Consider the following 144,179-nt stretch of genomic DNA (forward strand, 5'->3'; position numbering starts at 1 on the left):
GTTTATTATTCTCATTTAGAAATGGCAGACTAAGGCTTAGAGGACTATTGCGTGTCTGACAAGATGAAGAAGTAATGGAAAGAAAAAAGCATTATACATTTACTACTGAGCAGACTCACAAATTGGACCCATGTCTAACACTGCATTTCTACACACAAATAATCAAACCTGAAAAGATGTGGGCCCCACTATCTGCAAACACAAGATGCCAGTAATTCTTATGTTCCAATGCTAAGAGTTTTCAAAGTTCTACCAGTTTGAAAGTCTGTACCAGTTTGTGAGGATGAATGCTCACTTGCAACAAGGAAATGTATTGATGTTACTAAAGAGCAGAACGCAAGAAGTTGCACAAGATGGTCAGCGGTCTGCCAGCAAACACACTGAGCAACTTATAAATCAACTCTCCATCTGAGCTTCCAACCAAATGGGCACCAGCAGGATTTGGTCAAAATACTCAGTAACTTGCTCTAGTTCTAGATGCACATTCTAATTAAGGTGAGTTTTGAAGGCAGGCTGCTTAGGACAAGTGCTGCTGGAGCTCCAGAGCCTCCTCCCAGCCCATGCAGCCGTACGTGCTGCAGGCAGGGCTGGAGCAGCTGTGCTTTTCATGAGAAAGGCAATTCCATTAAACTAACAGCTGTGAATGGAGCAAGAATTTACTTTACTGTGACTTTATTTTCTCTGATTTTATCTACTTATCTTTACTGAATAAAGCAATTTGAGTCTGATTTTATTGTCTCATCGGTCAGACTAACAGGTGTCTCAGTTGCAAGAGTTACCAGTAGATGTTTGTTTCCTCTGAAACTGAAGGAATGACTTCAGAGACTTTTGGTTCTATAACAAAGAAAGGGATTATTTAGAGAGGAAGACTCAGCAAACAAATGCTTATTACAATATTAGCAACAGACATTAACTGGGTGGCAAACTCAGTCCATTGTTATTGCGAATGTAGAGGCATATAAAAATGGAATTTCTCAGAGTGAGCATACAAAACTCCCTCCTTGTGATACTAAGCCCTAGTCTGTGTGGGCTGACAGCACCATTACATTTACTGCATCCTGACAGCTGAGTTAAGAAGTGTAACACTATGGTACAGAGGTGTCAAGATTGATGAAATTAATACTGGGATGTGTGGTGTTTAGCTTGTTGAGCCAGCTGACTTGGGTATGTTTAGAGAAGCAGAGGCTCTGTAATTTAGCATAAAGCAAAGCTATTTCTTTTTGGAAAGATTTCTGGTGCTTCTTAAAAAAAATGTATTTGGTATTAGACTTCTAGCTGAAGATAGCAGTTTTCTGCACAGGCATATGTCTGTTATTAGAGATGGGGAAAATGTAGCAGAGATGGAGCTACTCTGAAGGAGATCAGCCAAGTGAGTGATTTAGGAGTCTGAATTATGATGCTTTACTCCCATTCCCCTGCTCTAATCAAGAAACGCTAAGCCTTGGAAGACAAAGGCTTTTTACTGTTGCAATAAGCAGTACCCTTTCAGAGCTTACTTGTCACTGAGCTGAGCAACAAGATGACTCAGAACCAGGCTATAAAGGCTAGGGTGATATGCCAGAACCTCCTTTATCAAGTGAGCATATATCTACCACTAATTCAGGAGAAGGATGGTCAACACACTCAAGGATATGGTTTCAGACTAAGCAGTTCCAATACTGTCCAGCAGAGACAGCAGTAGCTCTCTGCCACACATTTATCAACTCTCCTGCAATGATTTACACATTCTGTTAATCTCTCTCTAAGCATCAAGGTCCTTTCACTTTTAATCTTTATAGAGTATTTTACCTTCTTCCTTTTTATAAAGTAACTTGATTTTATGTGGGAGATTACTAGGGTATCTTGTAGTCAGTAAACATGCTTGAGTGTCTGCCATTCTGAACTACATGAGTAAAGAATGTAACTATCTGAGGAGAAGATGAGTAGGGCTCGCTTCTGCTAAAATTAGGGGGTTACTTAGTTTGATCAGGTACATCAGAAATGATGTTGCACACTTGGTAAAGATAGACACATTAATATAGGATATTTTTTAAAGGTAATCTGACATGAAGAAAATGATTAATTCATTCTTCTCTATATAAGTAAAGACATTATACCTTTGTATACCTATGCCTATGTCTATATATTTCTATCTATATTTAGGTTCAGCTTGAATTTTAATTCTTGTTTTAAAAATATTTCACTGGACTACCAGTTACAGCTAAAGGGAGATTAGCCAAATGTCCAAAACATCTTAGGCAGCCACGTGTGTATTAGTCCATTACAACATGCATATTTATGTTCCAGGCTCCACAGCAGTCACCTTATGGTTTTAAGCGTATGTCTCATACAAACAAAGAAATCTGAGGTCGTCAGTCATTACATTCATGTTACCTGAGCATCTTGCTTTTTACTAAAGTTTTCATGCACAAGCAATATCAACATCTGTTTCAGAGATCTCTGCTGGAATTGTAACTTCACACAGCCAAATTGCCTACGCTTCCACTGAGGAAATGGCTATTTATTTTATGCAGCCATCTGGGCTACAAATAGTATGTTCTGTCATTTGTGGTCTTGTTTTCCAGGGCTTCTTGTATGAAATTTGATTCCTTCATAACTTATTTCTTTGGTAAATGACATTTTTTAAAGTAATCAAAATTGTGAATGAACGTTTCCCAAGAAATTTAGAACATCAGCCTCAAATCATAAATATTTTGGATCTAGAGCCAGACCCTAATTGCAACAGCTTTGATGGTCTACTTTTTTCTTTCTTTTTTTTTTTTTCCCCTGTGAAATCATATGTAAAAAATAGTCTTTACAAAATCAGTTACCATCAGACAAATGACATATGTTGTTGCAGAATTAATACCTCAGAATAGTACTGGTCAAGCTGTTTGCATGGTTTGAACACAGATTGTAGCAATCTCAGAGTCCAGGCCCTGTCTTTTTAAACAAAGAGACCAGTGGTAATGACTAACAGCAGAAATAGATATTCACAAACCTTTATTTACAGTCTACTGATTTTGCTTGGATTATGATGGAAATGCAATTATTTCTTTCCTTCTCCTATCATACCTTCTCATTTTTCCTTTTCATTGATTTTTGTCTCAGAGTTACATAGAATCATAGAATCAACCAGGTACATGTCACAATCCAGAAAGTATCATGTAGATATCTTGGAAGGCCACTTATGGAAATGATGAGAAATTCTGAATCATAGATAATAAATAAGAGCTGATTTTCCCAATCCCTGTTTGCTGTAGTCACAAATTGGTTTATGTTACACCATAGAGCTCAAACACTGACACAGGGGAACCAATATCAAAACTCAAAGCACCTTCAGCTCTGCTCTTCGTACTCAGATATGCTCTCCTTTTACCTACCAGAAAAGGATCTCTTTGTAACATAGACCTAATATTCCACCTTTCCACACAAGTGAGTCAAGAAGTTTCTGCTCCCAGAAATCTACTCTACATGTAAGACAACACCACAGCAGCTTGTCCTCTGCTTTCCCTGACACACCTCTTCCCTAGCCACACCCTCCAGCAAGGGGATTCTCTCATTCTTCCCACCAAGGGTTAATTTTATTCTCACTACTAACGTGCTTTGTCAAGAAGCCCAGCCACACAAACTACCTATCATAAACCAGGTTGCCCTTCCATCCTTGCAAAATGAAGGAGATAAAACAAGTAACAAGCTACACCATGAAGAAAGAACAAAGAAACTGTAGGAAAGTACACAGCTAAAGTAGTCAACAGAACTCATGCAGTTTATTCTTCTCACAGACTAACCACTGAGCAGATTAAACAGCTCTATTTTCTCCTCTCTTCACCAGCTCTGCTACATCCACTGCTATTCAAACTTTAGGAGATACAAAAGAACCTATTGCTATCATCTGCCTAGAACCATTTCTGGTTTAGCCCTTAACTTAGCCATCAATTTATGTTACCTTTTCTCACGGGTTCAGTTGAATCAGCTGCCATCACACCAGCTTCAAAATGAAAACACTGCCCGGAGCAAAGTATCATGGGACAGCAATGTGCCCTCATGGCCAAGAAGACCAATGGGATCCTGGGGTGTACAAAGAGGAGAGTGTCCAGCAGATCAAGGGAGGTTTTCCTCTCCCTCTACTCTGCCCTGGTGAAGCCCTATCTTGAGTACTGTGTTCAGTTTTGGGCTCCCCAGTTTAAGAGGGACAGGGATTTGCTGGAGAAGGTCCAACAGAGGGCTACAAGGATGATCAGGGGACAGGAGCACTGCCTGATGAGGAGAGGCTGAGGGACCTGGGGCTTCTTAGTCTGGAGAAGATAAGACTGAAAGGGGATTTAATGAATGTTTATAAATATCTGAGGGCTGGGGGTCAGGAGAGGGGGGACAGGCTCTGCTCACTGCTCCCTGGGATAGGACAAGGAGCAATGGATGTAAGCTGCAGCACAGGAGGCTCCACCTCAACACAAAGAGGAACTTCTTTACTGTAAGGGTCACAGACCACTGGAACAGGCTCCCCAGAGAGGTTGTGGAGTCTCCTTCTCTGGAGACTTTCAAAGCCTGTTTGGATGCATTCCTCTGAGAGCTGAGCTAGCTCAGCTCTGGCAGGGAGGTCCTGCTCTGGCAGGGAGGTTGGACTTGATGATCTCTGACATCCTGTGATGATGGAATTGTGTTAACCCAGGATGCTTCTCTTCCTTACCAGCTCCAGACAATCCATAATGTTTCTGCTCTCATCTTGGTCTTTACTTTCTTTTCACTGGGATATGGTGGCCTAACCATTAGGTTCATCATCTTCACCAGGATTAGGCATCATGTAGTAAAGGACTAGTGGCAAGTGTTTTCCATACAGCAATCTTAATCTCCTCCTACAAGATACTTCTTATAACCTCTTTTTCCAAGAATATGTTTACATAATTAACATGCATTCAGAGACAAAGTGTCAAGGACTAATATAGAAGCCTGTTGTATTAAAACAGAATGCAAAAACAATTGAGCAACCTAAGACTGTGCATACTATGCAGAAGTTCCACAGAATTCCATAAAGCCTTAGTTCAGTACTAGACTTTTCTGGATCTGGTATCTGGCTTCTTTTCCTTCAAAGCATCACTGGGTTTCAAACTGTGTTCTTCCAATCTATTAAATCGTGACTAGAATAGAAGGAGGAGGCTATCACAATCCCAGAGAAATGCATTAATAGTAGGTTTGCCTACACTGCTGTCAACAGGTCCACAGCATTTATAAGAAGACAATCAAATCTGAAAGGAGACAAAACCCTTTTCAGCTGGTTGTCTGAATGAATCAAGAAATAATTATTCTTTTCTCTGAGGCTTCCCTCCTCAGACAGATTGGCAGAATTCTCCCCTTGCTCAGCAGAAGTAAATATGAGTAGAACAGGTCTGAGCAGCTTTACAACTTTGGGAAGCTTGGCTGCAGAGGAAGCTCTGCCTCTTTCCACTTTAGCCTGTGGCATAAACCACTGGTCTCTTAAGTGCTTGAGTGTTTTTATTTAACTGGAGTCACTGAGCTCAGGAAGGTGATAGCTAAGAGGAGGCTAATGTGTGGACGATCTAGTCCATGCACTAGGAGACAATTAAGAGCTAAGTATGGATGTTAAAGGCACTGTTTGCAGGGATGCATGATGCCTTCCAGTGTGCTACCTGGTTGAGTCAAGCACCATTTTGATTCTCTGGGAAGTATGAGCATAGTCTCCTTCAAACAAAGAAGCAGAGGAGCAAACAACAAAACTCCACACCTGATGGCAAATATGACATCAGGGCAAGACTAGAGAACACCTCCCTACCCTGTAATGATGAGCAAACCCAGATTTTATTGCAGATTATAGGGGCTTTCTTAAACAGTTACATCACATACTCTTCTTTTTCATAGTAGCCAATAAGTTGCTGTATCTTTAACAGGCTTGCCATTACAGTGTGGAGGATAAACAGGAGAAAAAAAAGCCATATACCTGTCTCACTGGTATCATTTCCTGTATGTTTAGGATGTCTGTGTGGGGAGAACTGAGTAATATAGAGAGCATTAGAGCATAGAAGATTATATATAAACAAGGAGGGGAGTGAAGTCTGCTCCTGTACCACACTAAAGCAGTGGTCTCATAAGTGGAACGTATGCCCTCAAGGGGACACATTGGAAGGAAGCAAGTACTTCATACCATTACCAAATCTTAAAAGAATTTAAGCCAGTCCTTATGCCATCTTTACTGCATCCTTTTTCAATTATTATCTTTGTGTATATTTTATAAGGTACATAACATATTAGTATAGTAGTGAAGGTGCATGCTCAAAAATATTTGACTCAGAGGCATGTGATCAAGAAGACTGGAAACCCAAAGGACAGGTCTTGTAGGCAGCTCCAGATCAGCCTTATAACTAGAAGTAATCCTGAAACAGCAAAACAGCTGGAGCAGGTAAGTGTGAGAGCCACTATTCCACTCATAAAACTAGTGCTAGGACCTAAACATCAGCCCATGTGGAGACCACACTAAGGCAAACAATGCTCTGGATGGTAAAGATATGAGCACAAGGCAAGGAAAATATAGTCACTTGTTACGCCTCTTGCTGCTGTTCCAAATAATTGCATAAATGTGAGATTCATGCTGCAACAACTCAAACCTGTCAAGATGAGCTACAGATGAGATTTTAAACTGACTACAGCATTTTGTGCAGACTTTGCAAATTCTGAGCATGTCATTCAGTACTGGCCCTATGTTTCTTATTAATAGCATTAAGCAAACAGAACTGCAATTATTCTAAGTAAAAAGTTTGTTGAAATATAAGAATAAGAACATTGCTGCAGTAGATAATAACTCCTTTGGGATTATCTTTGCATTCTTAACCGTATGTATTACTTAATTGATAGATCATAATAATTAATTTGGGGCTATTAGGTTTATTGCATAAATATGTGGACAAGAGCTCTTCGGCGCACACCACTGTAGCTGTAGATCATACCAGATGCTTTGTCAGCTGAGTTTGTCACAATCTATTTTAATCTGAAAAAAAAAATCTCATTTACTTTGCAGTTGCCAACACGCAATTTAAGGTGATTGTTTGGTGCCATGGCTGAGCACTGTTTAATCGTGGAAGGTGAAATACTACAGTAACTATGAAGAACAGGAATCACTAACATCAGCCAAATGACAAGGGACTCAAATTCAAAGTTAATCACAGAGGTGCTTGCCATATGTTTACAGAGGACAAACAATGGGAAAAGATGGGATGGGAGACAGATTATTCCTCTGTTTACTCAGCTACTTTAAAAACCGACGAGGAAACATTAACGCTACATTTATAGATAAAAAGCAATAGCTGCTGCTGCCTTCTCTTTCCTAACTCAACTGTCTACTGCCAGCCAGCTGAGAAAGCAGGTGCTCAGCTCATCCATTTTAGCAACAAGTTTGGACCTAGACAGCATATTGAGAGTTCCCAGCACAGGAACTCTGGAAAGAGTGACACCACCTTTTGCTTTGTCTTCAGGCTCTTTGGTACATTACATTGCTGCTTCTCTGGCCTGTAAGCATAGATAAGTGGTTGAGAAGGTCAGATACAGGCACCTAATTTTACAGGTTAAAAATAGAGTTCAGCAAGCAAATTTCAGGTGCTCTTAAGTGCAGGCAAAAGCTAATATAAATGCTCAGCAAACCCAGTTGTCTGTCTCTACCAGTCTCTTCACTCAGAATATGACTCTCTATAATCATGTCATTCAAAGAGACTTTTGCTAAGTACTGAGAGAAAAACAGCTTCCTTTGGTGAGGGGAGGAAAATGCCTGTTGCTGCAAGCTATCCATCATCTTTAAAAAAGTCCAAGAAGTACTAAAGCTCCCTAAATTTTTATTTCCAACAGAGCTGGATAAGACTAGTGTTTTCTTGACAGGCACTCCTCCCATGTCAAAATCTGCTTCCCAGCACAGTTTTGCAGACGTCCACCTGCCTGCTAGGTTGTATCATAAATAAATGCCCATTATGTCTTTATTTGAGAAAGATTTTCTTCTTGATGGTTTTTTCTTTTTCTTTTTTTCTTGTGTATTTGAGGAAAGATACCCTTTCTCCCAACCAGGAAATAGCCATTTTGAGGTAAGACCTTAAAATTGATGATTTTGAAAGTTTTTCCTATTGCCATGCTGTTCTGCTCCTGCATTCCTGTGGTGCCAACAGATGAAGTTGTAAGCCTGTTCGCCTCCCTGCATCTAATCCTGATACTACTCAGCAGCAGGGAAGGTGGGCAAATGTTCACTAGCAGTTGTTGGCAAAGAAACACAGCAGGATTTAAACTGGATGATGCCACTGCATGTGTAAAACAACCATTCGAGCAAATGCTGCTATAGTAGCATCTTTAACCAGTAAAAGAGAATTTGCTGTTAACCTTTTGTTTCCTAGCTAGCTGCACTGATGAGTTCTGATTAACTGGAGTTATGTTTTGGGTTTGTTTAAAAATACACACACAAGCTTATGGATAAAAAAAGGGATAAATGCTTGTTGCCATGACAGAATTTCATGTGTGGCCACACTAACAAAAATAAATTGCAAAAGCCAAACTGGAATAAGAGTCTGCTGCATTCTGGTAAATTGTTCCATGTTGTGTTTCCCAAGCTTATTTTTCTCATGATCTCCCTTCTCTTCCTTTCCAACTCGTACAGCCTGGTCTTTAATTGATGTGTCCAATTCCAGATGTTTCATGGTGTAACTATAGCCATTTTATAGCATTCTACGACTGTCATGAATGAGCAAGACCATAACAGGAATTTGCCATGCTTATCCACTATTCAAAACTCGATCTTGGTCACCTACTGTGTCATCAAAATGACTGGTCAACACCACCCAAATAACAGGTTTTCCCCAGGCTCTCAGATTTCCTTGTTTCTAATAGTTGATCATACAGACCACAAAAGCTCCTTCTCCCTCAAAGTGAGCTCCATCATCCTTTTAAGTTATCACTTTGGTATCCAAGAAACACATACTGAAATATCAGCAAAAATGCACACAATATTAGGAATGGGAACAAACTTTTTTCTGGCCTTGCTTAACAGGTGATGGGAAAAGCTGTATCACACATCCAGACATGATTCTTAAATATTTAGCTACTGCAATCCAGAAGACCAAGTTTAACTGAAGAAATTGCTTTTCAGTAATGCTGATACCTACCTAGAGCATTTAACTGAAGCAGGGATTTCCTGTTAGGAAGTGTATATGTGCAAGAGCATTTTACGTGTGTGTTATCTCCTCACATCTACCTGTGCAATAACTCCTAAGCACAGAATGTTACCTGCCCTTTGTGTTGTCTTAGTTCCTTCATCCTACATCTACAGCATGACTGTTAGTGCTGGATCAAACATCTTGAATAAGAAAATGGTAATAGCTTAAAGAATCAGTAAAAACCTTAACAAGAGCCTCAGGTAGCACGCAGTGCTACGTGGCAGGCCCGGCAGATGTATCAGAGAATTCCTTTTGTAAAAGGAAAGTTGTTTTAACTATTCAACTTCAGCTGAGCTGATGGTCTACAGTTAGGTGGAATATTGAACAGCTTTAGCCTCAGAGACATGCATGTCAGGGAGATGAGATGCAGCACTCCTGTAATATCTGTAGCCATACTCCCTTTTAGAGAACAATACTTTGTAGATTTTCCATCATCCTTCCCACAGAGCCTGAATGACAGCTGACTACCAAACCTATAGAGCTACCTGGACAGTGATAGTGGTTGATGCTACAGAGAAACAGCTGTTGCAGAGTGAAGCTCTATTCTACTTGCCCATACACAAGAGAGAAACCACACACACATAGTCAAAGATTTATCCACTTGGATGGGAGATATATGTAAGATAATAAAGGAAAGCAATGCACTAAGAAACATGCCTCTTGTGAAGGAACTTGGCAGGAGTACAATGAAACTTAGAAGGCCAGAATAGTACAGCTGTGGATGGTTTTTCACTTTCATCTGGTAGAATTTATTTTTTTTCCCCCCAGTGCTCTGTAAGAACAAAAATGTTTTGGAGCACAAAGATCAGAAGCAAAACTGAGCTGGACAGAGCCAGTTGCTCCACTGGGACCTTACAGGAGAACACAAAACAATTTTTCCAGGGAGACCTTTGTACTTCATTGTACCTGTGCATCTAAGTCTAGGCTGGCAAAGGATCAGAAGAACCGTAACATTTCAAAATTGCATCTCTTACATGGAGACAAGCTGGGAAAATATTTGTTGAGCAACAAAGTACATTCTCCTTCTATATCTGCACTACCTGGCATTACATGAATCTCAGCTGGGTAAAACAGGCTTCAGAACTGAACCTCAAGCCTCGAAAAATATGAGATGAGTTCCCAAGTCACAAGGATTTTGCTTAAATACAAATTTGTATTTGGCATTGGATTTTTGAGCTTTGCAGTTCGAATCTGTTCTCTCACTATAACTCTGAGAAGCTTGGGTTTCATTCCATTGTATTTATTTTTGAAGTTCAATTCTCATGACTTTGAAAGCTTTCTAAAGGTCAGATGGAAAGAGGTACCAGATATTGCCACAATTGCCCGCAGTGTAATGCAGTCATCTTATATTGCTTTAAAGCTTTCAAAAAATCATCTCAACTCTTTCTCTTCATCTTACAGAATGTGGTTAAAGGTGTGGGTTAGGTTTCAGGGGAAACAGAAAGTGAGACAAACCCTTTGCCATTAAATGTGGTACAGGCTCTGGGTGATGTGGTGAAAGAGTTGTGCTACTGTTGAAGCCCCATCATAGTTCCTGCCTCTAGGGTAGCAGCATTCACTCTTAGGCACGGCTATTGTGCATTGCGGCAGGTTGTTTAGCCTTGTATTTATTTAATCTTTGTGAGGATAAAGAGGAATGTTCCACTGAGAGCTCTTTTGTTTCACTCTGTATCATATTGGTTCAATAGGAGAGAAAGAATACCTAAAGCCACAAGCAATGGTTTGTATATCTTGTAAGTCTTCTAAAGCCTTGTCATCATATGCTGTATTATGTTGTCTTTTTTTACTGAGTGACCATTGCTCTATTGTACACTATCTGCCTTTTTGTGACTTGATAAACCACATTGTAAAAGCTGGAAATCAATAAACTTCTCTAGAAATCAAAATCACCGAGGGAAAAATGTTTTCTTGCAGCACCATCTTGTGGTCCATAATTTTAGTAACTGCGGGTGTCTTTCCCGTGCTTGGAAGGTCTGCTCTTCAGCCTCGGGAGCCGCACCCAGCACTAAGCAGCTTTTTCTAGCCACAAAGACACCATGCTGAGCCCTGTGGGAGTGCTTGTGCATTCTTCTAGCTGACCTGGGTCCTAACCGAGGTCTTTCAAAGGATAGAAATGACAGAAGAAAATTGGGTTGGTCTCAGCAACGTGCAGCTTTGTGTAAAAGATACACACCAGTACTTAGGCACTGGAGAAAAGGCATGTTCCACTTAGATCTGGAGTCACCTCATGTTGAAATTTGAGTTTGTGGTACACTGACACTTAAGAATACAAAACCAACTACACAAAGTGTGGTAATGTTTTTAAACTAAAAGAGAGATTTAAACTAGGTATATGGAATAAATTTGACTAAGCTGATAAACTTGAATTAATGAAATAGCTATTATGACATTTTAGGCACAGATAAAAGTCATTTATGCAATTCCCATGCCTGGAAGCTGTTGATTCAATGAACTACCATGCTACTATAGATATAAAAACTTAAAGCTTTTGTCTTCTTCAACTGAAAAGCAAAACTTACAGCTTTTTAGAACATCTTCACAATGAAGCTGGCACACAGAAAAAGGACAGGGCCCAAATCCATGCACTTTGCTCTTGAGTACTGTCCCACTAGAGGAAATAAAAATCTTACTGTGCCTTTTTATCTCACATCTTCCTCTTACAGTATATCTATTTTGCTTACGCTCATCTTGTTCTGGTGCTGACAGACACAGTTCATGCAAATGCATCAATTGCTTACTGTTAAGTACAATTGTTTTATCAGTATGAGTCCCTTTGACAGAATATCATGTGACATTGAAATCATGAAGTACCAAATGAAACTCTAACTTTCCCCAAAGCACATCTCTCTCTCCAAAATCACCATCAGCCATGAGGATCTCTATGGTTTGTCACATACACATTTCAGCTGTGGCAGTGCCCTTAAATTCATACTGCTGAAACCTGTTACATGTTTGTTTCCTTTATTTTTGTTACACTATGGGGAAATGGAAAGTAACTGTATTATGAAATCATCTACCCTGGGAGACAGGTCATTTAAAGATCAAAGAAAGTTCTGTGGTGCAGTGATATACCATAGAAAGAAACAATGTCAGAGAGAACCTACCATAGCTTCCTCAAGTACTTACATTTTGTCAACCATAGCTTTAAAGCCACTGCCTGACAATAGATTTCACAAATCCTCTTCAGGCATCCAGTGACAGAATAAGAGGACGCAATCTCAAACTGTGCCAGGGCAGGTTTAGGCTGGACATTAGGAACAAATTCCTCACAGAAAGAGTGATTGGCATTGAAATGGACTGCCCGGGGAGGTGGTGGAGTCACCATCCCTGGAGGTGTTTAAAAGGAGGCTGGATGAGGCACTTAGCGCCATGGTTTAGTTAATTAGAAGGGTTAGGGGATAAGTTAGACTCAGTGATCCTAGAGGCCTTTTCCAACCTGGTTAATTCTGTGATTGTGTGATACTTAGAGTAAGTTTAAGGAACTACCAGTTTAATGGATTGCAACACTTTCTTCTTAATCCACACAATATACTGAGACTGACCTCTAAATTGTAATGGACACTTAACTGGTATCTTTATATCCCTCCACAGGGATGCTAGATTAGCAAGAGAAAACTGTTTTTATTATTGAGGAGTTGCCACAAGCAGTTTTGCCTCTCAGGGTTATTAGGATTTCCATACAGAAAATGTGGAATGAACATAGGAAACTAGAAATAAAGACCTTCTATTGCAAAATAAACAGCATTATCAAAGGCCAACAATATTGCATTACTATGATACTAAACAAAACCACATCTAATTTTCTAGACCATACACAAGTAATCTTCGTGTCCTTCAGCTTGATGAAGTAGATGATCCTCTACACTAGAGGGGAAAAAACCCTACATATCAGTACAATTAGCTTTTGCCAAGTCAGTACTCTCTCTGAAATATTTCTTTATTGTCTAATGAGCTCATTGACAGTTTTTTTATTTCATTGTCACCTTTACTAGGCTATAATTTGGCATGCTCACATGGAATAAATAGCATTTCACCTTCAGTTTACATTTATTTCAGCAGTCAACTGCTCCCCAGCATTGAGAAAGAATACCAAAGTGTGGACCTATGTGAACATGTCAGCTGTAAAACACCTCTGTCCATACAGAAGGACGGACTTCTCAATGCCTGTAAATGGATCTGCATCTCCTGAAAGCATCAAAACCTTATTTCATTTTTCCACTATCCTATGTAACGCATGTGGAATAAGGAACACTGAAATGGCAGGGGACTGTTCATGGTCTGTTCTGTCATCATTTAGCACCCCAGGACATCAATTAAATTCTTGTAGATTATTTACTTCTCCCACGGCAGAACCTGAAGGTCATGCCCAATGAAGAGTGTCTTTTGACTAAGTCTACTAGACTGAAAAGGAAGAGGCATGTAGTACTGCCTACATTTAACATTCTGTATAGGACTGAGCAAAGATAACAATCCTAAATTGAAAAAATGGAGGAATACTCCAAGTTTACTTTACCTTTCTTTCATTCTTCTGGTCACTCCAGTAAAGGGATATAGATGTCTTCATTATGTGCTCTTTCCTTCAACACAGTTTGCTTTACTTTGTTGCTGGCCTTCCGTAAAGGATTAACACATCGGCTGCAACATATTAAAACAACAGCTGAAACTGGTTGATTTCCAGAAAAAAGGAATTGAGAGAAGAGCACTGAGACTTTAGCCACGAAATCCTAGCAATACTGGGAAAAAAACACAAAGCTACAGTTCATTTCAGGGGCCATCACAAGATTTCATGTCTAGAACATAAACAGATTAAAGCTAGGAAAATAATTTCAATAAGGTCACATCAATTCATTAATTTCAACTCACCTTCTGATTCATACAATGTAATCATGACCAAAAATGTCCCCAAACTAGCTAACCATATTTTATGGCACTCTTTCAACAGCCATACTAGGAATTCAGCAGGAGCAAATACAGTTTTTTACAATTCTTAATTCTATTTTTACATCTACACAATATATTAAATCTAATATTGTTATTCGATGTAATAATATTCAATATAGCACTAGTTATCAGCACCTGCATTTTCCTAACCTTTAGAGTCTTAACATCATTGCATGTGGATGTTAAAGAAGACTAAAAAAAAGAGAGAGCAATAAGGTAGCACAGCAAGTTATAGACATAGCAAAAGCATCAGAGAATGCAGGTCAAGAAAAGAAAAATGATATCTTGATATCTGTTGTGATAGGCCTGATAGGCCAGCAATGGGCTTATACATGTACTGGTTTGCCCAGGCATGTTTTTCTGCACTCCCTCCTCCTGTTTTAGGGAGAAGCAACTGCGGGAAAGTAGACAAAAGAACCTGGAGCCACTAAGTCTAAGGACTCTGGTCTGCCCAGACTTGTCTCGGTCCTGTGGTAAACAAGGTACACATACTTAGCTTATGCCTGCCTTGTGCAAGGCCTATGTTTTTCCCAAATTTGGGTAAAGCAAGTCTATGGTTTCACCTAATGTGGTCAGGCTTGGATAGCTGCCATTCTGATTGGCTATTCTGTGTCCAAAGGCCGATTAGTCTTGGCTACGTTGATAAACAGTTGAGCAGTTAACATAGTGTGCTCTGCTGTGATCTGCCATTCTATTCATGCCTGCTATTGTCTGCTGCTATTGCTTACTGCCTTAGTGCATCTTGTTTGCCTGGAAACTCCACTGTCTCGAGTTTATCAGAGGTAGGCTCTAAATGTCTCCACACAATTGGCCTGCATAGCCAGTGTGAAATCGTGCTAAGACTGCACATAGCAAGACATTAGGCCTACATCTAAAAGTCTCCTGCCAAGAAGGAAAGTCTTGGAGATACACAGATTGCCAAGAGGACCAGGTCAGAGATTGTCTGCCTTCCTTCCCCAGAAGCCTGGGAAGAATCAGAAATCTCAGTGGCTGACAGTAACAGAATTCCCTGAAAGCATTTGGGTACTGTCTGAAGCTGTAGTTAGCCCCGCAAGCCAGTAAATAATATTTTGTGAGTAAATACTTAAAGTCTCTTTTTAATTCACCACTGCCTTCTGCCACAAGCAGAAAGGAGGCCCTTGGGTCCATCTAGTGGGCAAGCAGTTTATTGACCACATGTGATATATATGGCCACAAGAAGCTTCTCTTCCAACTCAGTTAATGTTTATATATTTTACTGGTTATTACTAGATCTAGTTATTATCTATAAAATGTTTCCATGACCATGTAAAGAATGAATTATTATTAAAATTAGTGGTTGAGAGTGGTGAGAGTTAATTTTCCCCTTCATAACAATAGCATGCAAGAGAAACTGATAATAACAAGGGAACAGGCACATGCAGATTATGCTTTCCACATGAAGAATACCATTGGAAGGAGGAAAATGCAGAGTTCATGAGTGGGGATGTAGAAGTAACAAAGCCTCATTGACTTGGAAAATTGCTAGCACTGGTCAAGTGTGGCAAGTGGAACATTACTTATCTCCCTCTATCAATTTTCCAGGAAATTCCATGATCCTTCATGTTGTTAGGCTAGTCACATTATGGAATTACCTCTGCTGCCCTTGTCCTGGGCATCTCTTGACAAACAGCCAACTCTAATTACATAGTATAAGTAATGCCAGTCATCCAGGTGTGATCTCTCCCTCTTTCTGCTCCTTTTTGTTAGAAGAAAGGTAAATACAGACTCCTATGGGAAACCTTGAAATTTGCTCTAGAACAGTCACAGTGGAACAAATCAATTATCCAAATTCCATCAGCACAAGACCTCACTTTTTTTATAGCTTTAGAGAACAATTTTGCTTTTGTGTGTGTCCCTTACAGTACAGTTTTGGCACTGTATGTAGCACTCTAAAAAAAAAAATGACCCTACAAAGTTGAAAGCAATTTTCATCCAGAGAGAAAGTTTGAGACTTGCTAAAGGAATGCTTTTCAAAGCCATATCCTCTCTCAACTGTGTCTAAAACTGGTAAAACTAGTTACTACGTTACAAGATTGCTCCCTTTCTAGAACTCAAATATATGATGCTGGAAACTAAATGCATTTAGCATCTGGTTAATCACTGCATTAAAAAACAAAGCAAAAACCAAGTCATTGCAGAACAGCAATATTCATAGTTTCACTGACTATGAAAAAACCCAAAATCATCGTTTAAACATTAATGTGAGTTCTCTTCAAACGAACACATATTAATTCACTTTCCAGAAAATTTATGATAATTTCATGTTAATTCTTTGCCTCCTGTTTTCAGAGCCACTGATGACTCAGTGCAGCTATCTGTATGCTGAACATCAGCTGTTGAGCACACTGTAAGATGTAATGTGGAGATTTTCACGGCAGGTTTTGTCTAAATGTGGAATTCCATAGCAAAGAGCCATCTGCTAAGCAGCCACATTAGTAAAGTCTATGTGTGTGCTTACATGCATATATATGATCCCATACAGACTGACAGTATCTTAGGAAAGTGAAAGTTTAACACTTGAGGAAAAAAAAAAATCTTTGCCAAACAGAGAAGTCTGCAATATTAATCTAGCTAGAGCACTAGCTGCTTGATATGAACTACCACCTTTGAAAAATAAAGCACAGTTATGTTAATACATTCCATCTTAGTTTAATGATTTTTGGTGTTGTGTAGCTTACACTTTTGCATTATCATAAGAACGTGTACACATGCCAAAACTCTTCACAATATCAAATGCTAAACTGCTTGCATAGCACTCACAGATTGTAATGTGCCCTATACATTACAACCCCCACACTGCACATTACAGGCACTACAGATAATTATTTCACTTTTTTCCCAAGAAAATTCCCAGCCCATCTTTCTTACTCCATTCAGACACTGTACTTCATTTTTCCCTTCTGTGTCTTACTGTGTAATTCTAGATCTATCCCACAAAGACATTTTCATTTGTGCCTTACAAACTGCTTTTTCTCATTAATTTCTTCCTTATCATCATTAAAACAATTAATTCCTGCTTACACATGTAATTTCCTGTGGAGCAGTCAATCATTTCCCATATGCAACATTGCTCTTTAGTAGAAACACCTTTAAAGGTGGTGATAAATGAACTATTTTTGCCTCACTTCACCCAGGGATTTTTGGAAGCTAAAACAAGTGGCCAAAAGTTTTCTCAGCTGTTTCTGTTTAAACTTGTGTTACAAACTGAAATTGACTTTTGCTCATAACTTTCCTTTGCTTTTTCGGGTTTCCTTTGCACTCAGTACAATGCACTGTAAAAGCGTATACTGGATTGGACAACATGGGCTGTGTGCAGTGGGCAGTCTTGGGCTGCCTGATCACTTGGTTTGCTCTTAAGCCTTGTTTGCCACCTATTTTTTCCCCTTACCACTAGCAGATGAAGAATGGAAAGAACAATAGAAACCAAATTAATGTCACATAGATGGAAATGCTGGCCTTTGGTGGGGAGCAGGGACAGGAAGTGGGTGAAGATAATTGGAGAGTCAAAGGAACAAATGTCTGATCATAGATATTTCATCTTAGAAGCCCAGAAGAGGATCCATTTCCAACAGAGCTGAACTCAACCTCACTACTGTTCAAGCCCCATTGAGGACTTCATTGTGCAGACTTCTTTCCTAACTTGCAGGCAACATGCCTTTATTTAACATGCAACTTCCCAAGCAAGAGAAGACTAAATCCATGTCCTTTATAACTGAATCTTTAAAAAGAGTACCAGGGCATTAACAAACTTAACATTCTTTAAGCTGAATTGACTGTTTTATGTAGCTTTGAAATAGAAGGGCTCATTTTTTGTGTTTGCATTAGTTTCTTGCTTTTTTCCCCAAGTATTTTCTCCCTTCACTGACTTCAAACACATTAATTTTACATATTTTTGATGTTTAGAAGCAGTAGATCATAAATTTGGTCTAGTCATACTATAATACTTACCTTCTCTGCAAACAGGCACAGCAACAGAATGGTAGACACCCCAAAACAAAAAGTCCTCCTGCCACAAGCACAAGCAGTCGAAATGCCAGTTGCACATCTGTAGAGTCAGCAAAAATTCATGTTAGTTATGCATGTGAGATATATATTGAGGTACAGGTGACAAAGATTAGCCTCTAACACACATGTATCTCAGCCAGCAGCACAATGGAAAAAAGTAGCTGTTAGAAACAGGCTCAGATAAGAAAGACCACGTCTCAGATTTGAGCTGAGTTTGAATAGCCCAAGTGTTTGGTTAGTTTCAGAAACAAATGGGGCCCGAGTAAGTTCAGGGCATGAAAGAGAAAAAAAAAATCAAAATCTTTTAGAATCTTCTTTAAGAATGGGGACATATTCATGCAAATGAATGCTATTTATCTATTACTGTTGATAACTTTTGCAGCATTTTCTCAAAGACTCCTTTTCTTCCTAGAGAAGTTCAAGACAAAATTCCCAAATAAGAATTATTAAAGTATGCAGCCTGTGACTGCCTCACAGAAACACAAGTGCCATGAATACAATATCTGCTAGGTGCTTTTATTTTGTCAACAGATTGCTAGGAGGCAAACAGCACCTGTTCCCAGGGCAGTGTTTGTATTTTCTTTGGACATGTTATACATCCAGCAGCATTCAAGTAGCTATTACATAACCAATTAGCCTCAGTTCCTTCACAGCACAGTCACTGCTACTTTGGATTAACACACACACACACACACCCTCTTTCCTTAGAATCATAGAATCAACCAGGTTGGAAGAGACCTCCAAGAACATTCAGTCCAACCTAGCAACCAGCCCTAGCCAGTCAACTAGACCACGGCACCAAGTGCCCCATCCAGTCTTATCTTGAAGACCTCCAGGGACGGTGCCTCCACCACCTCCCTGGGCAGCCCATTCCAATGGGAAATCACTCCCTCTGTGAAGAACATCCTCCTAACATCCAGCCTACACCTACCCCGGCACAACTTGAGACTGTGTCCCCTTGTTCTATTGCTGGTTGCCTGGGAGAAGAGGCCAACCCCCACCTGGCTAAAATGTCCCTTCAGGTAGTTGTAGACAGCAATAAATCAAGCCTCCACTCCATTCTTTGTACTAACATGCATGACTACTTTAATTTCTGTCACATCATTTGTTCTCTGTACTACAAGATATCCAGATAATTCTTCACCAGTTAATTGTTTTCTGTTAATATAAATGCAGAAATTAATTCAAGCTTAACATTTTCTTTGAAGAGATGGGTGATCTGAAGAACTGAAGGAAGAAACAGAAATGAAAATTATGTTATCTGATCAGAAGCAACATTTGGCTACGAGGCAGTGATCTACAGAACTATACTTACTGTCTGTAAACGGCATGTAACATTTCAGCTCATGGCTGGCTTTGGCAGGACAACATTTATTTTCCAAGCATTCAGTTGTGTTAAGGTCTTCTCCTACATGACAAGGAGTTAAGAGCTGCTCATCTTTGTGACGGCATGCTTTAAAAAAAAAAGAAAAAGAAAAAGGTAATATCTCTATTCTAGAGCAATGCTTAAGTAGAGAAAGTTAGTATTTTCATCTCCCTAGTATGTTTTGATAGGGTAGGTCTGCCAGAAAACAGCATAATTGACTTTTATGTATGTTCTTGCCCCAGTATTGATCAGCCTTTATGCTAAAATTAGGAGAAAAGTTAAAATTCTGTAATACAGATTCCTAAGTAATTTGCTTTCTTTCAGTAAGAAACATTTGCAAAAACACATGGAAACATCATTGTGCTACCTTTCTGTAACTAGGCCTGTAAAGTAAGTGGGAAAGGCAAGCCAAAATATTCAAATGGACTATTCCCAGTTAAAAAAAGGAAAAATGGAAATTTAAGCCATTTTTTCTTCTTTCCTTCCTTAGGAGCCCAGCACAAAATCCTAGAATCAGGGAATCCTAGAACAGTTTGGGTTGGAAGGGATGTCCAAAGGTCATCTAGTCCAGTCCCCCTGCAGTGAGCAGGGGCATCATTCACCAGGCCACTCAGAGCTTTGTCAAGCCTGACCTTGAGTACCTCTAGGGATGGGGCCTCAGCTACCTCCCTGGGCAATCTGGTGCAGTGTTCCACCACACTCATGAGTGTGGAACTTGTTCCTAACATCTAACCTGAATCTATTCTTCTCTGATTTCTAACCATTGCCCCTCATCCTGTCACTTCAGGCCTTTGGAAACAGGCCCTCTACAGTCATCTCCTAGGCCTCCTTCATGTATGGCAAGGCTGCTATCAGGTTTCTTGAGAGCTTTCTCTTCCCCACGCTGAACAATCCCAGCTCCCTCATCCTGTCCTCACAGGAGAGGTGTTCCAGCCCCTTGATTACCTTTTGTGGCCCTCCTCTGGACCGTCTTCATCAGGTCCATGTCCTTTCTGTGTCGAGGGCTTCAGAGCTGGATGCAAGCAACCAGCTCTCCCCTTAGCACTAACTGCATGTTTCTACACGCAACTAAAGCTCAGCTGATAGCAACAAACCCCCAGTATTTAACCGAGTTATAAAATCTGCTATTTAATAACAGATTTATCGATCACCATGAGATCATCTGTGAGAAGGGAAGTTCCTGCTTGAGGAGGCAGGCAAGTCCCCTCCTGGCCTCTCTCACAGTCCCAGCTGCCCTTACACAACAGGTCTGGGGCTCTGGGACTGGAGAGCCAGGCCACGGAGAAAGCAGACAAAGGTCCACCCAAGGGGGGTTCCTGGGGGGACTCAGCCAGCCCCACACATCAGAGCTACTTGTGTCAGAAGAAAAAGGAGAGCGATATTTGCAAGAAATTAGCTTCTGAGGGCAACAGCAGTCTCCAGCCGCTGACCGGCCCCACCTCACAGGGACGCCTGCCGCCTCCCAGAGGCCCGGGTCGGAGACGTCAGGAGGAGACGCCCCGGCCTGGTTCGGCCCTCGGATTGTTACCCGTTACTGGTCACACAGGTCAGAGTCGATGAGCTCGAGCACACACATTCAAAAGCAATTAAAAAGGCCTTCAAGGCCCTCAGGCAAATGGTTACGGGGTCGGGAGCACAGGTGGTGTTCTCTCCAACACCGGCAGCGGCAGGGAAGCCTGCCGTGTACACTGAAGGGAACAGGCAGGCACAGCTGATGGACAAGCGGCTCTGGGGCCGATGCTCTCTCTGAGCACGGGAACAGGCAGCACCAGGCCTGCTGGGGGGCAGACACAGCTCAGCTGTCTCAAAAGGGGAGCTGGAGTCTCACATGCGAGGTGGAAGAGCCCAGCCATAGGTCTTTAAACTTGGTTTGAAGGGAGAAGGGAATACACCTAAGCTCCTGAGAGACAGGCCTAGGGCTGGCATGCCCCTGTCACAGGTGAAACTGATAGCCCAGCTCAAGTGCTCCCCTACTAATAGAAGCAGAATGGGTAACAAATGCAAGGGACTAGAAGGGAAGAAGATTGGCCCAGCTCAACAGGGAGCTCTTGCAGGGGCTCAGGAAAGAAAAAGGGGAGCTTATCCACCTTGGAAAGAGGGACAAACAACTGAAGATGAGCACAGGGATCCAGTTAAGCCATGCAGAGAGAGCATCAGAAAGGCGAAAGGCCAGCTAGAACTCAACCTGGCCCACTCTATTTTCATACATACATGAACAACAAAAAGAAACCCAAGCAAAACATCCACTCTTTACTGGATGCAGGGGAATTGAGGATGAGGAATAGGCTTCCCAGGGAGGTGACAGAGTCACTAGAGTTGCTGTCCCTGCAGATGGCCAAGAGGTGTGTGGATGTGGTGCTTTGGGATATGTTTTAGTGGTCAGGGTGGTTGAGTTACTGTTGGACTTCATGATCTTGAAAGCCTTTTTCAACCCTAATGATTCTGTGATTCTACACTTAAATATGTAGACACAACTGCTCTTTCCAAGTCCCACAGAACTCGCTATCACTTACATGACACTTCATGGCAGCTGTAAAACATCATATGGGTCCAACAACACTCTAAGGATTGGCTGCATTACCAGGCTCATCTTTATCATAGACAGTATTGGCAGCCAAATTAAGTTCATTGAAGTGGAGCATTAGGCACTTCACGTGACTTGTTTACTTAGAGGTAGGCGATAGCAAGAGCAATAGAGGTGCACTGATATTAAGGTAATGAAAGATACTAAGTGACATGATATCTCTCTTCCCATTTCTCTTTGTCTGAGATCCAGGTATGGAGTCAGGCTTGTAATTTTTGCACACTCCAAGCCCTGCTTTTGCAGACAATATTTTTCTTACTGGTACTACTAAATGAGCATTGGTTTCCCTTCCCAATAATTTTATGAAATAATGTAGTAGTTATTCAACTTCAGCAGGCCACAAAGCGAGTGGCTCAGTCTAAGATAATGGCCCTGGAGCCTTCCCTAACCAGCAGAAGTGGGAGACAGTACTGCAGGGCAAAATCCTTCTCTCACTTAGGATGTGCTTCTCTCACTTAGGATGTGCCGAATGGCTCTTGTCTTCCTGTGCATATATAGGAAGATTAGAAAACTAGCTCAGAGGAGATATAACAAAGGCAGGAAAGGTGAATTTTAAGTCAAACTGTCCAGAACTTCTAGCACCTACACACTGCAGCCAAAGAAGGGGTTTACAGGAAGGTGGTAATGCAGGGGAAGCAATTTATGATTGATATTGCTAAACATCTCTCATATGTTTTGATGAGATCTAGTAGGTGCTACAGTATGAGATTTAGAGTTTTAAATATGCTGACAGTAAAACTGGGAGAGTGAACTGGAAGTGAGGCAGAAGGGAGAGAAGCCAGAAGAGAAAACAATGCTGCAGTGATTAAGTGACACTTACTCACTGGCTTGAAGAAGCTTAGGAGATGTTCATATGCATCTTGTACTTTAATGGTAAAGTTGCTGGGTGCCACTATGCTTTTTTCTAAAGGGCGCTGAGTTGGTGATGCAAAACCTGAAAAGCTCATAATGATTAGCTCGTTATCATCAAAATATCCACAATTAATTACATGCAATGACATTTTCATACTGATTATCTTTCATTATGAAGGCATTTATAGTCATTATGAATAGTGACTACTGATGGCTAGCAAGGTTAAGTATAGATGTCTTTCTGTTGTACTCAATGATATTACCTCAAATTGCCTCATGAACCACAATGAGTAAAGAACTAAAGCTGTTAAATTTCAATTAAAGCTGCCACGCAGGTAGAAATTGTCAAGATAAGAAGCTCTACTGGTAACCTTGTGAGGTGCAGGTTAGGTGGAAAGTCTGTGTTGTATCTATAGATGTATTTGTCTTATGCATGAAAGCAGAACTTCCAGCCTTTTAGATAAAGATTAGACTCCAACTGAAACACAGCAATGTGGTGAAGGGAAAGGCAGCATTATCAGATACAACCTAACAGGCATCTATCCCAACATCTTGTTTTAAGTAATGACCTCTGGCACCCGTGTAGAAAAGAGCAAAATAAACCTGAATGGAGAGGTACTGGAAGTATTTCCCCCTAGCGCTTTGTGGCTCTGGGACTTCCCAAAACACCTTTAATTTACACTACTCAACAACTGTGAAATCACTAAATCTTATTGCTTCACTATAACCCTTTTTCATTAAACCAAAAGTGTAATTCACAGTAGGACTCTGCTGGCAACCACTCCACAATGAGAAAAAAAACCAAAACTACAACCTCTGTATGAGAAACTTCAGAACTTCAGTAGCTTTCAGTGATGGAGTTCACTGAATGCCATCTCATGGCTTTGTAGTTCCTTGTGAGCAGGAGATCGTGGTGTAACCAAAAACTAAGGTACTGAACAAACTTATTTCTTTTGGTAGCAGCATTTGAAGCCCTAAGTGTGTAAATACTGGTTGCCCTGGGCAAAACTGGTCTGTTTTGTGCCAAATAAAACTCCCTCATGAAAGAAAAGTTTCAAAGTAGGGAAAACTCAATGTATGTCAAGGCAGAGACTCAAACTAAAGAGTTACCTAAGTGAGGCCAGCAAAGTCAGTAATAATTATGGCATGGTCCCTCTCCTCACCAGTAATCAAGACAGAAGAATTTAAAACTGTAAAGATGTTGGAATGATTTCACAAGACTTTTATGAGATGATGTAACTGGCCATCATTTCGTTCAGAATTATCTAAAAATATGACCATGGTTATCCTATATTATTCTCATGCATTGATTGAAGAGACACAAGCCACAAATGCAGGCTAAATTGAAAGTGCTGATCAGTAAAAGCTGCACAATTAGAGCACACAGGCACCCAGGGAAAATGGCTTGGGTATTGTTTATTTGGATTTAAAACCAAACCAAAACTTTTTTGTTGTTGTTGCTTGCTTGCTTTTTCTTTGTGTTTCTTTGTTTTAACAGAACTACCTCGACTAAATACTGCAGGCATATTTAACAAGGATCCCTGCAGCAACTGACAGCCTCTCATCAACATCTGAAAAGGTACTCTGTTAAGTCTGGTTTCTCGATGCATAAAGAATCAATGCAAGTTTAACAACATGTGGCCAGATCCTGTACACCCTACTTTGAACTGCCTGCTGTAGTAAGCAAGTACATCAAAACTCATCAGGTGAGAATACTTTCAATATTAAACGGAGGGGAAAAAAAAGTCAAAGTGGAGACAAAACAGAAGACTATAATGAAAGTAAAAGCAAGACATACTGCCAGGGATGAAACAAGCAGCATGTGTTTCCCATACAAATACACAGAGAGAAATGGGAACTATGGCTGACAGAAAAACAAACCCTGTATTTTGCTGTATTTAAGTGCCAGGACTGGTCAATCCTATCTGAAATAATTAACTGTTTGCAACACTAAGTTTCAGTCATTATCTAGACAACAGTAAAATTGACAGCTTAACTTTTTACTAGTAAAATGAAAATGCTTTTCTCCTTGCAATACTCACCTGAATTAATGCTATAAACCAGTATAGGTACCACATACCTCCATGTTAGACAGGTGCCAACTAGCAGCATTACTGCAATGAAACCAACAGTATTAATTGGGATGTAATTATGCATTTTAAAAAATTGGTCTTGATTTTGCATTTATGGATTAGAACAAACATGACAGAAGACTGCTACACAGAGCAAGATGGTCCTTTTTTGTTCTGCAGTAAGGAAACCATATACAGGTGAAGAGGGATTGAAGAGAGACATCTTGGTAACAGAAAACAGACAAAAAAAGATCTCTTAAGTATCCCAGATGCCTTTTAGCTAGAAAGTTTTATTCTAAGTTTGAGGAAAAGGATCAGGACTGAAGAACTTAAAATTATTGGAAGTTTACAAGTGAATTCTAGTTTAGCTCCTTGAATTTTTCAGTCTTTTTAAAAACCAGACCATATGAGATGCTTTGGATATAAATTTTTAAATGGTGTTTCTAAATATTCTGGATAAACAGAGTTTTAGAAACCTCCTCATTCATAGTAAATTAAGAGTTTAGGTTTAAGCTGGTTGTTTTCTCATCTAGTTTGTGTTTTTCCTTTCCTCCAACCAGACCCCCCAGATTGTTTTCACAGATGCTGTATTTCACTTTGCCTGCTGCCCCTGTTGTTACACTAAACAGGTATTTTTCAACTATTACACATATATTTTAATGGTTGAAGTAGCTGAAACCTAGAGAACATCTTGCTTGTAAGGGAAAACTTAGTTTTCCCAAGTGCTATGCAAGTAAATGAAAGATTGTATTTTACTCAACTATCAGCCTTTGAAGGGCCTGTTCTCTCTACATTCCTGTTGCTAAATGATGGAAGCTTTCCCACAACCAGAACCTTTGTGTTTTGTAGAGCAATATACACACACATTCTGTCTCACCCAAAACTCTCTTTTGGTAGTTAAAGAGAAATTATTTAAGAGAGCAGGGCACTTGTTAAAATCTCTGCTATCCAGGACAGTAGAGAGAAGAATTCCTAGGAAAAGAAAGCATGTGAGCTGAAAACAAGAGAAATCGTTTTCCCCATTACATACTTCTTTCGCTGTCTCCTCTGCTATTGCTGGAACAACAACACTACAGCGACACAGAGTGCAGCAACTACAGACTCGTTATGCACGACATGGAATCAAAGGTCTAACAATGGGTTCCCCGTTGCTATGATACAGCTCAGAATGAACAGCACAGATGTGCTAAGTGCATCGCAGTGGCCAAGAAAAAGCTGCACCCAGTTTAAGAAGATAAAGATCAGCCAACATCTCCAAGACTGCTATAAAGTCTCTTAGTCTAATTCAGTAAATCAAACCCAAGTTTATGTTATCACTAATCTCATTCCAGTGTTAAACACAGAAAATAATTATACAGACCAGGTAATAGATACCTCAGGACATAAAAATACACTGAAAAAAAAAAAGTTTGTTCAGATTACTTAAGTTAAACTTTACCGATAATCCGTTAAACGTGAATGAATTAAGTTACAAGATCAGCCCCTAGCTCCACTATCTGCACCCTTAAAGCAAAAAGGTCTGAAACAAATAAAGATTTCTATTCCGTTTATTAGGGACAGACTACGAATAGACAGCAACTCTGCTTTAAGAAATATTGGAGCATAAAGTAAATGATGTCCCCAAATCATCGGTTCTCCAAGCAGCTTGTTACCTTCTAGAAAAAAAACATGCGGTAACAGCCCTTTGAACAGATAAGCGATCTTGAAAGAAGTTGAATTCACATGCAAATGTTGGTTTTCTTCATTTCAGCCGAGTAATTAGTTCGAAGAGTGGCTTTTAAAACCAAATTTGTATGCATTAGCTTGCCAATGCAAGCAACAATAGACAGTATCTTCAATTCCATTGTTTCATTCTACAGACCAGACACAACCACTCTCAGTAGTACCAATGAGGAAATACTTAGGAATGTCTAATTCAGAAGTTAAATAATGCTTCTTCTGTAGCACAGCTTCACACACCATTAAGATCTTCCACATGGTCTTCTCTTGCAGACCACTGCATAATGCAATGTTTCTGTTGCGCAATGTTTCTGTTGCACAAGTAGGGGACTTTCAGACTTAGAACACATAAAAATCCTCCCCTTTTTAACATGAAGCATTTACTTAGATTCCACCTAAGATTGTTTTCTCCTCCTGCTCTAATTGCAATCTGTATCTAAGAGCCCAGTAACCCCAAACCATCCAAAACAAGTGTTAGAGCAGTTCAGTGACAGTCAGAGTCCTAGTCATTTATCGACTCCATCCATGGGATTTTTTCGTGTGTGCTTTGAATTCACTTTATTGAAAATTAGTGTTGTATATTCAATGCAAAAACGTAAAACATCTTTTCCTACTGAACTCTCAGCAGAAACACAAAACAAACATCTGTGATTGTGGCTTTTTTTTTATTATCCACTTCCATACAGCACTCAAAGTACAGAGAAATACTACTTTGAAGCCTATTGTAAAGAAACAGAAGTATCAGTGGTGACTAGTTTGTATTCATGGTTTAGCAGCATTTAGTTATCACCATCACTAATTGCTCAAGATGGATCAACTTCATAACCACAAATGCAGTAGTGACAGATGTGGGATACATCTGAAAAACAGGAGTAAAATATTCATACCCTGATGCAGGCAAAAGATCCACAGGCTGTTCTGAGAAACTCATACTGCTGAAGAGTAAAGAGCGGTTGTAGCAAATTTAACCCTGGTATAAACAGCATAAAAATGTGATGTGAAAGCTACATTGCACTTAAGCCTAGCAAAAATCTCTGGCAAGGAAAACCTTGTAAATCAAACAAATCTATTCAGAACACTTAACTCGGAAGAACTAATCTCACTTTTCATAATAAAGCTTACTGTTAAAGTATTAAAAGATGTTTTAGTGTTAAGGTATTAAAAGTTCCTCTTAGCCACACTGATTTTCATGGATGTGAATATGGCTGGAAAAAGACTGACAAGCATCTTCTAAAATGAAAATCTAAGTACTGTTAAGTTCAAAGGAATGAAGCAGCTTACTACACATTATTGTGGGAAATACATCAAGCTAAGCCTTGTCACTTGTTAAAAATTCTTTAAAGTAGCCACCAGAAGCAGTATCAACATCTTCCCTCAATACAGGCATTTCACTACAAGTCTTACTGTTTCTGGAAATAAATAAATCTTTAACAAAATACAGGCTAAGGATGGGGGAAAACAAAAAAAAAAAAAGAAGAGAGATCCACCTTGTAAATAGATCTTGTAGATCAACACAGAACGTCACTTACCAGAACCATGTAAAAGGGTTACTGAAATGACTAAGGAATATTCACTGCAAGCTAATCAATTTATTCTCTTTCAATATTCCATACTGAAAGGTATTGCAGAGAAACATACTGCAGTTCAGGAAAATGAGTTTCACAATAAGTGCTTTTATAAAAATGCAGAGTCTACACTCAGTATCATATTCACAGTATTTCATTTCTGGATTGCTGAAAGAAAGCGTGGTACAGAATTGATATTAAAAGACACAAAAGGCAGAAAAAGCTCCTAAGTGATTTCAATAATTTCTGCTTAACTCACAAAGATTTTTATCTAGGTTTCAAAATAACTATCTGCCTAAAAGATTTTCCCTTGGTTAACATTTTATACCAACTCTGAAATCTACACTTCCCACCACCATTAACAAAAATGCATTTAGTAAAAGGAAGGAAACGCAAACTTCGTTTTCCCAAGTACTCAGGTTTTGTGCTTTGCCCTACTGAATTTAGACTTTGGCACCATTCACAAATACCTCTCACTCTTTTTAAAGAACTTTATTTTAAAAATAATTTTAATTCATTAGACTATACTTTATAAGTTACCAATAGGACGGACCTGAACTCAAGCATCAGACATTTGTTGCACTTTCAAGTTTTCTAACAACATGACTTCTGAAAAGAAAATTGTACATTTAGAGTCACAGTTTAATTGGTTGAAATTTAATAACATTTAAAAACATTGGAAATTGAGTTGAAAGGGATACATGTGAAGCTCACAAATACTGGAAAAGATCATAACCCCAAAATGCACTTGAAAATGGAATGCAGCTAATTAGTCAGACTGTAGTTTAGTAATTTCACATTTAACCTAGTTAGCACCTTAGTGAACTCAACCACTGAATGTGAGAAATATAGTGCATGTAGTGTGACAACTCAACAGGTACTGTACCATTTCATAATGAGATTTGAGTTTTCTTGAGCACTGTGTCATAGTTTTGAAAACTGGTACTATTTTAGATGTTTTAAGATGTGTAAATGAACAATGGCTACAGTTAGTCTAAACAAAGTAATACTTCCTACTATTTATGAGTTGAGATTGTTAAAAGCAATCATTCATAAGGATTGCATCAACATCAGTTAGCAGAGGAAGATCAAACTTTATTGAAACTGCTTGCATACAAAATATATTGCACTATAACCAAACAAATGTCAACATAAAATCCAATCTGTTGTAGCTAGTATGTACAGAGAATATTGCCCAAGAGCAGTTACATTACAAGGTCAGTCTACCTTGGTTAATTATCTACAGTATTTTAAACCAAACAGCTTACAGATGATGTGTGCAAGGTACCAATTTCTGTTTTCAAATACTATACATTCCCAAAATAAATAACTAGAAATCAACATTAATGTTTGGCAATACTTTTTAAGACATTTTTATATTTGTTAAATCATGTGCAGTTTGTTGCCATTTTTAGTATGCTCACCTGTATGCAAGGAAAAAAAAAAAGAATGGAAAAAAGCAAAGAAATAAAACTCACAAAATACAGAGGCAAGGTCAAGTTTGTACACTTCTGTACATAAACAGTGGCTCTCCTTCTGAAGTAATCTGAATAAAAATGGATTTAAATCAAAGTCCTTATACAGTTTTGCCCAGGAAGTATAACATGTGATTAAGAATTAAAGAAAAAAAAAAAAAGGGACAGCTCTTCCCATCATTTTCCTGATGTATAATTGTACTTTGGATCAAATTCTGTGACACCTTCAAGCTGGCTGGGTAACTCAGACCTTGTACCTCAGAAAGACGATGCATTTTTGTTCAACCTTCAGTATCTCCAACTACTGTTTCTGTACATTTCGGGGCACTACACTTGATGATTTTCTTCCTATCACTGTTGAGATAGCCCCAAATTAAAAGAGTTAAAAAATTTTGGGAGGATGAAAAACATCAGCAGTTTAAACTGGTCATCTGGCCAAAGAGCAGGCACACATTACTAGCTTGTGAACACGTTACACTTGTTCCCTCAGTAACAATGGAGTATTTTAGTTTTCCACAATGGAAAGGTGGTGTGGTATTTTTTTTTCAGCTTTTTTTGAGTGTGTGATTTTTTTTTTGTGGTTTTTTTTTAATATTCTTTTTTTTTTTAAAAAAAAAAAGCTTTTTTACTGCCTACAAAGGAAAAATTACACCCCGTTTTTCAATAACACTATTTGCCAAATCTTCAGTGCAAAATAAATTTCCTATTCTTATAACTGCCTAACTCAATGTTTATGTAAGGAAAAAATCATGGAAAGCATGCACTTGTCTATAAAGTACTAACGTCTGACAAGGATTGCTACATATATTTTACATTTAGTGTTACCAACTCATCTTCCCTGATTTCTGCATCCAAATATAATATTCCTACCTGCCAAGATATAAAAAAGGCACAGATCATACAACTTTTTTTGCTAATGAAAATGACAATTGTTACATCACACATATTTCAGGGTCCACTAAAATATTGAAAAAGGTGGACCAGAATGTGAACTGACACAGGACATAAAACGACATAGCATTTCATGAAGAACTTGTAAGTTAGATTGAAAACAGAAGCCAATTTTCTTACTGCAAACACTATTTATTCTGAAAATTGAGATTGAGCAGTGAATTTGACCCGATGTGTTAAAATGGTACAACTGAACAGAAAGTTTACCAATGCACAGCTCAGTATTTTTAAAACAAAAGAGAATCTTTCATTGTTTGAACTGCAATATGTACTTGAAAGCGATTTGGAGAAATTCAGATACTTTTACGCAAGTTTGAGTAACGTCTTCTTCTGAAAAGAACTGCATACTGTCGATGTTAAAAAAGGCTAACAGAGAACATATGTTCATTTCATGCCCTGCGCCATCTTGCCTACTATTTGTCTTTGGCCTAACAAGTTTCTCTAACATGGAATAGGAATTACTGAAACAGTATAGGAAATATGACTTCAGAATTATGCAGTTTAGGGTACTCCATTCACCAGCGGCTGTTGACCATCTGCGCTGTCCGTTTTCTCTTTCTTCTGATTACGTTCTTTACCCGTGCGCAGCCGACTACCTTCATTGGAGGTATTCTGTAATGTTTTAGTGTGGACACTCCTTTCATTATTGCAGTCAATTCTGATCTGGAACAAGTCAGAGTTATATAAAGCATTCTCTTCCTTTCATTCACCCCTCACACATTCACGACCTTAGCTGCCTGGGAGGAGCATTATTTATTAAACAGAAGGCACAGGGAGTACCACACTCTCAGAGCTTTGTTAAATGTATCCAGATGAAGAGTGTGTATTTCTGTGCAAAAATGCCACACAATGTGGACCTAAAAAACTAAAAAAACCCACACCACACAACAAAAAAACCCTCACCTACAACCTGCCTGGTCTTAGAAGCAAAACAATTTCCTCCCAGTGTTTGTGCAAAAGAAAGTTCAAGAATTAACATCAGATTGAAATTAGAAAAATTATTTCAGTTTCAGTAATTCTACTTGTCATATACAAATTTTTTTTTAAATTACAGGAAAGTTGCCATGAAATGATACTAACACTCAAAAAAGTCTACTCAGCCATCTGTTGAATCTGGAAAAAAAGAGAAAAGTTCATTCAATCCACCAAAAAGACTTTTGTGGCCTTTTTAAGTGGTCATAAAAAAAATTCAAAAAAACATTTTGAAAACAAAATCCAAATGTTAATATTTAATATCCTCGAAATACTTAAAAATACTTCCAACTTGATGAGTCAAGTTTTAACAATATCCAAGTACTAATTTACAGAATATCATCTCATCCAGATCCCTGAGCAACAGGAAAAAAAAAGAGATCATAGACTGTTGATAAGTGTCTTAGCTTCCTTTTTCAGCATCACAATTCAGTACTGACTACTTAAATTTTTTTCAATTAATCATTCCTTAACTACAGAAATTCAATGGACCTAAAATTTTTTTGAGATGTTAATACCTCTATTTCAGAAACATATTCAGGTACTACACCTTTAAGTTTAGTATGCCTACTTGAAAAAAAAATCAATTATTCCATTCCCTCCTCTCCCCATCTTCATTTCCTAAGCAGGCTCTCTAAAACCAAACCAAGAGTCACCTCAGTCTCCCATTGAAAGTGTGATTTCTGGAAGCACCACACAGAAGGCAGCAGCTTGTAGCTGCTTATTAGTTGTTCCCGACATAACTCATCCTATGTAGTAAGGGACAGTGGAAGGTTTGCATGTTATTTTAAGTAAGACCTGTTTCTATATGAGGAAACTTAACCTACAGTAAGTATCATCCTGAATAACTTTACACAAAATATTTTAAAAAGTTGTGGAAAAATCCTCATAAAAGGCCATAAAATATTTAAGGTTTTAAAATAGTTCAATATAAGACTCTGAACAGTGTCTTGGTGTGCATTTTTAACTTACTTCCTAGACTGCATAGCCTTCAATTGAAAATGTTTCGTTCAGTAGTGAAGGTAGTTTCTGAAGTTTAATCTTTCTTACTCTGAGGATTCTGGCTACACCACTTTCTCTTTATACAAAGCATTAAGGATTCTCCTCCCTCAGGTACACAGGCAACAGACAACACACAACGCAGCAAGAAAAGAAGCTAAAACCAAAAACCTAGTAAAAATAAAGACTGAAATCAAACTGGTTAATAAATCCTTGGCACTGGTGATTAGATTTCTGACTCAAGTGAGAGTTAGCATTACAAAGTTGCATCTTTACACAATTTGATATTCCTGTGTGCATGTTACAAAATGACAGAGAACTTCTGTATATCCCATTAGAGAATTAGGATGCAGAAGGTCAATGTGTCAGCTGCAGCTGTGAAGACTCTGAAGTCAGTATATGACACACAATCTTAAGCAGTGTAGAATTTTTTAATAAGAGAAAAATTACCTCAAGAGATCCATCTGCTGTTCTCCCTTTTGCATCTCTTGAGTTACGCTGACGGTTATCTGTTCGCGACTGTTCATCATTTCCTATAAGAACAATTGAGCAACTGAGTTGTTCAAAGAGATACGATCTTCTTTCATTTATATGGTATATAAACACAATGGAGAATTAATGTTTTTACATAAAACTAAAAATACATTCATAATAACCTGACAGTTCTCAAACTATGGGCCGAGAATCACTGAAGAAAAAGTATTTTCGAGTGTTAATCAAAGCAGACAAGACCATTGTGTTTAAAAGTACTGCAGTTTAAAAAGAGACTGTTGTCTACTAAGGAAAACAACCTTAAGAGAGAAGAATGCTTTTAGTTCATAGTTGACATGTTCAGAGTTTTTGTAATGGTTAATAAACTAAGTTCACACTACCCCCTTTGAGAAAAATCTTGTTAGTTCAGCAATACCTATACTTTGGAAAAAAAAAAGTTCAAGAAATAAGTGGAGCTGTAAACAGAAGTATTTAAATAAATAATGAAATACCACATGGAATATATACAGTTAAGTTCTTCCATCTTATTTTGCCTAGTCACTTACATTACACATATACTTCACAACCTAATATAATCCTGTTGCATGAAATTAAAATACAAGATGGGAATATGGACAGTTGAATGAGTAAGACAGGTAAACAATTTTTCAATATCCACCAACAACCTAGAACTTGATGCCTTGACCTCCTTGAGTAATGGCACAGCTCACAAACTTAAGATGCATGTAAAGAAAGGAAATTATTAAGAGTGCTATTCCAATTTATTCATACAGGGAATAAAGGCTTTACATAATGTATGAAGAGACAGAGATGGAATTGCCCCTTAACAATTCCGCAGAAGATACCAAAACATGTGAAGTTGTTTGATAAACTTGAGGTCAAGGGTGATAATCACAAGGACTTAAACAAGCTGAAGGAACAGATCAACAAAAACTCATTAAAGGTGAAGCTCAAGTCCCAGAGCTTCAACAGGATAACTGCATGCAATAGTACATGCTGTGAGATAACTACATATCCAGCAGCTGCACATGAAAGGAGATGTCCTCTGGACAACTTGAATAAGACATGACTGTGCTCCTGCAACAAAGACAGGTGACCAAATAATGGGTTGTGTTAGGAGAAGTGTGGCCAGCAGAATAAAAGAGGACTTTATCCCATTGACATTTAACACATATGAATTTAAGTACTCAATGTTAAGTCACTAAAAAAGTGGAGAACTAAGGAGAAGGCCACCAGGATAACTAGGAGGTTGGAGCAGATGACAAAAAAAAAAGCTTATAGAAAGGAATTTGCTTCAAGATTCCAACACTAACCTTTGAATCCTCCACGACCCCTCCCTCCTTGCCCTCTTCCACCACCTCCACGCCTTCGCCCATCTCCTCTACGAAGGTAGTTGTCTCGCTCCTCTTCTGCTGGGGCTGCTGACCAATCGCTAAGTTCATCTCTGTGATCAGACTCTGTTTCAGAAGCATTTGATGCTTCAGAATTAGTTCCTATCGAGACGATAAAAAAAAATTCCAAACATGCCAGTGTAGCTTAGCATGAAAATACTAAAGCAGAAAAAAAGTAATTTTAAGTTTTGTGTGTGTTATTAAAAGTTCTGTGTCTTTTTTCCCACCAACCTCTGCAGCATACATAATACAGACAACTGTGTGATACGCATTGCCTCTTCAAAAAGTAAAAGACAGACACAGACAAAAGTTAGAAGTATGTTTAAGGTTAAATGATTAAGTGCACCAGATTTAATTACTTGGTGTCATCAGCCTATGATGTTATTATTGAATCTACTACTCAAATGAAGCAAGTCTGGTAAAATACAGTAAGTCTAGTAGAATATTCTTTTGTGACTAGGCTCTTGTGGTAGAAACTAAGTTCAACATAATGTAAGGAAAATAGCTCTGCTGCAAATTGAGCTACACAGTAGTTTAACATAAGAATACTTGCACTATGATTGCCTCTTACAGGATCAAATAAAAACTGAGGCATTACTAGGAAATGTTCAAAATACGGATTAAAACAACTGTTGACCAGAAGAGTTGATAATGTAGAAGACATAAGCATACTATGAGACAGGAACTGCATGGAAGTAAGTTTAGAATAAATACAAGCTCTGCATTTTACTTCAGACTATTTTTTGCTGCTCAAAGCTCTACATAATCTTTGAATATTAATACTCAAATGAATTTTTGTTTTAGCAGCTCCACTTCCAAGTCCAGTCTTTTTCACAAAATGGAAGGCCACTCTTTAAATTGTAAGTGTAATTCTAGTTACCTACCTGAAGCATAGCCAGGACCACGTCTGCTATGCCCTCTGTTTCTGTAAGGTCGACTTCCGCGTCCAAGTCCTGGGCCATCATCAGTCACGTACCCTTTTTCTTTATCTGTACGATTTGGTGGGGGCCTAGAAGTAGCTCCAATCTGCCGAAGCTGTTCATCAATCTGCAATCTTTCCAAACGCAGCTGGTCCACTTCCTACACAAACACGAGCACCACCAGTCATACATAACCACTGTTTAAACTGTTCGAATGCACAGGCTTGCAGTTCTCAAAGAAACAGCGCTTAAGTACTGCAGCTAATAATCTCTATACTATTTAAATAATTACTCAGCTTTCAAAATAATTTGTTTACCAAAAAACTTCCATTCAAATCTATTTGCTACCTGTGGCACAGTTGGCAAGTTCAAGTTGGTTTAGAACAGATACAACAGGAAAAAGCAATATGATTGCTTGTTTTTAGCAGGTACAAAAAAGCAATATGATTGCTTGTTTTTAGCAGGTACAATTAACTATGTTTCACTATTAGATGTATGACACGTTTACCACTCTTAGGGAATTTAAAAATTCTTTAAGCAGAAAATTGCATTCCTTAATTTTTGAAATATCATCCATTTAAAGCATTGCAGCAATTGCAGAACTTTTTAGATTCCAACTCAAGCTTCTCAAACTGCTGCACATGTCATATATTGAAGTTATTAAACCATTTTGATGTAGTATTCCTTCCCAAAAAGGGCTAACTGCTGTTAAATTCTACTTAATTGTAATGAATAATACCAGGGAAGTGAAGAAGCACAAAAGCATAGTGCTGTAAGTAAGGCATGGAAAGACAGCCAGCATGCAGAAATCCTCACATGCTAAAAGAGATAATTCCCTACAGCAACACAGAACACTTTTGACCGTCCGAGATGTTGCTTAGCTAGCTAGTCCAGCTGGGACTTGGACAAGATGCCTCAGCACTCAGAGATGAATCTCATCAGGCCCTGCTGACTTGTGTATAATCCTTTTTTTCCCTTTTTTCACAGTATCACACAGTATCACAGTATCATCAGGGTTGGAAGAGACCTCACAGCTCATCAAGTCCAACCCTTTACCACAGAGCTCAAGGCTAGACCATGGCACCAAGTGCCACGTCCAACCTTGCCTTGAACTGCCCCAGGGATGGCGACTCCACCACCTCCCCAGGCAGCCCATTCCATTTTCTCCAGATGCTCCCTAATTTAGTCTTCCTTTAAAGAAAGCAAAGTCTTTTTTGCTTCAAACTCCCATTGCTTTCAGAGGCCAGGTGCTTCTCAGGACAAATCTCATCAATAAAGGAAAAAAAAAAATTAAAAATCCCAAACAAACCACCAGAGTGAATATGACATTCAGTACCTCATCCTATTCCTTTGTGACTAAATTCCCTACTTAATTAGGGAGCAGGCTTGCATCTTCTGTAGGATTCCTTTTGCTGCCACTGTAACTGTAGAAGCTCTATCTCTGTTTCAAAGCACTGACAAACCCAAGTACCCCACAAGCAGGATTAAAAGATACTTGCTCAGTAGGCAAGTAAGCGAACAAAATTAATTTATTCCATCTTCTGTTACATGTACTGAGGAATTTCTTTTAGCTATCAACAGAAATTTCAACATTCTGGAAGATTCAATAATAGCTACTGCACAGACTGGACATGTATGAAATTATGAATGGTCTGGAGGTTGCAGAAGAGGTGCAAGAATATATTTAACTTGAAGTGATCCCTACTGTTAGCATCTACTCCATGAGAGTTTTTTTTTTATTCTTTTGGATTTTGAACCTGCGAAAACTCCGATTTTTCAGTCCATCTTTCAGTTAAGTGATTCTACAATAATACAATACAGCTTTCAGGAAAAACCCTTCTAGGCTGAAAATCTGATTTTTCAACAGCTTTTGGGACCTGAAAAGAGTTTGATCTGAAGCATTGATAGAAAAATTCCCGTGGCAAAAGCAAAGTCATTTTTCTCACCTTTAAATAATTAAGATGATAATCCAGAAGAACAGTTGCATTCGTGATGCTGTCCTTGGTTCCCACAAACACAAATGGTACCATTCCCTAAAACACAGTAATAGTGGCCCTATGGTTATTGATTAGGCATCAAATACTGAGAAGAACCAAACATATTATAATCAAACTCTAAAATAAGTCTTCTCTGTGTTGTAATGAGAAAAACAGTGCATTTAAATTTTACTGTGCCTAGCTCATGAAGGCTAATTCCCTTTATGCTGAAAGCTTTAATACGGAAATTTAGATTGTATGCATCCCAACATGAACTTTTTTGACAAGTAAAAAAAAAGAGTCAATTCAAAACACTTCTTGCTTCCTCCCTTCAAAATTAGTATCATCTTTGCTGATCATGTCTACTGTCTCACACCAGGCTGTTTTAGGCTGCGGATCAGTAAAGCAACCTTAGATCATTAGAATGTAAATCAACTTAACAGCATGTCATAAAACAAAACTTGACCCTTTCTTGAGGATCTCTCAATCTGTAAAATGGGAAAAAAAAATCAAGAAAAAAGAGTTAGCATCTCAGTTAATGATTGCTAGTTTACATTTGATTATATTTCCAGCATTTTAAGCAATTTGGCAAATACCTGAAAAACATAAAGCTGCATAGTCCCATGCTTGTAATTATGACATTCAGAAAAAAATATATCTAAAGACTAACTTTGGTGGCCAAAGAGGCTGAAACAACCTATAAGGGTTCCATTGAATGCTGAAAACTGAACTTCATCAGATACAAGGATCATTTCCACATGAAAATTCCTGACACTAAAATAGATCCATGCAGCATTTTTGAGGTGTGATTGCAGCCCACACAGACCCAATGAGCTAACTTTAAACTACTTTACCAGCTGCAGCCTCACCATGGCAGCGTAAACTTCACTGCGGACTGTGAAAGTCAAACCAAAAGCCTCATAAACAGTTACCTGCTTAACCTCACCTATGACACTGTAGATCCAGAGCTTGACTATGCCTACTGAATTAAAATTTTTGTTTGGTATCGCATAGTTCTTTTCTCAGCCTCACAAGTGAAGCAATTTGAGACACAAGTGTCTTAAGGTATATGCACAGCTTTCAAGCAGTAAGTCTACAATTGGTCTTCGGCCCTTTTTAAAAATCTAAACAACTTCTGGTAGATCTTACATTAAAAAAATATTTGAAATTATGCAGTTTTCTAATCCTAAGAAATGTCAACACTAATACTACCATTCATCAGCATTAAAAATCCTTTAGTCACGGGCATCATCGATTGAAATGCTTTATTATCTAGGGTACTTTAAGGTTCATGAATATTTCACCTGGTAAAGGGCAATGAAACTTCAACTAACTTGGCCTCAACTAGCTCATAGTACATCAATTACTGAAAGATCACAGAACAGTAGAGTTATAACACTTAAGGAAGCAGCTTTCTGTTGTTTCCTAACAGTGGATTTGAGATACAGCAATGACAAGTATTAAAAATATGAGCTGGTAAGAATGCCAAACACTTTTAGCCACATAACGAAATAAAACACAATGTTGTACTAAAATGTAAAACTGCTCTTTACAACAACAAGGGCTGCAATATCCAAGTTCACACACGTGAAGATCAATGAACATTTCAAATCCAAAATAAAGGTACAAGAACTAACTCTTACCTGCCAAGATTTGATCTCATGTTTCTGTGTTGCTCCTGGTATGATATCACTAACACGTGAAGCAGTGTAAGCAATGCCAGTGTTAGCAGTATCATTAACAGGTAAAACAGAAATATGAATTCAGACCTTGGTAGGTAAAAAAGGCTTTCCAGTTAATCTTTATAAGCTGCATTTTGGATTAAAAAACATCAAAAAATAAGCTTTTTCAAGCTGGAGAAAGAAAAAAAACAACCAAAAAACCCTCTGACATACTAAGTGCAGCCATGACAGTTATGTGATTGCTCTTACCTTCTATTGTTTCCTAGACTGACATTAACCATGGTTAAAGTTTCAACATGCAGCAGTAACAGCACGCTCTCACTCACTAATTTTTTTTAAGAATTTAGCATTAGAAGTTAAAAATAAAATAGCAGTGAATCCTTTTTATCTAAACATTGTTACCTTTCAGTCAGATGTAGAACTAGCGAGGTAGTAAAACCCCCAAGTTTACATAATAGCTTAGCCATCATTTACAGAAAAATGGACATTGTATTGGGGGTCTTCAGTTATAGTTTTATAGTGATAACCAAGAAGATGAAATTGCTACTCAAGCAAGAACTTCTGAGTTCTGGAAATGTATTTTCCATCCTACTTGAAGTAGCAAAGGTTCCTTACCTGGTATATATTTATATAATTACTAACAGTTCAGTTTTCCCTAGGCACATTTCACCTTGGAAATTAGAGAGAATTTTTTCATATTGAGATGTTAAATCTCATGCCTGAAGCTTTACATGGAAATCTATAACCTTCCTCCTCAACACAAGCCCACATAAAAGCACCTCGAATTACAAAGTTCAAGACTTCAACAAGGTCTCTTAAAAGGCTGAGAGCATTCCTATCCACACTTCAAGTTCCACATGGGGCATACTTGTTTTTTCTTTAGGTGACAACTTACAAACTACTCTGAATTTAGGTTATTTAAAAAAAAAATAAAATCACCCCAACAAAGAAAATCCAATCAACCAAAGAATGGTTTTATACTTAAAGCAAAGGCTTTTAATTATTATTTCAGAAACTAGTAACAGAATTTTAAACCAGGTAAAACCCTCTAAGGTGAAACTCAAAGCAAATTAATGAACAAAAATAGAAAATTTCATGCATGGTGATTTACAGCTTAGCTGCTGTTGGGAAACTGTATCAGTGCTTATAACAAGAATAAAATATAATCTCTAAGGTGCATCATCAACAAATTTATCAAGTCAAATTTATACAAAATACCCCTTGGCATTAACAGGGAAACAGACTCCATCAGAAAAACCCACATTAACCAAAACTTTATCTTACCACTATGAAGATACAAGGAAGAATTTATTTTATCACTGGGTAGAACATAATTTATCAATTAACACATACAGAAACCACATTAGCTGAAAGCATACCTCCTCCTGTGGAATATTTTTGTCATTTTCAGCCTCAATTCTCACTCTTACAACACCAGATTTGTCCACAATCTCCTGAATCAGTTTTCCATTTTTCCCTATTACTTTTCCTAGAAAAAGAACATACATAATGTAACACTTTAAGGGTTTTCCCCTAAACCCATGACTACTACTATAACTGAGAACGTGTCAAAAATGACTTCATACTCCACAACAAAGATTTAGTTAACAAGCCATGAACTAAAATGTCCAAGAAAGCTTGAGGTGTTAACTTTGGTAATGGTCCAAAGCAACCACTGCAGCACAGGGAAAGAGAAGGACTTTACTAATAAAGCTTGGTACTGAAAACAATTTCTGCCTTTTTCAAAGCTCTTATAAAAAAGCAAAAGGAAATTCAATCAAATGCCTTACTTTTTCTATAAAAGTGTTTTAAATTGCTCATATCAATTACAGACATATTCAGCATCTTGTATGCTTATTTGATTTTTCTTTGGTAGGCTTAACAACTAAACATGGTTGGCTACATTTTAAAAACAACTAAACAACAACAAATGTTTCACAATGCCCTAACATTTGCTGTAGCCATGTTTGACATAGAGAACAAAGTAGAACTCTTAGTTCTTTCACAAAAGTTTTACTCTGCAGAATTTCATACTGTTTCAACACTAGTGTGACACAGTGCTTGGCAATCTGTGAAGTATGTTACACCAGCACTGGCAGATCAAAAGAGCAAATTAAGCCATATATTTTTATATTGCTTTGTAGCACCAAAAGCTCATTGAAACATTAAGGGTTACATGCATTCTTGAGGACTTTAAGGTTTCTGATAAAGGAAATAATTATATTTTCTTTTGCAATATTTTCTTGATCATTTGAGACCTTAACTAGATGTTCAGTTGATCACACAGTGCTGCTAAAAATATTTCAGATGTAAAAGAAGAGGGAGAAAAAGAGAAAAATACAAGTAAAAAAAGACTAAAAACATACTAGGAAAACATAAGAGTGCAGATAAATCTGTTGCACAGTTGAACTAACCTCTAGAAATCTTTGGAGGAAGTAATTTAATTCTTTGGTTCAATTCAGAAGCTACTCTACTTCTTATATAAACATCAGTACATTGCTCCTAGTTTAAGAAATTCCTGAACTTCAAACCAGGATATAACTTCTTACAACGTACAGTCTCCAGAATTGACATACCTACTAAATTTCTTGGGACTTGTATGACATCTTCAGCAAATTCAAGGTAACTTCTTGCCTTTTTCACTGCATCTTGATCCTAAACCAGACAGATAAGAGAGAAATTAAATCCATTTTCCCAAGTTGTTTGTTTTGATTTTTTGGTTTGGGTTTGTTGTTTTGTTTGTGGATAAATTTTGTTGTTGTTTTTGTTCTTGTTTGAGTTGTTGGGATTTTTTTGGGAAAAGCTAACAGAGGGAATTTACCTCTCCGTAAATATGGAATGTGCAAGTATCTTCATCCAGATCAATAGCAGTCACTCCAGGGACCTTTCTGGCTTGCTGGATGTTAGCACCATGAGTGCCAATGGCCAAACCCATTAAGTCTTCACGTACAACAAACTGTTCATGAAATCGTGATGCGAGTTGTCTAGAACTCTGAAGAAACACATGTGAGGTTACTCTGATTTTCAGTATACCACAGAGAGAAATCAAGAGAAATTTAGAATGCTTTAACTGAGTAGTCTACTTTTAATTTTAATCAATCCTTATAAGGGAAAAACTACACCCTTTTGACAGGTAGGGGGAAACAACAATAACATGGTCTTTGGGCAAGAAAGTCATGAAGAAAACAGTAACTATGGACAGTCTATGCAAATAAAGAATCTGTGTCTATGCAAGACCACACAAAATAAAGGTGTAATTGCAATAGACTGGTTGGATTCAGAGAACAATTATGTGAAGAATTTAATCCACTTCAATCACATCTCTAGCAAGACAGAAGGATCAATCTGAGAACTTGAGATTGGCATGTGCCAAGATGACAAAATTCCTTGTTTCAGCACAGCAGTTACAATGACTAAGGACGGTAACATTAAAAGAGACTCTCAGACACATTTGAGGCTCAGGCACTTTTGAATTAGAAGCCTTGTTACTTTTCTGTCAATCTCATCACCTTTGCATGTAACTGCTATGGTGTAACCAAACAATGCAAAATGGCTAACAGTGGCTTAATGGTGATCTTCTGCACTAAATGAGATAGCAGAAAAGAAAAACAAACAACAAGGACCAATCAATTTTTGTATTTGGAAGAAAAATTTCTAAGTAACTGAAAAAGTATCACTAGGAAGCTGGACACATAGGATGAAAGGACCAAAATTTGCAGAAAACCCCAGAGAGAAGAGAGGGAAGTCTTCAAGAAATATTTTATAGCACACTGGAGTAGTACGGTGCTGAAAATACTCAAACATGCAGGAAACCTAGATTTTGTCAACATCCATACAATCCTGCTTTGATGTAAGCAGCCTCTGTCAATCCCAGGTGGCTCAGACTAGTAGCATGAACAGTCCCCATGAATGCAAGGGAAAACACTGAGAAAATGCTGAATTGCTTATGGCGCAGAACCATAAGGTTGAGTAGGGAAACTGTTGAAAGTGAGTGGACTACGTTTTTTGAAAACAAAACCAAGTTTAAAAAGTCCAAAATAATGACTGATAAATTTCTCCTGTACAGCTTCTCCATAATTTCAAAAACCAGTTCTCTCATAGGATGCTTGTGCTATACGAAGCAGGAAGACTGCATATGGACAAGTTGCAGAAAATAAAAGGGCTCTTTCCAGAGCCAAGATATGTAATCAAAGCTACAACTACTGTGAAGACACATAAAAGTACACTTCAAATTAGCAGTTTAACCCCAGCAACATGAGGTTCTAACACAGGCTGAAAAAAAAAGAATCAGTCAAGTGCCCACAGAAAGCCCTACTCTGTCCCAGTTAAGCTGCTAATGTTATCTGACCTGCTCCTACCCAATGCTGTTTTCATCCTGTGCTAAACCACTATCGCGGAGACCTGGCTACAGTATACAGTCGTGTAAATATTCATGTGTCATTAAATACTTCATATACTGAGAGCTTTATCAAGCAAAACCGTATTACAGACAATTCAAAGCAAACATTTTAAATGCTCACAGATCTGCACTCTAACAGACAATTCAAATGTCAATTTATTAGTTGACATCTGTTACAGACTGCCACATCATCATTCTGTTCTCTACACTCAAGTCAACAATCAGTTGTTAACCCAACTATCTACAGTAGATAGAAAAGATGAGACTAACATTGTGACTGGGGACCTTGGCTGTGAGAGTCAATATGTAGTTACATTTTTTGTGCTAAAATACCGTTAGCTTTTCTGTAAATTATGTATTATAGAATATAGGAAATTCTGTACTCTATTTCCCTCCAATAGATTAGTATGAAACTAGGAAAACAATGTATTAATATCTATTTAGAGGCCATGACTGAGCTGTATTTAGAGTAAAATCTGAACCAGAATGCAAAAATACACTTGTAAATTAAAGCTTCTCAGTATGTCAAAACAACAACTGAACCATATATAGTGGGAAAGAGTGCAAAGAAAAAGTGGTTATTTCACTTGATGCTCTAAAAGATCATGTTTGAAAAGCAGAGCCAAGCAAGTCAAGAAGCTAATACACAGAAAGTGTACAAGAATAAAAAAAAAGAAGGCGCCCCAACCAAATTGAAAAAAAGAAGCTGTGTACTGATTAGGGCTCAGAAAGCGAGAAAGGTAAAATTGCTAGAATAAAAAATGGCATCAGACATCTAAATTCAGAGAGTATGACACAGAAGACTTTGATGGAAACAATGAGCTATTACAATAATGCACTAAAAACCAAAGCATTCACTAACTATTTCTTCTGCAGACAGACATGTGCAGTCTGTCTGTATGTCAGCACTTCAACATAAACCACAAGCAGAGTTTTTACAGTCTGAAGTTTTTCTTTTCAAGTTTGGTTGAAAACGATCTTATATTCATTCTAAGTTCAGAAAAAGCACATGTCAACATGCAAAACATGAGCCACCTTTTGTCATGCAAATTCTAACATTTATCTCGCAACTTCCACTTAAATACTGCTCAGGTAAAAGCTCAAATTCAACAACAGTTTTCTAGTGAGAACAAAATTAAGTTCTCAAGTCCTTCAGAGCAGCAAAAAAAGTTCAGCCTTACAATGACAGGAAGAATTAAAGATTAGTTTGGGAAAGGAATCAATGGCAACAGCTGTTGGTGCATGCATTTGTGGAGGCACGTAAAAAGAATTAGCTCTGTAGAGGCTGTTGTTCTTCCCACCTCTAAAATAATACTTTGCACTTCAAGAGGTAAACTGCCCACACAATTGTCAGTTCTGGAGGAAGACAGAAGAATAGATTATTAAAGAGCCACAGTGGTGTGCCCAAGAAGGAATATGAATGAGAAGAAACTGGTCTTTTCTTGGTCTCAAGGAAAGTCAAGACCCAAACAAACTTGGATTACAGCTCTGAAACATAGAAAAGACTAAAAAGAGAACAGAACAGAGAACTTCTAGTACATCTACTAAGTACAAGAGGCCTCAACTAGACAACATTTCAGTTCAAGGTAAAACCAAGTAGATGTAATCCTCTGGGATGGGGGAAGGAATGAAATCTGGCTTTCAAGTAACAAGTCTGGTATACTAACATGTAAAACTGAATTACAGTAGTTACAGTGGCATTCCAGAATGATATTTTCAGAAACGTTGCATTTTTTTTTCTGGTTTGTAGACAGGAAAAACACATGACAGATGTTAATTCTACTTGATAAGCATCCCTTAATTTCCTAGCCTACACTTTTTTTTCCCTCCTATGGACAAGTATGAGTCAAGCTTCTTACCAGTCAACACCCACTCTAGTCACAGGAATATCAGAAGCTGTATCTGCTCTAAGACAATTTCTTAACATTTTATCTATAGACAAACCCATCTCTTTGTAGATCCTACCAACATTAGTCTCATCCCTTTCATCCCTCATTTTCACTGAGTGTTGTTTGGCCTAATGCTGGATCTTGGAATCTCAGTACTGTGCCATACTCACTTCCATCTATTTAAAAAAAAATAATCAAATATGACACTATTCCTACAATAGCTAATTATTTTATGCTTCAAAATAGGAAAGAAAAAAGTGTGTGTGTGCATATATATATATGTTTGCTGAATGAGATTAGCTAAAAACAAGCCTTTGTGAGAACAGGGCCTTTACCTGTGAACTTCCTTCTTTGGTTACACCTCCATCCACCCCTTTTTAACACCAAGAACACCTTACTTAGACTCCAATGCAAGTCTTGCCAGTTAAGAAATGCACATGTATTGTAAGCATTGATTTTTTTAACTCAAACCATTTCAGGGAAAATAAACAACATACCTCCAGCTGTTTGCTAGCTTCTTCATTTCTCAGTATCAGGGATAACTTGGTACGAAGACTTCGAAAGTGCATATCAATCAGCATGTTTGCCCGCTTCGTTGTTACATCATTGATTGACTAAATTATTCAACAAAGAAAACACAGTGGTTTACATACAAACTTTAAAACCAAACCACTGTCAATGGTATGCTTGAACATCTCTACTTACCAGTATAATAAGCTGGTGGTTTTCAGAATCATATGTTACAGAAAAAGCTCCAACTGCCTTTTTGAAGTCCTTATGTGCAGATTCTTTGGCACACCTAGGAATAAAAACACTGCAAAGTTATAACTGCTGCACTTATGGTTCAGAGTAAAAAATAACTATTCAGTACAAAGAACCTTAAATATATCCAAGTTCTTCCTTTTAATACAGATGTTATTTTATTCTGTTACTATCATCTACTTCTCTTTCTTTTCGTGTAAGATTAGAAACATTTCACAATTTTTCTGCATGTATATTTATGAGAAATCAGTTAAACAAAACTGACTTAAAAAGCTGTAATTGTTGCAATCAGCAAGTCCAAAGTTTCAAACAAACCATGTACCAGTATACACTACTTCACTGTAACCACTACAGCACCTAAACGACCTTAAGCTAGTTGCATGCTGTATTTGCTTCACCAGGCTTCTTCTGCCCACTTGCTACCTAGTGAACTTGTGTACTACAGCATTAACTTCAGAAATTATTTTTCTAACCTTAATTTATGGATTATTCCACATTGACACAGTAATGTGCATCTCAAAAAAGCAGAAAATGATTTGAAGCTAGAAGGGGAGCCAGTTATAGGGCTATATTTACATGAGTGACATGCCTATGTTCTGGGAGAAAACTACTTGGTTTTGTATCATACTACAGGAGTTTGATTGTTGCACAACTATTCCCACAGCCATCAAGCAACTTGGAAGCATGGCTCCTTGAAAATCACCAAAAAAAATCGCTGGAAACAGGTTCATATTAGTCTGCATGTCAATCAACATCTTCAAGTACCAAATTCTTAGTCTGTACTGCACACAAACCTTAAAATCTTAAAGAAACTACTTCCTCATCCAGGACTAAACTACCTTTCCAAAACCCACTTTTCTCTTTCGGAAGTATGAGCACATCTGCATTTGTATTTTCAGCATTTGTACATGCAAATTGAAAAAAAGAAGCTGTGTACTGATTTGGGCTCAGTAAAAAGTATTTGCATTCCTTCTTGACTCAAACTCAGGAAGTTACCCATCTTTTGAGATAAGTTGTAAAAAAGTGTTTGTACTTACATTTGCCTTAAATCTTCTGGAACTGCCAGTTTGATTTTATGAAAAGTATCTTTTGTTGCAGGTTTGTTGGGATTCACAGATCTCAAGCGTTCAATGGTAACAATTTCATTGTACGTAGCATCACAGGCTGCATACTCTATTACGTAGAACTGATATAAAAATAATAAAATCATCCAAGCCACATATCTTATGACAAGAGCAAGCATTACATTTGTAAATAAAAGGCACTTTTATTAACTGAGTCAAATTCGAAGTTTTCAGGTTGAGGTTAAAGGCAATTGCAACAGTTCTAATAAAGAAACTGAAAACCAAGTGAGACAAGTCAGGAAGCACTGTACATATCAATATAAAAACATACAAAAATACAAATAAATATCTTTTAAAAATTGTATATATGCATATTCCTACCTCACCCTTTATCATTCTCACTTTAGCCAACCACCAGCAGCAGGGTTCTTTTTCATTTGCCCTGGAATAAACCTAAACAAAATGCATGTGTTACAAATCTGTAGCATTCTTAAAAGGCATCACAAAAGTTGACTCTCATGACCAGGTACTCAGAGGAGCAAAATCCAGCATAATCTAAGGTACCTAAAGTCTTTAATCTAAATGCTACAGAGAGCATGTAACAGATGAAATGTTCACTGCAAATACAGGTAGAATAAAAGATTATGTATAAAAGATTGTTTAGATAAACAAATTGCACCCAATGTACTGGCATTAGCTGCTGCATTTTTACATATAGTCAGAAGAAATACTTTAGCCATTTCTAAGAATCTGTTTAATCAACAAAATGTCTAACTGTATGCAGGTGCAATGGGGTCCTACCACTGGGTAGAAGAGGACATATCTACACGTCAGTGTGTATCAGCCACACCTGCTCCAAATAAGTTTTACCATTTTCTTATCTTTCAAATCAAAATAACCTTAAAAATAAACTTAAATAGAATGTGAGCATAACAAATCTTCAAACTTTTTCAGAATTAGAACAAAACCCATTTTATAAGTCTATAAAATAAAGAAGCCTTAGGAATACTCTATACTAAAGCTAGTCTCTCTGTGTACATAAGTATTTACATAAATATATTTTATGTCCATAAGCACATAAAGCAAATTAACTCATTCAGCTTGAAGTTGTGGTAATACAGACACTATTAACTGACAGCTATATAACTGTAGTTCAGCATCTAATTCTAGATTAACTCAGTTCTGATAATGAACTGATTTGTAATCAAAGAAACAGTACTGATACTTGTAAATCAGCATGGTGGTCATGGTGACTGGAATTCTAAAACAACTGTATAGTTTACAACTGTCCATGTTTTTGATGACACATTGTGCTTTATGTAGTACTTGGAATGAAAAAGGTGACAGCACATAGCATGGAAGCAAACGCTCCACTGACTTGAGCTTTCACCTCAAGTTCTCTCACTTTTCAAAACAAATGTTAATGGAGCATAAATACCTCTACTTCATCGCTTTCATTTATATCTTTATTATAGCCTGCAGGTGGCGGAAACCTCACATCATGGAATGGTATTTGTCTCTCTGGTTGCCAGCTACAAATAAAAATACAGTGAATGGTCTAAACACTTTGACTTGCTTTGCAAATAGAAATCAGAAACATTTTCAATCCATTCATTTTATATTTTTTCAGTTTTATGGAGTTTTTGTCCATATATGTATTAAAGATAATGGGATCTAATATACAAATCATAGTAAGTAACACACCTAAGTGCCCAATTAGCATCTTAAACCAATCCCTGACTTTACAAGCGGTCTTTATTTACAGTTCTAGGTTTTAGCTCCCAACAACAGAAACATATGCTAAAAGGCACTCTATAACACGTTGTGACACTTCCTTCAAAACAAGCCTGATTCTTAGTTTTCTTTGGATCTACTATAGATTATGAACACTTGTTCAGGATTCAGTCTGAATACAGTTTTAATTTTCAGTTTCTTTAACACAGATTGGATAAAATCAACATGGACAGATTATTTTAAACAAAATTAGAACACTATTTCCAAAATTCAAGAGATGACATCATAACAAATATTCACAAGAAAAATTACATAGCAGTGTGTTACTCCTTTCCTAAAGGAAATGATACCTAAATGGTATAGTGGGAAGTTAACTTTTCATGTCCTTAACATGATAGGAAATGAACATTTCATTTCTAGCATAACACACTCCTGGTATTTATCACTTATTATAAAACAGATTTTGTAATAATGCAATTAATTAAATCTAAAATAAGATATTCACACAAGAAAGTGGCAGTCATGGTACCACTGCTGACTTATTCAAACATGGGTTGTCCTTGTGTATACTCAATAACATGCTTATCTTCTCAATAGTTCCTGTTCCTATTTAAATATTTTTCAAGTTAAAAAGCATTTCTAAAGAAACAGCATAACGCAGTAAATCTCAAAATGCTAAAATGTGCCAGTAGAGTGTCTAAAAGATGCTAGTTTATTTATTCAAGTGCAAGGTTTATAGGTATAACCTCAGTGATGTACTTACTTGTTTTCAAATGCAACCGTTATAGAATCTTCATGCACATCCTTTACGAATGCCTGTGCAGGAAAAAAAGGTATAATTAGAGAAAGCTTATGGGTATTTTCAAGAACAATACTAAACCCACATAATGTCCTCCTTTTAAAGAAATTCAAAATTTAAGTGTATTTTCAAGTCAGCCTTTTTAATTTTGCAAGACTTACTCAAAACACATGCTGAAAGCTGATAACCTTACTGGGTTCATGACTGCCAGCATACACTAATACGCTAGAGAACACTTGTGCTACACACACATTCTTGCTAGTTTTAAGAAGCAATGGGAGAAGTTTGCTAACAAATGACAAGATCATTACAAATAGTTTAAAGATAAAAGGTTAAAATGTTTGATTTTATAATTGTATTTTATGTGTCTTCACAGGTGTAGAAATTAAATGTCAGTACTCCCTAATAAAATAATTGAAACAAACCAACCCACCCTGTCTTTCTGTTTTAGCTCAAGGCAAGTCTGAACATTGGACTAGCAAAACTCATCTATATCCATTCCAGCACAGCTTTCCCGTTATTTACTTCAGCACACTTTGTCTGTGTACTAGGCAAGTTAAGACAAATGCCCTGCAGCGTTCCTTCGCTTTCTTTCTACAGGTGGACAGCAATTTTTTGAAGTCTCCAATGCAACCATAAAGCAAAACACAGAATTAAGATACAGCACTGAGAGTACTTTCCTGCCTTAGGTACTACTCAAATGATGTTTGATCAATTTCAGCTTGAAGCCTGAACATCTACCCCAACCCCCTCACTTACAGAACAAATAGCAAGACTGAACTCAAAGAACCTTGAGATTACCATTAAACATTTTTGTAGTCTCAAACGATGGTGGTGACAGAGATTAAAAGACTGTGTTTTCTTTCCTTTCAGGAATATTTGAATGAAGTTCTCAAATTTGATAAACATTAGTGATTTGTCCACAAATAGTATATTCTTGAAATGTAGGTAGATAAAAGACCATGAGCAAGACCGAGTGTAACAGTTTGACCAACAGAGACCCACCTTAGCAAAGCAAAGAACACTCAGAAAATTGAAAATAATTTTGCAGTAACTGCTGATTGTGTAAAAGAGTAATTAAGCATCAAACATTATATTCTCCTTGAATTTCAAGTTTCCAAGCAAAAAAAAAGTTCTTATCCTTTGCAAGAAGAGTTTCTCATATGAAATGCAAATGGTTTTTAAAAAGTTCTGATACTTTTCCTTTATAAAGTATTCCAAAGTATTTCCTCAGTTGCAGCAGAATTGCAGCACCTCAGTATCAAAGACTACCCTTACCTGATGACTGATACAGACCTTCAAAACTGGAAACACAAAACCTAAGCCGTACATACATGAACGTATAAGTATTCAGAGACATTCAGTATAATCTGAAAATAACTAATGTCATCTTGAATAGAAGTCAAAACAAAGTCACAATGACAACAATAAAAAATGGCTTTATACCCTGCTCACCTCTCAGATCGAGGTTGCTGGGAAGTTGCTATTATTATTAACTGGGAAATTATTATTGCTAGCACCCAAAGGATTCGAAACAGTCTCCAACAGTATTTACTTAATTATGTATTTCAAAATTCCAAGATATTTCTCTCAAGGGGATTACAAGCATAGTTGATCATAGGTTTTTATAACATGACACAAAACAGATTTAAGACCACATTGCAGGATCATGTTGATACAGAATGCTATTTATAGAAAGAGCAACAAAACTCTCAGTTTATCATTACAGCTTCTAAATATCAGATAAACAGTTCATATTGCTGTGTCTTCCACAGGTAAACTCCAGAATGGGATATGCACTTAACAGGTACCATGGTAGTTATTTTACATTACATACATCTCCGTGAAAGGTTCCACCCACATTTCTTCCAATGTTTGTCATGTACAACTCTGAAATACCTGTACTTTAAATGCATCCACTTCTGCTGCATCTAATACCTGACAAATACTGCAGTTACTACCAAATGACTCCACCCCACAAACTGGAAGACCATAGGGCTCTGTATTATTACTAGCACTTGAGTATTCAAAAGCAGAAATCATTTCATGAAGCAAATTCAACAGAAATGATGACAAGAAAGCTATATAGCCTTGAGTTACAGGTAAGAGTAACACCAGACAATATCCTAAGAATTTCCTGATGAGCAATTTTCTCATATTCATAAATTTCTGCTATGAAAGACACTTGAAGTCATTCCCTCTATGGTGATGAGCAACAAAAGATGCTCTAAACAGCACACTGTAAAAATTACATGAAATTACAGAAAAATAGATGAGCATAGCAAAGAGCATCTCATATTCAGCTCTGATAGCTCATAACATAACACTTTCATAAATTTATCAATGCTAAAAAGAAGGGCAAGAAGAACCTCCACTCCTTACTGGACCAGGAGGGGAATACTATAACTGATGACGAAGAAAAGGCTGAGGTCCTGAATGCCTTCTTCGCCTCAGTTTTCAACAGCAAGGAGGGAGGAGTTCAGGGCAAGTGGCCTCTTGAACTGGGGGATGGGGTCGGGGAGCGGTGTGTTCCCCTGGAAATTCATGAAGAATTAGTTCAGGACCTGCTGAGCCACCTGGACACCCACAAGTCCATGGGACCAGATGGGATCCATCCCAGGGTGCTGAGAGAGCTGGCAGCTGAGCTGGCCAAGCCACTCTCCATCATTTTCCAGCAGTCCTGGCTCACCGGAGAGGTCCCAGGAAACTGGAAAATGGCCAACGTGGTCCCCATCCACAAGAAGGGTCAGATGGAGGAACCTGGGAACTACAGACCTGTCAGCCTGACCTCAGTGCCAGGGAAACTGATGGAGCAGGTTATCTTGGGGGTGATAAGAGCACAACTGAGGGATGGCAAAGAGCTCAGGTCCAGCCAGCATGGGTTTAGGAAGGGCAGATCCTGCCTTTCCAACCTGATCTCCTTCTATGATCAGGTGACCTGCTTGGTGGATGTGGGGAGGCCTGTGGATGTGGTCTATCTGGACTTCAGCAAGGCCTTTGACACTGTCCCCCACAGCAAACTGCTGGCTAAGCTGTCAGCCCGTGGCTTGGATGGCAACACTCTGTGCTGGGTTAGAAACTGGCTGGAGGGCCGGACCCAGAGAGTGGTGGTGAATGGTGCCACATCCAGCTGGCGGCTGTCACTAGTGGTGTCCCTCAGGGATCAGTGCTGGGCCCCATCCTCTTTAACATCTTCATAGATGATCTGGATGAGGGCATGGAGTCAGTCATCAGCAAGTTTGCAGATGACACCAAGCTGGGGGCAGATGTGGCTGGGTTGGAGGGCAGAAGGGCTCTGCAGCGGGACCTTGACCACCTGCACAGATGGGCAGAGTCCAATGGGATGGCCTTCAATAGCTCCAAGTGCAGGGTGCTGCACTTTGGCCACAACAACCCCATGCAGAGATACAGGCTGGGGTCGGAGTGGCTGAGAGCAGACAGACAGAGAGGGATCTGGGGGTGCTGATTGATACCCGCCTGAACATGAGCCAGCAGTGTGCCCAGGTGGCCAAGAGAGCCAGTGGCATCCTGGCCTGCATCAGGAATGGTGTGGTCAGCAGGAGCAGGGAGGTCATTCTGCCCCTGTACTCTACACTGGTTAGACCACACCTTGAGTACTGTGTTCAGTTCTGGGCCCCCCAGTTTAGAAGGGACGTTGAGATGCTTGAGAGTGTCCAGAGAAGGACGACGAGGCTGGAGAGAGGCCTTGAGCACAAGCCCTATGACGAGAGGCTGAGGGAGCTGGGATTGGTTAGCCTGGAGAAGAGGAGGCTCAGGGGTGACCTCATTGCTGTCTACAACTACCTGAAGGGTGGTTGTGGCCAGGAGGTTGCTCTCTTCTCTCAGGTGGCCAGCACCAGAACAAGAGGACACAGCCTCAAGCTACACCAGGGGAGATTTAGGCTGGAGGTGAGGAGAAAGTTCTTCACTGAGAGAGTCATTGGCCACTGAAATGGGCTGCCTAGGGAGGCGGTGGAGTCGCCATCCCTGGAGCTGTTCAAGGCAGGATTGGACAGAGCCTTGAGCTCTGTGGTAAAGGGTTGGACTCCATCTGTGAGGTCTCTTCCAACCCTGATGATACTGTGACACTGTGTGATACTGTGAACATCCAAGTAATTTTTACTAAAGTCCTAGTGACTACAGCAATATATGTAACTAGTGCCATTAATGCTAAAACCTATGATTAATAAGGAAACCAGATGGTGACTAGCTTAAGACCTTTAAACAGTCTAGCACTGATGTTATCTTGAAAAAAGAAAAACTTGGGACACAAACCTAGTTGAAACAGTATTTATCTGTAACTTTAGGCTATCCTTAAAACAGATCTTCAACACTGCTTTAATCACAACCCAGAAACCTGAAGAGAATGAGGAACATTAAGGATACCTTTTGACCATATACAGGCAGCATCAGTAACAGACATTGCTAGTGAAAATTATAAAGGTAATGCAAGATCTTCAGTTTATACCAAGTTTGAGGATTCGACTGCAAAGAGATAGAATACCTAGCTTTCAATCCATCCAGGACAAAAAAGTTAATGATGTAATACTGTTTGCCTTCTAATTTCTAGCCTTGCAAAACTACAAAAATTCATTGTAATGAATTTGTAGTTATTAATAGCTGAAATATTTGCTTAATCCCATCTACCCATAGAAAGGTAATTTTCCTTCAGTTTCTCATGACACAGGAAAATGCCAAAGATATTTAACACATTAGTTTTTCATAGCACTATGTTTATTTTCCTCTGGACAGACCTACATCAAGTAAAATCTAATTGGACTCTACATCACTACATATTTGTACACTTCAAAATACAAATGTTTTAAAGTATTTCTGAGTTTACATTCAAAATATTTGCTAAAAAATTACAGCTTATCAGAACAGTCTGGTTTTCTTTATTCTGTGATAGAAGTAAAACTATGTACAATGCTAAAAAGATATGATTCCTTCAACATCATAAATCAAATTCAGACACAGAAAGAGACAGACCCAGATGCTGGTAAAGGCAGTATAGAGCCACTGATTTCACATGAACAGTATAATGAGCATTCATTCATTTTTTTTTTTTAATAAAGAACTTAAGCTGGACATGGAAATTCCAACATAAAGGTGCATATATGGGAGTTTGAAATGCATACCCAAAGGGGGACAGAATACTGGCTAGCATAAATGAGAACATGAAGATGGAAAATACTGAAACTACATGGAAGTAAATCGAAGGAACAGGATACTAAGAAACTACAGCAGCTGAAATACCACTAGAAAATAAACAAAAAAAGAAATAATAATCTGTGAAAAAGGTTTGGTTTTACTTCTGTGAACAGAACCATATTTCACAATGGCTAAGGTTTATTCGTATTCTCTGATGTGGAAAAAAATAAATCAATTCTGGTCAAGTTTCCTACATCAATTCTGTCTCGAAGTCACAAACCACTCATATTTCTCTCCATGCTTCTGACATAATTAAGTAAAAAAGTTTACAACCCAGCAGTGACGCGTCACGACATTTTTCAAATACATGATCATTCACATTCTAAGAAGGGCTACATTCTGAACATAATAGTCTGAATTTTAAAATTAATGCAATAAAAGAACTTTTTGAAAGATCAATATATTTTGTTATTTTTGACAATGGCAGACAAGTCAGTGGAACAAATAAAGGCTCCAGCTGCCATGAAGCTTTGTTGCTTTTTTTGAAGTCTGCTCACATCATCAGTCATGAGCAGTCAGACATTTTAGTAAAGGTGGATAATTAACTGTAAGGAATTAAAGTAGGAGAAATATGCTTTTTAAGACTAAAAAAACACTATGTTGATACAGACATGCCTCTACTGTTTGCATAGCAGTTCTGTAACATTTCATACCTGTTGGAAGGAGGAAGTCAAAAGAGAACTCACACGGCTAATCAAATCTGAGAAAGACAGGCCATATAAAGAAACAACAGGGAAAGAACAGTCACAGAAATGGTAACCAAATGAGCAAAAAGGATACAAGTGACCATCCTCAGAAAGAGAATGACACAGAGACTGAAGATATTTGCCAAGAGTATGTCTGCATGGAACAGTGAAAATAAAAAAACTGATATAAAATGCAAAAGGAGGTAAAGGGGCACGTGTTAGTAGTGAGAACTCAATTAATAAACAACTAAGAAAGATGAATGATTTTCCCAAATGTAGCACCAACCAGAAAAAAAGCGAAGTATCTGTAAAACCAAGGAAACAATAGCAAAGCACTGCAACTACTGATTAAAGGGTGGAAGATTGTTTACAAGGTTATAGAGCAAGATGAGACAAGAGTTTGTTATGGACAACATGATGTTAACAGCAAACATCATTCCCAAACTACCTGTCCTGCAAACAGGACACTGGCCATCTTCAGCAAAAGATACAAGAGGGAACCACTTGCAAACTAGAAATAAAAAACCCCTAACAACAAACATCAATCCCACTGTCTGTCTTGGGTCCCCTGAGCATCACAGAATCAACCAAGTTGGAAGAGACCTCCAAGATCATCTAATCCAACCTATCACCCTTTTGGGTAAGATCTAGTGTAGTGCAGAAGAACTTCAAGTCCCAATTTACTACACCTATACAAGAAAAGATATGCCTTAACAGCATACATCTTGTATATTTAATTACTTAGCTGTGAGATGCAAAAATGCAGTTCCTTCCCCTCAGGATTCACAGTCCTGATGGCTTGCTGGACTAGGCTTCTTAAAATAAATATAGAATTTTTCCCCCCTTCCAAGGACTGTGGGCCCTGCAACATACCAGGTCATGACTAAGCATCTCTAGGTACTAGATTGTCAAGTATCCCTGAATCATGCTTATTGGCTGCATTGCACTTTTCATCGCATAATTCATCTTGGCCAAGAAAAGATCTGTGAAAGTATGTATGAAGCATTCACAACCAAGTGATATTTTAATTCAATTCAGAAAGAAGCAGTTTCCACCAACACACTCCAGTACTCTGAAATGCAGTCCACCTGACCAGTATGAAATTTTAATTGAATCTTTTGAATGTGAATGCATCCTCAAACCACCTCCTATGTTTTGTGTAGAACATAATCCTTTTAGATGTATTTAAAACACATTTTGGATCAAGTCTCACAGGTAATACTAGCAGGTATTACTCTTAGTAAGGCTTAGACCACAACTAGGCACCAGTTTAGTACTGTCAAGATCCAGATTCTGCTGAGTACAATAAAAATCAATCTCTGTGCTTAGGGACTGAAACTCGTATGGTCCTCAAAGAGAGCTACCAGCAGGAATAAAGACCTGAAGTTGCATACTTGTGTCATCTAGCTCGTTCATGTCTCTACAAGCTTCATAATCCTTCCTTCCATGTCCTATTATCAAGATAGAGGTGTATTTTTCTGAAATGCTTACATATTCTGATTTTCAGAATAATTCAAAGAAGCTACCACAAGTTAACAATAAACCATGAACTGAACAAAAAAAATTGTTTTGCTTTGGATTTGTTTGCTGTTTGTTGCAAAACATTTCTTAAGAGGTTACTTAAACTTTTGAAATTAGAAAAAGAAGTCATCTTGCAACTAAATAAGCACTTGGCATCATACACTTGTTGCAGTGGGTCAAACACTTTTACAATCAAATTCCACATCTGAAAGACAGGCATAAAACTCAAGAGAATACTTTAATTACTTCATAAGAAAGTGATATTCAGACATTATGATGAAAGAAAAAAATTGTACTTACAATTCATCTAGTTCAAGCCAGAGGAAAATTGCTGATTTATAATTAACACTGTTACATGAAGTTTGGGCTTTTTCAGCTGAATGAAAAAGTTGTTGTGACTTTAAGTCTGATGCTCCATCTAAACAGGTAATGCAAGCAAATCTGTGTGCTAATTTGTTCACTTAGATAATTTAACCTCTTGGTTTGAGATTAAGAAGAGGAAAAAAAACCCAAACCTGTCTGTCAATTTCTAAATGTTAAAAGGCGAACATAATATGCAAATTGGAGGAAATGTCTGTGTTGTAATTTAGATTAAATCATGATTAATGAATATGCTCCCATGAACATATGCTCAAATTAAATTTTCACTTAACTACAACTTCAAACCTTGTTGTGTTATGGCCAAAACAGGTACAGGATCACACAGTGCCAAAATGGAATGTAATCAAAAGAAGTTTCACATTCTTTCAATTCTGCCAGTTTTTTTCAATAGCATTTGTCACTAAAAAAATGCAAAATGTAAGTTTTATCATCTGCTTGGCATGATTGTGTAAATGCTTTCATATAACTTGACAAAATACTCATTAGAAGTTCTCTTATGCAACATGCACGTACCTTCTGTTTGTTTCTAAGCAATTACTGTACCATTCAAAATGTAAACCTGATTTTGGAAACTGCTAAATAATTTAATTCCAGGAAGCAACGTACTAAGACTTAGGCTACAACACTGCAAACACACAGTATGCTTATTTGATGTACTTACAGACTTATTTCATACATGTTAAAATAAACTGTCAGAATAAGAGATTATCACATGTATTTTACAGATAAGGAGTCTTTCCTTAGAAGCACTCAGCGCTGTTGGAACTGTATCACTGGGATATCAGCCTGCCTCTCCACACTAACAGAGGGCGAAATTCTACCTGTTCCTTCATTGTTAACATAAATATTGGATGTCGCACTATAACTAGGCCCAATTTTTAAAGTACTAGAAACATTTAAACGAAAGTAGACTCGCAGAAAATAATCCATAACTATTTCTGGTACGTTGATAGTAAGTCAATAATAGTAGGCCCAAACTCACTCTATCTAAATTTGGGGGTTGAGTGAACACGATAAACCCACAAATTATAGTCCAGTAATAGGCTGATGAATAGAACTCAACACATGCAAAGCCACAGCAGTACTACACAGTATTAATAAAAATATTAAGTACTCAGCATATACACTCAAGGCTCAATGATGGCTTTATTCAGCACAAGTACAAAGCCTTGGGCACAGGCATGAAACATCATTAAGTAGTTTAGTAAGAAGTACATTCGATAATTAATGTATTTAGCAACTCAGCACATATATAGTTGGTCAAGCAAGGTTCCCTTTAATATCAGTATGCAGTGTCCCCTGACACGGCATTACGAGCAGGAATCCACGGCAGAATTTGATTACGAACGGGAATTTACCAAGGGTCCCCCCTCCCCGCCTTAAACGCCATGCACTAGTAGTGCAGCTCTCCTGGAAACCTAGACAGCATGAAAGACTTTCTTTAAGTAGCGACAAGAGCTCAGGATTTAGTAATTAATGCCCTATCCCCAGCCCTGATCCTCGCCTCAGCGACAAGGAGAAGGCGGCCCAGGGCTCTCCTCGCCTCCTCTCCCATCGGCAGCGCGAGGGCCTCCCCTTCCCACAATAGGGGGAAGGCCCAAGGCCTCCTCGTCGCCGGGGCCCTCTCTCATCTTCCCTCTCTCCTACTTCATCAGGCCTCAAGTTCGCTCAGCCCCGGGGCGGTGGCGCCTCCAGGCTCCTTTCGCCCCAGCTCCCTCTCCCAAGACACCGAGAGGTACCCGCCGAGGCCTCCACCCCTGCCCCACTCTTCCTCCTCCCTCCTGCCCCGAGGCCTCCGCTTTCCCTCAGAGCGGAGAGGAGGAGGAGGAGCCGCCACCGCCGCCGCCTCCTCCTCCTCCCGTCCCAGGCCCCACTCCCTCCCCTGAGGCCCAGCCCGACCCAGCCGCAAGCACCCCGTACCTTGTAGAAGGCCCCGTTGGAGCCCCGCACCTCCACCACCAGCTCCTCCATGTTGTGCCGCGGCGGCTCGGTGCGGGAGACCCAGGCCCGGCGCCTCCTCCCTTTCCTTTCTCTGTCGGCGCAGAATGGGGGGGAAGAAGAGGAGGAGGAGGAGGGGTGTGTGTGCCGGAGCGGGGGAGGGGAAGGGGAATCTCGGTTCACTCCGAGCCCGAGGGGGTGGGGCCGCGGGGGGGGCGGGAGGGAGGGGGGCGCTGCAGGGCTGCTCCGCGCCGCCGCTCTCGCCGTCGCCCTCGGCTGCCCGGAAATGAAAGCGAAACGGCCACCGCCGGGCGGCGCACGCGGGGCGGAGGGGCCGCAGGGGCCCGTTCCGAACGCCAACGCCGAGGCCGCGTCACGTGGCGGGCCGCGGCGGGGTGGGCGGGGCGAGGCGCTGCCCGGGCGGCACGCGCCGCTCCCCCGCCGCCCAACGGCCGGGCCGCTCGCGCAGCCGCAGCGCGAGCTCTGTGTGGGGCGGGGGATCGGACGCGGAAGGGGCGGGCGAGAGCCCGCCTCCGTGCCTGACGCGCGTCCGAGTGACTTCCCCGCCGGCCAATCAAGCCGCACAGCGCTGCCGGGGCGGGGCGGGGCCGGAGCCGCGGCCTGCTCCGCGGCGCTCCGCGGCGCTCCGCAGGTGGGCGAGGCGGGAATGGTCGGTGTCTGTGCGCCGCTTGGCGCGGGCTGGTGTGCTTGTGCTGGAAACCTCAGCTCCTCGTAAGGAATGTAGTACAAGATGAATGGGCCCATCGGCCTGGAGGGCTGAGTGCTAGCCCCTCTACCTCGTCGTGAGACTTAAGCTCTGTTCAACAAGCTAACAAGTCCTCCACGTAACACATAACGGTATTTCAGTGACTTCCAAACGGGCACATTTCAACTCCTAAAGTTTTCTGACAGCAGAGTGTTCTGCTGTGCGTGTAGTCTCCTGTAGAATCTGCTGGTGCGTTCAAGGAGCTACTCCATCAGTGATGGAGGATTTACAAGTGGAAGTATGCTTCTCAGCCTTGAGTTAGACCTTCACAAGCATTAACATTTTCTTACGTGATTTTCCTCCCTGCTAACTACAAAGACAAGGAAAAAATGTGGCCAGCACCAGAACAAGAGGACACAGCCTCAGGCTGCGCCAGGGGAAATTTAGGCTGGAGGTGAGGAGAAAGTTCTTCACTGAGAGAGTCATTGGACACTGGAATGGGCTGCCCGGGGAGGTGGTGGAGTCGCCGTCCCTGGGCCACTTCAAGGCAAGGTTGGACGTGGCACTTGGTGCCATGGTCTAGCCTTGAGCTCTGTGGTAAAGGATTGGACTTGATGATCTATGAGGTCTCTTCCAACCTTGGTGATACTGTGATACCTTCAAAAATCACCATTGCAATTTATTACCCTGTCTGTCATTCCTCCAAGTAAAGTGTGAGGTGCTTTCATTAACGTAAATCGTAGGCTGAAATTCTGCACCTGTTACTCAAAACTCTGGAAATTAATAAGCCTATGATGTCATCTTTCCCTTTGCATTTAAAGTTGTTTGGCATTTTTTGTTAGCCACCAAAACTTTTCATTCAGCTGGGGAGAGATTGAGAGTCGCAGCGATTCCTGTGTGCTGTGTGGTTGCCTGTTCATTGTATACAGTCATAGCATCGAAGTAAATTTCAACAGTATGATTGCTATGCAGTGTACCTTGAAGGGAAGGTGTTTGATTCTCTTTTAATCTGCTTTGGGTACTCCTTCTTGAGTATGATGAAAGTTTCTGTTTCAGTTTGACAGCCTTACTGTGCTCATTAAAGAGGCGGAGAACTTACTTGCCTGGGTTTGGCAGAGGATCCAAGTGAGCTGGAGGAGGAAAAATGTAAGGACAAGGAGCAAAGGTAGAAAATTTGTGTACCAGAATAAAAATACATTGGAATACAGATATTGTGAAGTCTATTGAAAAAAATAGATAAAATGGAACCCTCTTTTCACTTGTTCGTGTTAGAAATACATTTTAAAAGACATACAAATGATTCAACTCAAGATTTCAACTATTCGCCAGAAGAGATGATGCTGAGTTCTAAAACAAAGGTAGCTGAAGATTTTTTTTTTAATTCATTCTTTGTTACAAGTATTCTCAAGTTATTCTCATAATTTTGTCCTGACTAGTGAATGTTCTAACCCTTTTCCACTAAATAAGGACACTTAAATATTTCCAAGGATATTCTCTGTTTTGTTCTGGTCACTGACCCATAACCTTTACTCTTATTTTCCAAATTGCTTACTGTTTTTGCTATTTTGCTTTGAACTGTCTTCAGATTGAACTGTCCATCCTTTCTGAAATGTGTTTATGAATTAGGTAGTTTTTCATCTTAAATGTGTGTATATTTAAAATGCAATGACACTATAAAAGTAAAATGTTATTTCCTTTAAATGTTAGACTTCTAACTAGACATATAATTCTACTGTTCAACTACACTATGCAGTAGCTATGGGACTTCCCATCCCTCTGCTCCTTTGAATCATTTCATAGTCTCCAACAATCTGAACCCCACGTGTTCCAGTCTTGGGTTTGGTCCTACAGATGCTCAGTGCTTCTGTTTCTTACTCATTTCTACACTGCACAGTGTTTGTAGATTAATCTGCTGATGGGGAGGCACTCTGAGGTCTTTGGAATACCTCTTTTCATAAACCCCATCAACCAACTTTGACTTTTATTCACAAGTGAATTTATTCAAATACTTTCATAGATTTTTGTAAAGAATGTAAGAAAAAAGCCTCCTCCCATTTTGTCTTCCTTGAGAAAGTTGAAAGACAGGAAGCAAAGTTGAAAGGCACTTCTCAGGGTGTCTCAGAGCCCTGTATCCTTGTTTAACTAATATTTCCCTAGGGTTTGTGTCTTAGGTGTTCCAGTTCTTTGTTTATCTTCACCAGTAGCTTTGATGCGGTACACTGAAGGAGTTAAACATTTAAAGTGTAGCCATCAACACCAGCCTTTCCCAACAACAGCAGCTGAGCCTTTCCCAGTGTCATGGATTGCTGGTGATTTGATTTGCAAAAGAGGGTTTGTGCAGATGCTGGGTAAGAGTGACAGGAACAACTGAGTACTTTTCCCACCTTGAGCTATTTACCTTAAGGCTTGGTCAGACACTTCTTTTTGAAAGATGGTAATCCAGTTAACTAGCAAAATCCCTGCGAGGAATTTTATGCAATTATGCTTATTTACACTCCCATTTTGGGCTTCATCTTAGTCTTATCAAGGTTCCTAGAGATCTTAATTCAGCCTTTCGAATTTGTATGTGCTGGGGTTTTTCTGTACATCAGACAGAAATATCTCCTTGCTATCTTCTCTTCTTCTACATCATGATGTTCGGCATGTCATGCAGATAATATTTAGACATATTTCCATCTAAATCCAGTAGTTATAAAAGGTGTATCTTATTTCTGACACTGATACTGAAAACACACAAACAAAAAGACTGCATCCGTCTGAGATAGATAGGATTTTGAGTTACCTTAATTGGACTCTATAGTTCCAATGGATGTGAATTTATAGGTGTAGCTTAAGTTTTCAGAGTAGGAGACTATCACACCAGTTTAAAGGTGGTTGTTTAGCCTGGAGAAGAGGAGGCTCAGAGGTGAACTCATTGCTGTCTACAACTACCTGAAGGGAGGTTGTAGCCAGGTGTGGGTTGGTCTCTTTTCCCAGGCAATCAGCAACAGAACAAGGGGGACAGTCTCAAGTTGTACCAGAGCAGGTCTAGGCTGGATGTTAGAAGGAAGTTCTTCACAGAGAGAGTGATTTGCCATTGGAATGGGCTGCCCCAGGAGGTGGTGGAGTTGCCATCCTGGAGGTGTTGAAGAAAAGACTGGATGAGGCAGTTAGTGCCATGGTCTAGCTGACGGGATAGGACTGGGTGCTAGTTTGTACTGGATGATCTTGGGAGTCTCTTCCAACCTGGTTGATTCTATGATTCTATGAAATGCTCTTTTCTTCTTGGTTTACAATGTAGTCTCAATAAAGTGCCTTTCTGTAGTCTAACTGGAATGGTAATGTTTTAATAATTAGGTCAGAAACTGGAAGAAGCAGTTGCAGTCAATAGAGATATAAACATGAATCACTTCTTAGACAAGGTTGCTTTATGGTTAATCAATAACAGCTGAAGGTAGAATATAACTGAAGTGTTGCAGTTTTGTTACCTTGGCCTTGACTAAAACCATGCCCACAAATTACAGATATCTAAATAGATATAGAAGAGTTACTATTCCCAGAACTTGTGGAGAAAAGCTGAAATAGAACAGGGAAGATTAGCAAGTCTTACTGTATGTTTACAAGAAGTCAGACTATGTTATGCCTGTTCATTCAGTTATTTGAATAGCTAATGTGGACTTGATCTGGGAGTCAAAATTAAATACTCCAAAAGGTAGTGTTCACATGGAAAGGCAATCAAAGTATGACCATTTCAAAAAGACAAAACTGAATATTCTGTCATTATTAAACCCCAAATCCTTCATTATATGTGTTAGACTGATGGGTAATCTTCTTTAATCCTGTAAAATATATCAAGGAGAAAAGCCTACTAATCTCTATCAATTTTTTATCATAATTACTGACTTTCTATTAGGCTTAACTGTTCCTTTTGTAAGTCACTACTCCACCTTCTCTGCCTCCAGGGGTATAGATTTCTGTATATTAAGTTTGGATTAGATAGGCATCCAAGGTTCATTTTGTCACACATTCTACTGTAATGTAGATATATGTTTCCACTAGTGGTTTTCAGTTTCTACAGTATACTGTGTCTTCTTGACCTGAATATGGAAGGAAGCCTGAGGGATTTAAGACTACTTTGTACCTACAATACAGAAGCTTCTCAGTTTCACGGCAAAGAGTTAAGCAAGCACTGGAATCTAAACTTCAGAAGGTCATTAAACTTTTTAAGTTACAAAAGTATAATCTTCTAAAAATATACATTTTAAAAAATTCCACCTACTATTGAGCTCTAGCTCAGTTTGGTCATCCAGAAAGCAACTGTCACTGTCATTCCACTCACCTGTGAATTAGTGGCCTTGGTGGGTAATCTATTTCTCATTTGGTGCTTGTTATGTTATTTGTTGGAACGTTTGGTCACGTTTAAAATGAAGGCTAATTCCTGGATTCTTCCAGAAGAATATCTTTATATCACGTTGTTACAGCTTTCAGTAACACATTACTTTTTTTTTTCTCCTTTTTGAATATCAGTAGTAAATCTGAAAACTTACCATGTAGCATTTTGTGTGGTCAGCAGGAGCAGGGAGGTCATTCTGCCCCTGTACTCTGCACTGGTTAGACCACACCTTGAGTCCTGTGTTCAGTTCTGGGGCCCCCACTTTAGGAAGGACATTGAGATGCTTGAGCGTGTCCAGAGAAGGGCAACGAGGCTGGTGAGAGGCCTTGAGCACAGCCTTACGAGGAGAGTCTGAGGGAGCTGGGATTGGTTAGCCTGGAGAAGAGGAGGCTCAGGGGTGACCTTATTGCTGTCTACAACTACCTGAGGGGTGGTTGTAGCCAGGGGGAGGTTGCTCTCTTCTCTCAGGTGGCCAGCACCAGAACGAGAGGACACAGTCTCAAGCTATGCCAGGGGAGATTTAGGCTGGAGGTGAGGAGAAAGTTCTTCCCTGAGAGAGTCATTGGACACTGGAATGGGCTGCCCGGGGAGGTGGTGGAGTTGCTGTCCCTGGAGCTGTTCAAGGCAGGATTGGACGTGGCCCTTGGTGCCATGGTCTAGCCTTGAGCTCTGTGGTAAAGGGTTGGACTTCATGATCTGTGAGGTCTCTTCCAATCCTGATAATACTGTGATACTGTGATTAATGATTCTGTTTCGTCTCCCACTCATGTCTTTCTTTCTATTTCTCTTGTAACCCCACAAATACAGTTATTAGTGTATCAATACTAAACAGTCCATGTTAATAGACAACACTCACACTTATGTGTAAGGCTGCATGTTAATTTATCCAGGTTTTATATTATTATTAATTATTAACCAAATCTTGTTTAAGATGAAAGTGAAAGGATTCCCTGAATAATGTGACTTGAAAATGAATTTATTGAAACAGTAGAAACTACAGAAAACTTGGGATTTTATTGGTGTAAACCAGTGGAGCACCTGGGTAAAATGGCTCTTTTTTCACCAGTATGGTTAGATGGTCATAATCCACTTTATTTCCATGATACAGTGACTTATATGCATTCTAGCAAGAGGTGTGCTCCACCAAGATTGGTTACAGTCAGAGGGTACAGGGTTACTTGTAAGGCATGGATAGGTCAGTATACCATAACAATCTGAGGGTCAGCCTCTGGGGCTGGCTAAACTCTGCCCACCTGCAGCTGCACTCCACCCCCTGCAGCTGCATGTAGGGGGAAGCCACCCTGTGCCTGGTATCTAACTCCCAAGATGGACTCAAGGTCGCTCCCAGCACAGGTTGCTCATGTTTATGATTTCTGTGTCCTCAGCTAGCAAGAATTTCTCCAACAGGAGTTCATTTGGTTAGAGTGCAATGCAAGAGAAATAATTTTTTTATCATGTGCTGGAACAGCATTTGTAACCATAAAACTGCAGATGCTCTCCTACACTATGCATGCTGCATGGCTGCGTGTGAATGAATACTCAATCCATACGGTAGTTCTTACGTCAGCTAAGTGAGTTTTAGTGTGAGCATTAAGCATTTAAGTAGTAGTTTATATTTCTGGAAGCTGTAAACCTATTTCATCAGTATAGGCACTAATATTGCCATTTAGTAAAGAAAAGATTGGTGTGTCAAGACTTAACTCAGCAGGGATAGCTTTGATTCTTAGATTGAGAATCATATCCAAAAGTTACTGTCATAAAAATGGCTTTGATTTGCTTGGCCATCTTGAAAGTGAGGCAAGTACAGCCCAACATTTCAGTGGCCATAAACAGAACCTTAGATAATAATTCAGATGAAGGCAGCTACACTGTAGACATTTGCTCTTAGTTGGATGGATTCCATGTTAGGAGTATTTTCTGAGTTTTCAGCCATCTTCTGTTGTTCGTTAAAGGGCAGTATGCATCAACATCAATGTCAAAGATGTAACTCCTCAGCTTATAAAGGCTACAATTTCTAATCAATTTTGAGCATAAAGATATTTGTTCAGTAGATATTTCTAGAATACTTCACATCTGATTCTATAACACAGAAAGAAACCATGGTAAATTAGCTGAAGATCATCAGTCAGTGATTTCAGCAGTGCTTTTACTCTGTACAAGCAGGATACAGGAATTTATGCAAGTTGATTACTGCCTCTTTTGAGCATCCTGCAGTTATCACTGAAAGGACCATGTGATTCTTCCCAATCAATAGCTGAGTTTTCTGCAATGTTGGGTAGCAACAGGTCTCTTTCAAAGACCACACAGGCTGTATGCACTAATATATTTATATGTCTCAGCATTATTTTTATTGACCTTGATGGGGAGGTCTATGGAAATACTATGTAAAATATCATAATCTTGACATATTGTGAGATTTAACTTTTTATTACAAACATATATAATTTAAAACATTTGTATTTTCCCACTAAATTGTTAGAGAAATCAACACTGTAATCTTATACAGTGGCAACAAGTAAATAGTGTGAACAGAAGAAAAAACCCAAACCATCAACAAAGGAATCAGTTACCCTGTAACTGTCTTTTAGTCCTGCTTTCTGGTTTTTTTTTTTGGTTGTTTCTTTTTTTCCAGCTAACATAGCTGACATTTTTGCCTCAATAACTAACATTTTATCCTTCACTGTTCTGAAAAAAGTCTTTGACATAAGATGTACAGGTTTATGTGCTGGAAATGTTTGCCAGAGCTATATTTTTGCCTTTACTTTTTTTTAAAATGGATTTAAAAAAATAATATTATCTTTTTTTTTTTTTTGTAGTTTCACAAACTGCGGAAAACGATTTTTGCAGACGGACTGCACTGAAGATGACCTGAATATCAAGGAGATTTTAAGTGCAGTAAGTAAGTATTACCACAAGAGGGCCCCCAAGGACAATTTGTTTTACAGTATCACAGTATCACCAAGGTTGGAAGAGACCTCACAGATCATCAAGTCCAACCCTTTACCACACAGCTCAAGGCACCAAGTGCCACGTCCAATCCTGCCTTGAACAGCCCCAGGGACGGCGACTCCACCACCTCCCCGGGCAGCCCATTCCAGTGTCCAATGACTCTCTCAGTGAAGAACTTTCTCCTCACCTCCAGCCTAAATCTCCCCTGGTGTAGCTTGAGGCTGTGTCCTCTCGTTCTGGTGCTGGCCACCTGAGAGAAGAGAGCAACCTCCTCCTGGCCACAACCTCCCCTCAGGTAGTTGTAGACAGCAATAAGGTCTGCCCTGAGCCTCCTCTTCTCCAGGCTAACCAATCCCAGCTCCCTCAGCCTCTCCTCGTAGGGCTGTGCTCAAGGCCTCTCCCCAGCCTCGTCGCCCTTCTCTGGACATGCTCAAGCATCTCAATGTCCTTCCTAAACTGGGGGGCCCAGAACTGAACACAGTACTCAAGGTGTGGTCTAACCAGTGCAGAGTACAGGGTCAGAATGACCTCCCTGCTCCTGCTGACCACACCATTCCTGATGCAGGCCAGGATGCCACTGGCTCTCTTGGCCACCTGGGCACACTGCTGGCTCATGTTCAGGCGGGTATCAATCAGCACCCCCAGATCCCTCTCTGTTTGGCTGCTCTTAGCCACTCCAACCCCAGCCTGTATCTCTGCATGGGGTTGCTGTGGCCAAAGTGCAGCACCCTGCACTTGGAGCTATTGAAGCCATCCCCTTGGACTCTGCCCATCTGTCCAGGTGGTCAAGGTCTCGCTGCAGAGCCCTTCTGCCTTCCAACTCAGTCACATCTGCCCCCAACTTGGTGTCATCTGCAAACTTGCAGCATGGAGAACGGGAGGACCACAATTTGTCTTCAGAGTGCTAATGTGTGTCATGTATTTGCTTATGCTTTAAGAAAGCTTACCCATTTCATTGTGGTTTTGAAATAAGATCTATAAGTACTGGCTGCAGGCTATGTTAGGACTACTAATTTTTCACATAAACCCAGGAACCATATTTGAACCAAATTAAACACTAAGAATGTGTCATGCCTTTTGTTAGTTTTTGTTAGTTGTGAACTTCAACACTTTTAAGGGATCATTTTTTTAATTATTGCTAAATATATTTGATTTTGAGAAGTGTTATGTATATCATGGTCTAGATTGTTCTTCCACTACTTTCATCTGTGAAGAATCATAGAATCATAGAATCAACCAGATTGGAAGAGATCTTGAAGATCATCCAGTCCAACCTAGCACCCAGCCCCATCCAGACAACTAGACCATGGCACTAAGTGCCTCATCCAGGCTTTTCTTGAACACCTCCAGGGACAGTGCCTCCACCACCTCCCTGGGCAGCCCATTCCAATGCCAATCACTCTCTCTGTGAAGAACTTCTTCCTAACATCCAGCCTAGACCTCCTCCGGCACAACTTGAGACTGTGTCCCCTTGTTCTATTGCTGGTTGCCTGGGAGAAGAGGCCACCCCCCACCTGGCTACAGTGTGCCTTCAGCTAGTTGTAGACGGAAATGAGGTCACCCCTGAGCCTCCTCTTCTCCAGGCTAAACAACTGCAGCTCCCTCAGCCTCTCCTCATAGGATTTGTGCTCCAGGCCCCTCACCAGCTTTGTTGCCCTTCTCTGAACACGTTCCAGCACCTCAACATCTCTCTTGAATTGAGGGGCCCAGAACTGGACACAGCACTCAAGGTGTGGCCTGACCAGTGCTGAGTACAGGGGCAGAATAACCTCCCTTGTCCTACTGGCCACACTGTTCCTGATGCAGGCCAGGATGCCATTGCCTCTCTTGGCCACCTGGGCACACTGCTGGCTCATCTTCTGCCAACTATCTATCAGTACCCCTAGGTCCCTTTCCAGCCACTCTGTCCCCAGCCTGTAGTGCTGCTTGGGGTTGTTGTGGCCAAAGTGCAGAACCCTGCACTTGGCCTTGTTAAATCTCATCCTGTTGGCCTCTGCCCACCTATCCAGCCTGGCCAGGTCCCTCTGCAGGGCTCTCCTACCTTCCAACAGATCAACACTACTTCTAGCTGGGTGTCATCTGCAAACTTACTGATGCTGGACTCAATCCCCTCGTCCAGATCATCAATAAAGATATTGAACAGGACTGGGCCCAGCACTGATCCTTGGGGAACACCACTAGTGACAGCTGCCAACTGGATGTGGCACCATTCACCACCACTCTCTGGGCTCTTCCATCCAGCCAGTTCTTGATCCAGCACAGAGTGAACTCGACTATACTTAGTCTGCTTCACTGGCTCTGTGCTTTTCAGCTGAGCTCTTTTTCATTTTCACAGACTTTCAAAGAAAATCTTAGAGTGCAGTTGCGCTCTCTTAGATTATTATGAAAAGTCAGCTAAATGTTTTTATTTTAAAGGAAGGACTTAGGTGATGGACTCTTTATTCCTTGAAAAGCTCCACTTCAATAATGTATTGCTGAACCAAATCAAATGAAAATTTCAGCCAAAAAAAAAAATCATATTAAATGGAAGGTTTGTAAAGGAACATCCCCTCTAATTTAATTAAAAATAAATCTAAGAGTATTAAACAATGAATGGAAAATTATTCAAAACTTCAAAACATCATTCTGTTGGCAAGTTACAAAAGTCTGTCTTTACAAAACAACAGAAAACATTAGGTCATCACTGTAGATAGTGTTCTCATGCAGATGTGTCATCATGTTAGTAGGAAGCCAGGTTCCTGTATGTATAAATATCAATAAAATATTTGACTCTATTGACTGGTCTCTTCCCAGTCACTGTGGAAAATGCTCCACAGCAAGCAGAAGCACTGCTGGGCTTAATTGAATGTAATTAAAAGCATTTCCTTTATAAATGATGGTATCGCTCCTGAAGGGAGTTCAGCCCCAAATTTATATTGTACATTCCTCAATAAGAAGATATAAATTAACTTCACTGCTAATTCATTCCTGTATTTACATATTCTACTGTAGGCAAAAGCCTGTAATCATTCTGGTTTTGGAAATACAGTTTGAATGGCTCTTGCATCACAGCTTATGTGATGGGCTCAATGCCATGGGTGCAACATGGTGTCTGTTCACCTACCTGCCCTCTGCCTTAGAAGATAAAAAAAATCATGAGACTAAATAGTTGCTTTTGTGGTCTTTTAGCTTGTGATTATCATATCTTTTAGAAAAAAATCATTTGTCTCCCCATTTTATGCATCTTGAGCTTTTGTTAACGTTCCTGTCAAAACATTTAGTCCTGTACTAAGTTAGATTCACAATTTACACCTCTCTGAAGGATTTGGCAGAGCTCCAGTGTTTTGATGTCAGACGTGATTATTGATTTACATTTTAAAGAGGTGTCATTCACTCCATGCATTGTTTTTCCTTTTGTACATGTAACATTTTTCAGAAGAGATGAAAAAAAAAAAAAAGTGTAAATTTTGTTAATGAGTGTTCTCTGAATCTCTTGGAAAAACAGACATTGCTGAGTCTGGGAGTTGGTAGAAGAACTGTTTTAACTGTGGAAGGAAAGTTACAGATTTCAGTCACTGAAAGACATGGTTATTCTTGTAGAGATGTGCCCCTGCACCTGTTGCTGTTGCCTGCTTTTCTGTTGGTTGCTGGAGAGCACAGGCTATGTGGCATCACCCAGTCTACATGCAAAACAACAGCTGATATTGGTGACATACAAAGTCATCACTAGGAATCACAAGTTAATTTCTCACTCTATCACAAAATAAAGCACACCACAGATAGTGAGGTGCTGTGATACAAATCCATTTGGCGAAGTGCTCTCCTGAACAGAACTACTCAGGACCTTTGTGTCTGGATTCCTCCTGCCATCTACCACTTAGGTCTTCAGGACCTAAGTTGCCCAACTACAAACATCATTGCACTGTATGACCTTCATATATACTTTCTGACCAGAATTATTCTGTGATTCCATAATGGTGCAGTAATTATGCATTTTAAGCATATTCAGATATTCATGCTATTTGATGGAACAAGAAGTGATGTCCAGTTTTCATTAAATATTAAAATGCCACATCTGTGGTTAAAAAACAAAGCTTAGGAGGCAGCATTTTTCTACTTTATTAACATCTTCAGTACCTTGTTAAATCTCACCTGCTACAGAGTGCATTGAGGAGATCTCTGAGTTGGAAACTATAACATGGAAAAGTTGTAATGTGGAAACAGGTTCTGCCACACAGGCTTTATGGGGATGGTGAGTGTTTCCAGAAGATAGCTGGTGAACAGAGAGAGATAAATTAATGAAAGACTTAGTTAATCAACAGCTGAGAAAAAGAATCTCTGCATAAAAGGAAAATGTCTCTGAAATGACTGCCTAACATTTAACAGAAAGAGGCAAACTGATTTAGGGCATTAGGAAGACAAATAAGGAGGTACAAGTGTTGTTCTTTTCAATATTGCTTTCAGTCTAAATTAAGTACACAGTGAAGGGAGGAGCATCCTTCTTGGTCACCAGGAAGAGACATTTCCCTGGTCTCTTAGAGGCTTGAGCACAGCCCTACGAGGAGAGGCTGAGGGAGCTGGGATTGGTTAGCCTGGAGAAGAGGAGGCTCAGGGGTGACCTTATTGCTGTCTACAACTACCTGAGGGGTGGTTGTGGCCAGGAGGAGGTTGCTCTCTTCTCTTAGGCGCCCAGCACCAGAACGAGAGGACACAGCCTCAAGCTGTGCCAGGGGAAATTTAGGCTCGAGGTGAGGAGAAAGTTCTTCCCTGAGAGAGTCATTGGACACTGGAATGGGCTGCCCGGGGAGGTGGTGGAGTCGCCGTCCCTGGAGCTGTTCAAGGCAGGATTGGACGTGGCACTTGGTGCCATGGTCTAGCCTTGAGCTCTGTGGTAAAGGGTTGGACTTGATGATCTGTGAGGTCTCTTCCAATCCTAATAATACTGTGATACTGTGATACTGTGATACATGCTGTATGAGCCATTCCACGCTCTCAACAATTAAAGTTCATATTTAGTCACCAGTGAAATGAAGACAAATCTCCCAATGATTTTGATGGAAAATAGAAAGACTCTGAGAAAACAGGTAGAAAAAAATCAAACTTTATCACATGAAAAACCAGAACTTAACCTGTTGGGTTTTTGTTTGTTGGGGGGTTTTAATTTATTGTTTTGTTGTTAGGATCTGCATTTATACAGTATTGTGGAAGGGCAAAATAGGCTTAATCATGTCCTGCCTTGTCCAGGCATGTTCCCCTGCTTTCCCTCCTTCTGCTGTTGGGGGAAGCAACTTTGGGAAAGGAAAACAAAGGCTCTGGTGCCTTTGAGTAGTCTTCTCCTCTTCCAAACTTGTAAACAGGGTAGCTTACATGTATATACACTTGTTTGTATTCTGCCCTAAAAAGGTAAAAGTAAGCCCTGATTGGCTGATCTGTGGCCAAAGAACCATTAGTTTAGGGCTACACTAATAAAAAGACATGAGCAGGTAAACACAATGTGCTCTACCTTAATGTGATTCTGCTAGTTCTCTGCCTTATAGAGCTTCTGCCTCACTGCCATTACATCCTGCCATGCTCTGCTATAGCTTATAGCTCTAAGCTGTAAGCTAGCCTTAAGTGCCTCATGCGATAGGCTGGTTGTTAGGAGGAATTCTTGACAGAGAGAGTGATTTGCCATAGGAATGGGCTGCCCAGGGAGGTGGTGGAGTTGCCATTCAAAAAAAGACTGGATGAGGCAGTTAGTGCCATGGTCTAGTTGATTGGCTAAGGCTGGGTGCTAGGTTGGACTGGATGGTCTTGGAGGTCTCTTCCAACCTGGTTGATTCTATGATATATATGCTAATAAAAATCTGAGCTCCCTGAAACCTTTACTTCATCTATGTCAAATCAGTCATCATTAAGATTCCATCTAAGCTGACCAATACAGCAGCATGTTTGTCAAAACATAAAGCCTTGTTTCCTAACCAGTATTCTTGGTCTCTTGAAATATGAGTGCTTATCTGATGGCAGTCTTAATGAAAGAATAATAGGAACTCATTTTAAGTTCTCCAGCTACTCTACTGAAAACTATAAAATGGTTTTCTGGGAAGTTTGTATTCCATTAGATTTGTTTGCTATCTTTTAGGACTGCTTCCAAGCTGGGGGCATATGTGGCTGGGTTGGAGGGCAGAAAGGCTCTGCAGCAGGACCTTGACCGCCTGGACAGATGGCAGAGTCCAAGGGGATGGCATTCAATAGCTCCAAGTGCAGGGTGCTGCACTTTGGCCACAGCAACCCCATGCAGAGATACAGGCTGGGGTCGGAGTGGCTGAGAGCAGGCTGAGGGTGCTGATTGATACCCTCCTGAACATGAGCCAGCAGTGTGCCCAGGTGGCCAAGAGAGCCAGTGGCATCCTGGCCTGCATCAGGAATGGTGTGGTCAGCAGGAGCAGGGAGGTCATTCTGCCCCTGTACTCTGCACTGGTTAGACCACACCTTGAGTACTGTGTTCAGTTCTGGCCCCCCCCAGTTTAGGAGGGACATTGAGATGCTTGAGCATGTCCAGAGAAGGGCAACGAGGCTGATGAGAGGCCTTGAGCACAGCCCTACGAGGAGAGTCTGAGGGAGCTGGGATTGGTTAGCCTGGAGAAGAGGAGGCTCAGGAGTGACCTTATTGCTGTCTACAACTACCTGAAGGGTGGTTGTGGCCAGGAGGAGGTTGCTCTCTTCTCTCAGGTGGCCAGCACCAGAACAAGAGGACACAGCCTCAGGCTGCGCCAGGGGAAATTTAGGCTGGAGGTGAGGAGAAAGTTCTTCCCTGAGAGAGTCATTGGACACTGGAATGGGCTGCCCGGGGAGGTGGTGGAGTCGCCGTCCCTGGAGCTGTTCAAGGCAGGATTGGACGTGGCACTTGGTGCCATGGTCTAGCCTTGAGCTCTGTGGTAAAGGGTTGGACTCAATGATCTGTGAGGTCTCTTCCAACCTTGGTGATACTGTGATACTGTGATCCTTGACCAGCTATTCTTGTGCAAAGCTAAAATAAAAGATTTTTTTCCCCCTAGCTGCAAAACAAGATTATTTTTTTCTCTTTGGTCAGTACCATAAACCAGAACAGCTTACATTAATTCCTTTCATATTTTTTGCTTTTTTTTTTTTTTCCCTTATCACTCCATACTTTCAGACACACTGTAGTGCAAGAACATTAGTTTTCCTATCTTGGTGTGAAAGCCTGTCATTAACAAGTGATTATTCCATTTATTTTTCCTTTTCTCCCTAAAATGTGGTGTGAGTCTTCTAATCTTTCACTCGCATGAAACAAAGTAATTATAACTTCTTTAGAAGCAATGCCGAAGGTGTTTTTGTCCTCTGTGATAGGCTAGAGGTGATTGATCCTTGGAAGTTTAGGGATTGTTTTAGAAGTTTGATTAATTTATGGATTTTTGGTCACTTTCCACTGTGAGCTTTGATAACAAAGGCTAGACACAGGAAGGTTTGATCCCTGTCAGGTCTAAGAAATCTAAACCAGGATTTTTCTTTTTATTAGAGTTTGGCTCCTGAACCAAAGGCTATAATAATAACAGTAAGTGTGATAATTTTATAAGCATTATCTGTAGGAAATGTAATAAAAGAGCTACAAGAGAAAATGTGTTTGGAATTATCATGTTGAAAATATTATTCAATATGTTAGAGATTAGAAACAATAACATTTTGTTTCCTGTGGCAAAAATGTGCTAATAAGAATGGTTATATTAACACCATTGTTGCAGGCTGCCTGTGTTGTTCAGTTTAACACATACTGATAAAGCTCAGCTCTTTTAGACTATTTGTGTTTAGCTTTTGCCTTTAAAAAATAGTAATCAAGATTCCTTCCTCTCCCAAGTTTTCATTGCAGGTGGTTTTGAATGCTGTGACGTTTGAGATTTTACTTCACAGACTACACCCATATCTGAGATTTTTGTTTTAAGGGCAGCATTGGTTGATCTTTTTGATCCTACCTGAAGGCTTGTGTCTGCAATCATTCCTGTGAAGTACATAAGAGAATTATATAGTATGAGTGATGGTCATTTGCTGAGCTGGTCACACCAGAACCTGTTTTATTGCACCAGACAACTTGATTTTCTGAGTGCATGATTGAGGTAGTGGCTTAGAAAAGAGGAACATGAACTCATGATAAAACAAACCCTGCTGGGTAAGAGCCACAGAAATGAAGTAATTGAAAGAATCAAGGAAATGGAAGTAGTCAGTACAGAATCTAGAATGCCTGCAAGAATATGACATTTTAACAAATACATCATGTTTAAATAGTGACTTCCCTAGAACTCTTTGCCAGGTTCTTGGTTTCTGCTTCTTTGTTTGGTCTACTATTCCATTTTGGCTGTGCTGTTAAATCTATTTCAGATTTCTTTGAAACCTGTAAATGTATTACTTTTATTTTCTCTTTTGTTCTTTCAGTTGTCTAGCAACCAGCTTCCCCAGTGATTTCCACTGCAGCTTCCTTGTATTGCATTTAATGCTCTACTGTGTTGGATGGAGCCTGGTCAGAGCTAACTTCATTGGCATGGTACAATTAGGATTGTGATGGTTCCACACCATTTGCAATATGAGTAGGCAAAATGGTTTTAGAGAAAAGGGGTAAGGTGTAAGCAATGGAAGCTACATGTTTTTGACATCTGACGAAGTTCTGCCAGGACTTCTGAACTTGGGTGAGACTTAAATTACACAGAAAGTGGGGGGAAAAAAGGAGGTGGTAAAGGAAGTGAAAAATGCAAAATCTGATTGTCACTTTTCACAACTCTCAAACTTTTATGCAGGGCAAAGAGTAGTGAAGAGACCTTGAGGCTGAATGTAGGACTTGTGGAAATCAATGAGTAGAGCAGGATATTTCATCAGCAAAGAGAAATGAAAGAGAACAGAACCTACAAAACACTTTAATGCTTTCTAAGTAGCTGTCAGCATTCACTGAGACAGTATTGAGTGTTGTCTGAACAGAAGGACAGATAGACAGAGGCATTGGTAGGCTGATGTCTGTGCCTTCATGTTTATAACTGATACTGAAGCCAAGTTTGAGGTACATGGAGTCCAAGTTATAAGGTGGCCTCAGTATCTTGGGATCTAGCTTGAGGTGATTGTTGACAGTGTCTCAAATACTATAGGACGGTCATGTTAATTCAGGCATGATTAAAGGAGTCTCCACTGAGCATGGAGTCACCGTCCCTGGAGGTGTTCAAGAAGAGACTGGATAAGGCATTTAGTGCCGTGGTCTAGATGACTGGATAGGGCTGGGTGCTAGGTTGGACTGGATGATCTTGGAGGTCTCTTCCAACCTGGTTGATTCTGTGGTTCTATGATAATACAGAATTTATCACATACAACTCAAGGATTGTAGTGGAAAGCGAATGCTAGAACTCATCTCCTCTTACTGTTACTGTTTCATCATGTACCTGTAAGATGTTTCCTCATTGTATTAGGGATGTAGGACTTCCTGTGTATTTGGAATCAAATTAGAGTGATATAAAGAGTTAGAACTCCTCAGCTAGTATGTGGTAGGTAGTAAAACACATGCAATGTAAACCTGCTAATTCATTATACCAAAACTGAATTTGCTTAAAGTGTGGTTGAAGCTGCTTCTAGTTCAAACATACAGGCTGTCAGGAAGGTTGCAGGTAGTACAACATGGCAGGTAGCAAGAGTGACAGCCAAACCTGTTGCTCAATGGTGCTATAGATTTGAAGCCAGTGAGTGGCATAATGGATCAAGAAGTCTGTTAGATATTCTGTTTGTGAAGACCCACGTTTAAAAATAACTAGTCAGAGCGTCAGCTTCTTCCTTGGGCTGAGTGATGTGTTTTGAAATTTCCTCTGTACACAGAGAAGGGAAAAAGCTGACTAAAGAGTTCCTTTTGACCTATAATGCAGACGTTTCAGGCACTAAACGACTTGCTTATCTGCAAATCCAAAATAACTTCTACTGCACAAAATGCTGAGCATGTCCTAGAAGGCAGGAAGGAAGAATGTATTCAGGAGTCAAAAGTTAAATAGTCCTTACTGGCTGACTACTACACCATGTGTAACAAACATGCATCTCTTTTTTCAAGGTGGTAGGAGTGTTGTGGGCTAAAGATTGGATCCAGCTCTTACATCCAGGATCCATAATGTATCCATGGTTTTATGTGTACAAATTGCATGTCATGCTGAATTTCCTGCTTTGTTTTACTCATCTTCAAGGAAGGAGAGCTAAAGCTTCTTACTAATTATTCACTGAAGGGAGAGGTGATCACTGAAAAGAACTTCTTCCTAATTCCCTTCCTGATGCTAGCAGACTTTGGTGTTCAGACACCCCTAGAGGTCAGAAAGACTCTTGTTTTAATGGTGTTAATCCTTATATTAATTGTGACAGTTATTTACATGTTGTAATCTTCTCCTAATGTGACTTACACGCATAGATGTGTGAAGAGAACACCCCAAATCACTGCAGTGTTCCATATTTGGTTGCACACACCTCTGTGCTCTGCTTCCAAAGCCACTATTATTCACAGCAGATTGATTTTTATATAAAGGCTTCCCAGAAGCAAGCAGCAGTTCCCTTCTCCTCTCTTCATGCCTCTCCAGTTATGACATCTATCAGTTCGAGACGTGTGCCTCACGGGGGTGCTGTCCCACCTCAAATAAATGGCATTGCTTTGGACTGAGAGGCCTCCCTGGATCAGAATACTAGTGACATATTTGAACACACTTCTTTTCTTCTCCTCCCCTTACCCCTTTCAGCGTACTCTGTTCTTTTTTGGAATATTTTTTCTGCTCCCCCCCCCGCCCAGGATCATAAGAGCAACTCTACAACCGAATTTATCTTCTGACAAAGAAATCCTCAAGTGAAAACCAGATTTTTCTTTCCAGAAAAAAAAAGTAGCACCTTTCTACATGTAGGTGAAAAAACTTCCTCAGGGGAAAGAAAAATGCATACTTCAGGAAACAGCCTTGCTGAAATCATAGCAGGATAAATAGTTTTAGCAGATTTCAGAGAGCTAAAGATTTACACCTGCTTGTGTGATTAACATCTAGCTTCCAAGATAGAAAGCCAAAAGCTAGCTTCTATGATGCCTGTTTAGGCCATCATATGTAGTGTTTTCTCACTGTTTTCAAAGTAACCTACAGTCTTTTTCCATTCTTGTGATAATTCATAAGCAGTAAGAAACAGTAACCATTCTTAGGAAGCTTTGCACTAGAAAGATTCTAAGAATATTTGTGTAACTCCTAAGTTTTCCTCCCATTATTAATAAACAGATATGTGTATCATAATGGATTTTATACTCCAATTTGGTCCCATTGGTGACAGTATTGTCTCAAGTTGTGCCAGGGTAGGTATAGGCTGGATATTAGGAAGAAGTTCTTCACAGAGAGAGTGACTGGCATTGGAATGGGCTGCCCAGGGAGGTGGTGAAGGCACCGTCCCTGGGAGTCTTCAAGAAAAGACTGGATGAGGCACTTAGTGCCATGGTCTAGTTGATTGGATAGGGCAGGGTGATAGGTTGGACTGGATGATCTTGGAGGTGTCTTCCAACCTGGTTGATTCTATGATTCTGTGATTCTATTTATTCTTTTTAAGATATGTGCAAGTCATGAGTGTAGTCATGCTGAAAGCTGAAGAGCTCTGTTGAATTTGGAACTATATTCTCTGCTCCAAGAAATTGCAGTAAAGGCTTGGTCTATTTTGTCACTTGAATCCTTCCAGTTTTGTTAAAATCTTATTCTTTGAGGCTGAACTTTCAATGCCCAGGGTAAATTCATTGGAAGCCTGAAAAAAAGTCATTTAGATGCTTTGGAACAACAAAACAGAAAGCAAGTTTTGTGGCTAGAAGGAAATGAGATTGCACAAGGCTTTATGCAACTGTAACTTCTTTTGTTTGCTTGGTTTTTGGAATTTTTTGTTTGTTTGCTGCTAACCTCAGACTGACTGAGGAAAAAAAAGTTCCAGGATTGATATGTAGGTAAGAATTGCTTTTTTTGAGTTAGGAAGAGAAGTCTATGCTTCAGTCAAAGTATTATCAGTAGCACTGCTAAGATTTTAAGCAGAAAATAGTTATCTTGCTGCTTCTATCATGTCCCAAGGGCTTCCTTTACATTCCCCTGTAGTACCCTGGGAGAGGGAAGATGCTGATTTCAGGCTGCTACTGTGAGAACAAGTAAATATTATACTCAAAGAAACAGAGCAAAGTCATGAAGGAATTCTTCAACTTCACTGAGAAAAACATCCAAATGGGAAAAAAAGACTAACAAAAGCCTACAGCCCTGAGAGTGCATGAAGATGCATGTTGGCAATAGAAAAGAATCAAGTGAAATAAGAAGTTAAAATAGAAACAGTGATATCTAAATATTAGACACATTGAATTTATATTCACAAGGAACATTAGCAAGATTATAGCTTCCTTACTACAGAGCAAGCCAGTCCATGGACTGTGTTAGTTTTGTGCTGGCTTTGTCTCTGTTGTGTGATGTGAAGCTATCAGCATATGGTGAAAAGTCAAGTTAATTTCATGTTACTTTCACACTCCCCATTATATTAATGAGAAAATTTATAGATGTAAGTACACTTTCACTTTATTTTTAATAGAAAATAGACATTCAGAGGCCATCTTTCTCAGCAAAGACTGTGTGCCCAGTAAGTAAATGTACAGTAGAAAAACAACACTGGAAATAAAATAATTTTACAGTAGCCCATCTGGAGTTTGGAGGGACCTTTATGAGAGAAAGGGTGACCCCAGCCACAGCTCTGGTTGCCTGCCTCAGCCCAGTTGAGGCTTAAAGGCTAGCAGTCAGGTGACATTTTGATGCTAATTCCTGAAAGCTGGCAGGAAGCTGAGAGAAGCTATGGAAGAAAGGTAGACTGTCATAACAGGTCTGGATCAAGCAGCCTGGAAAATAAGAACGAGACTAAACAAGACCCATGCAGAAGAGCTTTGACTGGGAAAGGGGCATGGTAGGGAGTGTTAGAGCTGCAACTGTTAGTTTCTAGCTTTAAATTAATTTTCTCAGTCTGCTACAGTATTTTACCATTTTACCTGTAACCCTAGCTACCAGCATTTGTTTAGCTACAGATGGCAATACCTCCACAAATGCCTTTCACAGAGGCATTTTACTTTCAGAAGAGCTAATGATCATCACCATATGATCCTTCCTCTTCTTTATGAGAAAAAAATCTAGTAATGACCATATTTATAAAATTACTGTATGAAATAAAGCCCTCATAAATGGAGCAATCTAGATTTAGTCTACTAGCAGGGATAAGGCACATCACTTGTTTGCAATTTTCTCCTCCACAATATCACAGTATCACAGTGTTATTAGGATTGGAAGAGACCTCACAGATCATCAAGTCCAACCCTTTACCACAGAGCTCAAGGCTAGACCATGGCACCAAGTGCCACGTCCAGTCCTGCCTTGAACAGCTCCAGGGACGGCGACTCCACCACCTCCCCGGGCAGCCCATTCCAGTGTCCAATGACTCTCTCAGTGAAGAACTTTCTCCTCACCTCCAGCCTAAATTTCCCCTGGTGCAGCCTGAGGCTGTGTCCTCTCGTTCTGGTGCTGGCCACCTGAGAGAAGAGAGCAACCTCCTCCTGGCCACAACCTCCCCTCAGGTAGTTGTAGACAGCAATAAGGTCTCCCCTGAGCCTCCTCTTCTCCAGGCTAACCAACCCCAGCTCCCTCAGCCTCTCCTCGTAGGGCTGTGCTCAAGGCCTCTCCCCAGCCTCGTCGCCCTTCTCTGGACACACTCAAGCATCTCAATGTCCCTCCTAAACTGGGGGGCCCAGAACTGAACACAGGACTCAAGGTATGGTCTAACCAGTGCAGAGTACAGGGGCAGAATGACCTCCCTGCTCCTGCTGACCACACCATTCCTGATGCAGGCCAGGATGCCACTGGCTCTCTTGGCCACCTGGGCACACTGCTGCCTGATGTTCAGGTGGGTATCAATCAGCACCCCCAGATCCCTCTCTGTTTGGCTGCTCTCAGCCACTCCGACCCCAGCCTGTATCTCTGCATGGGGTTGCTGTGGCCAAAGTGCAGCATCCAGCACTTGGAGCTATTGAATGCCATCCCATTGGACTCTGCCCATCTGTGCAGGCAGTCAAGGTCCCGCTGCAGAGCCCTTCTGCCCTCCAACTCAGTCACATCTGCCCCCAGCTTAGTGTCATCTGCAAACTTGCTGATGACTGACTCCATGCCCTCCAATCCCAAACAGAGCTAATTCAACTTGTATAAATCAATGTAGTGTATGACTCAGTGGTGCAACAGGAGCCCAGTTCAGGGATCAGCCCTCACCTACTTTGAAATTAGTTCTATAGGAAGTTCGATAGGTGCAGCACACCACAGAGAAGCAATTAAATAGCATAGGAAACCCATACTGCTAGAACAGGAATAAAGAGAGAAAAATCCATATCACCCAGTACTCTGATATTTAATTTTGGGCCTCAGTGATCCTCCTGCCGAAACAAAAAACGTTGTTGTGTAGCAGAATTCAAATAGGGTGGTTGTAGAAGTGGGAAAAAAGATACCCAGAAACAGAATGAATGCAAATGAGTACCATAAAGTCTAGGTCAACGATTGCTGGTCTCTCAGAAAAGCAGAGGAGTAGACGTAATTATAACCAGTCACTCACAAGACCACAGAAACACAGAAGAATTCCTATGGAAGCCTGTGGATTTTACACTGGGAAAATTACACTCCTGTAAATTAAAGATGTTTTTTATCCTAGAAAAATTCTCGGTTTGATTTGTTTTAAATCTCCCTTTGTTTCATTGCAAGTTCATTGCTTGTGTGATAAAGCTGATGAAGTCTGGGGAAAAGGTACCAGTGTTTCTTTAGACAGCAATGCTCGCAAGCCTCTCAGATTCAGTTAGTTTCTGATCATGACTCATTGTAAAACAATACCTTGTGCTTCTTTCAAACACTGGTATCAACACAAAAGACTCTGCATCTAGCATGTTTTAAACAACCCGTAGAAAAAGAAGTATCACTGAAAGATCTTTTGGTGCTTATCCTTGTCTCTCAGCATTGGAATTTTGTAATTTGCTTCTTTTGTTCCTTATTTTCTACTCTTAATCCACTATCTCTTCTTTCACTGAAATGATACTGTGATTTTTTGGAAGCACCTGCATAGAATGAGAAATGTTTTGCACTGTATTATTTAGTGCTCCAACCGTTTTTTCTCGTCTGAGACAGGTCTCATTAACAGGAACAGTTGCTCTATATGCTTGTGCGCATCTCCTCCTCTGCCTGTGGAAAATTTTGATGTGGTGGGTGTGGGGTGGTGGTGGTGTTGCAGATAGGATCAGGCTCATCAGGAGTTTTTTAATTTCTAGATGCTTGCTAGGAAGAGTGTTACTTATACTAACGTGCCTCTCTGAGGAACAGAATGTGTAACATGCATTGCCCCTCTGCTGGAGAGCTCCAGTGGTCCTGAAGTGACATAGAAGAAGGAACAGGGCCAAACCATGATCTCAGTGACATCACATCCACTGGCTTAATAAACCCACTCTGGAGCTCCACAGCAGTGGAAGAGAGGTTAGCAGCTGCCTCTTTCTATGCAAAATGTGTCTTCTAAGTAGGGCTGGGGAGCATAGCTCTTGCTGTTGTGGACAGAGCTGTTTGGCAGGCCAAAGTGAGCAATAGAGATCCAGAGAATCATGGGATGGCTTAGGTTGGATGGGACCTCAGAGATCATCTGCTCAGTTAGACTCAGCTGCTCAAGGCCTCCTCCAGCCTGGCCTTGGGCACCCTCAAGCAGAAGGCAGCCACAGCCTCCCTGGGCAGCCTATTGCAGAGTCTTACCAGCCTCACGCTGAAGAACTTCTTCCTCAGCTCCAGTCTGGCCCTGCTCTGCCTCAGCTTCAGGCCATTCCCCCTTGGCCTGGCTCTGGACATCCTTAGGATAAGTCTCCCTGCAGCCTTCCTGCAGGATGACTTCAGGCACTGGCAGGCAGCTCTAAGGTCTCCCTGGAGCCTTCTCTTCTCCATGCTGCACACCCTCAGCTCCCTCAGCCTGTCCTCACAGCAGAGCTACTCCAGCCCTTGGACCATCTTTGTGGCCTCCTCTGGGCTCACTCCAGCAGCTCTGAGTCTTTCTTCTGCTGGGGACAGCAGCACTGGGGGCAGGATTGGTGGTGAGGTCTGAGCAGAGCAGAGCCAAGGGGCAGAATGCCCTCCCTTGCCCTGCTGCCCACACTCCTCTTGTAGATGATCCTCTCAATTTGTGTCAAATTTCTGGAGAGGATTGCTTGAGGGGAAATATAGGCTCGAGGTGAGGAGAAAGTTCTTCACTGAGAGAGTCATTGGACACTGGAATGGGCTGCCCGGGGAGGTGGTGGAGTCGCCGTCCCTGGGGCAGTTCAAGGCAAGGTTGGACGTGGCACTTGGTGCCATGGTCTAGCCTTGAGCTCTGTGGTAAAGGGTTGGACTTGATGATCTGTGAGGTCTCTTCCAACCTTGGTGATACTGTGATACTGTGATATATAATGCATTTAATAAGTCTCTTCCCATTTCTTCAGCAATGATAGATGCAGAACTCTACCTCATAAGCCATCTAGTTATCACAGTGGAGGTAGCGGTGGGATGTTTCTTGCTTCTGGCTCCTTATGTGACCAGCCTGTTTATGGAGCACCAGGAAGAGACTTTGTGTAGAATAAGAATCTATTTTCATGTCAGACACTTACCAGTCAGACTGAATTTTGTTAGCATGGTTATCCAGGTTTCTAAAGTACAGCAGCACTGCAATAGAAAGTTTCAGTGACAAGGTTAGCTGAGCTTTCCAGTCTGAGTTTCCCCTAAGGGCAAGGCACTGTGCTCCACAACCTTGCAGTAGCACAGTGCAAAGTCAGACATCAGAACAGCAGAGGTATAGTACTGGGGGGGGGCTGTATTGGTTAGAGGTCATTACCACTTCTACTTATTATGAGACCAACTCAAGCTAAGTAATTGCACCATGAGTTCTGGTTCTGAAGGTATCAAAAGCCAACAACTTGATGTAGTCTATTCTGTTAGTGAACCTTTGAAAGTTTCCAAAGGCAGGTAGTCATCTGTTAAATCAGACACAGCAGACAGGCTTTCAGATATTAACCATTCCTTAGGGCTTCCTAGAAGATGGGCAAATAATTTTTTTTAACTTTCCCCATAATGACAGTCTCATTTCCTGGGTATATGTGGATATATCAAAGCTGAAATACTCTCAGATTGAGAGATTTGAGTTGTCTACCTCTGTCATATGTCACCACTAAAGCAAAAGGCAAATGTAGAAAAAGGGAAGAGATTCTGTAAGTGGAAGCTATTCATATGACAAGTCTTTTAGGCTGAGAAGTTATCTTCATCCAGAGAAAGAGTTCAGTATGCGACTCACATTTTTACATACCCAATTTTCTGTTTAGCATACATGAGTTCTGAGCTGTTCTATAAGCCAAATGACTTCATTCCTTCCTCTCCTTCCAGTGCAACTTGTTCATTGTTGAGCTTCAGGTCTGCAAACACATTCTTGACTTTACAACCTTGAGCAATCCCAAAACAATCAAGACAAGTAGTGGTGGGAATAGAGTGCAGCAACTGTAGAGGTTACGATAATGAGGCCTGAAGTTCAGTTTTTCATGGCACTGACTAAATAGGTCTCATAATACTTGGTCTTGGACACTGAGCATACAAAAGATTTTTGAGATCCAAGTGGGGTGTGTAGCATGATGGGTCACTTTGGAGGCCATTATTTTTTGCTCAGCATATATCAACTGCACTTGGTCAGGTTTTAGACTCAGGAAAATATTACAAGGCTGTTCTTCAACTGCCACTGAAGGTCAGGTAAGACAACACTTGCCTTCCTCCAAATACTGCTGTGGCAGGTGCAACTATACCCCCCAGCTGAGAATCTGGTAGCCCTTGGGTTGAAGCTTCTCCTTGTCTCTGGTGCCACTCAGTCTAGGGTTCTTTTGTTTGATTGGAGAAGCCACCCCTCCAGCTAACTGAGGAATTGATCACAGCCAAGCAGACAGGGGTAGAAATGGAGTTTTGCTACGGTGAAGGACATGCTCCTGCTCTCTTTCCACAGAAGCAGCCTTTGCAGCTCAGAACTTCTCCCCTTCAGAATGGAACCTCAGGAGCCTTACATCCCAACCCTCCTGTCCTGCCTTGGTGAGTGCATATGTATATATCTGTGGGAGATTTTGCTATTCTGGGGGAGATATGTGCATGTTTTGGTTCATGTCTCCAAACAGTTTAATAGTTTAATCAGTTGTGCAATTGTATTTTCCCAACTGATGTCTGAACCTGTAATTTTATTGTATTGAAAGGAGAGCAGATTCAGTTGTAATGAATCAGTGGCTGTTGGCTGCCTGTTTTGTGTGCCTCCCTCACGTCAACTGTGTGTCCATGTTAGCTAGACTTCTGTTTGAGACTAAATTACACTTTCTCTGCCTTACTCTTTTTACCCTGACTCCTGGTTCATGTGAATGTCCTCAGTTGTTTTGGTGGGAAGTACTGAGCTCACAGAATTCCACTGCTGATAGCTGCAGCAAATTGTTTTCCAGTGAATATGTTAGGTGCCAGAGTAAATAAATTGTGTTTAAGGAAGAAGAAAAGGAGGATTAAAATTATTGATTGGCCAAGATTTTAATCCAAACTTAGATTGATCTGAAAGTTTTGGAGTTTGCATTTTGCTTTAAAAACTGATTCATCCATTAAAGTCTGAGGAAGCATTAAACCCCTCCAAAACAAGGTCTGTCAGGTCGAACAGTTCATTTAATGTGTTCAGAAACTCAGAAATCAGACACTGCTCCAAAGCACTTATTTGCATAGATTTGTATTTTTACACTCCTTCAGATCCAGCATTATCTTAATTATATACATCATATAAATAAAAATCAGTCTCTATGCATCTTGTCTGGCTGTATTTAACCACCAATTTAGGGACTGCTCAGTATTAAGACACAATTAAGCTAACAATCCCTGCTCATGCAAATAGTTCCTAATCTCTGGAGAAGAACTTGCTTACATGAAATCTGCATTTCTTTGTTTGTGTATTTAGTCTTCATAGAGGGAAAATCTTTGGCAGTGGTGCAGACAGTAGGAGATACTGTGGAATTTGGCATTGAACAGAGTGTATGAACACTTTATCTTCAAAACTTTGAAAATAGCTTTTAATAGGGTGGAAATTTAAATGCAAAATGTAAACAAAGCAATGTCTGGGGTAAGAAGCTGACAAATAAGAGCAATCTTTGACAGTAAAGGTTTTTGTTTGTGCTTTGACTGGTAAAGGCACTGAAAAAATATAGTGACTTGATAAAAATCTTCAAAAATAGAAAGAAGAGCTTTAAATAACTGGGAAAAAAAGGTATCAAAAGTAATTTTTTTTTTTTTGAGGAAAAAGAACAACCAGACTTACCCAAATCAGGACAACCTTATATATTAGACTCTCCTTAATTGGAAGAGAACCTGTCTGAGAACTTGGGAATCCTGCAGTTTTGTTAGATTCAGGACAGCTCTTGGGGATGCAGCATGCAGAATGTTCACACCTTTTCTGTAAGGATGCAGTTTTTACATTACTCTACACATGAACCCTGTTAAGAACAGCATCAAAGCCCTGTTGTAGAGCTGACTGTAAGTAATCAGAGGAAACTGCAGAGTACTGACATAATAGGCTCCCCTTGGTTTGTCCTACCTCATAACTGCCATCTCTCATCCCCATCAAAGCTGGTATGACTGAGTGTCTTACTCTGGCACAAGTAAAAATAATCCAGGCAAGAGCTGTCACAGGCCTGGATGGCTGTAGCCAACTCGCTGCAGGACAGGAAAGGGCAGCTTTATGAGCCACAGATAAACTAATGTATTTTCTTTCCTTACAATTAGTTCACCACCTCAAAGAGGGATGTAAGAAGCAGATGACTTTGGTTATCCTTTTTATCCCCAAACTAGTGTTTTAGCTGTGCTCCTGACTTGCCCTTTGAGCCAAAAAATTTGTACTAAAATTGGTACAGAACATACAGTTGCTGTCACTCCAAAGTGAAGGTAGCAAACTTGGCCATCCATGAAGTAACGTGGGGATAAAAGCTGAACATCAGTCTTTTACTGCAGTGAAGCAAAACCAAGTCAAGCAAGGGTACAAATACCTCCTAAGAAGGTATTAGGGCTTAGGTTGAGTGAGGTGATCTGCTACAGTCCTGCCGGTCAGCAATGACCAGCCTTGTGGGTTTCCTGCTTGGTAGCCTGGAATCATAGGATTTTCAAAAGCAGACAAAATGATTAAGAAACCCTACTAGCATTATTTGTCAGTAACTTCAGTGTGGCATGAACACATAGGTAACCATATGATGCTGACATATACCTCCCCAGCCTTCAGTAAATACCACAAGGGAACTGCACATCTGATATGGCAAGCCACGTAGCAAATATCCTCAACATGTCTGCAACAGAACATAATACAAGGGTAGCAAGGCTAAATTGCTGTTAGGCAAAAACACTGTTTTATGAAGAGATGACATGAGATACGAAAATCAGTTTTGTATTTGTCATTGTGTTTTAAAACGATTAAAGCACAAAAGAGAAGCAACCTTTGTTAAAAGTCCTCATGATGTTCAAGCTTAATAAATCACAATGAATCCATTACATTTACAAAAGTGTTTTAATAGCATCAGGGAACCATTCCTAAAATACATTTGATTAACAATTGCATGCTAAAAATTGCTATTATGATATTGCAATCCAAGTTTTTTTTATACTTATAATATTTTCAGTCTTATTACAGCAGAATTTGCATGAAAATTTCATGCTAAGCACAGTGTGCAGAAGTTGTTGGGAAAGTGGAGAAAGAGAAAGCTTTAATTGATGCTGCTCCACATATCCCATTTAGATTTTTGAATTTTAGTAGCTTTTTTAGTAATCAGACTTTTATTACTGGTTGAAATACTGTATGTTGGGGTGTATGTGTGTTCATAGTCATAAATCCCTCAATGAACATGAGCTCCATTCTAAACCAGAGAGAGCACAAGATTTTATATTGTCATGCTGTCTTTGTAACCTAGCTTCAAGACTAAAATCCGTCTTCATAGCCCCCTAAATCTGCATATAGAGCTTTATTCACATTGCTTACCTCAGCCAAGGATTTAACCTAACCAGAATATGTGAGATTGCTGGATTCACTGACCACAAATCAACAAGTGATCAGGGTTAAGAGACAGGAAAAGAGACTGAAGGGGGAAAGCCCAGAGTGGCACTAACTATTAGCATTTTCTTTTGTAAGACCGTGTCCTCACGTTCCAGTTAAGCAGAGAAAGAACTTACTGCTCAGTAGGTAATTTTTGCATAGTGACACTCTTGTGCAGGGTGTTTGCTATCCATGTTAAGTCTGCCCTGATGAGCCCTGCAGACGTGCTTGTGGCAGAGGTGCTGTGGGTCGGGAATGAGAAGCTGTGCCAGAGCTGTGCTCACAACTCTCCGTATTCAGGGCACGTGCTTGTGTTATGCCTCCCTCCTGCCAGGGCACTTTGGTTTTTGTCAGCAAAGCAGTACATTCAGCTATCAAAGGGAGAGAGTGAAGGCAAAGAAAAGGCCAGGAAGTTCCGATGTTTAATGAACCTTTCATTCACTATATACAGCTTCTCACGTAAACTGAGGATGTGGAGAAATCCCATGGAATTCAGACCAGACAGTGCGTGGGCTAAATCGTTGAGCAGGAAAGTCAGCAAAGACTGGAAAAGGCTTATTTGGTTATCATATCCAGCCCCTTGTTACTGGGGACAAGCCTATCCTGTAATTCAGTTCAGAAACTGATGTATGATCTCATCATAAATTGATGTGTGATTCCCAACAACTTTGTCAAAAAGGAAATAGGAGGAGGATTAACCTGTTCTATTTTTCTGTATGACCTTAGCATTTGGCATGAAGCAAGAGAGGATGATGACCACCACTATTCCTTCCTCTGCAATAAACTTGCATGAAGTAGGCTATTGCTCACCAGTGTAGACTCTGAAAACCTGAAAAATAATGATATGTCACTATGAAATAGTGAATTGCTTGCCCTACTTTTCCATTTCTCCTCTATGTTGTCTAGAAGATTGCAAAAGTTATTTCTTCTGGAGCAAGAGTTCAAGCACTGGTCTTTTTGCTGTGTAGGGATCTTCAGCTCCAGACTGAAATGCCAGCATTCTGCATTTCTCCTTATGCCCAAGCTAACCAATCTGTCTTCTCAGAGAATAGAGTTGCAAGATGGGAACTAGATTACAAAAATGGTTTAACATTATACAGACTAAGCAGGACTCTGGGAGAAAATCCCTCTCCATGAGTAGATGATCTGATTCCAGAGTGATATGGATATGGGCCAGTTCCTCAGTTCTTGTGTTCTTGTCACTGGAAATGGGCTGATTCCCACACCTGTGGCTGGAGCCCATATCTAGAAGGGCATGGCAAGTCACCAGAAGTTATACTGCAACCAAAGAGATGATCACAGCTCCCATGTTTTTGTCAATCCAACTATTCTGGTGAGAACTGAGGAGCCAAGACTCAGCAGCACAGCCTTTAGCAGTTTAGGTGCCAGAATAGGTAGCCAGTGCCCACCTGCCTCATCTAGCTGGCAGTGAAGGCACCGTTTCCATGACTTCATTGTCACAAGTGTGCATCAAGGGAGATGAGGTGGTGCTCAAGTATGCCTGTACAGGCTGTGACAAATGCTGTATCACACACACATATCCCTACAGCTATGCTCACCCTTTGCAGAGGTTCAACCTACCACCCACTCTTCTTAGTATCTGAAAGTAGGTTTTGCACAGGATTTGAGCAGCCCACACAAGGGTTTGTTGGTCTTCTTCTTGGGAGAGCATTTTCCACATAGGAAAGTGATCGACCTTGTTATTACTGATGTGAAAAATCTGGAAAGTCAAATTGATCTCTATAAATATTCATCAGGAGACCTGGCTATGACTGATATTTTTACTTTTACATGTAATATATGTAGGTGGTTTTGCTTTATATTTTGCAACAGCACAAACAGAGTGCTGCATGTACTACATGTTCTCTATTAGTATGTAACTAGCACAGCACCCTCTGTAAAAGAACCATCGAGAGACTCTGCTTGACATATATTTGTCAAAACCAGGAGAGGGAAAGCAAATTTCAGTGTCCTGGATAAACTATATTTGCCTAAACCATGAGCTTTTCTATCCTATGCTATTGTAGCTCCTTAATAATTCACTGTAATAAAAGCTACTAATGAAGCACATTAAGATTAAATTAATTCATCTGAACAAATGAAAATGCAGACTCGCTGTGAATCCCAAGGAATAAATTCAAGTGTGGGTACTAATAGCTGACACTCCACCACCTAATCTGTGAATGATCTCTTGATTGTCAGATCTGGGGAGCAGGTTGGCCTTGTGCCACTCCCTGAACTGTGATGGCTGTGTGTGAGAGTGGTTAAAACAAGCCCATCACAGAAACACAGAAAATTAGTTTGCCAGGCTGTTTCATCCTATAGCCTGAAGGCTTAGATTAACAACCTGTGTCTAAGCAACAAACTTTAGATCTTCAAAGACTGTGGAATACTCCCCATAGAAAGATCCAGAGCTCCACTGTTTTTATCAGCCTGAGAAAATCACCCTGCTTAGACTGTGCGTTAGGATGAATTTTTCTCTAGGAATAAACTTGTTCAGTGGGAAACATTTGAAATGAATAATAGAAATACCTTCTTGGTTGGAAAGCAGTAGGTTTTGTTTCTCATAAATACATAGGGTTCTGATCAATAGCTTCACCCTTCTTGCCAATTCTGTGATGCCTAATAACTGGCAGAGGATGCATGGCTGCTATACACAAGCACATGTCAATGAAATACAAGGTTAGGTTTGTAATACCAAAGCACTAATCCTGCTTGTTTTCTTAATTAAAGAAAATTACACAAGTCAAAAGGTAAGGAAGATTTGGCTGCTACAAGAAAGTTGTTCTTGTTGCTTACATAAGAACTCCCTATGGGAGTCATGGTCTGCTGTCGTTACACTTAAAATATGGGACTGAAATCTGTCACAGAAATGTGCTTGTGGCTAGACTACTTCCCTGTGTTAGAAGCACATCTCTGGTTACTGACATTGTGTCTTGGACCTCATATGTGAAATAAACCCAAAATAATCTCCTGCAAGGGTTTAACATCCCAACCTTTGGCAAACTTTGTCCTTGCTGTTGTGACTAGCTGCTAAGGAAATCTCCAGGGAGATTGATTGTGACAGTGTGTGCTGTCATCACAAGGATCAATGATAGCTGTGTTATGGCTTGACTGGGAAGAGAAACAGAGTCCAAGCCTTGATCTGAACCTTTACAAAAAGTAGTGCTGGAGAAACCAGCTCCAAACTGGTGGATAGTCCTAAGAGGTGACCAGATGTAATGAGAATCACCCATGCTCAAAGGGAAGTGAAGGCTTCCCTTCTTCCAGTACCAAACTTGCTAAATCAAAAAACACTCACTGAGCATCCGCCTCTGTTCACACAAACTCTTCCATACCTGCCTGACATTCCTTATCTGAATGGTTCCCCTGCAGTGAGTGCTTTCAGAGCTGTGATCAAGCTAGGAACAGGTACCAATCAATGACAAGTGCAGCATAAGTGCTTGTGGTGTTGAGGTCTTTGTTCCCTGGGCTCAGACATTGACAGCACTGGGTGAGCTAGCCACAAACTAAGATTTCTCTATCTTATATTTGGCAGCTTTCACCGTATTACTTTTCTCTCTCACGTTCACTTGTAGCATATAAACTATGCACTCTTTTCAGGTAATTGAGACACTTGGGAAAACTTGTATTAAGAAAATCTATTTTTCTGTGTAAAGTATTTGGCAGAAAAGTGACAAGCTTTCAGATGCCTTTTTAAAATATTTTCAATGCCTTTGACTGTTATTAGTGAGGGTTAAAAAAATCTCTAGTGTGAACAATTGCCTGTTCACCCAGCATAAAATGGCTTTGGCTATATTAGCTCCTGCCCTTATGGAGCAGTGTAAAATCTTGGCAACAGGCATTTTTGGCAAGTACAAATAACATGAGAAGGCAAAGATTAGAAAGAAGGCTTCTTCCCAAAAATAAGCTTGCAATGAACCACTTTAACAGAGACTACTCTGGAGTGCTTCCTCAGACTCTGACAGGAAGGATATCAAGTCACTGAGGACTTTATACTGTATTTCTGCTGTGGTTCTGGATACAATGCAACAAAGCTTCATTTCCATCTTATTTTTCCTAGCTAAGTGCAATCTGACTGTTTTCTGTGCTATGTAGGAAGTACTTCTGTTTGGATGAAAGATGGAAAATGAAAAAATGGTGCTCTACTTCATCCTGGAAGTAGAGCAAGGGTAGTTGCCTGGAGGACCAAAAAGGATCTGGAAAGAAGTCTAATAGCACTGACCAGATTCCAGCCTGGCTTCTGCCAAATTTCCCTGCTAGGCTTGTAGCATTTCCTTGTGTACTGAGTCCCCCAAAATCAGCATTCATACCTCTTAGCACTGCTCTCCCCACATACTGTCCCCTCCTCCCCCAAGGAGTTCACAGTGCTAATTTAGCTGAATGGAGACCTGAAGGGTGAAGTAGTGCTCCACAGGGTTTCGCAGCAGATGAAGTCAGTCTCAGGCAATAAGTGTCAGAGGGAGACATGTATGGAAAAGCTTCTACTTAGCTTCCATGTCTATTTAGAGCTGCAGCAGAGCTTAAAACCCGAACTTATATGTAGACTATGATTTTGCTTTCATTTGAGTACATGTTCATTCAGTGGGATGCTCTATCTTGTGTATTCCTTGGGCTAATGGCATCGGCAGTGGAGTGTTCTACTTATGGCATAGTGCCCTTACCACAAGGTGATATTTCTGTTGAAATCCTCTGTTCTTGAAACAAGGCCAAGAAGGAGTCAGGTTCTCTTCTTTTCAGGAAATGTTTCTGGTGCTGTTTCTTAAAAAGACCTGACATGCAGATGTTCCAGTGATGAAGAAGCAAAGTTCAAATCTTTTTGCTCAAGTTGCTTCTCTTGACTCCTCGATTCTTGTTTCCTGAGTCGTTTCCAGGTCTTCTACTCAACCTGAAAGTAGCAGCACGCTGCACAGAGCACCTGGAGAACTCATCAGCCAAATATTCTTCCATCTCTGTGGCCTGAAGTGGTGGAGCCATGTCCAATGTAGACTTACTAAAGGAGGCCATATTAAAAAAATAAAATTCAAAGGATGACTCATGTCCTTGCTTTTGTTCAATGTCTGGAACATTCAGTAGGATTTTTGAACCCAGCATGACATAAGCCTCTATCTGTTTAAAGGGATTTTCATGAAGCCTGTCTCTGATCATTTTCATTAGAGCATATATATTGCTTTGTTATTATACTATAAGGCACCTCTTCCCCTAATGGCCAGTACTTACTGCTGGGCATTCAAATGCAGGCAGAGTAACCTTTTCACCTATCCATCGTGAAGGTATCTCTTTGTGTATTTTATTAACTGAATGCATTTATTAATGTTGTGAGATTTTTTGTTAGTATAAGCAAAGTTGAGGCATCACCCATCAGTTACTGAAGGCATGGTTTGAGTCTTCCATGGATCTGACTTAACATGCAGCAGGTATAAGGTGAAATAGTCCAGCTCTTTTCAGGGACTACCTCACAGCACAGCTTAAACATGTATTCCATCTCTTTGATTTATTTGTTCAATATATTCAAACATTGTTTCTAAGACAAATGAAAATTAGGCTGTTGAGTCAGTTCAGCAAGATGAATGAACTAAACCCTGCATATTGTGGTTTTAACCCACAAAGTAGGAAGCTCAGCCCCACACAGCCACTCACTGCAATTGGGATGGGGGAGAGAATTGGAAAGGCAAAACTGAGAAAATCTGTGGGTGAAGATAAAACCAGTTCAACAGCTGAAGGAAAAGCTGCCTGTGCAAGCCAAGCAAAATAAAAAATGAGTTCACTGCTTCCCATCAGCAGAGTGCTGTTCAGTGATCTCCCAGAAAGCCAGCACATGTAACCTGGGAAGAGACAAACACTAACTTCGAGTCTTCCCCCTTCTTCTTCCTCCTTCTCCCAGCTGTTATTCCTGAGCATGACATCAGGTGGTATGAAATAACTGTTTTGTCAGCTGTCTCCTCCCCACTTCTTGCACACCCCCAGCCTACTCACAGACAGGGCAGTGTGAGAAACAGAAAAGGCCTTGATGCTGTTCAGCAACAGCCAAAACACTGGTGTGTTATCAACACTCTTTTGGTCACAAATACAAAACATACGCCCCCTACAAGCTGCTATGAAAAGAGTTAACTCCATCCCAGCCCGAGCCAGTGCTCTGGTACTCTGCTGAGAAGTTTCATTGCTAATTCAGAAAGAGAAAATAATTTCTCAACTTGCAGAATTATTTCTGCACATGGGTAATTTCTAATCTCTTGCTTATAGAATGTTTTAATAACTGTATGACAGGTGTGCAAAACCAATTTTAACAGGGGAGGGAAATGATTATACATTACAGTCAGACTAGTTTATAGCTTAATATGTTCATTAAGTGGTGACAGATGTAAATAGCTGCTGTAGTTTGCTGCAGGAAGCAGTGACCCAGGCAGAGTGGCGTAGGTTGATGCTCCCTTTGTGCTTTTTCCAGTTGGCAAATGGTTCCAGTTCTGTATATCTTACTGTATTTACCCTTCTTTATTCTAGACTATCTCTTTTTAAAAGCTACAGTTGAATTTCAAGGGGCACATGTTCTTAACATATTTCACAAACTACTTGCCTATTTGGGAAAGTGCTTTGGAACATTGACTCCACTTGTAAGATCTTAGAGGAACACATTACCATGCTTCAAGCACTTAGACCCATTCCCATGGCACATTGGTCTACGTTAATCTGGTGTATCACCAATTCTAAAGCTTATCTTCATGAGGAAATAAGATTTAAGCCATTGGGCCATCTGTGTATCTGTTTGTTCCCTCTCCAAGTAATTTTTTAACTCATAAACAGATTTCAGCTAAATGTGGCAGAGAGATACTGGTCTAAACAACAATAATGGCACAAGTTTTGTTCAGATGGGTCACAGAATTGACCAAAGAGAAAGTCTGTAGCATGATTATTATTAGACACCAGAGAATCAACATAAACAGCTGTTCATGATCCTGTTGCATAAAACTGTTCTAAAGCAAATCAAATAGATGAGAAAATGTATTTCCACATCTCAATATTAAAAATAGATATAAAAATACTTTGTAAATAAATAACAGACAGAAAGTAAAGGAGAGTTGTATGCCTTAGCCACCTGTCTTCATGGTTGTGATGTCTTTATTTCTGAATGATGTGGAGGCAATGAGATGAGTATTTCCAAGTCCAAATTCTGTAACAGGAACTGAGCAAGTTAAAACTGGAGAACAGTCTGATGGGTTTGATCTCTCATTGGGTGTTTACAGTTCTTAGGATTAGATTTGATATCAGATTACAATGTGGATGTTTTCAGCTCCCCATGAATCAGAAAACCTTCAAAGATTTTTTTTTTCCTGAAATACTGACACCCAGTGATTTGAAAATGATGCAGAGTTTGTGAGTCTTGCACTTTTGGACTGAAAATTACACTGTTTCCATCTCCCCTGCTACTTTTTGCTAGTGGCCACAAAGCTGTCTGATTTGGGAATGAGTTGCAGAGATCATAGCAGCCAACACTAGTGTTGGCCCACCCGACTGGGTTTACTGTTCTGTAGACATAAATCTCCTCTCAGATGGGGCTTACAACAAAAATATGGTTAGAGCAGCTGTGGAGCTTGGGGAGCACTTGCCTGTGCAGAGATGCAACAGCTGAGGCTGAGTGTAAAACCACAGAAAGCAGAACACTGAGCCTCAGGAGCTAATACAGTCTGTGAGCACACTAGTAGAGCTATGAGGTCTCCTCAGAGTCAACCCTCAGGTTTACTTCAGTCAATATCCAACACTTTCTGATACTTGAGCTAAAGCCCCGAACCCTGGCAGCTGGACCAGTACTTGGAAACTTTAATATCATAAATGAAACTTTGCTGAACATTGCAAAGTGACTAATTCAACCAAACCCCCTCACCTTTGTTTAATTTTTGGTACCCATTGGCTTTCTGCCTACATATACAGCCAATGTTGCCAGTAATAAAATCCTTGTTAGTACTGTAAATCTGCTTTGCTCCCTACTGCCTATGCTTTGGGAATACCTGATAATTGAAAGCATCAAGGAAATATGTTAATTACTGAGTATAAACTATTTGAGTTGCTATACTGCCAGGAGACCTCCTTTCCCAGATTTCTCTGTTTTTTGTTGGCCTTTTGTATCCATAAATGAGCAACAAGGAAGTGGGTGGGTATCTCACAATTTACTCTTGGCCAAGAGCTGAAATCATCCAGTTCTCTCACAACTTTGAATTTGAGAAGCCAGGACTAAATTCTTCATGTGAGATTAGAACATTAACTACAATTTAGAGGAAAATAATTTTAGTTTTCACTTGGAGATGTTCACAGGTGAATCTCTTCCAAAACATTTAACACTAAGCTAGGTGATGTCTGCTTGAAGCTGTGCTGCTACATTCTGGTGCACTGAGCTCCTGTTTTGCTCACTGTTTGTCAGCCTTTTTCACTGTGTTGTACACATTGACTAGACTCACAAGTCAGGAGTTAAAGGATGGGCCCATCTAGACCTATGCAGGATTGCACAGGCAATCTATTTTCACTTGCATCATTATAACCTTGTCCACAGCAACCTGAGCACTTGTTTACTAGCAGAAATTGTAGAGAAAGGAACTTCTGAAATATTTCTATCTGACTATGAGAGCTATGATTTTGCCATTACTGTGAAATGATATATTCTCTCAGATTTGGAATTCTGAGTTTGGAAAAGTAAGCTGTCACTGTGTAAGCAGATAGGTGCAAGCACCATTGTTCAGAAGCACCTGACCAAGGACCAGAGGAAGCTTCTAAATCCTGTGTTGTCACAGCTGTATACCTGTGCAAGTCACTCTCTGTCCTCATTTTTCACGGTTTCTCTATTTCTTATGTGCCCATGGATATAGAATATTGTTTTCAGCTCTCAGTTAGAAACTGCTGATTGGAAGCAAACCAATGATGTGTAAGAAAGAATTAAACATTGGCAATTACCTCTCTAGAATATGATGATTGATGCTTGTAGACAGTATTTACAAGAAATGTTAGTCCAACAGAGTGTATTAAACCCCCTAAAATCTAAAACCCTCATTCCAGTACTATATTGAAGTGCCGAAATCTTGTTTTCCTGCAGCATAGTCACTGTGTCCCTCATTATATTTGTTGTGTGTGTATATATATATCAGTAGACTTTCACCACCCCAGAAATCACATGTGTGTCCTGTCAAATGGCATTTGATGTTTTGGATGAAAGGTTTGGCCAGAAGTGACACATTACTCATTGAAATGAAGGACGTGTCACACACAATTTTCTCTTCGTGTCAGGTTGAATCACTCTGCCCAACTGTCTGGCATGTGAGATGTGTCAATGGCAGTGGCTCCTATTTCGTGCACAACATCTGTTTGTAGCTCACTGGTTAGCTGAGCAAGTCCTGATATCATCCTTGCCAGCTGCCTTATGTACTATTTCAAACTGCTGTGAAACATGAGGATAACTATAATATGGGACATGTCATGGGTTATGCTGATTTGGCCTTGCTCATCTGAACCTTTGGCATTGTGTGGGTTCCTCATCCCTGGCTTGCTCTGGTTTCGCTGTGGATTAGGCTATGTCTCAAGGAGGTTATTTTCAGAATAATGGAAGAATGTGTGAATAATCTTGCTGTCTTCACATGAAGAGATGTGAAAATTGGCATGATGCTTGAGCATGTCCAGAGAAGGGCAACGAGGCTGGGGAGAGGCCTTGAGCACAGCCCTATGAGGAGAGGCTGAGGGAGCTGGGATTGGTTAGCCTGGAGAAGAGGAGGCTCAGGGGAGACCTTATTGCTGTCTACAACTACCTGAGGGGAGGTTGTAGCCAGGAGGAGGTTGCTCTCTTCTCTCAGGAGGCCAGCACCAGAACAAGAGGACACAGCCTCAGGCTGCGCCAGGGGAAATTTAGGCTAGAGGTGAGGAGAAAGTTCTTCACTGAGAGAGTCATTGGACACTGGAATGGGCTGCCCGGGGAGGTGGTGGAGTCGCCGTCCCTGGGGCTGTTCAAGGCAGGATTGGACGTGGCACTTGGTGCCATGGTCTAGCCTTGAGCTCTGTGGTAAAGGGTTGGACTTGATGATCTATGAGGTCTCTTCCAACCTTGGTGATACTGTGATACTGTGATACTGTGATACTGTGATGATGCTGAGATGGAGCTGTGAAGGATTATGCAAACTTAATAATCTGTATTATTTCTGATATCCAGGTGATGATTGTTAATAACTATGAAAACTGTTTCTTCACATTAAAACTCACCAGCAACTTATTCACAGGTTCAAAACAACACACAGGTTGGAAATTTATGCACAAAGGGCACAGGCAAAACTAGAGCACTTATTTCTTAGTGGCAAACACAAATATTATATTGGAAGAGGCTTTTAAGTATTGACTCACAAAGTATAAATCAGACAGTGCCCAAAGCAGGTGGTGCTCTATCCGACTGGCCTCTGAGACTTCCCAGGCTTCTGTTGGAAGGAGGCTGACAATCTCTGGCCTGTGTATCTCCAGGACCTGTAGTCCTAGCAGGAAGACTTTCTGGGCAGGAAGGATGTCTTGAGGTGTGTGTGCAGTCTCAGCACAGTGTCACACTGGGGGCTATGCAAGGTGACCGCATGGAGGCATTTGGAGCCTGTTCCTGGTATGCTCTCCAGGCAAATTTGTCATGCAAAATGAGGTGGCAGCAGCCTTGTGCTACCTGCTGGTCCCTTTTATCATTAGCCAGCCCATGGCTAGTGGGGTATTGGACATGGAATAGCCAATTGGAATGGCACATTACCAGGCTTCACCTTATTAGGCAAAGCCAGGGATTTCGCCCTCCCCTCCCAAGGTTGCTTCCCAGCACAGAAGGAGGTGGGGAGGGGCAGGCAAACATGGCTGGGCATGGATAAACCCATGTTTGCCCCATCAAGCCTACCACCACAGGGGCATATAAAAAACAGGAATAGGAACTTGCATCAAACTTTGACTCAGCAATAACTCAGGGAGTGTAATTTTCATCTAGTCTAGCCCAGTTTCCATGGCTACTGATTTTTCAGCATGCCTCTCAAGAACCATATTTAGAAAAACAGTGGCAAAACTTGCAGTTGTGATGGCAGATGCAGCACCAGCCCAACTAAACAGGAAAACTGATGGGTTCAGGATTGAATACTACTTTTTGAGAAAAAAAAAGATTATGAGATAAACAGAAAATATACTGACAAAATCTTTCATTCTCCTTGTCCTATGTGAAATGAAGCCAAGGATTATTCTTAGAGGTTAGTAGGATATCAGCCAAGTCTGTGGCTGAGACTCAGCATTTTTTTAGCATCATTGTGAATGTGGATCAATTCCCTGTGTTTTTCTTACTCTATTAGGCCCAGGATGGTAGAAAATTCCATCTAAAATAACAGTTTCCCCATCCTGCTGTTGCACAGTCTCAGGTAGATCCTTTGGGAAATAGAATTCAAGAGTTTGCAGTTGAGTCCTGAGTGAGAGCACAGTGAAGAGCTCTCAGATATGAAATCTGCTTTCCCAGCTGCCAGAGAGGATCTGAGTGTCATGACTGCAAAGGGTCCCTAAATGGTGGGTGTATTACTGGGATGGGAAAGATGATTTGGTAGTGAGATACATCAGTTCAGCTTAAGTTTCTTGTGATGCCAGTTTTGTAAACTCATCCAGAAAAGGTGATGGGCATGTTTAATAAATCCATAAATAAATAAAAATGATAATCTGAACTGCCTGAAATATTATAGAAAGTTGATAAATAAATTACAAGATTTTCACCTTGGGTGTCTTTATAAAACATTATTAAAGTGACTGTAACTATATTCTGACTAAAGAACTGGTTGCTGGGTTTAAGTTATTACTTAATTTGCCCAGGGAAAATATAGCAGCAATGAAAAAGGATTGGTTAATGTCACATGATATTGTATGAATGCTATCAATCAATCCAGTCCTTTCTCATCACATGCATCACTGTAGCATTGTTGAGTTCCTTACCTTCATTTATGTTGCCCCTGATTTACACAGTCACAAGCTAGACAGCATTAGCCCTTATAATACCTCCTCCTGCCCTTGATCAGAGCACCCACACATTTCATTCAAGGTTTCACTGAGCAAGAGTTGAAAACAAACCTCTAGGGTTTGGCCAAAGGAATAACTAACTCTGTCATTTGAGACTGTAAGTGAGAAGACAGGATGAAATGTCAGCTGGGAATTATTATGCAAAGCAGAAGGAATGCAGAAGGCAAAATTATGTTAAAATTTAATTTGTGTGTTTTAATATTATTGTCTTTTTATATTCTGGAGGCACAATATAAAAATAAATATGGCAAAGGGATAAATGCATCTACCATAATTAGCATGAATATTACACCTCATTTGTTTTCTGGATATTGCTTTGTCTTGATTATAAATGGCACATAGATAGAGTAGAAAGTGAAATATCTCAGCATATTAAATTCTTTCAAGATGGTGCCATGGGGGCCATAATGTCTTCTTTTATTCCTGACTCTTAATTTATTGCTCCTGTGTTGTCAGCAATAACCCTTCCACAAAAATGTAATTTTTATGCCTGATCTGAGCTCTGCCAAATTCTAGTGCCCTGTCTGCAGTGATAGCTAGTGCAGGGTGACAGTTCTATACTCAGTGGAAATAAGAACATGTTCCCTCACCATAATGTTCCCAGTAGAAGCTCAGAGAGTGCCCATTCTTTTCCTTTATGAAGTGTCTAGCAGAGATTTACACAGGGCAAATTGTAATAGCTCAACATTTCTGAATGAGGTGTGTTGGGGTTTGTGATGATTATTGAGTTTTCATACAAGCTTCAGAAATTTAGTGTTCTGAGTGATATTTGGCTGTTATCCAGTGACACAAATCTGAGTAGCTGGCCATTACTCAAGACAGTGTTTGGTTGTCCAAGGTAGCATAGAGGCCTGTTTTCAGAACCATTCATTTGGAAATGCTTCAGTAGGTGAAAATTTGAGATAGATTAGGGCTAGAAATTTTCAAATTAGAAATATTGTGGCTTCTGAAAAATTGCTAAGTTTGTTGATAGTAGAGTGTCTGAAATAGGAAAAATTGAATTATACTCCCTGAAACCTCCTAAGCTCTCTGCCTTAAAAGCTTTTGATTTAACCACAGGATTGCTTGCAGTTGTTCTTAGGAACTTTTATAGCTGATTATACTCCATGAACTGTAGGCTAGCAACTAAGTGAAAAATGCCAGGCAGTTTAGAGAAAATGTGTGTATATATAGGACCTCTTAATTTTTCCATAGTGATTTAACAACTGAAAGGTTAAATACATTCATCTTAAACTGAAATAAATTCATTCAGCAGGAGTCAAATAGCATCTTGAAAGATGTGGTGCTGGAGACTAATCAGACATTTGCAAGAAAATCTCATTATCAGGCATCTTGGTCTCATGCCAGATATTCCTTCAGGATCAGATAATTTTCAGAGCATTTGCTACCCAGTCCAAAATCATGTGAGGTTTGTGGTGGAATGAAATTTATGTGATGAGGTGTTCTCTCATTTCTTTCCTCATATTTCTCATAATTATTTATGTTGTCAATATAACAGAATCAAAATTTATGTGGGAACTTACTGTTCTAGTTGCCTTGCAGGGCTGATAAAGACTTTTTTCCAACAAATCTTACATAGTGGTCCTGTTTCTGATGAACACTTCCAAGGTATATTTTAAATCTGAATGAAACTCTGCAGCTACGATATTGTAAGATCATAGAAAATAACTCTAGAAGGGACCTTGAGAAGTCACTGAGTCCATCTCTTCTCCCTCAGGCAGAGTAAACTATACCTAAAGAATTGTCAAGAATAATTTGTCATTCCAAGCTGTTCATGAAAACCTGAAATGATGGTAAGGCTACACTCTTGCAGTCTAATTTCATTCTTAATATTCTTACAACATTTTCCTTATGTTCAAATTAAATATTCTCTTCAATGCTTTAAGTCTGTTATTTTTTGTTCTATGTACAGTGGCCAAGAATAAAATTGAGGTCTATCCTCTTTGCAGCTGTCTGAGGGTTTTCTAGCTCTCAACAGCCTTCTGTGAAACCTCAAGCCATTTTGTTTGGCATATGCTGGTCTCATAGTGTTAGATTTTAGCATGATACTTACACTCTAGACAATGGCCTGCATCAGGAACAGTGTGGCCAGTAGGACAAGGGAGGTTATTCTTCCCCTGTACTCAGCACTGGTCAGGACACACCTTGAGTACTGTGTTCAGTTCTGGGCCCCTCAATTCAAGAGAGATGTTGAGGTGCTGGAACGTGTCCAGAGAAGGGCAACAAAGCTGGTGAAGGGCCTGGAACACAAATCCTATGAGGAGAGACTGAGGGACCTGGGTTTGTTTAGCCTGGAGAAGAGGAGGCTCAGGGGTGATCTCATTGCTGTCTACAACTACCTGAAGGGAGGTTGTAGCCAGGTGGGGGTTGGCCTCTTTTCCCAGGCAACCAGCAACAGAACAAGGGGACACAGTCTCAAGTTGTGCTGGGGAAAGTATAGGCTGGATGTTAGGAGGAAGTTCTTCCCAGAGAGAGTGATTTCCCACTGGAATGGGCTGCCTGGGGAGGTGGTGGAGGCACCGTGCCTGGAGGTGTTCAAGAAAAGCCTGGATGAGGCACTTAGTGCCATGGTCTGGTTGACTGGCTAGGGCTGGGTGCTAGGTTGGACTGGATGATCTTGGAGGTCTCTTCCAACCTGGTTGTTTCTGTGATTCTATTCTATGATTCTATGATTCTATGGACATTCTTGCTTGTTAATAGGAACCAAGGAGCCATGTGGGATGAGAAGACATTATATTTGTTAAACCTAGAATACAATAATAGCTTGTTTGTGCAAATGATATTGGTTTAATTATACTATGGGTTTCTGTTTCCTGTGTGTAGTGGGCTGAGAACTTCTGTTCCACACACCCCCCCCAAATTAAAATTTACCAGATCAGCTCAGACAACTTGGAAGATAAAGCTATATTTACAGCAAAGCTAAATTTACAAGCATACATACACAATGTATTTACAGCTATATACAATTCAGAAATAATACAGAAATCCAAACTCCCTCTTGGAAAAAAAACAAGGCCAGAAGGGGCTGAAAGCCATCCTCTCTCTCTCTCAGACAGAAAACAATTAGCAAAGCTTACTTGTTAGCCATTAGCCAAGGTTAATGGAAGATATTAGAGTGGAGTAAAGGAGAAGAGATCAGAAGGAAGCAAGCTCTCAGAAGTAAAAGAGGACAAATTGTTTATACTTTGGCTTTTTATACCTTTTAGCAAACCAGTGAATGATAAGGACTTTATTACTGTTTTACAACCAATGATCTATTTTATCTCATTAAAGTACTCCAATGAGCCTCAAACTAGCACACTGTTATGGAACCAATCTTGCTGCAGAGATGTTTTGTGAGCTGCTGGGAACTGGCAGCACAGATTCCTTTGAAGCAGCTGAAATTGTTGGCTTGTTCTTTGCTTCTTCCCTGAGAAACATCTAATGAATGAACAGCTGTGCAGCCAGGGGGCATCTTTCTACATTTTTTGGTTAATGTCATCAATTGTCATCCACTCTGTGAAAATGAGTAATGTGCTAGGAGTGGCTTCTGAAATATCAGCAGTACTATCTAGATGTAGCTTTAGCTCAGCACAGTGTTCAATTTTGTTAATAGTTTCCCTTTTGTTAAATCTGACTAACATATCTACTCAGTGTAAGGATCATTGTGACACCTCAGAGAACTCACTTGTTACAAAAAAATGGAACTCGTGATTTTTGCAAAGTTAAGTTGGCTAAAGAAATGATAATGTTATTATCCTCCAGCACCAGCAGTTTAAAATTGAGCATAAGATCTACTCCAATTAAAATTGTTGCCTGGAACATAAAATGAAAATGCTATGATACTGGAAACATTTAGACATGCACACATGCTTCTGAAAAACTTCCTAGGCACAAGAGCAAAGCTTCTCCTCATTCAAAGGGTAAATCGACTGAAATGAGCTTTATGCATTAAAATTGCTGGGCTCATATTGTGCTGAAAAGGACAGACTCACCCCAGAAGGATGAGCACAATAAACCAGGGAGTGATCAGCCTTGAAAGAAAATGTGGCAGCATTTTAATAAGTAACAGGGCTTCTTTATGAGGCCAAAATGCTAAATGAGTTAACAGTAGGCTTTGGTATGAGTGTTAAGCCATGAACAAAGACTGAGATGAGAAGCACCTAGATAACTTGTACTAAATACAAATTTCACACTGCTCTTTGAAGTTTTGCTTATTGTGGCATAGTCAAGACCTACATCATTCCTAAATTATGAATGTTATGAAAGACAACATTTCCCACTTGAACTTGTGCCACCAAAAAGGATAAAACTGAATGCCTGAGCACCCCTATAGGGAGTATGAGAAGTATCAGTGTGCAGTTAGAGACCACTGTACCAAATGCTGGAGCACACTTCAGCTCTGAGGTTTGTTCCAGTTACCTGTGGACACTGAGCTTCCTCACTCCTCTCTCAGAGAGCTCTCTCCATGCACTGTGCATGCCAGAAAAGGCATCAAAGCACAGTTGATAGTGACATGAAGGTTTCCTCCCTAACTGTATGCTGATTCTTTTGTTTTCCCCAAGCATAAGACTGGAGATACCTTCTTGCAGAACCACGATGGTTAATGGTTGAAGCCTTAGTTGTTTGCAACTCTAGTGCTAGCTTTGTTTCTGTCAGTTAAAATTATTGACACAGTCCATCCTATAGTAAGAAAAATATGGCAGGGAGCACGTAAAGCAGTTTTCAGCTGTGTTTCCAGTTGCACAGGTTTGTGGAGCTGATTGCAGTACATAAACAAAAGGTAGAACACAATGTTTTGACTTCAATCACTGTGACAGCAGACAGATAAAAATCTAACTTGAGATGTTGTAGCCCAGAGTAAACAATGAAATCCACTAAGAACCTGACATCTATTTTTTAAGAACCCTTTTCAAAGAGACAATTACTCAGATATGTGAAAATCTATTTCAGCTGAGGCTTTTATTTCAAATAAATTGGCAGCAGAAGCTGACAGCTTTGACAATTGTTTGTCATGGAGGTGTGCAGTGCATAAGTATCTGTAGTAATTAAGCTTTATGGTTCAAAACATCTCAGCAACTGTAAAAGGTATTGCAAGGAAGGAGGGATATGCTCCTGACTGCATCTTCAGTGAAAACACTGCTTCCTCCCAGTCCCCCATGCCTGATTACTTTTGGTTGCCAGAAAATCTTTGGCATTTTGCAGAATTCTAAAGGTCATTCGTGGGGTAGAGTGGGGTTGACAGAGAGATTGACATTGTTTAGGCTGACCTCTTTGGCATATATAAAAACTGGGAGATGAGGTTGAAAAATGTAATTTGAATGAGGGTAGAGAGACTCTTCAGAGGAACTTGGATAGGTTAGCTCAATGGGCCAACATTAATGCACTTGGGTCACAACAACCCCAAGCAACACTACAGGCTTGGGGCAGTGTGCCTGGAGAGCTGCCTGGCAGAAAGGGATCTGGGGGTTGTAATAGACAGGAGCTGAATATGAGCCAGCAGTGTGTCCAGGTGGCCAAGAAGGGTGATGACATCCTGGCTTGTATTAAAAGTGCTGTGGTGAGCAGGAGTAGGGAGGTGATTGGCCCCTTATACTTGGCTTTGGTGAGCCACACCTCGAGTATTGTGTTCAGTTTTGGGCACTGCAATACAAGAGAGATGTGGAGGTGCTGAAGTGGGTCCAGAGGAGGGCAACAAAGCTGGTGAGGGGCCTGGAGAATAAATCTTATGAGGAGTGACTGAGGGAGCTGGGGATGGTTAGTTTGAAAAAGAGGAGACTGAGGGGAGAACTCATTGCTGTCTACAACTACCTGAAGGGACTTTGTGGAGAGGCTGCTGCTGGTCTCTTCTCACAGGTAGATGGAGACTGAACAAGGGGGAATGGCCTCAAACTGAGGCTGGGTATATTTATATTGGACATTAGGAAAAAGCTTTCACAGAGAGAGTGGTCAGGCACTGGAATGAGCTGCACAAGGAAGTGGTGCTCACCCACTCTGGATGTGTTTAAGGGTTGCTTGGATGTGGTGCTGAGGGATATGGTTTAAAGTGAATCTTGTAGAATAGGGTTGTAGGTTGGACTCAGTGATCCTGAGGGACTTTTCCAACCTGGATGTTTCTGTGATTTCTGTAATAGTTTCCTAAAAGCAAAGCAGACTCACACATGAAACATTGGGGTTTGGGTTTTTTGGTGATTTGGTTTTGGTTTTTTTTTGCTTGGAGAAAATAATGATTGACAGAATTAACAACAGTCAATGGAGTTGCTATCTAGCACTTGCTTCTGTTATGAATTATGCAAAATTAATAATTGGTATTCATTTTTTTGAATGGGAGGGAGGTTGTAGACAGGTGGGGGTTGATCTTTTCTCCCAGACAACCAGCAATAGAACAAGGGGACACAGTCTCAAGTTGTGCCAAGGAAGGTCTAGGCTGGATGTTAGGAGGAAGTTCTTCACAGAGAGAGTGATTTGCCATTGGAATGGGCTGCCCAGGGAGGTGGTGGAGTCACCATCCCTGGGGGTGTTCAAGAAAAGATTGGATGAGGCACTTGGTGCCATGGTCTAGTTGACTGGCTAGGGCTGGGTGCTAGGTTGGACTGGATGATCTTGGAGGTCTCTTCCAACCTGGTTGATTCTATGATTCTGTGATTCTAAATCCAGGCAAAGATTGTTAATAACCGTGAAAGGCAGAAAGGCACAATACAATCTAGTTACAGGATTTCTTAAGAGAGAGGCTTTTAATATTTACTCACAAAATTATCTCCCCATTCATGGGGCTAGCTATAGCTTCAGACAGCACCCCAAATGCTTTCAGGGAATTCTGTCAGTGTTTTATCAGCCACTGAAGCTTCTGATTCTTCCCAGGCTCCCAGGCTCCACAGGATGCTGGGGAAAGGAGGCAGATGATCTCTAATCTTACCCTGATTTCTCCAGGTGATCTGTGTATCTCCAGGACTTCCCATCTTGACAGGAGACTTTCAGGTGTAGGCAGGCTGTCTTAGCACGACATCACGCTGTCTATTCAGGCCAATTGTGTGGAGGCCTACTCCAGGTAAACTCGAGGCAGGCAGTTTCCAGGCAGTTCAGGATGCTATAAGGCAGTGAGATAGAACACTGCCAGAAACAGTGAGCAATGGCAGCAGGTAGCAGCAGGCATGAATACAACCACAGAGCACATTGTGTTACCTGCTCATCTCTTTTTATCAGTACAGCCCAAGACTAATGGGCATTTGGATACAGAATAGCCAATCAGAATGGCAGTTAGTCAAGCTTGACCCTATTAGATGAAACCATAGGCTTGCTTTACCCAAATTTGGGAAGAGTATAGACATTGCGTGAGGCAGGCAGAAGCCAAGTGTATGCATCTTGTTTACCACAGGATGCAAACAGAAGCAAAACAAATCTGCACAGGCCAGAGTCCTTAAACAGTGGCTCCAGGATCTTTGTCCTCTTTCCTGTCGTTGCTTCTCCCCAAAACAGAGAGAGTGAGAGCAGAAAAACATCTCTTGGCAAGCCAGGACATGTATAAGCCTATTTTGGCCTGTTCAGTCCTACCATGACAGCTCAATTAAAGAAGTTTTAGCTATGTTCTCTCTGCTACTGTTTTTTCATAGCGAAGCCTCTGCGTACTACATGAAATCCATGAAGAGCTTAGCGCTCCATGAACACAAGTGCAGGACCAGGCTGATATCTTCTGCTTGTGCAAAATACTCTCCTAGACTGAAGCTCTTATTCAGGAACAGTTGCTCCACTAAACTCACACTTCTCAGAAGGTAATTGTCCAAAGAAGAGCTTCTGTTAGGATACAGCTCACACCATTGTTGCTTCTGAAGCTAGAGCCATGAAAGAGAATAAGGAAAGAACACACAAAAGCAGTAAGAAACTATTTTCAGCTATTACCAATAGTAAAGCAAACTGAGAAGCCTTTGGGAGAATAGGGACTATGATGATGAGTTTGCCAACTGCCATCCTCTGTACTTCAGGTGCTGTCTGAAACACAGAGCAAAATGCCTGCCCTCGCCCCAGAGATTACTCCCCAGGTGTGAGACAGTGGCAGCTGATGGACATCCAGGGCTCAGAGAAACAGCTTTGCTAAGCTGGGGCTCAAGCTTTGCAGCCCAGCCAATGATTCTGATGTGATAGAAGCTCTTCTGGCTACAGCTCTGCCTGCGTGGGGGGAGGAATTTAGGATATTGGCAAGTAAGTTGGTGAGGCATTCTCTCTAATTCTGGGCAGAGATTGTTTCCTGCCTCCCTCTTGCAAACTTCCGGGGTTTGGGCTGATGACAACTTGAACATGAGTCAGTTTTGTGTCCCAAGAGCCACAAGAGTTGATGATTCTATGATTCAATGCAGGTTTTCAGCAGGAAGACAGGATTTTTTACTTCATCAGTCTTCTGTGAGGTACCCCACAGGCCTGTGATCTTTTGTGCCTATCTCCTCTTTTACGACTTTCTGCTCATATCTCTTTTGCTTTGTGAATGTTATACATTAAAAAAGAAAAGAAAAGAAAACTTATTAGCCTCTCCTGCTGTCGAAACCCAACTCTGCCAAACTATCCCAAAAGGCACTCAGGTAACAAGCAGAAAAACCCACAAGCAAATCAGCTATATGTCTTTAAAAAGGTCACTTCTTCCTACAAAAGCAATCCATGGAAACAAAATACCGATGTGAAAAATGCATAAGGAGGTTGAGGGATGAAAATAGCTCATAGCCAGTTGAAATAATTTCGTATTTATATGTGGGAGACCATATATTTTTAGATTTCTGCAGATTGCTTTTTCATTTGATTTGCTCGAATAAAACAGAATCAACCACATGGAGATGTCACACGAACGTCTTGAAGGCTGGAGAATAAAGAATCTCTGCAATGCAAAGAGCAAAAGAAAGCATTTAACTGAAACCTCTTAAAGCCTAGCTTCTCTCCTTTGCTTTTGGTTGTTGCATGTTGTAAGAAAGGTGTTTCTGAGGTGTGCTGCTCTCATTCTGGTAAGGAATACATGCATAAATGCACCTAGTGAAAACATAAGAGGGGCCACTGTCTCAAGTTGTGCCAGGGGAAGTGTAGGCTGGGTATTAGGAGGAAGTTCTTCACAGAGAGAGTGATTGGCATCGGAATGGGCTGCCCAGGGAGGTGGTGGAGGCACCATCCCTAGAGGTGTTGAAGAAAAGCCTGGATGAGGCACTTAGTGCCATGGTCTAGTTGATAGGCTAGGGCTGGGTGCTAGGTTGGACTGGATGATCTTGGAGGTCTCTTCCAACCTGGTTGATTCTATGATTCTATGATTCTATAAGATGCCTCAGTTACAATATAATTTGAATTTAGTTTTCCTGTGGTTTCCAAACCTTCAGTTGCATCTGTTTTATTACCTATCAGAAGAGACCCACTCATGCTGAATACCATATTTTTTGGAAAGCTGGACACATTTAGGGACCAAAGCTGAAGTTACACATGTAGGATTATTTCTTCCCTGTGGAAATGACTTATTGTGTATGTTTTCTCTTCAAGCAGTTTAATGAAATTGCACTCTCCTCTGTGAGTGGTAGAGACAAAACATTTAAAAATGATTGAAATGACCAAAGTGTCTTCAGATGTGACTTTACAGTAGAGAACTTTGCTGGAAATTGCAGCTCTTGCCTCAGGGTGAGCTTCTGATTGTCACACAAGGAAAACTACATCAGGGTCATAGAGTCTTTAATTGCCTGTTTCCTAAGGCTGGTCTTGGAGGACTGGAATATGAGAGAGAAGTGGTGCATTGCCAGTTGATGGGCCTCTCAGGTATGGCACTAATTGCAGACACTTGCTGTATGTGTAGATTTTTCTTCATTTCTCCCTATGAAAAAGGTGCAAACAGCAAGAGGCTGGTTGATACAACTGGAGTGAGTTAGAGTGAGAAATGTTGTTTTTAGTGGAAAGGTGGTTTCCACTTAGAAGCATTAAGGCACCAGATCACAGACTCACAGGATGTTAGGGGTTGGGAGGCACCCAAAGAGGTCATCGAATCCAACCTCCCTGCCAGAGTAGGACAATGCTATCTAACACAGACCACAGAGGAACACATCCAGACAGGCCTTGAAAGTCTCCAAAGAAGGAAACTCCACAACCCCTCTGGGGAGCCTGTTCAAGTGGTCTGTGACCCTTACAGTAAAGAAGTTCCCCCTTGTGTTGAGGTGGAACCTCCTGTGCTGTAGCTTATATCGATTGCTGCTTGTCCTATCCCAGGGAGCAGTGAGCAGAGCCTGGCCCCCTCTCCCGACCCCCACCCCTCAGATATTTATAACACTTATTAAATTCCCTCTCAGTCTTCTCCAGACTAAAAAGCCCCAAGTCTCTCAGCCTCTCCTCTTCAGGCAGTGCTCCAGTCCCCTCATCATCCCTGTATCCCTCCATTGGTCTCTCCTGTCCCTCTTAAACTGGGGAGCCCAAAACTGAGCGCAGTACTCAAGATGGGGCCTCAGCAGTGCAGGGTAGAGGCAGAGGAGAACCTCCCTCAATCTGACAGAGAAAGCATTAACCTAAATTCTTGTAGTAGCTCTCTAGACACCTGTGGGACTAGTTCATAAAAGTGAGAGTTCAGTGGCATGAGAAAATTACATGATCATGCCAATGGAGCAGCCAGTTTGGTAGAGCTGAGAGGTGAAAATAAATTATGATACATAAGAACCTTTGTACAGAGTTTCCACCTGCAGACTTGTCTGGTGCTTTCTTTTGAGTCTTAGTGGGAAGAACTCAGATTCCTTCTATTAATTTCCTTTCCAAACCATATAGGAAAGAACCTATATGAAATGTATAGGAAAGAATATTCTTCTTAATGAGAAAGAGCAGGACCACAGTTTTCTTAGACCCCTGCCAGGTTATCCCTGCTTACCATGAGCATTTCTGTAGATCTCAGATGTAATCTAACATGTTGATACCTAACAAAGAGCCAGAGGATGACTCCAATACAGTCCTAGAATAGTTAAAAGAGCCTGAAATGTGAATTACTTTGGTAAAAAGACCGAAAGGATGGGTTTCTCCAAAAAGCCATAAGGGCTACTTTGGTGTGCTGACCACTGGATCACATCTGAGTGGTAACCACAAAAGCCAGACTGGTGGTGACCACTGTGTCCTTCTGACCTTTGAGACTTCTCTGATGTAGCCTCAATTCTGTGAAAGAGACAATTACAAGAGGCTAAGACTGTCTAGACCAGTTAACAACAAGAGCTATAGCACACAGAAAGTTCCATAAGAACCTTAAAATTGGGTTGAAATCAGGAAAGAGAAAAAGCAATATTGTAAGGATGATGGAAGCAATGAAATTTCACATCTAGTAGAAGCCTGGGACAAACATAGTCGAAACATGTCTACCAATGGTACACTTGGGTCTCTCTTTTTGTCTGACTTTTCTGTGCTTAATTTGGCTTGAAAAGAAATTTGGGAATGGGCTATCATCTCCACTGCACTTTCCAAAGAAGCAGACATAAGATCTCCAAAATGGGGGAAAAAACCCACAAGAAAATATTACATAAATCCAGTCTTGTGTAGCTCTTTTCCCTCCAGGAAATCTTAAGCATATTTCTTAAAACAAAAAAAATCAGCACAAATTTAACACAACTGACTGCATTTCCTCGTGAGGTAGAGGACTGAAAAAACCTAGAGCCTGAAGTACAAGATGCCCCTTTGCAGTAGTTCACAGTGTGGCATTTCTTTCCTGGCCTCCTATTCCTCAGCTAAACCAAACATTAAATTCACACTGGTTCCATCAGAGGAAAAAAAAAAAAAAAAGTCAGAAATGTTGCAACATGCTTCATTTAATTGGATTTTCTGTTCTGAATCAAGAGAATGAAAGAAACATTAAACAGAGCATGCCCAAATGTTACAGCAGTATGAGCGGCACCATCTGTCACAATATTTCTCTAGTTATTTTTAATCTCTTACATGGTTAAAATTATGTTTTCTTAGTGAGGGGCATTACTGTAGAACATTTATCTATTATAAACAGGAGATGAAGTATTCATTAGCCTAAGGACATATTAGTTAGAATAAATGACCAGAAGAGGGGTAACTGTATGCATTTTATACTCTGTACTCCTTAGTGGTTGACAGAAATGTCAGAATTGTCATATTTGATCATAATTGAAAGTCTGGTGAGTTTGTTATCCTTCCTTTGGAGGTGGCCACCATCATCTGTTGTCAGGAAGCCTGTGACAAAATGTTTTACAGTTTTGGAGGAAAAGATTCTTCTTTCTTACCCTTCAAGTGGTTGCCAGTGTCCTGCAGCTAATGCTATTTGATCTGTGTTTTGTATATTTAAGTAATTAAACCATTTAAAATATTTATATATAAATATATGTATTTAGGTGTGTTTATACATATTTATACATATTTAAATATACATATATAAATATGTATATTTAAGTAATTAAACCATTTATATCTATGTATGTATTTATATGTATTTATATATATGTATATATATTTAAATATACATATATAAAGATGTGTATTTAAGTAATGAAACCATTAAAAATATTTATATATAAATATATGTATTTATATGTGTTTTTATATATTATCATATGTTTAAATACACATATAGAAAGATATATATTTAAGTAATTAAACCATTAAAATATATATATGTATTTATATGTGTTTATATATATTTATATATATTTAAATACACATATGGAAATATGTATATTTAAGTAATTAAACCATTAAAAATATATATAAATATATGTATTTATATGTGTTTATGTATATTTAAATACACATATAGAAATATGTATATTTAAGCAATTAAACCATTAAAAATATATAAATATATGTATTTATATGTGTTTATGTATATTTATATATATTTAAATACACATATAGAAATATGTATATTTAAGTAATTAAACCATTAAAAATATATATAAATATATGTATTTATATGTGTTTATGTATATTTAAATACACATATAGAAATATGTATATTTAAGTAATTAAACCATTAAAAAATACATGTATTTGTATGTGTTTATATGTATTTATATAAATTTAAGTACACATATATAAATATTTATATTTAAGTAATTAAACCATTAAAATATATGTATTTATATGTGTTTATATATATTTATTTATATTTAAATATACATATATAAATATGTATATTTAAGTAATTAAACCATTAAAATATTTATATATATGTATGTATTTATATGTATTTATATATATTTCTATATATTTAAATATACATATAAAAATATGTGTATTTAAGTAATTAAACCATTAAAAATATTTATATTAAAATTTATGTATCCATATATTTTTATATATTTAAATACACATATATAAATATATATATTTAAGTAATTAAACCATTAAAATATATGTATGTATTTATATGTGTTTATATATATTTATATATATTTAAATACACATGTATAAATATATATATTTAAGTAATTAAACCATTAATATATATATGTATTCATATGTGTATATATATGTTTTATATATTTAAATACACATATATAAATATATATATTTAAGTAATTAAACCATTTATATATATATGTATTTATATGTGTTTATATATTTATATATATTTAAATACACATATATAAATATATTTAAGTAATTAAACCATTAAAATATATGTATGTATTTATATGTGCATATATATATTTATATATATTTAAATATACATATATAAATATGTGTATTTAAGTAATTAAACCCTTAAAATATATATATGTATGTATTTATATGTATTTCTATGTATTTCTATATATTTAAATATACTTATATAAATATGTATATTTAAGTAATTAAACCATTTAAAACACCACTGAATTCTTGTCTTGGTCACCTTAGTAGTCTGCTCGTCATCGTACTAATGAAAGGGTTAACAGAAGGGGCTTGAGCAGATGAACAGAAGGTACCTTGGTGGCACCGACTCCTGGACTGCAAGGCCATCACTATGCAACTGTAGGCATTTGTGGTTGAGTAGTGAAAAGCAGCCTGCTCACATGAATGGTCTGGAGACATATTAGAGCAGACGTTTAGCTGGCGTGTATCAGCAGAGCTCCACTGACGTCAGGGATTTGTACCAACTGAGCATCCGATCTGCTACATGCACATGCAACGCACAGTTTCAAACCTTGGGTTTCTCTGCTGTGAAAATGACTGATGAATAACAAGCAAATGAAAAAGCTTCTTGAGAGAAGTACTTGCAGCTCTTTAAAACACACATAACGTTTCTGTTATTAAAATGTGGGTAATTTCAGTCACCTTATCTCTTCACATGTGTCTGGATTTCCCATCACATTCTTCATTTCTGCAGATTCTTGTTTTGCTTTTAGGTGATCTAATGAAAATGCTTTCTAAAACACACACACCAGGAAGCCAAATGTTAGCATCCATTTTATTTGAGCTGCAATTTAGTGAGTATGTACCTATAAATAGCCATTTAGTAATCCTGGGCTGTTAATCCTTGTAAAATTGTGCTGAATGCAGAGCAGCTGGCCTTGTGGCTCAGTGACCAATATTGTCTTGATCTGACATATGCTGGCTAGTCCATACAGTGGCAGTGCTGGCACAGCCTCTGTCCAAGCTAGTTAATTTACCCTCCTTCCTCAGCATTCCCCTGCTCATGTAAGGTGATCTGTGCAGGCAAGCTACCCTGCCTGGGCAGAGTCCCCGTCATGTCAGGATACCACCTGGGGTTTTAGTGTTCAGTGCCTTGGGGTGGGATATTTAAGAATGCCAGATGCCTGATTACAAAATGCTGCAGTTTAATGGGCTGCCACAATTCCAGAGTTGCCAAGTCTTGCATTTTTATCATGAAGCTCATAATATTTGATGTTCTAGTCCAAGCTTCAGCATCTGAAAATATGGCATTATGGTCAGACTGTTAACATTTATGCACTTCTTTTTAAAGGTTATTTTGCAGCTCACCAGCTGCAACAAAAACCAAACTGAAACAAAACCCCAATCAACAAACAACCAACGACAAAAACCCTAAACAAAACCACAAACCCAAACAAAAAATAACAACAACAAAAAAAAAACAACTTATGTTTGTGCCCTTAAAGAGTTTGTTGTAATCTCCAGTTTTGTGAATATTTGATGCAGCCTATATATACTTCCTGCATAAATGCATTGCTGATGCTGTGAGTGATGCTGGTAGTGATTGCTTTTATCTCTAAAGACAGCAATGGTAGCTTTGGGTGTGAGTAGTTTTGTGCTATGCTGAGTCATGCACAAGGGCTGGTAGAAAAATGTTGAAGTATCACAATCCTTCATAAAGCTGCTCAAAAGAAGTTTGGCATAATCCTAAACTCCTGCTGTCGTAAATGGGCAATGATAGAGAGAGGGAAATAAAAATATTGGGACTTTGGCCAAACATATCTAGGAAAAGGCTGCTGTTAGTTGTAAAAGTCTGAGAGAGTGCATCAAAGTGCTTGAGCTGTTAGGAAGAGGCAAATCTGTTTCCTTCTGTGCCTATTAATCAGTTTCCATGTTTATTCCAGTGGGAAGAAGGGTGTGCAGCTGAGGCAGCCAGCTGGCCTCTCCCAGCCCGCTGGTAGGAAAGTTCTACTCAAACCAACCACTCTCTAACTCTCCTCAGCTGTCCCAGTCAAGGCCAAAATTTAAGATTGGAGTTATACACTCTGTGATGTAAGCTGCAGGTGCTGCTCACTGTAAACTTGTGGATGAATAAACCCTAGATCTGGAACGTGTCCAGAGAAGGGTGATGAAGCTGGTGAGGGGCCTGGAGCACAGCCCTGTGAGGAGAGGCTGAAGAAGCTGGGGGTGTGCAGCCTGCAGAAGAGGAGGCTCAGGGCAGAGCTCATTGCTGTCTACAACTACCTGAAGGGAGGATGTAGCCAGGTGGAGATTGGTCTCTTCTCCCAGGCAGTCAGCAACAGAACAAGGGGACACAGTCTCAAGTTGTGCTGGGGGAGAGATAGACTGGATGTTAGGAGGAAATTCTTGCCAGAGAGAGTGATTGGCATTGGAATGGGCTGCCCAGGGAGGTAATGGAGTTGCCATCCCTGGAGGTGTTTGGGAAAAGCTTGGATGAGGCGCTTAGTGCCATGGTCTAGTTGACTGGCTAGGGCTGGGTGCTAGGTTGTACTGGATGATCTTGGAGGTCTTTTCCAACTTGCTTGATTCTATGATTCTAGATACTTTTTTCTGAAAGTAAAATTACCTTACATCTCTTCAAACAGCTGCTGCTCAAAATTGAGCAGACACAAATTTGCTGTAAGTCCTGTAGGCACATGTGCTGTAGCTTTTACTGAGCTGGGAAATGGCTGAAACACTGTACTTTCATAGCTTTAAACATATGCAGCTACATGGAAAGACACTTTCAGTAATAGGCCATCCCTTTCAGAAGCAGGAAAAGGAAGAATGGACACAGGAAGAAATGTCCCACCTGCTGGCAGAAATGGAGAAATAGAAGCCACTTGCAAAACAGCTGCTTGAAAAAACAACATTTGTAGGACCAGTCAAAAATGTAAGACAGAAAAATATCCTATAAGAAGGCCTGTATGCATTGGTAGCTGTCCTGAAACCCAAGTGTTCAGCAAAGAAACATGTTTGAATGGAAAGAGGTTTTTCTGAGTTGTTTATCACAGTATTATCAGGATTGGAAGAGACCTCACAGATCATCAAGTCCAACCCTTTACCACAGAGCTCAAGGCCAGACCATGGCACCAAGTGCCACGTCCAATCCAGCCTTGAACACCCCCAGGGACGGCGACTCCACCACCTCCCCGGGCAGCCCATTCCAGTGTCCAATGACTCTCTCAGTGAAGAACTTTCTCCTCACCTCCAGCCTAAATTTCCCCTGGCATAGTTTGAGGCTGTGTCCTCTCGTTCTGGTTCTGGCCACCTGAGAGAAGAGAGCAACCTCCTCCTGGCCACAACCACCCCTCAGGTAGTTGTAGACAGCAATAAGGTCTCCCCTGAGCCTCCTCTTCTCCAGGCTAACCAACCCCAGCTCCCTCAGCCTCTCCTCGTAGGGCTGTGCTCAAGGCCTCTCCCCAGCCTCGTTGCCGTTCTCTGGACATGCTCAAGCATCTCAATGTCCCTCCTAAACTGGGGGGCCCAGAACTGAACACAGCACTCAAGGTGTGGTCTAACCAGTGCAGAGTACAGGGGCAGAATGACCTCCCTGCTCCTGCTGGCCACACCATTCCTGATGCAGGCCAGGATGCCACTGGCTCTCTTGGCCACCTGGGCACACTTCTGGCTCATGTTCAGGCGGGTATCAATCAGCACCCCCAGATCCCTCTCTGTCTGGCTGCTCTCCAGCCACTCCGACCCCAGCCTGTATCTCTGCATGGGGTTGTTGTGGCCAAAGTGCAGCACCCTGCACTTGGAGCTATTGAACGCCATCCCCTTGGACTCTGCCCATCTGTCCAGAGACTAGACTTCCTTCATGAAAAGGTTACTTTTCTTGACATTGTGTCTCTTCTAAGAGGTAATATGGGTTACAAACATAACCAATGTGGCTAAAGCTTATCCACTGTGGACTTTCTATCCAGTTACTGACTGCAAAGCAGTTATGACAGAAATAATGCAGAAATCAAGGCTGAAACCCTGAGCATGCTGGAGTCAATATGCTCAATACTGAGTCTGTGTGCTCAGTGAGTTTAGGTTTTTTCTTTGAAGCACCTTACTGGAGTAAAAACGATTGTTGTCAGGAAATGATCTCTAAAAGGGATGAGCTAGTGTTTTCAGGTAAGAGGAACCCATAAAACATCTTGACCAACAAGTGGCCTTAAAATACAAAATAGCATCTCCTTGCATAAGCATCCTTTTAAAGTGCACTATCAGCATTAAAAGACATCCCTTACACTTCTACATTATTAACCTACTCAGGGATTTGTTTGTGGAACATACAGCATTGGGGAAAATGTCAGTCAACAGAACAGATGTTGAAAGCTGTAAGAGGCTTATATGGAGATTATATTCACAATGTATTTCAGGAATACTTGTATATTCTCTCTTCAAATTCTATTAGCTGATGAGTGTCCATCAGCTTATGGGCACTGAGACTCATCCTCATGGCTTAGGCCACAGAGCCTGGGTTGAAACACAGCTGGAAATGAAGGGGCTCCTATATATCCCATACCTTTGGTGTCTGTGGACAAAAAGCTTCATTTATAACCATTTAAAGAAGTAGAAAAACAGATCACCTCCCTACCTGCTGCTGTCACATCACAAGAATCTGTAAGTAGTGCTGCTGAAAGACATATACCAAACTTAAAAGTAGCAAATGGACCAGTTAAATGCAGACTCTTAACTACTGTGAAAGATAACTATGGGAGATGTGAAGTTTTGCAGCACAGGCCCAGAGCAGTGAGTAATTCAAAAGGCCAGCAGTAATATGTCCCAGCAGCTAACTCCCACTGCAAGACAGAAGAGCAGATCAGCTAGTCTGAATCTTAATAGGCTTGAAAAGAAAGCAGGACCAGAAACAGAAGAAGAGGAGGAAGCCAACTGGTGAATTAGATAAAGGAGTTCAAAAGGAGAAAAACAAAGGCAGGAGAATAAATGACTTTCCGTTACCTCACAATAAATGGAGAGTTGCTGCTTGTGCTCACTTGTGCTATGTTGTTCCTGCGTGAAGACTTGTTGATATGTCAAAGCCCTCAATTTGAGAAACAGAGCAAATGAGTGCTTGTATTATTGTGATTCACATTTCTCCAAGGATGCCCTTCTTTCCCTGCAGAAAGAAAACGATTTGTCAAATCATAAGCCCTCTCCTTTAACGTGATTTGGCTCTCATTTCTGTTTCATCTGATGATGGAGTTTCATCAGGTTGTGGCCACATGATAAATGCAGGACAGGTAGTGGAACTGACAGTGGGTAAGGGGGGGATCTGTGAAGGCTTAGGAAAGGCCCTGCCTTTGCTTCCATGTTGTGAATCAGTTAGGACAGAGCTGGTTAAAGAATTGATTGCTTAATTCCTACCATCTCCCCAAACAAACCAACTCACATGGCTGTGTGTCTCTGTGGTAAAGAGGATCTGTGGAATGTTTTTTCAGTGCTTTCCCCAGCTGTCTTGCATGCTTTCAATCAGATCATGTAACTTAAGGCATTCTCTGCACATGTTCAGCCATGCACAGGGAGCATGAGGCACCAGTGAGACTAAGGAGCAGCTGGAGGGAAAGTGGCAGCAAAGGTTGTTAACCTGTTTTGGGGGTTACAGGTAGTATGGAGTTGCTTCATATATGAAGCTTGCTAGGGTGGAGTCTACTGTGCACCAAAAGAGGAGACATTTTCTTCCTCTAGAAGATTGGACATGATTTATTTAGGTATATTCAAATATGTACTGACATAATGCACTTATCATTATGTAAGGACTATCTTTTGATTTCTCTGCTTCTGTATAGTTAAAATGGGCATTTGGGCAATAAGCAATGTCTGTAGGGTGACTTCATGATGTCTTATAATGGCTATTAATTGCAAAAATAATATCCATTAACTTCTGATAGATACTATGTAATAAAAATTCATGACTGTTTAGTTTTTGCAACTGATTTATTATTCATGGTGGTAAATTGGAGACAGCTGCTGAATTAACAAATAGAGCTGATTCATTCCATTCTCTTTTATTAAATATCTTTTTTTTTTTTAACTCACATCTACTGCTCATCTTATTCAGCTTTGGCTGATTTCTGTCTTTTTTTCTTCTACTACTAAAATTAGATTTTATTCTTAGATCCCATTAACACAATAAACAGATGTACACCCGTGTTCATTAGCAGCAAAATATCTTGTGACAAAAGCTAATGAAAAACCTTTGTTAATGTATTGAATACATACAGGAAGTGCACTCAGATGAAGAAGGTGCTAAACCATGGTGTTATGTTTTTGTGTGATTTGCCATTGGAATGGGCTGCCCAGGGAGGTGGTGGAGTTACCATCCCTGGAAAGTGTTCAAGAAAAGACTGGATGAGGCACTTAGTGCCATGATCTAGTTGATTGGATAGGGCTGGGTGCTAGGTTGGACTGGGTGATCTTGGAGGTCTCTTCCAACCTGGTTGATTCTATGATTCTGTGATTCTGTGTCTGAACTCTTGGGCCCCAGTGAACTTAGGCTGTTTACATACTGAGTACCCAAAACAGCCTCAGCTTGCAGCAAGCACTGGAAAAAAAATACCCAGGAACAAACAAGAATATTACAGTTGGTCAGATATAGCTAACTGTACATGAAGAACAGAGAAAGGAAAATATTTTAATTGCAGAAAATCAGTGACAGACATTTGAGGATTGAATTCAAAGCTTGTTTGATATATTTATTTACATAACTGTAGCAAAGTCCAATAGTGTTTTCCAAGGATAAATCAAAAAAACCCAGTGCTTAAATAAAAGTAATCCAGTGCTTACTGGTAGTGCACAGAGCATTTTTTATGAGTAACTAGTAGGTAGACATGACTCTAAGCAACACTCAGAGTTGTAAAAGCAAGACAGAAATCTGTGAAGGAATCGACATAGTCTGAGGAACATGAGAAGGGAGTGGACAGAGTTATTGCTTTAGGTGTAACAGTGACTGAGCCAATGCATTCAGTGTGTCCTTAAAACATGGATCCTCTACATGATTTGTGTCCAAATACTTCTCAGAAAAGCACTGAAAGGAGCTCATAGATTATTTTGCAGCAGGCCAGTCATTGCTGCATTTTATAGAGTGGTATTTAGGGAGCCCTTATCACAGGTACTTGATCATGTTCTGCCTGAAAGATTTCTTCCCTTTCTTTGTGAAATTTAAAAGCCTCCTCACTCAGGAAATGTGTGAAGAACAGGTGCTGTCTTTTCTTTGTGGAATACAGAAGCATTGCCTGTTGTGCATACAATTCTCTTAACCCATACTTAGACTGTCCAGTCATTCAGTTTGCACAGCTAAATGGGCATGGTAACATCCTTTTATGGCTTATGTTTAATTCCCTTTCTGAATTTCATGTTGATGCAATGCTTCAGCTGAGCCTTTTTCAGACTATGCTGAATTCACAAGGCAGTACAACAGTGCTTAAGATTGCTCTGATAACTGCTGAAGTCCATGGAAAAACGTCTATTAACTTGAATTGCTGCTGGTCTGAGCCTCTAGTTACAATGGAAGCTCACATTAAAAACAGGGAAGGCACTGCCATTTTGGTGTATTTTCAACCTTTCTGAGTATTTAGTGTTCTGTGTCTTAGTGCTCAGTACAACAATGGAGTCTGCTGCTACATTTAATGAGTAAGTGATCTCATTACCCTTTGTCCATAGTGCCTTTCTTTCTGTAAGGTCCCACAACACTTAATGAGATCAATAAGATGAATTATCTCCAAGGAAGGCTTAATGTGGGCTCAGGTACTATAACCCTTCCTTTGGCTGTGTGCCCTGCTGCAGTACAGATTCTGGCTCAGCCAGCAGGGGATGGTTTGCCACCATGCAGACACTGCACAGCAACTGTCTCTGGCCTCAGATTACCTTTCCCACTCCAGCAACTCTTCAGCTACTCACAGCAATTGCACAGCAATAAAATAGTTCAGTGTAACAAGTGGGTGGACATTAGTTTCATGTGAAACTGCAAAGGGAACATAATTACTGTAGGCAGAATGTGATTACTCAGAGTGGAAGCTTGCTTGAGCTTTACAGGCTAAAGCTTTCCTTTGGAGACAAGTACCATTGAGATTAGAAAGCATAACCAGTTGGTGCTTTTGTTTTAGATTTCATGTGAAAGATGGGTACTTCGTGAGCTGTGAGCACCATGATGGGGCATAAGTTCATCTGTCACCTGCATGAGTACTGTTGCATATTGTACTTTCCTGAACATGCACAGAGTTAGAATCACCAGAGCCAAGGTCAATATTCACTACAAAGCTGTGGATCTTTTAAAGCTACTAAATCAATCTCTGAATCCTGTTCTACTAAAGCTCATCCTAATCTGTTTTCTGTTCCCCGCCTCCCAGAAAGCAGAAGTCTTTGAGGGGCTTTAATAACATTAGCCCAGGGTCTTCTGTCAGTTTTAGTTTGCAAATTATTTTGTATTACCATGCTGAAATGGTAGATGAGACATTTTACTGAATGGCCAGCATAAATAATGAAATAAGATATATTAGTCTCAAAAGTACAATGAAAAAAATCTTTAATTTCATTACTCATAGAATGGTCTGGATCGGAAGGGACCCCTGAAGGTCACCTAGTCCAACCTCCTGTGCATTAAGCAGGGGCATCCTCAGCTAGATCAGGTTGCTCAGAGGCCAGTCAAGCCTCGCTTTGAACATCTCCAGGGATGGGGTCCCAACCACCTCCCTGGGCAACCTGTTCCAGTGTTCCACTACACTTATGAAAAGGTTCTGTAGCTGCAGTTCTAAGGTTTGGTCCACTGGTTACACAGCTTATTTTCTCCTAATTGCACTGCACTGGGAATTGTTTTGGTCAGAAAGAGAGAGCAAATTTTCATGTGAAAATTGTTTAAGAAACTGTTGAAGCTGTGTCCTTGTTTTATGCATAGTGATGAAGCATTCAGATACTCTTAAAACCTTTTGTTTCTTTTCTGACACACCTCCTCTATAGACTTTCAGAATGAGCAACGAAGAAGGCCACACTTTCTAGTCTTTGTTAAAAGTGCAGATATGGAATCCAGGAAAGCTGGACTTGATTAAAAAAACTGTGGGTATGCTAAGGGAATGTGAAGCCTTTATGTTGGCACTGGAATGTTGAGTGACTGATTTCACAACCTTGACATTTCTCTGCTGTAGAATTGTTTTATGGAACTATATATGTAGCAAATGTTTTGAAGATTAAAAGATAATCTCCTTGCTCCAAAACCTTACTAACTTGAGGCATGATGAGATATAAGTAACTAACTGATAAGAAGGATGCTTGGAAACTGAAAAGATAAGGCGTTTGATCTGGGAATTTGATCACAGAATCATAGAATTACAGAATCAACCAGGTAGGAAGAGACCTCCAAGATCATCCAGTCCAACCTAGCACCCAGCCCTAGCCAGTCAACTAGCCCATGGCACTAAGTGTCTCATCCAATCTTTTCTTGAACACCTCCAGGGACGGTGCCTCCACCACATCTCCAGGCAGCCCATTCCAATGCCAATCACTCTCTCTGTGAAGAACTTCCTTCTAACATCCAGCCTATACCTACCTCAGCACAACTTGAGACTGTGTCCCCTTCCCCTTGTTCTGTTGCTGGTTGCCTGGGAGAAGAGGCCACCCCCCACCTGGCTACAACCTCCCTTCAGGTAGTTGTAGACAGAAATGAGGTCACCCCTGAGCCTCCTCTTCTCCAGGCTAAACAACCCCAGCTCCCTCAGCCTCTCCTCATAGGGTTTGTGTTCCAGGCACCTCACCATCTTTGTTGCCCTTCTCTGGGCACGTTCCAGCACCTCAACATCTCTCTTGAATTGAGTGGCCCAGATCTGATGGCTTATGTGGATTAAAGAATGCCAATTCTGGATGGGGAAACTGATGCACAGAAAGGGAAGTAGCACACAAGAGCTTGGGTTAAGTGCAAAACTGCACAGGTGCTTCTTTAATCCCTGTGCAATGCTATGTTCCCTTTTCCTCTTTCCTTGCTTAAACCAGTTCCTTTTCATTAGACTTTGTAGTATAAGACAGAGATATTTCTGAGTGTGAAGATGGATAATGTTCCTTACAATGCAGCAGTCTTTACCAAGAAATAAAAATCAGTGCAGCTGTCCATTAAACAATAGTTTCCTTGTCAGTTCAGTTTGTGTTTTTTTTTTTTTTTCACATTGTAGGAGAATTGATTTTAGACCTGAAAAACTGTTCTGGGTAGGAGGAAAGAGGGAAAAGAGAGTTAAATCATAGTTGATATGGCAGTGCTCTTTCACGTTGCCATTATTTAACTGTTGTGACATTCGGTACATGAAAAAAACAAATGTGTGGGTTTTAGCACCTGAAGACTTGAACAGAAATGTGAGTTTTACTGTTGTGGGGTTGGGGTGTTTTTTTTTGTTTGTTTTGTTTTAAAATTTTATTTTAGAGTAAGAGAAAGGACCAAGATTGACAGCACCTGGAAAAGCAATGCTTTTCTTAATCACACAATACATATGCAACAGGAAGGAACTGGAGAAACATCCTTGAGAAAGGCCAAAAGCACAATGCAAGGGACTTTGTAATGGAATTTAAAATAGATTGATTCCTATGCCTTCCATGTTTCTGATCCCTATTCAGATTGCTAACAAGAGTGCTAATTGACTGAGGCCTGTGCATTTCTGCCCATCTGTCTGCTAAAATATATTAACTCATGTAGCACAAGCCACCATGCACTCAACAGATGGTAACAGCTCCCAATCACTTCTAATTTAACTCGGCTTTGGACTGATAACCCACAGCTCCCTTGAAATTCAAAGAGAATCTTTTGTTTGTTGAACCAATAAAAATACAAAGCCCTTTAATAGTACTGTTCTCCTAAAGTGTTTATTAGGTTTCTACCAAACATACTTTCTGTTGTTTAGGAAAATAAAACCACATATAACCAAATGACTCCATAGTGCTGGAGATTTGTAAGTGCCAATGAAATTTCATAGTAGATTCGTGGTGGTACCTGGAGCAGTATTCCTGTGTCTCTGGGCATCAGAAGCTTGCTTTGGGCTATTTTCCACTTTCATCACCAATGCCTTGTATTTACCTTCATAGCTACATGAGTAAGTGTATGAACTGACTGGATTTCTGTGTTAATTATGTACTAGTCTTCTTAACCTCAGCATCTGGTCTTAATCTCACCAGCACAGAGCACAGACACTGGCAAATGTCTTACTTATGCATTAACTCTGCTCCTTGGGAAAGGTTCAAACAGATCATGATTCCCAAAAAAACAGGGTAGACATGAAGAAGTTTGTGGCTGCCCAAAGTGTAAATTGAATAACATAGTTGTATATCAACATACCAGCTCTGATCCCAACACTGGGTAGATTATTGATTTGGACCCAGTCTCGTGCATTGCAAGATACTGGGGACTTAAAATTGTGATAGCTGGAAATGAATTTGATAGATTTTCCTGGGCAGGAATCCAAGTATTTAAGTGACATTACCTATGGTTCATTCTGTAGCAAATGAGATTAGAATTAAGTCTGTAAGAATGACACCCATAATGTCTATGAGATATTAAAAAAGGAGAAAGACCTTAGCTGCTTAAATTGCATCCTATTTCATCTGTATCTTAATAAAAAAAACCCACTACAGTAACAACTTCATGTTAATTCTTCAGTGAAATTCTATCATGTTTTACATGGAATGAGAAAATATTCCTCTAGACCTATCAGCCAGACATATTTTATAAGAACACCATCCCTCTTCAAAACATTTTTATCTCTCTAAGATCTTTTACATTGATAAAATACCAAGTAGGAAGATCATTTAGTGCCTCAAGTAGCCCTAGATAGCACAAAGCTGTATTAGCAGGCTATTTTGGTAAAAAAAATATTACCTTCCCAGAACTTCTGGGCAATCTTCTGCATTTAGGCTGGAGGTGAGGAGAAAGTTCTTCCCTGAGAGAGTCATTGGACACTGGAATGGGCTGCCCGGGGAGGTGGTGGAGTCGCCGTCCCTGGGGCTGTTCAAGGCAGGATTGGACGTGGCCCTTGGTGCCATGGTCTAGCCTTGAGCTCTGTGGTAAAGGGTTGGACTCGATGATCTATGAGGTCTCTTCCAACCTTGGTGATACTGTGAAACTGTGATTTCTGGTTTTCTTTAACAATGAGTTTCACACCAGCTAGCTACTTGAATTTTTTTGGGATGTTGCCTTGATTTTGGATGTAAAATTATTTTGTTTAATGGTAATTTTGTTCTGTGTGAAGGAGTTCAGAGTTCACTGCACTCCTTTTACATTTATTTTAACTATTCAGAACCTAATACCTCTGTGTTTGTTGCATGACTGTATAGAAGATAATAATTTCCATTGCTCAAAAGGGGCAATAGATCAATTTTACCAAATTTCAGTTATATTTTGAAATAACAATTTGATATGCATACACCTTTTTTTCCCTGTCTATAGCCATTAGAACTGTAAGGATATAGCCACCTGCTGCCACACATGCATGTCAAAAGTAACTTGTTCATAGGTATCTTAAAAAGAAAGGAAGAAAACAAATTTGTTTGCTTTTTTATTAATAGATATGTCTATATATGAAGAGTATTAATGAAATTCCAATGATTAACTACGTATTCTATACCATACCTACAGTTTAGTTATTATACTGACACTCTCTGTTGCTTCCCTACCATTTCCATCTATTTGCCATGGGGATAAGACAAGAAAATGTCTGAATCTCTCCACCTAGTATCTTTTGCATGCCTGCAAAATGGTGTAAAGCACAGAAACCTAGTGCAGGTGAGACACTGTAGGATCAGGCCTTAATATGATTTTGACAATTTGGTTGCAGTAATTACTTCAGGTTCTTTTGACTGCCTTTTTTTCCCCTCCACTTGATTTTCTTTCATAATCACCTTGTCTCCATAGAGATCCTTGCCTCATCAAGCTTTGTTCATCTTTTATTCCTTTGTTCAAATGGGATAAGTCAGTCTAAAAGAGAAAGAAAATGCAAATAATTAAATATGCATGCATATATATATATATTTAAGCATCATCTCTTCTGTTTTTCATTTGGTGAAATGCAACATTTATACACATGCTCAAGATCTTAGATGCTTGTGTTATGGAATATAACATCATAGCCTTTCTGACCAGTTTTCTATCCCATCCTAATATACTGAGATCAGTCATTCCCTAGAAGAAAACTACTACTTAACTTAAGGTCTGAAGTTACAGGTAGATGCCATTGATTTAGGAATGAGTAGTAGATATTCAGTAGTAGATATTATTTGCTCTGGAAGTTAGGTTACTTGATCATAGTGGTTTGCAATTACAAGGATCTGTAAAAGGACATTCACTGCGTCCTTGATCTGGATCTCAACTGGAGCTATACTTGGAACATCTGATTGTAAGAGATGACTCTGTGAAATAATTTTTAAAACCTGCCTTTTTCATATAGGTTTTTTGTTTAATTCAGCACTGCTGAGAGTCTCAACCTCAAGCCAGTGCCTTTTTATGTGAGGTGCTGCGCCAGTATGCACTGAAAGAAGCCCTGACCCCATTTGCTAAAAGGAGAGTGATTGACAGATCACTGCTCTTTTCTCCCTCTTCATTCATTTCTATTTCTGTGCCCTAAAGAGAGATACTCTCTAGTTCTGCCTTCTTCTGCATCATGGACAGTTCGTTAAACTGTATGTCAAAGTCAGTCTTGAACCTTCTATGTTCTTTGAATCCTGAATCTTAGAGAAGACCTTGTGTGATGAGGTGTTGATTTATCTTACATTAGTGTGTTGGAAGAAGCCAGAGTGCTTGTGTACTGGTCATCCTTGGGTATTGATTATAGTGCCTGAGTAGTTGGACATATACCAGCAGCCCCATACAGCAGTTATCAGATGTACTATGCATTATCTCTCTTTCAGACAAGAAGCACCCTAGCCATTTCGTAACATGCAGCCTCCACAGGAAGAAGCATGGTGGTTCTTATTGCCATGTAATGGAGACAAAGAATGTCCATTTTATTTGATAGTGAAAGACATAGATATGAGTTTTATGACAGTAGAATAAACACTGCTTCAAAGAGATGAGAAACAGGGAGTCAAGAAGTGTTAAGGCAATGCATAGACTGACCTTTCTTGATAGGAAAATAGAAAAAAAAGCCCCAAGTCCAGAAATTCTGCAGCTTGATTCCCTGAACATTCTAAATGATGGATATTAGGCACTGCAAGAGTAGTTCATGTATGCTATGGCATGTGCAGTTACTATTCAATGGATAGAGATATGTGGGCTGGAGACTTAGCTTACTTACTTTAGTGTGGCTACCTTGAGGTCAATGGAGATCTGTCTAAACCAGCAGCAGGGATTGGTTGTTTATTTCCAAGACTGTCAAACCCCAAAATTGACTTTAAAAAAGCATGTAAAATTACAAAATATTTGCCTACATTTCTCAGCTTTTTTTTTAGACTTAATTACCGAACTTCTACATCATATTGTGGTGGTAAAATGACAGATACAGTGTGCAAAACTGTGATGTGGGATATGCCTGTGGTGGTCTGTTACAGTGAGCAAAGAATACTGGAACTGAGAAACACTTTGGTGTCTTCAGCATGCATTGCAGAGGGACCTTGCCAGGCTGGATGGATGGGCAGAGGCCAATGGGATGAGATTTAACAAGGCCAAGTACAGGGTTCTACACTTTGGCCACAACAACCCCAAGCAGTGCTACAGGCTGGAGTCAGAGTGGCTGGAGAGCAGCCAGGCAGAGAGAGACCTGGGAGTGCTGGCAAATAGTAGCTGAAGATGAGCCAGCAGTGTGCCCAGATGGCCAGGAGAGCCAGTGGCATCCTGGCCTGCATCAGGAACAGTGTGGCCAGTAGGACAAGGGAGGTTATTCTGCCCCTGTACTCATCACTGCTCAGGCCACACCTCCTCAATTCAAGAGAGATGTTGAGGTGCTGGAAGGTGTCCAGAGAAGGGTGACAAAGCTGGGAAGGGGCCTGGAGCACAGCCCTGTGAGGAGAGGCTGAGGGAGCTGGGGGTGTGCAGCCTGCAGAAGAGGAGGCTCAGGGCAGAGCCCATTGCTGTCTACAACTACCTGAAGGGAGGCTGTAGCCAGGTGGGGATTGGTCTCTTCTGACAGGCAACCAGCAATAGAACAAGGGGACACAGACTCAAGTTGTGCCAGGGGAGGTACAGGCTGGATGTTAGGAGGAAGTTCTTCCCAGAGAGAGTGATTGGCATTGGAATGGGCTGCCCAGGGAGGTGATGGAGTCACTGTCCCTGGAAGTGTTAAAAAAAAGCCTGGATGAGGCACTTAGTGCCATGGTCTGGTTGACTGCATAGGGCTGGGTGCTAGGTTGGACTGGGTGATCTTGGAGGTCTCTTCCAACCTGGTTGATTCTATGATTCTATCACATAAAACATTGCCTTTCTTTCAGGAGTAAACAACTCGTTTCAAAGTAATAATTTTGCTGTTAGATCCTCACTGTACCAGAGGAATGCCAAAAGGATTGCTGCCTAAATGAGAAAACTGGGCAGTAGAAGCACAGTCAAAGAAGCATGACCCTGGTCATGACTTGAGTCACTTGGGCCTTGCCACAATGTCAGTGGTTGCAAACTGCTTCCTGCAGAAGCAAAGCAGTTCTGTGGCTTATACACATCTTAAATCCTCATCCTGTCCTTTGCCTGCCTGCTTGCTCCATTTCAGACACAGTATTTAAGAACAATATTCTGCATGCAATTGCCCCACATATATGCTTTCTAATCACTCAACATTTGTGGTAGGTCTATTTTAAAGGCTATAGATTGTGGTGGAATGCTAATTCATAGAATCATAGAATCAACCAGGTTGGAAGAGACCTCCAAGATCATCCAGTCCAACCTAGCACCCAGCCCTAGCCAGTCAACCAGACCATGGCACTAAGTGCCTCAGCCAGGCTTTTCTTGAGCACCTCCAAGGACGGTGCCTCCACCACCTCCCTGGGCAGCCCATTCCAATGGGAAATCACTCTCTCTGTGAAGATAGATTCCCACAGGATATGCTGAAAGAGGAAATAAAACGAAAGATGAATTGTTACAGTAACCCCAGATATTTTACTAACCATCCAAATGCAGAATTTGCATTGCTTCTTAACTTTCAGGGGTTTGCTATACTTATGGCATCATCTGTTTAGAGGATTCTGGTGACATTCAGCTTGAACACAGAATTTGTATGAAATATCTCCTCCCTCACACAGATGCTGTAAGCTGGAGTTTGTAGTTTATTTCACTCTCTTTCCCACAGTGCAGATATTCAGGAACATAGCACACACACAAACAGCTATCTGACACTAATAACCTTACTTACTATATGCAAAACAAAAGCAAAAGAGTAAAATAAATTAAGGGGATGGGGGTAGCCACGAGGAAGATGACTATCAGAGGTTTGACATAGAGGTGACCTGTTTGCTCCTCTGACTACTGTGGAGCTAATTAAACGCAGCATCTCTAGAAATAAAGTGCTGGAGAGAGAGAAGTAGTCAGTTGCTCTCACTGCATATGTCACTTGGGATTATGATTATGCCCATTGCTAAAAGGCAGTTGAATAAGCAAATGTTGTTTTGCAGGAAGCAGAAAAAACAACCTAAAAATCCATCTATGTACTGCACAGCCAGATATGAAATGTGTAATTCTAGTAATGAGCACTGGAAGTGTAAGCTATGTTTTAAGCCATCTGAGGTATATTTTAAGCCTCCCTTCCTCTACTCTGTTTCAAGAGAAGAGAAAATTATTTTATGTAACAAATGCATTTTGTTGATATAAGAGCACATATCTCGGGCTTTATGCTGAGAACTCTCAGTGCTTTAATGCTTTTGGACTCTATTGTGCTGCTCTTTCAAAACTCCTTCATCACTGCTCGTGCTACCTCAGCCTCATGCCTTGGCAGATGGCCTGGCCCCAGGACTCCTGCATGGAATCCTCACTTACACTTTCCAAGGATCTGATAGGGCTGCTATGAAACCCAAACCTACAACACCAAGATCTCATAACCATAACAGCAACAGTGTGAACCGTCAGCACCAGCGAAGGGCTGTGACATGACACCGGTAATCAAACTTGGAGTGTCCCAAGGGCTGAAGGCCACAACAGACATCAGGTACTGTAAAGGAACTGCAGTGTTTTTCCCTCACAATTCTTTCAGCTCCACTGTCCGGGACAATGGTGGGTATAGTGCATGTTTTTTGTGAGGAAGATGCATGGAACCAGTGCCATGTCAGTTTCACCTTGCCTAGTTTACTACTCAGAGGTGGTCTCCTCATGTTTTATATGAGGAAGGTGAGTGGAAACAGTGCTATGGTAGTTTCACCTCACCTGGTTTACTGACCCTTTACCTTTGCCTGGGTCTCTGTGGTAACAGCCATCTCTGTAACTTCTTCCTCGGTGTGACTCTAGAAGAAATGTTTTAGAGCTGTATGTAACCCCCAGCCTGCCTCTAGCAGCAGTATGTCCACTAAACACTGAGCTTTTGGGTTGATGTCTATTCTGGTTTCACAGTGCACATGGCAGTGTCCCCTTGTACCTGCTGCCAGGGCAACCTGCTCCAGTTCCTTTGATGAAGCGAGTACAACTGAAGGGCCTCTGTGCCCAGAAACCTGCCTTGGTTTGCTTCCCAATGACCTCAATTGGTTTCAAAAACTCAAACCAAAACCACCTCAGTCTTTCCTTCTTCCTTTATGTTACCTTATTGTTGCTGAGACATTGCTGGTGCATGGTTCAGAGCAGAACTCCAAAGCTGTATCAGAGATACAGAAGTGAGTTGCTTTGCTGCCCTGTACCAGAGCCTGAAGCCTACAGAGTTTTCTTTTACAAAGCAATACAAAGAACACCTTTTTCATTTCCCTGGATGCTTCACTGCATGCTTAGCGAGTTCATGTTCCTTGACTTGCTGTGCTGGACATTGCAAAGCAGCCTGACAGACCTTGCTGTGTAATCCATGTGCCTCTGATACTCTGGAAATGTGGCTCACTGTGTTGGGGGAGATGGTGTGACATTTGAAGAAGTAGCAACAAATTGGTCCACAGCTGTGGGTGTATCATGTGGAGAGCAGCTTTGCCATGCTGTGTGAGGAAAGTAATGTTATCTGTGTTTCCCCTGAGCTAGCTCATTGAGATGAAATTGAAGCCTCTTTCCAGCTTCTAAATCCTGTCTGATTCTGCAACTGTTTTTAGCACTCTCCTGGGTCTTCTTCAAATATATATCTAAGTCAGACTATCTCTTACCTCTTTGTTGTTCTTTTCCTCTGGCAATGTTCTTGCTCAGTCGCTTTTCCTCCTTAGCCACTCCCGGTGCCAGCGTGCCTTCCTTGTGTGTCTGTTATTGCAGAAGGGGACAGTTCACAGAGATCATCAATGAAACTGCAGTGACTGGGTGGAAGAGAAGGGGGAGAGCAGAGACAAAGGGGAATGAGAGCTGCAGATCGGCTGGTTAACTGTATTTCATGTATAAGCACATTTTCCCTTAGTCTCTTTTCTTCTTTTGATTCAGGCAAGGCAATAAGGAAGAAAAAGCCACTTCCCATATCTTTGGGACTGTTGTTGGGGTTCTAATTGTCCAGCTTAAATGAGGGTTACGCTACTCAAAAGGTTATCCAGAGCACTATGTACTCCTGCCATGGACACCTTCAGTAGCGGATGTTCAGTTCAGCTTACGCCAGACAAACTCCTATGCTAGGTTGTTTTTCCAAGGGCTATTTTAGCAGCATGAGCTTTCTTTAGCTTGTGTAGTGCAATAAAGATGGACTGTGACTGAAATCTCAGGTCAATGGTGCCACATTTTCTTGGTTTTGTCAGTGGAGGAAGCTGATGTGTACACTGAAATTGGGAAGAGGATTTTTTTTCTGTCCTTGTGAAGGAAGAGAATCTGAAGTCATGCCACTTATCTTCAGTATTGCCTTTAAAGCACATTCCTTAGACTTTGGTCTATTTTTTTTTTGGCATTCACACCAAAAATTAAAGAAACAGAATGCTGAGTGCCATTAAGACTGCTTTAATGGCTGAAGATCCTGCCTGTCCAGACTCTTGCAAGGCAACTACTTTTTGATATACTTCACAGTATCACAGTATCACCAAGGTTGGAAGAGACCTCATAGATCATCAAGTCCAACCCTTTACCACAGAGCTCAAGGCTAGACCATGGCACCAAGTGCCACGTCCAATCCTGCCTTGAACTGCCCCAGGGACGGCGACTCCACCACCTCCCCGGGCAGCCCATTCCAGTGTCCAATGACTCTCTCAGTGAAGAACTTTCTCCTCACCTTGAGCCTAAATCTCCCCTGGTGTAGCTTGAGGCTGTGTCCCCTTGTTCTGGTTCTGGCCACCTGAGAGAAGAGAGCAACCTCCTCCTGGCCACAACCACCCCTCAGGTAGCTGTAGACAGCAACCACCTTTCTGCACCCTGTACTTTATGCATATAACAGATGTGGTGGTGTTCCTGTTGTGTATGTAAATGCCCTCTGTGATAATCACAAGTTAATCAAGTAGGGAGTGGGAAAAGATTATTTTTCCCCCTCAGTTCATTATTTGATTTCTACAGTATTCCTGGACTACTTTTTCACAGGCTATTCAGTAAAATCTTTCTCATTTTTACCAGTTACAATAACAGTTGCTTGAATTCATTAATACTGCTGTGTTAGATGTAGAAACTCAAAAGATGCTTAATTGCCTGAAGATATTCATATGCAAATGTTTCATAGTTTTGAAGTGACAGAAGTTCTGCTGAGGGAGTAGAGCCTTGTTTTTTCTGCCATGAAACACTAGATCCAGTTGTGGGTCCATTAGCATTCAGTTTCTAAAGCCTAGAAGCAGCGTAGTGCTCTAGGAGCAAGCTGATAATGGGATGCAGGAGCAGGAAAGAGTACTGCTGAAGCAGTAATAAGGTAAAAATCCAGTATGCAGGAGCAGTGCTTCTGTTTGTAGGGAAAAGATTATAACAAGTAAGGCATATGTGCTGCTTGACTGAAGATCAACGTGACTTCCAAATCCTTACAGGCATATTGATCTTGAACACGTACATCACTCATAATCTCCCTACTGTAACTGGCAAATGAAAGTAGAAATAACCAGGATGGTAGGACTGTCAGTTGTAAGATTAAAGAAGAAAAATGTTAAGAAGTACATACTTCTGATCCTTGGGATGTAAAAAGGACAAGGTCATCTGCTGTTGTGACCAGATTGAGCATAAAAGCTAAGCGACTCATTGATTTCATTCACCTACTCTGTAATGTATTTTAGTTGATATTACATAATCTTCCTTTCCATTAACCAGAACTGAATCACTTTATAAGCATCTTGAGTTTAGTCTATCAGTCAAAGACCGTGCTTAGAAACTAAACTGTGTGGAATACTGAGCTGTCTGGGTTTGGGAGGACTCTATTTACAAGTGTTTAAGAGTTGTGCAGATAGTAACAAAATATTGTGGGTATTTCTGTAAGATGGAAAGTTGCTTTTTCTGGTTTTGGGGTGGCTCAGGTGTTTTGAGAGCTACATTCAGCAAAGTGCAAAAGTGTTACATGGTTTTTAGTGCTCACCTTTCTACCAGAGAAGGGCAACAAAGCTGATGAAGGGCCTGGAACACAAACTCTATGAAGAGAGGCTGAGAGAGCTGGGGTTGTTTAGCTTGGAGAAGAGGAGGCTCAGGGGTGATCTCATTGCTGTCTACAATTACCTGAAGGGACATTGTAGCCAGGTGGGGTCGGCCTCTTCTCCCAGGCAACCAGCAATAGAACAAGGAGACACAGTCTCAAGTTGTGCCGGCAAAAGTATAGGCTGGATGTTAGGAGGAAGTTCTTCAGAGAGAGTGATTGGCATTGGAATGGGCTGCCCAGGGTGATGGTAGAGGCACCGTCCCTGGAGGTGTTTAAGAAAAGCCTGGATGAGGCACTTAGTGCCATGGTCTAGTTGATAGGCTAGGGCTGAATGATAGGTTGGACTGGATGATCTTGGAGATCTCTTCTAGCTTGGCTGATTCTATGATTCTATGTATATATAAGTCTCATTCCATGATTGAAACCAAATGACATCTCTAATCTTTGAATTGGTTGTGTGTGACTAATTGTGCCATTCACATGGGCGAACATAAGCAGGCAAATCCTTGTGATGCAAACACATCTGCTTAACCTTTTGTAGAAAATAAGGAGATTTGTTATAGAATTTAACCCCCTTCCTTTCCCAGACCTTGCCACAAGAAATGGCTTTCTGAAATACACTCCAGGGTTGTTCATTGACTGTATCAAGTGCATAGGAGAAAAAGCTGTGCTGTTGATTGGGGCCTCTAATGCACTATGACTAGAGCAGTATGCTTCATTATTTGTGTGCAGAGAGTTACTCTGCTATCCCTGTTTCAGAGAAGGGAGTCAGGTGATGAGATTATGTCCATGCAATACTTTAAAAGAATGTATTGGAGATATACACAATGACTGACATGTGAGTGATATTGGGAAGAGTCCACTGGCTGCATAAAAGAAGAAATGTAGTGGTATTTCATATTAACATGGATGGTTCTCATTGAAAAGCATGAGCAGGGTCTAGTTGTGGTATCCTCCCTCTTCCTGTGTGTTGTCTTGGTGATTTCTACACTGGTCTCTGGAGAGTGTTTCTGTGCTGTGACAATATATTGTCATCTTGAATGTGAAGTACTCAGTATGTGAAATTTACATTTGGGGAACAAGTTGTACAAGGACAAAAAAAGCTTGATTGAATGTTCACCAAACATACTTCTCTTGGTGGATGAGAAGCTCAACATGAGCCAGCAGTGTGCACCTGCAGCCCAGAGGGGTAACAGGGCCCAGCAGATCCTGGGCTGCATCAGGAGAAGTGTGGCCAGCAGGTCGAGGGAGGTGATTCTCTCCCTCTGCTCTGGTGAGATCCCAGCTGGAGTGCTGCATCCAGTTCTGGGCCCTGTTACAAGAGAGGAGTGGACATGCTTGAGCGTGTCCAGAGAAGGGCGACGAGGCTGGGGAGAGGCCTTGAGCACAGCCCTACGAGGAGAGGCTGAGGGAGCTGGGATTGGTTAGCCTGGAGAAGAGGAGGCTCAGGGGAGACCTTATTGCTGTCTACAACTACCTGAGGGGAGGTTGTGGCCAGGAGGAGGTTGCTCTCTTCTCTCAGGTGGCCAGCACCAGAACAAGAGGACACAGCCTCAGGGTGTGCCAGGGGAAATTTAGGCTGGAGGTGAGGAGAAAGTTCTTCACTGAGAGAGTCATTGGACACTGGAATGGGCTGCCCGGGGAGGTGGTGGAGTCGCCGCCCCTGGAGCTGTTCAAGGCAGGATTGGACGTGGCACTTGGTGCCATGGTCTAGCCTTGAGCTCTGTGGTAAAGGGTTGGACTTGATGATCTATGAGGTCTCTTCCAACCTTGGTGATGCTGTGATACTGTGACAGACTAAAGGAGTTGGAGCTGTTCAGTCTGGAGAAGAGTAGGCTCCCAGGTGACCTTCTTGTGGCCTTCCAGGATCTGAAGGGGGCCTACAAAAAAGCTGGGGAGAGACTTTTTAGGCTATCAGGTAGTGACAGGACTGGGGGAATGGAGCAAAGCTTGGAGGTGAGAAGGAAGTTGTTGAGCATGAGAGTGGTGAGAGGCTGGAATGGGTTGCCCAGGGAGGTGGTTGAGGCCCCATGGCTGGAGGTGTTTAAGGCCCGGCCAGATGAGGCTGTGGGCAGTGTCCCTACCCATGGGAGGAGGGTTGGAACTTGATGATCCTTGTGCCCCTTCCAACCCTGACTGAGTCTATGATTCTATACTGAGTGCAAAGCCTAACAGTTCTAAACATTTCAAAGCTTGTGACGATACAGATGATACTGTAAGACAGTTGTGTAAACAGACATTGCTTTCAGATCCTAAATTCAGATTTAAAATGTAAATTTATACTGTGAAAACTTAAATATTGTTAGTCAAAAACAAGGGTTGGCACAGCATCCTTTCTTGCATGGAAAGAGATGGGGAAAAGTAAATCAGAGGAGCTGGGCTTGCTGCTGTCGCTGCCACAAGTGGTGGAACAGGCAGGCACCTGCGAGTGTCCTGGCTGTGACAGAGGCACTGTTCCCAGCCGCTTTGGCAGGCAGCCTGGCTTCGGGGAGGCAGGGGACAGGTGAAGCAGAGGGTGGGAGCAAATCTGATCTGCTCCTCTTGGGAGTCTGCTGGCCTTCCCTGCCTCTAGAGTTATTAGTTTGCTTCGTATTTTGCGTTGTCAAAAAAAGGGCCTTTATGACTGAGAGCATTTCCCCTGGCTGCCATCTTGAGAGTGCAGCCTGGCCAGCCCTCCAGGGCTCCTGCAGGCCACCGTGGCTGTGTCTGCTCTGCCTGAGTCCTGAGTCCTGTACAGGGGCTGGTTCTTTCACAGGCTTTTGTGCTAGTTTGAAGCAAGCTGGAATGTTTTGGTAAAAGAACTAGATAATGGGCAGTGAAAAAGTAAACAATTGTGTCTCTCTGCTCACAGTCATGCTGAGAGCTCTGGGAAGAAGAAGTAAAACTTTCTCCATTTTGTCTTTCATTCTGCCTTTGCCTTCAGACCTGGTCACATCTCCTTAACCCCACTCCCACTAACCTTGCTCCCTAACCTCTTGGCCGCACCTCTATTCTTCCTGAGAACTGGGGTAAGGTTGAGAGGGCAAGGGGAGGTGTTGGGGTGGTTTGAGAGCCCCTCCTGGGGACTCAGGTTTCTGGGAGGGGAGTTGTGCTTCTGTATTGTTTATCCTTTGTATATTTCTGTATATAACTGTATATATTGTAAATAGCTGCTTGTAGATTTGCTGCTGTAAATAAATAGCTTCATTTATATACCCAGAGGCTGTCTGAGTTAGCTGGGGCAATTCCAAAAGTGGGGGGGGGGGGGGGGGGGGGTAAGAGCCCAAACCATCACAGCTTTGGTGAGAACTGTGTGAGTGACTCACTGCAAAACGCTGCTTAATCATTCTGCCAAAAGCAAAAGGCAGGTTGAGAAAATAGAGGAGAAATGAGGCATGTCAGCAAATGGAACTCTCACCACCCCTCTGTGACATTTTTTTTCTGGCTCTGTGCAGATGAAGATGTCTTTTGTTCATGTCTCAACATTTATTCCCAAACCAGTTTCTGAGGAGATTACTGAAGTAACTCTAGTGTCAGATTTATCTGTAGTGCTTGTGTACATTAATTCTCCCAATCCAAATTAGATGGAGTTTCTTATCTATTTGTGTTTGCAAAACAGCAACATCATTCGTTAAATATCTACTTTAAGAAGCTTCTGACTCCTGTTGCTGTTGTAGAGATCTCATTTTGCTGTCATTGACAAAGCTGGTGAGAGGCCTGGAACACAAGGCCTATAAGGAAAGGCTGAGGGAGTTAGGTTGTGCAGCCTGGAGAAGAGGAGGCTCAGGGCAGAGCTCATTGCTGTCTACAACTACCTGAAGGGAGGCTGTAGCCAGGTGGGGGTTGGTCTCTTCTCTCAGACAACCAACAGAACAAGGAGACACAGTCTCAAGTTGTGCCAGGGGAGGTCTAGGCTGCATGTTAGGAGGAAGTTCTTGCCAGAGAGAGTGATTGGCATTGGAATGGGCTGCCCAGGGATATGGTGGAGGCACCATCCCTAGAAGTGTTCAAGAAAAGCCTGGATGAGGCACTTAGTGCCATGGTCTGGTTGAGTGGCCAGGGCTGGGTGCTAGGTTGGACAGGGTGATTTTGGAGGTCTCTTCCAACGTGGTTGATTCTATGATTCTATTGCAACATGACATTTTAGCAGTAGCTGATGTTGAGGACTGAGATTTTGTTTTCTTTTCAGGGTGTGGGGGAAAGACAATTGGTTGTCAACAGAGCTATTTTGGATTAAAGTTTTCAAGTCTGATACAGATGGTAAGTGACTATCAGTTTGCTTTACTGCAATTTAACCTTTCCAAGTCATGCTGAAATGAGATTTGTAAATAATTTTCAAAAATACATTGTAATCTGCTGTTCAATATGAGCCTTAGACTAGAAAAAATTGATCTTGCAAGAGAAGGCATCAGAAATGTATCACTACTCTTGCTTTGACTTCCCATGGTTAAGGATATAGCTAAACTAATGCCCATTGTTTTTCTGTGCATGTTGCTATATAGAATATTCAGAAGTTCAAATACATGTATGAACTAAAGGCTTCACTTCTGTATCAAACCCTCTACACAATCTGAATCATGCATAAAATGCTTTCACAAAAAGAATGTAGTCAAAACGTGATCAACTTTACAGTGAAGCAGCTGCTTGAGAATTTAATTGAGGAGCATTTTTATGAAATATTATTTCATCTGCAGTTGTAACTGCATTAAGGCAGGCCAGTTAGTTAAGCATTCTCATGCCTCTTTGTGCTGAATTTCCTATGGTTACCATGTTTCTGTTGATTTTTTCTTCATATCAAATCAATGATTCTTCTGTATCCCTGTACCGTCAATTACAATGCCTGCTGTTCCCCAGAAGACTGTGTTAATATCCTCTTTGCCAGTACCCTCCTTCTCTCTTCTTTCAAGTTTTGTCCTCTGTGAAAAAGGTTGCAGCATTCCTTGTTATTACTTGGGAAATAGATAAGCTGGTCCAAGGTCGGGTATAAATTGATGGCAGATCACTTTCTTGCACTGTCTGATCATATGCTCCGTGTCTGTGGCAGGTAGGTGGTAGCTTGCCTTCAACAGTGTAATTTTGGAAAGATCTGCATCCAAAGTGCCTTGCCCATTACAGCCTAGCTGCTGCTAGCCAGAGCACTTCTTAAAGTGCTTGAGATGTTAGGCTAGCACACTTGGAACTAAACTGCAAAGCAAATGCCCACCTGTGAATGGATGTGTCTCCTCCCCTGAGAAGACAGCATTGCACATGTTTTCAATAGTTAGCAATTCTTTATATAGAGGCACTCACAGCAGGAGGGACAATTGACTCAAATATACATATTTTTGGAAGAGGCTTTTTTCCTTCCTTGTAGGCAGCCCTGAAATCAGGATGGTGCCATTTATATGAAAGAAAGAAGCAGCAGGCATTTCCTAATTAGCTTACAGGTAACTGGAGTAGAAAACAACTAAACATGGACAGGTCTAATAAAAGCTATCTATCAAAATGAATGGTTCTGTAAGCCTGAGAGCTCTGGATGTCCTGTTAGTCCCCTACTTGAGTTTATACAAGGACCATTGAAGAATTCTCTCAAGGAAGAGACTATGCTTTAAGCATTCTTACTGAGACGGCAGTGAACTGTTTGTCGTGTAATGCATGGCACCCAGTCAGCTGCAGGGAACTTGGACCAAAGGACAAATTCTACCTCTGGAGGAAGTCTAACTCCTGTGCATCTTTTAGGTGATCAGTGCTATGTTTGGTAGCAAGGGGAACAATTCCTGCTTCTTACAGTACATACTTCCTATCAGGAAGTTACTTTATTAGAATGCAACAAGATAGATCAGTTGTTCAAAACAAAGAAACAAACAAAAAACCCAAGGAGACTCAGTTGCTGGTTTGCTTTTGTACTTGCCAGTAAAATTCAAACATCTTTCAGAACTAGACAGAATTGGATTATATTAACTTAATTGCCATGTTATGTAGATTAATAAAATCTAATGCTTGGAGACTGTAAGTAAATGTGGAGTGTATTATGACTGTTAATCAGAATTAAAACCTTATGAAGGAATTAAAATGCTTTGAGGAAATTTCAATGCCATAAGGACTCTTCTAGTCATAGAGCCCTTTGGTATAAACTTATGGTTGATACATAAACTTGTCATAAAAAATGTAAATGAGGACTGTATTGGTACTGCAAATATCCTTCTGGCTTTAATTTCCTATTAGTCATTGTTAGAAGTATCTCATTTGAACAGTGACCATGCCTTCATAGTTACCCAAGGTAGCTTCTGAGATCCTGAACTCATCCCTGTGCCCCAGAATACAGGAACAGATGCTTGGGATTGCTGTAAATTAAGAAACACAGTATTTTAATTTTAATTATTTTATTGTTAAGGCTCAGCTAGACTGTGGCTGTTTTGCATTCGACACAGGGACAAGTTTTGGCCTGATGGTTAAAAAAGGAGTTCATTTGTGGTCTGAGTAATAAAGCTTTCAGAGCTGCAGGTGAAGATGTGTTGTCATTTGCATATTATTCAGACCTGCTGCATTAAGTATGAGCTGTTATTGAGAGGTTCTGATTGTGGCTAAATCTGCAGGATGAAGGAAATACTTTGATTCGCTTTGCTCTTTGAATAAGCTGTTAGAAACCCATACTGAGTACACAGGAGTTGAAAGCAGCTTTAGAGGTTCGAACATTAATGTTTCAAAATACTTAACATTTTTTTCCCCAAGTCCTTCTTTCACCTTCTGTCCTGTAAATTGCAGGACCAGCTTGATTTGTGACTAATGCCACAAACTTTGGTGGAATTCTACCCAGGGATAAATGACCTTAGATATTTAATTAGATAATTTCTAAACAGAGGTGCTTTCTTAACAAGCCTATAAAGTCTGTTAAAAGCAGTCAGAGGTAAGTGATACTTGTTGTTTTGTGCTGAAAGTGCAAATGTAGTCTTTTGAGTTCTTCATCCCTTGCCAGCTTTGTTCCTACTCTGTGTACAGTAAATTTCATAAAATATTAACCTATGGTAAATATTTAATACATAATTTATTTGCATTAGATAAGTTCACTCTCCAATATATGAAGTACTTGAATAGATAGTTATATAAATATTTTAAAGTGACAAATATATAAATATTTAAATGGCCAATATAAATATTTTAAATAGAGGGACAAGGGCCACATTCTCCCTTTCTTTCCCCCCCAGAGCTGAGTAGGTATAACTGCTGACAGAACTTTGTGCTGCAGTTTTGAAGTTACCAAAATGACTCTGCCAAAGCAATGTATGCTTTCACTCACTTCAGTGAACTTAATATTAGGTCAGTAAATATAGGAAGCCTCAGTATTGGATAAGGAGTAGAAAAATGTTTTTATATATTTAATAGAATTTAGTGAATATTAGGAGGAGACAGGGCAAGTGTTAGCTTAAATTGAAAAATTCTTTGTAAGGACAATACAAATATAAAGACCTGGGTGAGAGGATAAATTTATTTTCACTAACAGGAAATGAGAGGAAAGTCCTTTCAAATTTGGTGGGAATAATACTTGGGGGTTACTTTCTGTGCCACAATTAGCTCACTTTACATAGGAGCACGGAATTAGTTTGTGTGATGTGGCTTGATGTTTCCAACCACTCTACTGCAAAGAGGGGGAAATTCAGCTGATTGTCTTGGTTTGGGCTGCTTGCAAATGTTTTCAAAGGGCAGTTCTCAGGTAAGACTAGGATACATTTTCATATGTAGGTGTGCAAAAATGTGGTGAATTTCATCCTGTTAAAGATGATGATCAGAGTATCCCTGTGATATAAACAGCATGTTTTGTTTTCACTTTGGGTAAAGAGTGGAAAATGTGCTAAATAGGCTGCAGCTGAGTAGTGCTGCCATAAAAGTCTTGAGTCCCTTGCATTGTTGGGGAGAGGTGATTTTGTAGTTCAGTGGCTACAGTGCAGCTGCAACCCTGTAAGTTCCTCCCAGTGCCTTCTCTTCTAATTCTGCTACAAATTTAGAATATTTCCTACCTTATAAGAGAGGTAAGGTTGTGGGGGTTTTAATTTGTATTTTAAAATATCTAATGACAAGGTTTTGGGGATAGCAGAATGCAAGGACTGAAGTGCATATATTTTGGTCTGTTGGTTTGCTTTTTTTGATTTTTTTGGGTCTTTTTTTCCCCCTTCTGTTTTTGTGCATTTGTTAATTTAAAAGTTGCTAGCATAAGAAAAAATGCAGCAAGACTTGCACAGCAGTTGTGAGTTTTTTAGGGTCTTAAGCTGCTTTTTGATTTGGGAAAGGTGAGAGATGTGATAAATGATTTTACTCTTTTGAATGCTTAGTTTTGTAGTACTGCTTTTCATCATCTAGGAAGAGCTAGTGAGTGGCAGTTAAGTTTCTGAGACTCAACTTTAATCCTAAATATGAGTTGTTCTGTACTTCTTGATATCTTTGTGACATAACTGGTGTTAGAGCTTCGCCCTATTTCTTACCACGCCAAGCTCAGATTTGCAAATTTACCCATAGGGAAAACAAAATTTATAATTCTAAGCCTGTCCTGTTGAACAGAAATGTTGTTGCTATTAAAAATATGCCAGAGCAACTTTCCAGTCTTTAATTTTTCTATGCAACTATCCCCACAGGCTTTTGGTGAGGGTAAGTGCCATTATGAATTGTAAAAAATTGCAAGAAGACATTAAGTGCTGGGTTTGATTAAAAAATACTGTTTAAAGGGATATTGGATTTAAAAGAAATGGAGCACACTTCTTTTGGTCAGCCTGGCATGGGCTGATATCTTACATGCCTACATGAAACTTGTCAAAACAGACAGAAGTCCAGCAGGCATTCTGAGAAGCTCCACAGGTTGCTTTAGCAGTTACACCTAAAATAGCTGTATTGCTTAAAGAAGTGATCAATACATTTGTGAGACAAGACAGCTGGTCCATCATTTTAGCAGAAACAGCAAATGCTGCTTGTAGAACTTAAAGATGAGAAGCTTGCATAACAGTATAGTTGTTTATGAGCCCTGTTGGTAGTGGTGGTTGAATTACTTTTTCTTCCTTCTTTTCTCATTTTAATGAAAGCTTCTCTTTAAAAATAATGTGGTGTAGAAAGAATTAAGTCATTATTAGTCTGGGGCTAATTTGAGCCACAATTATACAAGCTGTCAAACAGCTGAAAATTAGAAACTTTCTGCTTGACTTCTTTAAAGATGTCCCTTATTAATGAGCCTGAATTCTATTCACTGTCCAAGAACCAAACCAATCAGCTCTGAATAACTTATGCTGTAATTTCTAACTTCAAATAAATCCAGTTCTTTCATCTCCTAAAATAATAATAATAATAATAAAAGACTCTGACAT

At 40.3% G+C, this 144,179-nt stretch overlaps 1 protein-coding gene and 2 long non-coding RNA genes across 9 annotated transcripts; 1 reads left to right on the forward strand and 2 right to left on the reverse strand.

Moving 5' to 3' along the window:
• Nucleotides 1-12,785: 12,785 nt before the first annotated feature.
• Nucleotides 12,786-18,180, reverse strand: LOC135183708 (uncharacterized). Its single transcript, XR_010305673.1, has 3 exons — nucleotides 18,090-18,180; nucleotides 13,693-13,814; nucleotides 12,786-13,043 (listed from the first exon to the last, which is right to left on the reverse strand). It is a non-coding gene; the product is annotated as an uncharacterized LOC135183708 (long non-coding RNA).
• An 11,198-nt stretch (nucleotides 18,181-29,378) lies between these two features.
• On the reverse strand, nucleotides 29,379-59,926 carry FMR1 (fragile X messenger ribonucleoprotein 1). 7 transcript variants are annotated; one of them, XM_064159597.1, is made up of 16 exons: nucleotides 59,529-59,926; nucleotides 49,774-49,826; nucleotides 48,715-48,808; nucleotides 47,658-47,729; nucleotides 47,250-47,398; nucleotides 46,156-46,249; nucleotides 45,948-46,064; nucleotides 41,984-42,154; nucleotides 41,739-41,817; nucleotides 40,542-40,651; nucleotides 37,451-37,537; nucleotides 35,469-35,664; nucleotides 34,507-34,686; nucleotides 33,152-33,234; nucleotides 31,811-31,843; nucleotides 31,259-31,342 (listed from the first exon to the last, which is right to left on the reverse strand). In XM_064159597.1, the coding sequence occupies exons 1-15, from the start codon at nucleotides 59,577-59,579 to the stop codon at nucleotides 31,823-31,825; spliced, it is 1,557 nt and encodes a 518-aa protein (XP_064015667.1). In that variant the 5' UTR covers nucleotides 59,580-59,926; the 3' UTR covers nucleotides 31,259-31,342; nucleotides 31,811-31,822. The 7 variants fall into 7 exon arrangements, with proteins under 7 accessions (XP_064015664.1, XP_064015665.1, XP_064015663.1 ...); XM_064159596.1 differs by having other exon boundaries at nucleotides 31,305-31,393; XM_064159598.1 differs by having other exon boundaries at nucleotides 31,315-31,388.
• A 7,520-nt stretch (nucleotides 59,927-67,446) lies between these two features.
• On the forward strand, nucleotides 67,447-93,698 carry LOC135183709 (uncharacterized). Its single transcript, XR_010305674.1, has 3 exons — nucleotides 67,447-67,523; nucleotides 85,610-85,692; nucleotides 93,440-93,698. It is a non-coding gene; the product is annotated as an uncharacterized LOC135183709 (long non-coding RNA).
• Nucleotides 93,699-144,179: the final 50,481 nt, after the last annotated feature.

This window comes from Pogoniulus pusillus, chromosome 19 (assembly GCF_015220805.1).
Source record: "Pogoniulus pusillus isolate bPogPus1 chromosome 19, bPogPus1.pri, whole genome shotgun sequence".
NCBI classification, from domain to species: Eukaryota; Metazoa; Chordata; class Aves; order Piciformes; family Lybiidae; genus Pogoniulus; species Pogoniulus pusillus.

What these genes read in the sequence shown, in the direction of transcription:
- FMR1 (XM_064159593.1), bottom strand. Translation starts at nt 59,579, where the DNA reads ATGGAGGAGCTGGTGGTGGAGGTGCGGGGCTCCAACGGGGCCTTCTAC. An exon ending in AAGCTAGCAAACAGCTGGAG is followed by an intron (nt 42,155 to 45,947) that starts GTATGTTGTTTA and finishes GTGTTTCTTCAG; the next exon opens with AGTTCTAGACAACTCGCATC. An exon ending in CATTCCATATTTACGGAGAG is followed by an intron (nt 41,818 to 41,983) that starts GTAAATTCCCTC and finishes TGTCTGGTTTAG; the next exon opens with GATCAAGATGCAGTGAAAAA.